Below are 144179 nucleotides of genomic sequence, written 5' to 3' on the forward strand. Positions count from 1 at the left end.
AGTGGCCAATCAGTCCCACCCGTGCCTGAAAATACACCTAGCATGTGGTCATCTATGCTAGAAGGCATCCTTCCTGTGAGGGGAACCTCCCCAAAACGTTTCATTTTACTTCAAGCGGCTCCAGCTGTCGGGCACTTCTCCTGATGTCACATTTCAATGAGTGTCTTTGCAGCGTCCTCCACATCCCCTCTGTGATTCTCAGCCTGGCCTCTAGGGCCAAAGGGAACAAACTGAATGCCCGGTCTATAGGATGGCCCTTCATATGCTTGAAGAAAGCCAGCTGTTTTTTTCTGTTCCAGGCTGCCCGTTCCCAATTCTTTCCAGAGGTCCTACACTCTTCTGGTGCCTTCCTCTGAATACTCTCCAATGTCATTCCAAACTAGGACACTGAGAACTGAACACAGTGCTTCAGATCCAGGCTTGACCAAGGCACCATGGGCCTGTCCCCTCCGGATCCCTGGAAGTCACATCAGCTTTTGGGGCTGCTACATCATACCTCTACCATACTATGACATCTAAGGCCCTTTCTAGTCTGCCCATAACCCTCCCTATAACAGGTTGGGCCGGCCCTCCCTATCTTTGCTGGCACGGTTGGGCTGCTATGCAATTCTATGAACAGATTTGAGGGTGTCCCACCCGAGGTTCCCCCCCTTGCAGCCCACCAACCCCTGCATTCCTGCCCATGGCCTCTCCCAGGAGTGGGCCCATGGCATTTCCTTACAGAGTGGCACCTTCTATCACCTTTTAAGTTTCCTTCCAATTAGAGTCCCAATCCTGGAACAAAAGAAGGAAGAAGAAAAAGCAGGCTTGCTTGACGCAGGCTTTTAAAGCTGTCTAATTCCACAGAACACAGAACTTTCTAAAAACTACAACTGTCTGACGTGATCTTAGGGACGATGGAAAGGACTGTGTTATGAGGTAGTGAGCTCCATCTCACTGGGGGTATCAAAACAGGGAATGGATAAACATCTCACAGGGGCACTATAAGAATAAATCCTAGGGGCAGCTAGATGGCGCAGTGGATACAGCACTGGCCCTGAAGTCAGGAGGACCTGAGTTCAAATCCGACCTCAGACCAAACACTTGACAGTTATTAGCTGTGTGACCCTGGGCAAGTCGCTTAACCCAATTGCCTAAAAATAAAAAAAAAATAACAAAAAAAAAGAGAATAAATCCTGCACTTGGGGAGATCCTGAACTGGAGGATATCTAAAGCTTACCTCCAAGTCTGAATGCACATCAAAGCATACTATTTGCTCTGCTCTCTCTCTCTTTTTTTTTCTGTTCTTTCTTGCAGTTTCTCCCATTGGTTCTAATTCTTCTTTACAACATAACTAATGTAAACATGTTTAATATGAACGTATATGTATAGCCTATATGAGATTGCTTGCCCTCATGGGAGTGGGGTGAGGAGAAGGGGGAGAAAATTTAGAACCTGAAATCTTACAAAAGTGAATGTTGAAAACTAAAAATTAGTTAATTAAAACAAATAAATTAAATAAATAAAGTTCTCCACCTAATGTGCCTCACACTTTCTCACTTCTCTCCTGAAATGCCCTTCCCATACCTATATACCTCTTCTGATGAAAAGCCTATATGTCATTCAAGGTACAACTGACATAGCTCATCTTTCATTAAAATCTTCCCTGATGGCCAGAGCCAAAAGGGATCTTTCTTTCCTCAAAATTCTTAGAATATCATTATAATAATCAGGTATCATGCCCTGACTTTTTTTTATTATTATAACTATTTACATACTTGTCCTATATCTCTTACTAAGATTGAAAATAATATTAACTGATATTTATATAGCATTTTCAAATTTGCAAAGCACTTTACATTAATTTTCTTTTGAGCTTCACAACAGCTCTGTGAGGTAAGTACAAGTGTCACTATGTAGATTTTAGAGATGAGGAAACTAAAGTTCAGAGAAGGGAAGTGACTTGCTCAGAGAAACACAGCTAGTAAGTATCATGGCCAGGATTTGAACTAAATCTTCCTGATGCAAGGTCCAATGCTTTTACAACCAAAGCAGGCTGCCTTGCCCCTTGAGGGAAGGAGGTACAACTTTTGTAGTCTTAGCAGCACCTAGCAAAGGGTCTTCAACACAGTAGATATTTAATATGTTGGATGAATTAATTAATGATGAATGAATGAAACCCAATCTTTTATCATTCTATTTCTGAATGATGAATAAAAGAATGAAATGCAAAGCACTTACTATATGCAAAGCACTGTGTTAAGTGCTGGGTCTGCAGATGAAAAGTAAAACAGACCCTACAAGACAGATGAAAAGATTCCATGGTCCTTAGGGTGCAGCAGCAAAGCTAATGTTACTGTAACATCTTTAATGTTGTTTCCATTGATAAAACTTTTATCAGTTTCTGAAGCTGGACCACTGACAGTGCCGAGGACATAGGCAGCAATGATTTCCTTTTCTGGGTCTTCAGTAGCTATGACCACTGCACCCACAGAAACAGTGGCCAGGCTGCATTTCCATGATGGGTCTGAGGGTGAAGTAGGCAGGGAATGGTTTCCCAGGATGATAGCTTTGAGGGTCAGAAGCAGGACCAGTGGTCTGGGGGTGCTGTCACTTCTGTGGATCTTGGGCTTACTTATGCATCAGTGGAAGCTGGTGAGCAATTGGCCTTGGTGGTGGCAAGGAAGGTGGTATCCTTTTCCACAATAACTTTTCTCCTTTTAGTGGCTTCAGAGCCCAGGCTGGACACAGGGCCAGTGCCAAGGCTCTAGGGTCAGGGTCCTAGGTTATTTCTATCCAGGTCTCTGGGGAAGTGGTATTCAGGGCAATGGCATGGTTAGTCTCACCTGCACAGGTCACTTCCTGTCTTTCCCCCAGAGAGCCCAGCTGCTTCAGCAAAATGCCTGCCAAGACTCAGAGCTCATTAGAAGCTGGGAACCTGGAAGTGCTGCTCCTTGTTTCCAAAACCTCTTGTCTGAATTTTGAAAGATCCTAAGCCCAACTCACACTTCAAAGAGTGGGACAAACCCACATGAAAACAAAATCATGTACTCTCCTAAAAAACAGAAACCACCAAGTTTCATTTAGCTCTATTATTATCTTTCCTGCAAACTGAACTCCCAGAACGCTACTCAACTCAGTTCTTAGCCAAGCTTTTTGCCCATAGAGAGCTGCACCCTGGTTTTAAATTACACCATCCTTATGCTTATTAAAGTATGTTTAATATCAAGTCTGCCCAAAAGACATCTCCGTGGCGTGTGACAATAGTACATACAGACTAATTACAGGATAAATTCCGAGGACTTTTTTTCCTTTAGCAGGCTGCATAGTAACTTACCTTGGGTAATCCCTAAGTCATTTGCAGAAGCCTATAATTACTTGGCATTTACAGTTGAGAGGTTTCTGTGAGTTTGCCAAATGAAACCTATGCAGATACTATAGACTATCCCTTTAGGCACAGAAAATTATTAGGGCAAGAACATATTGCTTTATTTTCCCTCTGTGGGGTCTGTGTTCCTGCTGTTTTGTTGTCCTGATTCTATATGTTATCTTGAGTAGACTTACCTGACTGTGGGTATGATCATGGCACACTAAACCTTAGGAAAACTTGCCAATGGTGGAGAAAACTGCATACAGCTTGCCTTTAATAAACAGAATGCTGAAAGATTTATGACGTTTGAGGGATGGTCCTCTTGTCTGACTCAAATGTTTAGTCATGGACTGATCATGCCTATCCATAGGTCAATTACTCAGGCAGCTAGCTAGCATCTATTAAATATCTACTACATACCAGGCACCATGCTAAGTTCTGCGGAAACAGAGAAAGGCAAAAATCAGCCCCTGGTCTCAAGGACCTCACAGTCTAATGGGGGAGACAACATTCTAACCAGTATGTACAAACGAGGTATTTACAAAATAAATTGGAGAAGGCACTGAGATTAAGGAGGATTAAGAATACATTGAGAGAAGTCAAATGATCACAGAATTCCAGAGCTAGAAGGGGCCTCAGAGGACATCAAGTCCCAGCCAATCCTGAAAATAAATTCTCTTTACAATTTGGTCACCAAGCCTTTGCTCGAATTAATCTATCAATCACTAATCAACAAGGACTTATTAAATGCTTCCTGTGTGCCACCCATGGTGCTAGGCATTGGAGATATAAATACAATAGATAAAACAATCTTCTCGAAAGGAGCTTACATGTTAATGAGGTAGATATGCTCATGTATGAATATATGCAGAATAGACATAAGGTAGTTAAGGAACAAAATGGTTAGAGAGATCCCTAATAACCAAGTGAATCAGAAAAGGCTTCATGTGGAAGGTGGTATTTGATCTGGGTCTTGAAGGAAGAGAAGGAGGAGGTGAGAAGGGAGCGGTGGGCCAGCCACAGGAGATGGCAAAGATGGGAGAGGGAGGGTTGTGTGCCAGGATTAGAGAGAAGGCCAGTTTGTCTGAACCACAGAGATAACTGAGTGATGTCCAGTGAGGTTGGAAAGATAGGTTGGGACAAGGCTGCAAAGGACATTAAAAGCTAAACAGAAGGGTTTACATTGGATCCTAGAGGCAAGAGGAGACAGTCAAATTTACTGAGTGGCATGATCAGATCTGAATTTAGCAAAATCACTGGTAGCTGAGTGAAGGAAGAATTAGAGTGGGGATACACCTGAGGGAGAGAGACCAGTCAGGAAGTCATATTACAGAACACTTCCAGAAGAGAAGCCATGAGGACCTGATCCAAGATGGCAGCTGTGTGAGTGGCGAGAAGGGGTCAGATATGAGAGATGTGAAGTTAGAAATGGGAGGATTTGGCAACTGATTGAATATGTGGAATGAGGGTGAGATACACCAAAATATTTATAGCACCACTGCTTTGTAGCAGCAAAAAAGTGGAAACAAAGTAGATGGCCACTGATTGAGGAACGGCTAAACAAATCATGGCACATTTGTATAAAGTAATATTGCTTTGCCATAAAAATGATAAACGTGAAAAATATAGTGAGTCAGAGGAAGACGTATGAATTTGTGTGAAGTAAAGCAAGCCAAACTAGGAGAACAATATACAAAAGGACTAGAGCAACATAAAAGGAAAGGACGTTGACAACAAGAATCAAAACTAAATGCTGTGTAATTATAATGACCAAACTTAGCACTAAGGAAGAGCTATGAGAATGCAGTTCCCTCAATCAACGATTAATGATCAAGACCTATTAAGCTCCTGCTCTATTGCTGGGCACTCTGCTAGGTGCTGAAGATACAAATGTAATAATGAATGAAACATTCCCTCCTCATAAGTAGCTTACATTCCTTGTAGAGGGAGAGGATTATAAAGGTGAAACATAGCATATACTGTCAGACTTGATTAATAATTTAATTAGTTTTGCCAAACTGCTTTTTTTCCTTTCTTTTTATTCTTTGTTATATGAGATGGCTCTCAGGGTGAGGAAGAGAAGAATATATTAGAAAACTGAAGAGGCTATAAAAACAAAAGATATTAATAATTTTTTAGTTCATAGAATCTCAGAGTTGGACAAGATCTCCAAGACTAATCCAATCCATGCCCAATCAAGACACCTTTCTAAAACATTCCCAAAAAAATGGACACCCACCAACCCTCTACTCAAAGACCTCCCGTGAGAGGGAACCCAGCTCCCCAGGCAATCCATTCCACTTTGAAACAACTTTGTCTGTTAGCAAGCTTTTTTTTTCCTTATGTGTAATCAAAACCTACCTTTGAGTCTTCCACCAATTGCTCCATATTGTATCAGTCTAAGCGACTGCAATATCATTTGATGCCACACCTCATTCCTGACAGGCTTTATAATGTTGTGAGAGGAACCTTATCCTCCCCCCCATGCAAGTCAGGCTGGTTTTTCCTTAAAAGTTATTGAAACAAGGGCAGCTAGGTGGCGCAGTGAGTGGATAGAGTTCTGGCCTTGGAGTCAGGAGGACCTGAGTTCTAATCTGACTTCAGACACTTGACACTTACTAGCTGTGTGACCATGGACAAGTCACTTAACCCCGACTGCCTCACCAGAAAGCAAAAAAAAAAAAAAAAAAGAAAAGGTATTGAAACCATCCCCAATGCTTGGTAGGCTCAAGCTGTTAGTAATCACTTCCTGGTCACCTGAGTGCAAAATAGCCCAAGAAGCTCCAGGCCCTCTATAATGTTGGGTTGGTGGAAAACAGCAGTCAATGCAGGCACCCCTGAATCTACCTGAGATGCCCTCCCTGTCTATTCTGGTTGAATATACTTCTACAGCTAGCTAAGGGTAGCCACACTGGATAGAGTACCAGACTGAGAATCAGGAAGACTCATCTTCCTGAGCTCAAATCCAGCCTCAGACACTTACTAGCTGTGAGACCCTGGGGCAAGTCACTTAACCTTTTATTTGCCTCAGTTTCCTCATCTGTAGAATGATCTGGAGGAGGAAACGGCAAACCACTCCAGTATCTTTGTCAAGAAAACCCCAAAAGGGGTCACACAGAGTCAGACACGACTGAAATAACCCAACAGCTAGCTGAGTAAATTTCTTCTCGTCAACCGCTCAGCCACAAGTGTCTTATTCTATCCCAGTGACAAACCTGATCTACCAGGCCTCAGGCAGACCTAGACCAGAATAAATGTAAAGCAACAGGTTTTAAAAACAGATTGAAAGAAAGAAGCGGTTATAGGCTTAAAGAGGCAAAAAGCTGGACAGATGCACAGAGGAGAGAAACTTCAGCAAGAAACAGGAAGGGTCAGGACTAAAAAGACCTGAATCTGAAAAGAACAAGCTGATGAACAATTAAACAGAAACCCACTAAAAATCATACTTTCTCATTTTTTTAAATAGGTAAAAGTGTCAACCTAATAAGTAATTAAGAGGATGTCCATGGAAGTTGATACATCACAGACAAAATGACCTTTCCCCTGCCTAGGATCAGGAATCTCGTGTAATGAGGTTTCCAAGGAACTAGGTAGCTGATTCAGACAACTTTGTAAGAAGCAAGGCTAGTGTGAAATGTAGTTGAAGTGAGGGGGGGAAGGAAATGATCAAAGGCACAGACAAGAATTTAAGGGTGGAGAAAGGTTTTCAAGCTGAGGACTAGGCAAGCCAACCCTCTGAAGATTTCTTTCAGCCATGAGTAAAATATTTATGGAGAGCTTTGAATCTTAAAAATTTACAATGGAGAGGTGAGCGAGCAGCCACAGCAGTCACCCAGCAAACATTTTTTGAAGTTGTACTTTCTTATAGTCCAGAAACTGGCTCAATATTAAAATTGTAAAACATTACTGCTGACCTTCTGGTTATTCCGTTAATGAAAGACTCTTTAAAATAATAATAAAAAAAAGTTTGTAGATGATCTGTAAAATCTAGATTGTAAAGCACCTTCCATCTCTTCACCTCTGGCATCTTTGTGTCTCTAGTGGAATTCTCTTGCTGCTCAGTCCTCTGGCTATTCTTGTCTTCTGTCCTTTTCTTACACGTTTTCAAAAATCTTGTATTTTCTATGGTGCCTCCTGGCTTCCTTATATGTGAACTGCCATCATGAAATGGTCGTGTCTCCTACCCAGAGGCCAAGATTCCAAACAAGGGTCACTGACAAACTATTTTCGAGTTGGTCATCTCCTCATCGCCTCCTCCTACAAGAAGGTGGCCTTTCTACTCAGCTGAAATTGATTGCCATTTTTAAAAAAAATAGTATGGACCTCATCACAAATGCAAAAAACAACATGTCAGTACTCTGGCTTTGAGGTAGAGCCAACATTTCAGCCCTTCAGAGACTGTTCTGTAGAATAAATGAAGAGCAAAGTTTCCCCCCAAAGGAATGGCTAATCAGCATCCAGTGTCGGCTTTTTTTGTGCCAGGAAAATTCACAGAGAAAAGTCAGCGATGGAGCCCCTCCACACCTGGGTGTGCCACAGTCCATGGCTGGGACTTCAGAGAAGTGAAGAAGTGGAGCTGGAGGAACCTCAGGGTCAGAGGCATCTAGTCCCATCTCCTTATTTTTACGGGCGAGGATGAAGGCCATAACATGTGCCCATGGTCATAGAGGCAATAAGTATCAGAGGCAGGATCTGAACCTGGATCTTTGCACTCCAAAACCAGCGTTCTTTCCACTGCATCATGCTGTCTCCCCCTCCCCCCAAAAAAATGTGGCTCATATTGGGGATACAAAGGGAACTTGACAGAATAATTAAACTAATCCTTCTACATAAAAAGTATTAAACCTTTCTTACAGGAACATTTAAATTTTATTTTTGTTTTGTTTGTTTTTAATATGGCATGTTCAAGAGCATAAACAAAGGGATGGCAAAGAAAGATAGGGCAAGGATATAACTAGATCACAATTGCCATGGAGACAAGAGTACAATCAGGTCTCTGGGATTGGTCAGAGGTAGAAAGGAATAGACAAATCAGTCTGAGCTTCCCTTAGACCTTTCACACCAGGGTTTTATGATTCTGTTGAGAACAGAACTGGCACAGTCCTACCCAAGAGCTAAAGGATGCTGGTATGTCATAGGCGGGAGGAGGTTAGGGGAAGGAGTAATGTCTCACTCTAGCCCTGCTGATTGGTTTTCTTATACAAATCAAAGGCAGGGAATTGGCGATTGTGAAGTTAGAATAGATGGAAATTCCTAGCATGGGAGAGGTTCCAGGTACAGAAGATTACAGAAAAGGGAAAAGGATGCTAGGTCCAGTGTGCTAAAAGAATGAGTAGGCCTGAAGAAAACAGAGGTCTTTTCAGATTATCATAAATTGCTGAGACACAATATTTAATTTAATAATAAGAATTAATTTAATAATAAATGTTCACCTTTATTATGCATCTCAAATGAGATAATCTATGTAAAGTGCTTTGGATGAAGGGCTGGACAGGGAGCCAGGAAGGGCTGGTACTGAATTGTCCCTCAGATACTTCTAGCTTTGGGAACCTAGAAAAGTTCCTTCAGCTCTTCAGGTCTCTGTTTCCTCAGCTGAGGAGGATGCTTGGATCTTATGACCTCCAAGATTCCTTCCAGCTTTGCATCTATGACCTCATGGAACTTCAAGCCCTCTATAAATGCTAGATATCATTATTATTATCATTAATGATATGCAGGACACTGTGCAAGTTGATCGAGACAGGGAAAGAGCCTGGACTTGGGATTTCACTGGTGTTGGGAACTCCCAGGGAAGGAAACTCTCTCTATTAATGTATGTCAGCATCTTCTCAGCATCCTATAGTCTCAGAGTTTTGCCTAGAGCCCCCGGGAGTTAAGTGACTTGTCCAAGTTTATATAGCCAGGATATTTAAGTAGAGGGGCAAATACCTTGACACAGGCCTAGTTAAGAATGATGTGTTCCCAAAAGGTGGAAAAAATAAATGAACATAGGAGAAGCATAATAACTGCCCAAAGGGTCATCACATTGAATGCTAGAGTTGGAAGGAACTTTAAATATTGTCTGATCCAATACTCCCTTTGGTAACAGAATGAGATAAAAATCAATATAAATGTAAGGTTCCTCAACACATAAAAACGAGAACTAGGAATGGTGATAGCTGAGATCTTTGAGGCGCTTTAAGGTTTGCAAACTGTTCTATTTACATCTCATCTCATTTAATCTACCTCTGGGGCCCAGCACAGCTGGCCTAATCTGTCTTTCTGAACAAAAATCCTTCAGTAGCGTGACAGCTCACAAGTCCCCTCCATCCTCTAAGTCTTCCTCCTTCAAGGTAAACATTCTCCATTCCTTAAGCTGATCTCCAAGCCCTTCTCTATCTTGAATTTTTTTTTGAATGGAGGTCAAGAGCAAAAAGTCTGGAGAGGGAAGAGGAGAATCATAAGAGGAGAAACAAAGCTAACTGCGCTTTTAAGGGATTCCAAGAAAAAGGATGAAGAGTCTGAGGGTAGCAAAAGGGCGCAAATGATAGAACAGGTCATTTTTGTCCATGTCTGTGAAACACACAGACTCAGCAGAATGAAGACATGCCCAGTGTCTCCATCACTTAGAGGAGCCTGTCTTATGTTGAGATGTGGCCTTGCGGGGAGCAGGGGTCCCAGCTGGAGGAAACATTACATTATTGTTAACGCAACATGCTACTAGGGTGTTTATACAAGATTGCCCTGCTTTTCCCACGTGTGAAATAGAGATTAACATGTTGTGAAAACTCTTTGAGGTAGTTCAAAGAATAATGAGCAAAAAATAATTGGAAGCATTTTTTTTAAAAATACTAAGTGCTAGATAAACAATAAATAATAATTACTTCTAAAAATGGAAATGTCAATTACTCTGGCAAGCTCCTTTGATTAGATTACAACCCAATTATTTATAAATAACAGTTAATGAGACCCCTCATTAAAATTTCTAATTTCCTGCTGGCTAAGTCTTTACCAAGTCAAAATTATTGGTAAATCTGGATAACTATTGCTGAGATTGCCCTAAATGTCATTCAGCTCAGGCTGAATCAGTTCCATTTCCTTTTAGGGACGGGGGACCTGAGTCACCGAAGGACACAATATTACAACAGTGAGAAGAGGCACAGCTAAGCAAGGAAGTGGTCAACATCCTCTTCTCAGGCCCCAGAAAAGTTTAAAGATATCCCAGGCCATAGGCCTCTTACCTGGCACTTCAAACTCTGACACAGATGTGCTTACTAACTGTAGACCTCGGGCAAGGTATCTCCCTGGAACTCAGTTTCCTCATCTGTAAAGTGAAGGGATTGTACTAGGTGGTCTCCAACGTCCCTTCCAGCTGTGGGATCTGTGATTGAGATAAAAGACAGATAACTGTCATCGTGTCATCGCTCTAAATCAGCTAAAGGAAAATACATACACAGAGTAGAACCTGATTCTCCTTCCTAGCTCACAAAGATACTCTTCCATCTGTGGTGGATGGGAAAATCCCAGGGGCCTCTGACTCTCTGAGTCTAAGAAAGGTCATTCTAGGCATGGAAAATGGGCCTGGGGGAGAAGCTCTGGCGGCTGGCTAGAGCCGCAACAGAGACCAGAGCCACCTGGCCACTCCAGCCTCGGCCCTTTCCTCTTCACCCCCTCCTTGATCATGCCAATGAAGTTAGCATGCTCACTGCGTTTGTTTTCTACAGGGGACCCTATTGCTTTTGCCCTGGAAAGCAGGTAAAGTTTGTTTTGAGGACTTCAGCACTCTTGGTAATCTCATCAGCTCCCATGGATTTAATTATCACCCTTGCACAGACGACTCCCAGATCTGAATGTCCAGCCTCAATCTCTCCCTTGTGCTTCGGTACACCCAGGCTATTTCTGCCTGGATATCCTAAAGGCTTCTCAAACTCAGCATGCCCAAAACAGAACTCAGCCTTCACCCCAAACACATTCCTCTTTCAAACTCTGCTATTTCTTTCGACAGTAAGAATATGTGCACTTATAAAAAGTATTTTAAGGTGTCACTCATGCGCCCCTGAATGTTGCACATAGGGAGCTGCAAACTTTCCATGCCTCTAGACCCAGCTTTAGATAAGTTACTAACTAAATAATATTATTGAAGGAGGAATATTACAGATTAATAAGTAGAGATAATGTTAATCACTAGCCTTTACATGATGCTTTAAGGCTTGCAAAGCACTTTACAAATTGTCTCATTTGATCCTTCCAATGACCCTGGGAGAGATTAAGTAACTTATCCAGGGTCACACAGCTAATAAGTATGTGAGGAAGGCTTAGACAGTAAAGTTGAGTCAGCATCACAAAGTAACTGAGACCCGTGAAGGAAGAAGGGAGTGAGAGGGAGGGAAGGCAGTGTAAGATGGAAAAAAAATTGTACCAACAAGACAGCAAAATGAGAGGTCTGATTGGTTCGTGACAGCAGGCAGAGCACGTGCCTGGATCCTACCGCTACTTATCCTCAATATCCTCTTTAGAGTATATGGTTATAAATCTCTTCCCAGCAGCCCCTAGCATCTCACCTTGGGCAGCAGAGCTGATCTCTACTCATCCAAGGCTAAAATTTAAGGGTCTGGTTTGGTATTGACAGTTTTAACAGCATAATACAAAGGGAGTAATTATACAACAAAGGGGTTTCAGAAGACAACACTTCTCTGAAGGGTTACAGCTATTTTCATGCTGGTTGACCCACTTGGCCTCTCAAAACACCTATTGCTCCTTATTAACACTTCTAGGGAGTAACTTTGGGCCTTTTCACTTTGGGTTATAAGGTCAAAGTCTGGTTGACAGTGGAATGTAAACTGATAAACCACGGAGGCTCACAGCCCCTGGCACACAGGGTCAACAACTTCAGAGTTGGAAAGAGCCTTAGAAACACCTCTTTGTTTGTTTAATTAGATAAAGAAACTGGGCCTCCCAGAGTGTAACTTACCCAAAGCCACACAGGTAATAAATAAGAGCTGGAATTTGGACTCCGATCCTCTAACCCTAGATACAATGCGCTTTTCATTACATCCAGGGCTGTGAGTGGATGCTAAATTTTCAGTAGGAGCATTTATTCACACTCTAGAAATAAGCAAGCACTACAAATAAGGACTTGATGCTATGAATCGGGCCTTAATTTACTGTTTTGTTAACCGTCTGGCCTTAACACAGAAAATATTAATAATTCAGGTTAAATTTAAAAGTGTATCAAGCGTGAGGATAAACTGAGATAACATTGGTAAAGTGCTACTTATTACTACTAATCCTTAAGCCTCGAACAGAAAGCCCGTGTCATTCACAAAGGACTACGATTTCTAAGTTGTCCGCCAGGTGGCGCTCCCCTTGAGCCTTTGGTCCCCTCGATTCCTCTCTGGCTCACACCTGAAGGGACCTAGCTCTCACCATGAGGAGAAGAAGGCCCCCTTGTCTGAGTTTTAAAAGGCACAATGAATGAGGTGTCTGATATTTCCACCTCCCCTGGTTCCACGATTCCACATTTCCACAATCCCCACTCACCTGATGTCCTCTGAGCTTCGACTCATAAATTTCCTTAAAGATCTCTGCTTTCTCTACAACTCACCAGGAGCCATCACGGGTTTAGTTAGAATAGGCCATGCCAAATTAACCTCATTTTTTAAAAATTAAGATCACTCAGGGACAACTAGGTGGTGCAGTGGATAGAGCACGGGCCCTGAAGTCAGAAGGACCTGAGTTCAAAGCCAGCCTCAGACCAAACATTTGGTACTAGCTGTATGACCCTGGGCAAGTCACAACCCCAATTGCCTAAAAATAATGAAAAAAAAATTAAAAATTAAGATCACTAAATCAAGACATACTATAGACCATAATGTATCTTGATTTTGACAAGATAAAAAGTGATTGTCTTGCATGATCACGTGGGGAACAAGAAAGAGAGATATGAGCGGGTTGGTAGTATGGCTAGAAGAATTAGAACCCAGTTGATCAACTTTACTTAAAGAGTATTAATTAATGCATCAATGTCATTCTGGAGCAAAATCTAAAGTGAAGTCCTAAAGGGTTGGATACTTGACCCCTCCCTGCATTTTTGACCAATGATTTAAAAGAAGGTATAGGACACGGGCATTCAGATCTTGTAGACAACACACAGAATTGAGAGATAGCTGCAGAGCCAAATGTCAAAACCAAAACACAAAGAGATTTTGACAGGTTAGATCCAGGATTATATTTAACACAATTAAATTTAAGGTCCTCCATTTAGTTTGAAATTTTAATTGCACAAGTGCAGAAATGAGGGAAACCTACCCTAACAGAAATATATATCACACAAACCTGGAGTTTTAGCTGACTGCAGCTTTGGCACGAGTCAGCTTTGTGAAGTAGCTGTTGAAAATCAAACCAACCAACCCTAATGCAATCTTTGGCTACCTTAATGAATATACGGCAAAGGAGGGTAGACAAGCCAGTCTTGCTGAAGCAGAAAAGCGCCATGAGGGAGAGGCAGGGGGCAGCATATGCCAGGCAAGGCTATCTTGACCACCATCTCCCCTCAGCCCCTGATGGAGGCAGCCCAGGACCCCGAAGCCAAGAGTCTTGGGATAGCAATGCTTCCATCTCAGTGCCCTCAGCCACCATCTTGTACCAAGACACAGCCTGGCCACTGCTCCTGCACAGCCACTGAAGACCCAGAAAAGAGAGTTCTTGTCACCAAAGTCCTTGGAACTGTCAGATGGTTCAACATCAGGAACTGAGATTATTTTTATCAGTGAGTTACGTGAAAGAAGAGCAATTAGCATCTACTTTGTTGCTGCACCCTAAAGACCATTCTTCTACCTTGCAGCTGAAATTTTCTTTAGCTATTTCCCACATTAGAATGTGAGCTCCCTGGGAACAGGAATTATCTTACTTTTCTGTTTTTATCTTCAGTACCTTGCATACAATTAGCACTTAATAAAGGCTTCATTCATTTTTTCACTCAAGTAAGTGTCCAGATTGAGTGAAGTTTAGTCCTACTGTACTGTGCACTAGCCAAAAGAGATCTGGAGTATGGCATTCAGTTCCACATGGCACATTTTTGAGGGATATTAAAAAACTAGTGTGTCCCAAAGAAGCCAGCATGGTTGTTTCTGGTAATGGAATTATAAAGAGAAGTTGAAAAATGTTTAGCCTAGAAAAAAACTCAAGAATAAGGTAGCACTCTTTAATTTTTTTTGGACTATTATATGAGAAAGAGCTGAGATTTATTCTGAGGGCCTCAGAAGACAGAACTCAGATCAATGAATGAAAGTTGCATGGATGGAGATTTCAGCTTGATAGAAGGAAAATAATATGAGCTTATATTGCAACAAGTTCCACAGCCCTGCAGCTAGGTGTTCAAGCAGACACTACATGACCATGAATCAGAGGGTTGTTCAAGGGTGTCTTGAACGAGATACCTCTAAGATGATTTTATTACAATCCTCCAAAAGAATGTAAACTCCATAAAGTCAGAGACTGCCTCATTTTGGCTTTGAATTCCTAGCCTAGCATCATGTCTGGCATATAGTAAGCACTTAATACTTACTGAATGGATGAGTGAATCCTTGTGCAATCCCAACTTTTCCAGGAACAATCCCTAAAATTTCTCTTTATCTTCAGTCCTTAGCCCCTTCCACATTTCTAGGACTAATATTACTTGTCTAGTCTCAACTAAGAGAGGTAGCTTGGCGCAGTGAATAAAGCACCAACTGCTGGCAGGAAGACCCCGGTTTAAGGCCTGCCCAAGCCACATACTATGTCACATTAGGCATTTAACCTTTCCATGTTCCAGGTAACTCTGAGATTCTAAGTGGAAGAATGATTGGTGAGATACATTAAATGGGAGTTCCCTACACTACAGAACTCACAGGTCCAGATTTTTTTTTTAAATCCTACTATAGCCTCTAAAACTGCCTCCATAATGATTGAACTTTTAGAAGGAAAATGATATGTCAACTTCATGTCATTAAAGGTCCCCAATTTCAAATAAATTTATTTTGGATTATCTACAACTTTAGCATCTTCGGATGCTTGAAACAAATTAGAAAATGTTTTAACCAATTAAAAAAAAACCATGAACTGCCACTTAAGCAAATTCTCTCAACAATGGTATAAATAATATTTAATTCTCCAAGAAAACACATTATGAAGTAGCTCCCAAGGGATTTAAATGGCCACACCATTATGTTTAATTTGATGTCATCTTTCCAGGAGCAAATTTAGGATTAAAGACCCCATTGTTAATGTCATGGAGAACATACGATAGCTGTGGAAGAATAAAGAAAATCTGAGGAGATCAAGACAGTTATCTTTAAATACTGACACAGCCAGTCTGTGGGAAAGGAGTGAGTCTTATGCTGGGGGCTCCAGAAGATAGAATTAAGGTCAATAGGTAGAAGTTTCATGGATGCAGATTTCAGCTCAAAGTAAGGAAAATTAAGATGGAAGATGAAATATAAAAAGGTATCTGTAGGTGTTTGAAATGTGGTACCAGAAAGTCCCCAAATCAGAAACATCAAGGACAGACTCCACATGTTTATCCACATATGTATATTATTTCTTTATCCAATTGGTCATCATTGGCACCATGCATCAGTGTCCACATACAAACAAAATACACATACTACATGCTAGAAATACAGAGGGTTGCATTCGTCCCACCAAAGCCAAAGGAGTTGGTCAATCCGATGCGTCTACTTCCTGTCTTCCACTCCTGGGCTGTCAGTGGGACATAATTGAGGTCAAACTCAGGCTCCAAGCAGTCCAAGTTGAGGGTGGGTGGCAGTGTTCTATGGTAACATGCCAGGGCAGTAAAAGCAGCTTCCGCTGCTCCGGCTGCTCCTAACAAATGGCCCGTTGCTCCCTTGGTGGAGGACACTGCAAGGGAACGAGCGTGCTCTTTAAAGAGTTGTTTGATGGCCTTGTTTTCAGCAGCATCTCCTAGAGGTGTGGAAGTCGCGTGTGCGTTGACATAGGACACTTCTTCCAGAGCGATGCCTGCATCTTTGATTGCAGCAGCCATACATCTGATGAAGTTAAGAAAGACATTTCATTTGGTAAATTATCAAGAATATACAAAATGTGCATCTATATCAGATGGTGATGAAAATGATACTCTCCTTTAGTAATCTCTTTAAAGAAGATAAATTTGGGTTAGAAACTTTAGGATACATGGCAAGATTCCCTCATACTGATTTACTAACATCTTCCTATACATATACCCAGACAATCAGATTTAACAATCCTTAACAAAATATAAGTGGCAAGTACCACAGGAGACAGAGAGCTGCCTTTGGGGCCAGACAGGCTTCAGGTCATGTGTCCAGCTCAGACAGCTACATGAATCTGGGCAAGTCACTTAATCTCCAGTCCGCCAGGCAGCTCTAAGACTGTGAGTTGAAATGTATTTCCTTATTTGCACTGGTGGAGGAAATTTATAGACCAAGAATTCCTTTTTCACCTATGAAATTAAAGTTCAAAATATATACATATCATATGTGTATATATAATACATATGACTTTAAGCAAATTACTTAACTTTTCCTAATCTATAAAATGAAGGGACTGTACTTAATAACCCCTGACGTCCTCTCCAGTTCCATGAAACTATGTTCTAACTAAATTGAATTTGTGTTCTTTCCTGGGAAAAAGTCCATGGTCTCAGGTCTACCAGAAAGGGAGAGTAGGGAGGGAATAAGTGTTCTGTAGTGTCTATGATGTGCCAGGCACTGCGCTCGGCGCTGCGCAGAGCATGCCATCTTTGCCCTTATCCAGGTCATTGACAAAATCATCAAAAGCAAGTCAAGCTTGAGCATAGATCTCTAGGGTACTCCACTGGGGACTTCCTGTCCCACTCACACTGAACTATTAACAATTACTCTGAAACCGGGGGGGGGGCACAATCTGCATGAATGGAGGGAATCCCCACAGCAAGATCACTGGAGGCTTCAAAGCCTTCATTTTTGGTCACTGAATAATCAGGACCACAGATTGCCAGGTTCTCATGTAACTTTTGGAAAACATCTTCCCTGAAGACAGTAAAGCAATCTTCAAAAGTAAAAAAAATAAATTTACTAAAGTAAAAATGAAGCTATGCTAAATTTTTTAAATGTCTCTGTTGCAAGGAATATAATCTGTAGCTTTCCCTAATAGCTTTCCCTTAATATTTCAAGTGTGTTTTCTAATTTTTTTTAACAACCAACTTCTGTGACCAAAAACTTTACCACCTGTTGAACACCTTCTGATTTTGGGGCTGCTTGGACCCTTGCGTCAGAAAGGCTGATGAGAACAGAAAGACTGGAGGCCCCTTTGTGGGGTGTGACTTGAAACATAATCCCTTCCATGCTCCAACACAGCTGGCTAAAAACATCTCACCCACCAGCCCACCACCACATATGAAATTCCTAGCTTTAAAATTTATTACTTCAAAGTCTCTGAGTGTATTTTTCTTGACTTACAGAATAACATTATGTGGGAGGGCTAATAAAATATCAAGGATTCATTTACCTATCTACTCTCATATAGAAAGGGAGCTCAGACCTGTAAGCATGGGGCAGAAAATAAATAAGTTTTGATAGAATGAAGTCATATCTGGGGTCTTTGGACACCACAAAGGGGGTGGATGCTGAAGAATAAAATGGTCTTAGTTGAGGAGCAAATGTGAAAAGCTCTACCTTAGGGCCCCTGCTCCTTCTGGATCGGGTGCTGTTATGTGGCTGGCATCCCCTGAAAGTCCATAGCCCAAGATTTCTGCATAGATCCTGGCTCCTCTCCGAACAGCATGTTCATACTCTTCCAGCACCAGCACAGCAGCTCCCTCTCCCATTACAAAGCCATCCCTCTTTGGATGGAATGGGCGGCACGCCAACTTGGGATCAGAGTTTGTGCTCAGAGCCCGAGCCCTGGAAAAGCCAGCCAGGGACAAGGAGCTGATGCAGGCATCTGTTCCTCCAGCCACCATCACATCGGCGTCTCCATGCACAATAAATCGAAAAGAATCTCCCAAAGCATGTGCTCCCGTGGTGCAGGCAGTTGATACAGCATGATTGGGTCCTTTGAGTTGGTAACGGATGCTGATCTGACCAGCTGCCATGTTAATCAGGATCTTAGGGACAAAGAAGGGGCTGACTTTGTTGTATCCTTTTGTCTGAAACATCATAGCTGCCTCAGAAATCACTTCCAAGGGAACCATTCCCATACCAATAGCTACACCAGCACTCCTTTGATCAGCTTCTGATTGGGGATGCCAACCAGAATCTTTGATGGCTAACTCTGCTGCTCCAATGGCCAAGGTGGTGGGAAAGGACATGGATTTAGCCTCTGATCTGGACACAAAGTTTTCTTCATTAAAATGACCTTCGCCAGCCCCTTTGGGCACATAGGCAGCAACTTTGCAAGGGATATTCTTATACTCTTCACCCTCCAGTGAAACAATGCCGCATTGTCCCTGGATGAGGCGATCCCACACCAACTGAGTTCCAACCCCAAGAGGAGTTACTAATCCAATACCAGTGATCACAACTCGCCTTCGCCATCTGGTTTGTGGCACAGTACCCAAAAACCTGGTTTACTTCTACCTAACCACGGCAGTAACCTGGAGTGCAGAATGCCAAAACGTGTCACTTTCATCACCTCTTGGAAACAGTATGGCAACATGGTAGAGACAGGAACATGAGAAGCTCACTCCTGAAACAGACCAGAACAAACCTATGAAGCAGCTGCTGTTTTGAGGCCATACTGCAATTACACCTGTAGTCAAAAGGTGGCGCTTCAGGTGAATTGCTAAAGGAACCTCATGAGGAAGCTTTCTACAAAAACTGGCGCAGCTAGTCTGGAGACCTGAGTTCAAATCTGGCCTCAGACCAAACAACTGACACTTACTAGCTGTGTGACCCTGGGCAAGTCACTTAACCCCAACTGCCAAAAAATTTTTACAAAATTTAAATTCATGCATCCTGGGCTGAGAAAGTTGCCTGGAGTACTCTTAGCCTGTGGTCACTTAGCTAGTACGCATCAGAAGCCGGATTTGAACGTAGATCTTCAATACATTACACCTGGCTGCCCTATGGTTACATATTACAGGATCACGGTGTTGTTTTAAGGAGGGGATAGCTTTGAATAGGAGTTCCTAATAGGGTCCATGAACTTGAGAAAAAATCTTCACAACTGTTTCAATTTAATTGGTTTGTTTTGTTATCCTGTTTTAATTTATACTTGACTCTGGAAGAGGGATGAGGCCAACGTAGAACAACCCAGCCTCACTTAAATCCAATTCATGTGCAAGTCAAAGGACATCACCCACACCTTTTTACCGTGACCCCAACACAGAGATGTCATTTTGGTCCTCTTCCAGAATAAAGGACAACCACCACCACAACACACTTAAACAGTCTTCTAAGAACAGGATGCATGGGCTTCACCAATATGTCAAGGGGGTCTGCGACACAAAGAAGGTTACAAACACCTGCCTTTCAGGAAGATGACTGCTTTTGGCATACATCACCTCAGTGGCCCCAAGCAAGCCGTTTAACCTTTGATGCCCTAAGCAGTTTTCTAAAATGACCTCTTGAGTCCTTTCTCGCTCCTGATCTATGATCCTATGGTTCCCTATGATTTGCCAACTTGCAAGAGTAGAGAGTTTCCAAACTAAAGTTGCTCATACCAAGAAAATCATAGATAGGAACTGAAAAAAAGTTTATTAATAAAGTTTACTAGCCTGTAAACCCTTTGAACTCTTATGCAGCCATTGTGTGTCTGTCTCCCAGCAACCAACATGTAACCATGCACTCTAAAGGCCCTAAAAATATCAATTAGGTCTCCCCATCTTATAATCCGTGGTTTCCTACCGGACTTTCTGGAGTCTACCTCGGTGTTCACTTACTCCAATTATTCTGCTTTTACTTGTCTATATTTTGTACTTATTTAATCAGGGAAGGGACCCGCTATTTTTATTGATATAGGGGATTGCCAAGTGAGGAAATTCCTCCTAAGTCAGGTGGGCCACTGTCCTGTTCTGCCACTAAAGGCAGCCCTGGGACCCCAAGAGAGGCTACCCAAGTCCCTCTGGCCCAGCAATGCCACGTGGAGCTTGCAGGTGCTTAACAATGCTTGTTAAATGTTAGCTGTACCGGCCTGCATTACTTCACGGATCCTCACAATCACCTCTGGGTTATCAGGTGCTGGGGAAGTTTTTTACCGTTCTACATAGGAGTAAACAGGCTCAGAGGCCGACCCTGCTCAGTCACACAACTGACCAGCTTTCTTTCCACTATGTGTTTAGCCAAATAATTTTGTTTTATAAACGGCCCTGGACACATTCAGGTGGGTGGCATCCATTTCATTTTCTAAAGAAAACTGGGGCCCAAAGGCACCATAAAAATCACAGATTTCTGGCTGAAACAGGGCACGGAGATCATCTAGCTCAACTCCCTCATTTTACAGGTGGGGAAACTGAGGCCCAAAGCTATTTCCCCAGCACTTGGGGATATTTTCGCTTTACAAAAAAAAGAAACTGAGGCCCCAGGAGGAGAGTAACTCTCCCTGGGGCTCTCAAGGAAGAATCAGGGCCAGACTTTAAAAATCTGCTCTACCTCACGGCTGCCCAAAAAACCACCGAGGCCGAACCCTCCCCTCAGACAAAGACGACCACGCCTGTCCGAAAAGGAACCCCGAGAGGTCACGGGGCGGGATCTACTCGATGACGTCACATCCCACCCACTCTGATCTAGCGCCTGCGCGAAGGAAACGAGGGCTCCCAGCGCCTGCGCGGAGGAGACAAAGGCTCTCAGCGTCTACGTAGCAGAGACGATGGCTGCCGGAAGCCTCTTCCAGTGGCTAGGCCGCCCGCGTCGGGCTCGCCTTTGGGCAGAGGCGGAAGGGTTTGGGGAGCGAGGATCTCAGGATCGCCTCTTTAAGAGAAAGGAGAGAGGGAAGAGGGCACAGCTCCGGGTACCTGCTTCCGGCCTCGCGCCGCAGCGCAGCCACAGTCGGCCTCCTTTGGATGACGCGATACGCAACACCCCTCCCCACTCCGCTCTTGCCTGATGGAGGTGGGGGCGGGGCCTTGCCCTCCATTTCTCCCTTCCCCCACCTCCCTTCTCAAGGCTCCATGCCTGCGCCATGGTGGGGGTGGGGGAAACGTCTCGTGAGCCCACGTCATACATGTCTCGCCAGCGGTTGCGCATGCGCGTCCAGCGGCCCAGTCAGGCGTGGCCCTGCAGGCTCGGGTGATGGGAGGGTCTTGTATTAGAGCGCCCGTCTTTTAAAAATATATTTTTTTAAATTTTTTTTCCATATGCTTTAAATTTAAAAAAAAGTTTAAAATTTTTCTTCCCCTTCCTCCCCAAGATGGCGCACAATCTCATATAGGCTATACATTAACATTCCTGTTAAACATATTTTCACATTAGTGAAGTTGTAAGTAAAAACTAAAACCAATAGGAGGAACCATCAGAAAGAGGAAACAAAACTCAACAGAAGAGAAAAAAAAAGATAGCGATTCAACTTCCATAGTTCTTTCTCTGGATGTGGATAGCATTTTCCATCGTGAGACCTTTGGAGATGTCTTAGATCTTTGTAGTGCTGAGAAGGGCTAAGTCTATCAAAGTTAGTCATCGCACAACATGGCTGTTACTGTGTACAAGGTTCTCCTGGTTCTGCTCACTTCACTCAGCATCAGACCATACAAGTCTTTCCAGGTTTTATTAAAGTCTGCCTGCTCATCATTTCTTACAGCACAATAGTATTCCATTACATTCATATACCACAACTTGCTCAGCCATTCCCCAATTGATGGGCATCCTCTCAATTTCCAATTCTTTGCCACCACAAAAAGAGCTGCTATGAACATTTTTGTACATATGGGTCCTTTTCCCATTTGTTTGATCTCTCTGGGATATAGCCCTAGAAGTGCTACTGCTGGATCAAACGAAGGGTATGCACATTTTTATTGCCCTTTGGGCATAGTTCCAAATTGTTCTCCAAAATGGTTGGACCATTTCACAACTCCACCAACAATGTATTAGCGTTCCAATTTTCCCACATCTCCAACATTTATCATTTTCCTGTTTTGTCATGTTGGCCAGTATGATAGGTGTGATATGGTACCTCAGAGTTGTTTTGATTTGCATTTCTCTAATCAATAACGATTTAGAGCATTTGTTCTATAGATGGCTTTAATTTCTTCATCTGAGAACTGTCTGTTCATATCCTTTGACCATTTATCAATTGGGGAATGGCTTGTAGTCTTATAAATTTGTCTTAATTCTCTATATGTTTTAGAAATAAGGCCCTTATCAGAGAGACTGGTTGTAAAAATTCTTTCCCAGTTTTCTACTTTCCTTCTAATCTTAGTTGCACTGGCTTTGTTTGTGCAAAATTTTTCAGTTTAATGTAATCAAAATTATCTATTTTGCTTTTCGTAATGTTCTCTATCTCCTGTTTGGTCATGAATTCTTCTGTTCTCCATAGATCTGTGTGCTACAGTTACCCAAAAATAACACTCGGAGATTTTCTAGGTATAAAGTGAAAGATTTATTACGTTCTCACGAGAAGCGGGAGTCTGCTTGGTCCAGCAGTCCTAGAAGCGAGGCGAGGCACAAAGGTCAGAACAAAGGTTATGTAGTCCTAACACAGAGACACCCACCCACCACTGGCTGTAAATTCCCATTGGACAGGAATTTCAGCCTTACAATCTAAAACGTGGAAAACAAGGAATCTCATTATAATACTACCAGTGCTGGCTATTTTATCCTTATTTAGCATTAGCCATTACCTAATACTAATGTAACAGTACAGATCATGTGTTTTCTAGGAACTTGAAACTTGGGCCTATTCAGGCTAGTGTAACCAACCTTGAGTTTGTAACAGTCTGCAAAACTGTTACACTCAGTCCATCTGAGAGATCTCACACTGTTTACATTGTCTCACTCAGATCTGATAGGTAAACTATTCCTTGTTCTCCCAGTTTGCTTTTAGTATCAGCCTTTATATCTAAATCATGAACCCATTTTGACTTTATTTTGGTATATGGTGTGAGATTTGGGTCTATGCCTAGTTTCTGCCATACTCTTTTCCAGTTTTCCCAGCAGTTTTTTTCAAAGAGTGGGTTCTTGTCCCAGAAGCTGGGGTCTTTGGGTTTCTCAAATAATAGATTACTATAGTCATTGACTACTGTGTCTTGCATATTTAACCTATTCCAGTGATCCACCACTCTATTTCTCAGCCAGTACCAAGCAGTTTTGATGATTGCGGCTTTGTAATACAATTTAAGATCTGGAATTGCTAGGCCACCTTCCCCTGCATTTCTTTTCATTAGTTCCTTTGATATTCTGGACCTTTTGTTCTTCCAAATGAATCTTGTTATTATTTTTTCTAACTCTATAAAATAATTTTTTGGTAGTTTGATTGGTATAGCACTGAATAAGTAAATTAGCTTAGGTAGGATTGTCATTTTTGTTATATTAGCTTGGCCTACCCATGAGCAAGTGATGTTTTTCCAATTATTAGATCTGATTTTATTTGTGTGAAAAGTGTTTTGTAATTGTGTTCATAGAGTTCCTGGGTTTGTTTCAGGAGGTAGACTCCTAAATATTTTATAATGTCCACAGTAAGTTTGAATGTTAAATATAAACACAAAAGCTGTTAACTATAATTTGACACAACTCTATTCATCAAGCATAGGAGCACAGATTTGGACAGACCTTAGAGGATATGCATTTTATTTTACAATTGAGGAAACAGGCCCATGGGCTTTAAGGAAATTGCCTAAGGTCCCAAAGCTATTAAGGAGCAGTCAGGATTTGAACCCAAGGCTACAGATTACAAATTTCACGGCAGCAAGTTTCTTCTATGCAAGGCGTTAAAAGACATGTTATATATTCAGCCTGCCATCCTCCCTAGGTACCCTTTGGAAAGGGTGCTAGAGCTACCTTAAGAAGGAAGTCATCTGCTCCAGCCTTTTTGCATTACCCAGGAGCAGACAGGCCCTGGTCCTTTAAGTGTGTTATTTTGGTAGACTTCAGAGCAGGGAGATCTAGTTAGAGATTTAGTGCTAGGAGAATATCCAATCCTCTCATTTTACAGGTGAGAAAACAGGCCCAGCCAGGTGAATTGACCTGCCCCCATTTGCATCTATAAGTGAGAGGCAGAACCTGAACTCCAGGCCTCCTTGTCCAAAACCAGTGCTCTTTCTATGTACCTTGCTGCACTCACCCTTTCACTTCTTCCTTTACCTCATTTTATCAAAGAGGTCAAGTAATTTCCATATATTCATAGAGATTAAGTAAAAGAAATATATTTGGAACCCGTTGCTCTCTTCCACAAAGACCAGACATCAACTTATAGAGCCAAGGTTTAAACCCCAGGCCCTCCAATTTGTTCATGCCTATACTGCCTTTTTAGAGATCTCTTCCAACTGTCATCCTTTGAAGTTAAGAATTACTGGGGATGACCACAAAAGCAGTTCCCTTAGGAAATAATAGCAAATTAGCAAAAGAGGGACAGATGACAAATTTAGGAATCCTTCAGGGACAGGTGAATTTGTCCCTGGAGGATTTTCCCTCTAGGGTGAACCTTGAATAATTTAGCATATGGACTCTGAGACTTGCTATACCCCCATATTCATTACCTGCAGTCAACCTAAAGAGCCTTGTCAAATTTAAGGGGACTGGTCCTCAGACAGTAGACACACTGGAATGTATAGAAAAGACTTTCCAGCTTCATGGGACCTACCAAAGTTCTACTACCTAATTATCCTAGCCTTTTTTTTTTGGTTCCATGTCTCCCTGAGAATAGTCCTTAAGATCATTTCTCTAGCACAGTTCTGTGGTAACATGTTGCAGTCTCTTCCCCCATTCCATGTGGATCTCTCTATTCCCCTTTGGGTTGCTTGCAACTTCAGAGACTGTGTGTATTTGATGACTTACATCATAAAACATCACTAAAACAGTATTGATATTTCAAAGGTAGGCCTTTGTTTCAGGGAGATCTGCAGGGTTATTAAAAGCACAATGCAGTCTCCCAAATGAAACCCAATCCTTTTTCCTCCTGTTCACTTCTTGGCCCAATTCACTGTGTATCTGCAGGATCTATCAAAGATACACATACAAAGAAATGAGCTCTGAGGGTATCCAACCAATTGTATAATATCATCTGGATAGTAGACATTCCTAAGCCAATCGATTTTTCTTCTGGATAGTTATGCCAAGCTTTTTTTTAACCTTTTTTTTTGTGATTGTGGATCTCTTTTAGGAAACTGCAATGTTTCTGGCTTAATGAAATGATATCCACAAACAGGAGCACCTTGAGGTCCTTGCTATAGGGAATCTCTTCTCTTTGGATTGTGTATTAGACCTCTCCATGATGGTGGGCCTATCATGGAGGTTATATGGCTATATTTTTATTATAAAAGTAAATTAATTTTAATGGATGGGAGGTGCCTAGCTGCTACTTGTACTCATTCTTGTACATCAGTGGTTCTCAAGTGTGGACTGGGATCCTTTCAGAGATTCATGAGGTCAAAACTATTTTCATAATAACATTAAGATGGTTTATGGATTTGGCTTAAGGAGAGAATAACATACACACTCAATTGGGTATGGAAATCTATCTAACCCTTCAGGAAAATAGCGGGGGAAAGAGATAAACGAGGGGAGGATGATAGAAGGGAAGGCAGATTGGGGGAGGGAGTAATCAGAAGCAAACACTTTTGAGAAGGAACAGGGTCAAAGGAGAAAACAGAATAAACTGGGGGTGGGATAGGATGAAAGGAAATATTAGTTAGTTTTTCACATCATGACTACTATGGAAGTGTTTTGCATGACTACACATGTATAACCTGTATCAAGCTGCTTGCCTTCTCAATGAGGGTGGGTGGGGAGGGAGGAAGGGAGAGAATTTGAAACTCAAAGTTTTAAAAACAAGTGTTAAAAAGTGTTTTACATGCAACTGGGAAATAAGATATACAGGCAATGGGGTATAGAAATATATCCTGCCCTACAGGAAAGTAGACGAGGAAGGGGATGAGAGTAGGGAGGTCGGTGATAGAAGGGAGGGCAAATTGGGGGAAGAGGTATTCAGAATGCACACTGTCTCGGGGTGGGGGGAGGGAAGAGATGGGGAGAAAATTTGGAACTCATAATCTTGTGGAAGTGAATGTTGAAAACTATAAATTAATTTAAAAAAATAAAAAGGGTGAAATCACCACTAATGAAGAGGAAATTAAAACAATAATTAGGAGCTATTTTGCCCAACTGTATGCCAATAAATCTGACAATCTTAGTGAAATGGATGAATATTTACAAAAATATAAATTGCCCAGATTAACAGAAGAGGAAATAAAATACTTAACCTCATTTCAGAAAAAGAAAATGAACAAGCCATAAATGAACTCCCTATGAAAAATATCTCCAGGACCAGATGGATTTACAAGCAAATTCTATCAAACATTTAAAGAACAATTAATTCCAATACTATATGGACTATTTGGGAAAATAGGCAAAGAAGGAGTCTTACCAAATTCTTTTTATGAAACAAATATGGCACTGATGCCTAAATTGCAAAGAGTCAAAACAGAAAGAAAATTATAGACTAATTACCCTAATGAATATAGATTTTAAAATTTTAAATAAAATATTAACAGTTACTTGCTTAAAAAAAAAGATGGTTTAAAATCTCTAATATAGCAAATGTTGACAGATAAACCCCACACAAACAAAAGCTCTTTGGGTGGGTCCTCAATAATTTTTAAGCATGTAAAGTGGTTTTGTGGCCAAAACGTTTGAGAACTATTTCCATAGAATGTTTTGCCACAGAAAAAACTATAATGTTGGTCTTTTTTCCTCAGGTTTCCCAAGTGCTTCATAAACTTATTTTAAAATACTAGAATACATATTTATATACATGTAATGTTCTTTTATCATTATACGAGATAATATTGGACAAGAAGTGAGAAATCAATTAAGAAAAAGAAGCAGAGAATAGACAAATAGCAACTTCATTTTATTCCAGATTCTGATTCCCTTGCTTATGGGAGGAGGGGAAATGTTGTGGCATTTTCAATAACTGTATGTTATTGAATTCTATGACCATCAGAGGCCCTGCTGCATCAGAGGTGTAAGTTGCTACATAACATGTTTGGGGTTTTTTTAGTTCATTTTGAACTTAAATACAAAAAGACCAACAAAAAAAAAAACTCACCTCGATTTCCATGTAGATAGCACAACATAAAAAGGGGGATTCAAATCATGAATTTCCATTTCACACTGTTTACTAAAAAAAACAAAACTAATATATACCATGCATTGTTTTCAAAGCTACCTTGTTTTTCTGTACTTCCTTCTAAGTTTTCTTTTATTTTCTGTGGTGCACTTTGAATTTTTTTTTCTCCTTCCCTCCTCATCCCATCCCACAGCAGTTACTATTAGATACAAATATGTGTATATATGTAAAACCATACTATACATACTTCTATTTATCAGTTCTTTCTCTGGATGTGAATAGCATCTTCCTTCATAGGTCCTTTTTAGTTGTTTTGAGTATTTAGGCATTCAGAGTCCTTAGAACAACATTGCTGTTGCTGTGTACAACATTCTCTTGGTTCTGCTCATTTCGCTCTTCATTATTTCATGCAAGTCTTTCCATGGTTTTCTAAAATCAACCAACTCATCATTCTTTATAGCACAGTAGTATTCCATCACAATCATTATATTTCACTGAAACTGTTAAATTTATTGACATATAATTGGGCAAAATAATTCCTTGCAATTGATTTAATTTCGTCTTCATTAGTGGTACATTCACCCCCTTTTTTTTTTAAGTGAGGTAATGGGTGTTAAGTGACTTGCCCAGCATCACACAGCTAGTAAGTGTCAAGTATCTGAGGTCACATTTGAACTCAGGTCCTCCTGACTCCAGCACTGGTGCTCTATCTACTGAGCCACCTAGCTGCCCCTACCCTTTTCATTTTTAATACTAGTAATTTGGTTTCATTTCTCTTTTATTTAAATCATATTAACCAATGGTTTGTCTGTTTTATTGGGTTTTTTTCCAAAGACCAACCCCTAGTTTTGGTTATTAATTCAATGGTTTCCTTATACTCAATTTTATTAATTTCACCTTTAATTTTTAGGATTTCCAATTCAGTGTTTAACTGGGGATTTTTAACTTGTTCATTTTCTAGTTTTTTAAATTACATACCCAATTCATTGGTCTGCTCTTTTTCTGTTTTATTGATAGAAGCATTTAGAGATATTAATGTTCCTCTGATTACTGCTTTTGCTTACATCCCATAGCTTTTGGCATGTTATCTTGTTATTGTCATTCTCTTAATGAAATTATTGATTGTTTCTATAATTTGTTCTTTAACCCACTCATTCTTTAAGATTAGGTTGTTTAGTCTCTAATTAGTTTTTACAGATTGAAAATTACTACACAAATATGTTTGTTATCACGGTTATTATGTTTTCCCCATAATTTTTCTGTTTTTCCTTTATAATTTTTGATTGTAAACTCTGAAGGGGAAAGGAGCATGTCTTATGTTTATTTGCATGACCCATAGCACATATCAGATTATCATGGACATAGTAGGTATTTGATAAATATTACATGATCTCTATGATCCTTTCTAGTTCTAAAAGCATACGATTCTATTATTTGTTGATTTTGTGATTGATTCCATATGAGTTCAGCATATCACTTAGCACTTAGTTCCTAAAGAACTTGTCACTTCCTGCTCTTTAGTGATCTGTGATGCAGGCTTTAATGTTTTTAAGTGGACAAAACAGAGCTTAATGAGACTTATGCTACAATATTAAACTTACTTAAATAGTATGGCAGTAGAAGTTCACTTAGTAGTCTTTATCAAAAATTGTTTAGCCATATGGGTCCAAGACAAAAGCTGGAGATTTCCCCACTAATTTAACAATAGTGCCACCATGTGACAACATTAAAAACATTTTCCACTATAAAATGTGAAATTTGAAGAAAATTCACAAAAGGAGAGCAAGAAAAATACAAAATACAACTTGGAAGTCAAAAATCAATACTGATCTACATGGTGATATTTCTTGGCAGCTCAAAAAATAATGCTTAAAGAAAGATTAGGAGGTAATTTAATCTTCATATTTATGAAAAATTACTCTTTGGAGGATAATAGCCAACTTAACATTCAGACCTTAAGGGGCAAACATGAAAAACAGGGAAAGAAAGAGGTGAGTTGAAAGTAAGAAAGAACAGCCTGATTGCCCAGGGTAAAGACTGCTGGGTTTGGAAGAGGAAGGTTTTGAGTCTTCATATCCTGGCTCTGCCATTTACTGCTTGTGTAGCCTCAGGCAAGTCACCTAATCTTGCAAGGCCCAGTTTTCTCATTTGTAAAAAATCAGGGGCTTATACTACCTAACTTTTAAGATCTCTTACAGCTCTATATCTGTGATCCTAATATTGAGACTTCTCACCAAAAATCTTAATGCATTTTCAGTTGTCTTGAATGACTTAAAGTACAAACTTTAGAATGAAGAGGAACAGATATTTACTGGACAATTCATAGATGAGTTGTTTCTATGTTTTCATGAATTACATGGGATTACCACAAGGCAGAGATTAGAAAAGAAAGGATCCAGAGTATTGGATCTAGCCCTAACCTCATCCATGGCCTCCAGATTTATATCTCCAGCTGTCTATTGGACATCTCAAGCTAAATGTCCCATCTCAAGCTTACCATGTCCAAAACTGAACTCATTCTTTTTCCCACCAAACCCTTCCCTCTTCCTAATTTTCCTATTGCTGTCATGGAGGGCACTACTATCCTCCCCATTGTCCAGGCTCACAACCTAGGTGTCATCCTCCACTCCTGATTCTTTCTTACCACCCATATCTAATCATTTGCCAAGTTTTGTCCATTTTACTTTCATAACATCTCTCATATAGGTCCCCTTCTCCCCTTACTCTAGTGTAGGTCCTTATCACCTCACACCTGGACTACTGCAATAGCCTGATAGTCTCACTGTCCTAACTCTTCCTATCCTCCCCTACCCTAAGCCATCATCCACTAAGCTATCAAACTGATCTTCCAAATGCACAGGTCTGACCAGGTCACCCCATTGTTCAATAAACTTCAGTGTTTTTCTATTATCTCCCGTGTCAAAAATAAAATCTTCTGTTTGACTTTTAAAGTTCTTCCCTGCCTGGCCCTTTCCTGCCTTTCCAGTCTTCTTATATGCTTCTCCCACTCATGTCACCCCTCCCAAGGTACTCTGTGATCCAGTAACAGTCTCCCATGCAGTTTCTCAAACAAGAAACTCCATTGCTCAGCTACATGCATTTTCAATGTGTCTCCCATGATAGGAATGCTCTCCTCCTCATCTCTACTTCCTAAAATCCTCCCTTCTTCAAGAATACTTTCTTAATCCCCCTTAATGCTAGCTCCTTCCCTCTGTGATTATCTCCAGTTATCTTGTATATAGTTTGTTTGTACATAGCTATTGAGCTTTTTGGGACTAGGGACTGTTTTTGTTTCTCTTTGCATCCCAGTGCTTAGCTCAGTGCCTGACACACAGTAAGTGCATAATAAATGCTAACTGACTTGCATAGATCCTCTGTAGATCTGCGCAAAGATATGAACAAAAAGCATACAGATGAGAGGAAGTAGATAGATTGAAATCTGTGCCCAGGGAAGAAGTGCCCACAAAGATGAGATCACAGACAGGTCCACTGAAGTTTATCCTTCCACTGATAGAGATTACAACCCCTCCTTGATAGCGTACATAGTTTTCAAAAATTGTTGCTATACCAGCCTCTCCCACTGGGAGCAAGATAACTTAGCTTAACTAAGAGGGAGTTCTGGATCTCACCTCAGGGCAGGCCTACACAACATATGGCCTACAGGGGGCTTGCTGCCTGTCAAAGGATTTAATGCAGCCTGGCAAAAAATGTAGGGCTGCCACTGGGCACTCTCCTGTTTGTCATGTGTTGTCACGTGACCTGTGGCAACCAACCAACATCACTCTGTCTCTAGTCTAACCTATCTGCCACCTGAAGAAGTTTAGCCTATTTGAATTTTGGCCCCTACTTACTGCCAAGTTGTGTAGATCTGCCTTAGGGAAACTTTCCTAGTCTCTACTAGAGCAAGCTGGGAATAGGGACATGAAGATTGCCAGCTTCTCTCCTGTGTTCCCTGAGTCTTTCCTTCAGCAACCTGAAATGAGGTTGACCAAAGTGCCTGAGATGTCTCTAAGCTAGAAGAGTCTGAAAGAGGACTGAAGAAGACTGAAGCCATTCCCACCAATTCCTCACCTGACCCCTCAGGTAGAGCAGAACACTCATCTCCATCAATAAGGAGAGAGTCCCACACCAATGGGATTTGGGACAGGAGTTACACCAAAGAATAAATATAGTACAACGTAACCATCCTCTCAATACTTAACTGGAATGGTCAATGGAAAAGAATCAGATGGTCTATAACCAGGCCCTTACATAAAGCCTGTTCTTCTTGGTCGGACTTGCCATAGTTTGAATTCTACTAGTCTAGGCTTCAAGATTCCAAGTTAGTATCTCTATGAGGAGGCATTTAAGTAGGATTTTAATAGAGGCAAACTTTAGTGTAAGTGAACATAGCTCACTTGGAAAATAACAACCAGAAAATTGGAGAGAATGCAACCCTTGAAAGTTCAATCAAAAAACTTACTAGCCATAATCATTAAAAAAAAAAGTTACCAGCAAACAGAGAGCATTTGAAACCACTAAAGTATAGTACATGGTTCATGACTTTGGTAAGAGAATTGAAACAAAATCCCTAATAGGAAGTAGCTTAAGAAATTTCAAAAGGAAATACTATGGCAACATTTAGAGAAGCAAATCAGACTAGTATTATATCTTGGAAGGTCAAGGTCAGAAAAAGAGTTCAAGACTAAGTGTAGTCAAAAGCCATGGAAACATATGGGGAAATTAGGAAAGAGCAATATCCTTAAATTTTGTTGCAACGCTCCCTCCCAAATGCAATATATGCCTCAGACAGGTCCCTTTGGGGAGACATAACTCCTATTTGGCTGAGAAACCTTTGAAACTTTGATGTTACATATATCAGTCATAAGGGGAAAATGATTTTGGATTGGGAGAAAGACTTGGGAAAGGCTGAATTTTAAAAGAGACCAGGGAATAGAAAAGGCACACACCTTGCAATGGTTAATGGGATCCCCCAGAGCCTCGGAGGTGAAGAAAGCTGACTTTCCAAAATGTCATTTGATTCCCTACCCTTGTCCCCTAGAGACTTCTAAGAGCAGACATTGAAGTCATTCCAAGTTGAAGAGCCCATTTATTTCTGTGTCTTCTGCTATCCACCCTAATCTGTATTACTTCCCTGATTTATTACTTCTTACTTGGATTAATATCTTTGTTCTGTATATATAATTATTCTTTGTCTTTTGTGTATCAATCATTAGCAGAAGGGAAAGTGGCTCTTATCCTGATCCCCTGAAAGTTCATTGTACCTCTGGACTATAGTAGATAACATAATTATAATCCACTACCTTTCTTGGAGATTGAAGAGAAGTGAGTGTCCAGCCAAGGCCTACCTCCTACCCCACCCAAAGGTGGAAATTACAGTGTCCCTTGGAGATGTAGAGTGGGACATTCTAGATCTTATCTATCCTTGCAACCAGGCCTCCCTTAGTCTCCGAGGCCATGGTTTGATCTCATTACATTGGCAAATGGAGGTCCTTGATAATCGTGGTTTCATCTCAGTGACATCATAGGACAGGAAGTTGGATTAAATGAGGTCAGACTGAATATTCCAGGAAAAATAAAGGGCATGGCATTTTTGCTGTGCCATGGTTGTGGCCTTCAAAAAAGGTGGTGAGGTCACCCATAAGGAGAGAGAACAGGGAAGTGAGAACTACAGTATTCCTTTGAGGGGATTGTAAAAATTGTGAGTCATTCTAAAAGTGTGGGTCATTTTATTTGTACATCAAATACAAGAGTTATACTTCTAAGAGGCAAAGTGCAATGGCAGCCAGTTTTTATCCAATAGCTAAAGAAAACTGTTTAGCATGGGTGCAATAGAAAAGCTGGGAGGTTCTTTGGGTGAACCAGAATTTAGTTTGGGAATATTTTGCCAAACAAGTGCAGGAGGAATCAAAGAAGTTCCACACTTCTGATTTTCCTATCCGAACACATTAAGAATAAAATCTAGAAGGGACTGGGAGCTGAGAAAAGGTAATAAAGTCTGGGTCAGATAATCCACGAGCACCCTTGAAGTTGGTGAGCTTGAATGGTGCTACAACCAGTTCTAATTACCAATTTAAAACTCATAATCCATTTATTCCATTCAGCCCTCATAGAGAAGACTGTATTTTCAGATCTTTGAATAAGAAGAGAAAATACTTGTCACATCTGAAGAAAGTTGATGTTCTAGATGTAGAGAGCAGCAGGATGGATAGAAATAGGAATGGGAAAGTTGGACAGGAATAAGAGATAAGTCCATCTGAACAGAGCTGACACAGTCTGGTGGAGAGACTGGCAATAAAATGAGAAGCTTGGTTTTTAGAGGAGGATGGAAGATTAGAGACAAAAGGTGACATCAGCAGTAGCATTCTGTACTTCCCTGAGAGAACTGGTGCCAATGGAAGGGATGCTGGGGGTGACAAATAGATTACAGTAATATAAAGGGTAGAGAAATTAGTCTAAGACTAGGGATTTGTTGTGGGAATAGAGTTGAAGTAAGATTCATGTAACTCTGTGAAGGAAAAAAAAATGACAGAATTTCATAATGAACTGGATGTAGGATGTAAAGATAAGTAAAATGCCAGGGACAGTGAAATTCAGTTTGCTGAGGTGTGGTTACCAGTCTGGGGCCTGAGTTTGAATCTTAACTCTGTTACTCACTACCTCTGTGATTGGCAAATGCCAACCTGCATGGGATGCCTTTTCCTTAATTATAAATGAGAGGGTGGACTAGATGATCTTCCAGGTTTAAATGCTGTAATTCATTCATCCAAGGAAAATTCAATTCAACAACAAATTTATTAATAGTGACCAGGCACTTATTATCAGGAGAAGACACTCAAAAATAAAGGTTTCTGTGCTAAAGAGTTGATACTATAAGAGGAAAGATATGTCTAGATGACCACAATACATATGCAAGAGAGCCATAAGTCCATCATCATAGATACTCCTCCACAGAGGGAGATCAAAACCCCTTCCAACCCTGAGAGAAGGCTAATATGAATTGCTGTGGACCGGTAGTTCATTGCTTGATGGCCAACCTTCTGGTGATGAACATCTCCAAATGTAGCTAGGCTGGTCCTCAGGTGATATAGTCTATTGTCTACTCATACTTAAAATCTTTCTGACTCAGTAGGATTTAGCAGAGCCCCAACTCTGCTGGCATAGTCTTTGTGAGCTTATATTCTTTTCCATTTCATAGAGAAGTAACAGAGTAAAAATTTAGAAGATTATAACAATGTCAATAGGGAAGTGAAGAGGTAGGAGAGTTGAGGGGGGGGCAACACCAAAACACGGAATAGTCATCATGTTAAGCCTCTTTTCTCAAGCTGAATGATACCACTGAAAGATTAGGAGGTAATGTTGAAAGGAGGAGAAACAATATGAGGTAGAAAGAAAGGTAGTTATTAATTTTTATTCATTACATACTTGTGGCATAGGGTCAGGTTTTGTGGGGTTTTATGTTTTGTTTGGGGTTTGGTTGGTGGGGGAGGATCCAGAACTGTAAGAATGGAAGAATTCCCATTAAGGAAACTCTTTCCACCTATGCAAATCAGCAACCATAACTTGTAGTTTGGAATTGCCTGGGGCACTAAGAGGTTAATTGATTTAGCCATTTTCACACAGCTAGTATGTGCCAGAGGCAAGATTTGAACCCAGATTCCAGATTCCAAAGTCAACCTATCTTTCTTGGACCATATGATCACCAAAAAAGAGGCATAGGGAAAGGAGGTAAAAGGTTCAGGGACAAAACCTAAGGAGAACACATTGAGGACAGAAGTTTCCTGAATGTAATCAGAAATGACAAACCAGTTAGTTATTAAAAGTCCTTTCAAGCTAAAGAAAAGATTACAAAGACATAAGAAGTAGACAATTATATAACAAACTAGGGATTTAGTGTGGGAATCATTTAATCAACAAGTGACTACTGCTCCAGGCATTCTCAAAGAGCTGAGGATAAAAAGATCAAAGGAAATAGTCCCTGCCCTCCAGAAGTTTACAATCTATCAGAGGAAATCAAATGTTTACAAAAGAAATATAAAATATGTACGTAGTCATTTGGGGAAGCACTTGCAGCTGAGAGGGGGTCAGAAAAGGCTTCATGGAGGAAACCCTCTCTAGCTCACCTTTGAAGGTAATCATGGATTCTAAGAAGTAGAAGTGAGGAAGGAATGTAGTTCAGTAGGGGAGGGGACATCTGTGCAGAGGTGTAGAAACTGAAAATGGAATGTGGGGTTTAGGGAACAGCAAGTAAACCAGTTGGGTAGGATTGTGGAAAGTGTGAAAATGAGAGTCATGTGCCTGGTAGGGTATCAACACAATGGAATCATAGATTTAGAGGTAGAAAGGATTTTGGAGGCTGTCTACTTTTAGAAGTCATCAATATTATTTTTCAGATGACGAACTGAAGCACAGAAAAGTTAAATGACATGCTCCAGTATCTGAAGGAGGATTCAAATTCAGGTCTTCATGGTTCCTAGTCCAGTGCCCCTTCCAAAATTCACCTTGATGTCAAGTGGTCTAGATGGAGAATGTGAAAGACTTTGAATTGCAGAGGTGCTAGTATTTTATCGTATCAGCAATAGGGAGGCACTGGAGCTTTTTTTTTTTTTTGCTGACAAGGTCAAGCATGTGCTTTAAGAATGTCAGTTTGGGGGCAGCTAGGTGGCACAGTGGATAGAGCACTGGCCCTGGATTCAAGAGGACCTGAGTTCAAATCAAACCTCAAACACATAACACTTAATAGCTGTGTGACGCTGGGCAAGTTACTTAACCCCATTGCCTAGCCAAAAAGTTAAAAAAAGAAAAAAGAAAAAAAGGAATATTGCTTTCTTAGGATTGAGAAGGAAGAACTATAGAGGAGAGATGCTAGATTAGAAGGCTATTACAATGATCAAGATAGGAGGTGAAAAGAGCTGAACTAGGGTAGTAGTTGGGTAAGTGGGGAGAAGAAGCCAAATGTTGGAGATGTTGTAAGACTTAGCCACTAGCTGAATATCAAGAATGGAGAAGAGTAAAGAGTTGAGCATGACCCAGAGTGTGAACCTGGGTGACTGGAAAGATGGTGGTGGTCTTGGCAGAAATAGAAGAATTAGGGAGAGGGGTCGGTTCCAGCAGAAAAACAGAGCTCTGTTTGGGTCATGTTTAGTCTGACATACCTACAGATCACCTAATGGAACTAGGTCAAGGGTCAATTGTTGATGGAGGACTGGAGCTCAGGAAAGAGATGAGGGCTGGCCAGTATAGATTCAGGAGTCACCTGCATTGAGAGGATAATTGAACCCATGCCAGCCAATGAGAGGTTAGAGGACATAGAGAAAAAAGAAAAGAGGACACAGAACAGAGTATCTACAATTAGAGAGCAGGGCCTGAATGATGACCCAGCAAAGGATGGTGGCACTAATTCCTGTACTGGGGTATGGTAGTGACAAGGAGACTAAGGATTTGATTGTAGAGACAGAGGGAAGGCCAACTGGTGAATTCTAGAATTGATTTTTGGAAGGTAGGAAAGTGAAGTCTAAGAGGTGAGAAATGGTGGGTACAATTGCAGTGGGAGAGCTGGTTTGGAGTCAGTAAGAATCCCAAGGCCAGAGTCCTTCCAAGCAGGCTTTAAAATCGTGGTAAAAGCGAACAGAACTGAGCAGCTCAGGATACTGGTTGGTTGGGTGGAAGGGGAGTGGCTATTTGTTTATAACAGAGCTGAAGGGGGAGTAATTTAGGGAAATTTGCTATGGCATAATCTTTGTGCTATGCAAGCAAAAAAAGACTTTGCACCTGCGCTGTCCTGGATCTTTCCCGCAGCTATCTTGAAATAGCTAACGAGTCCCTTCATTACCATATTCATAAGATGTAAATGATGACTTTGACATCAAACAAGTTACTATCGGGCACTGAGGAGTGCTATTGCTCTTGAGTGGTCTTGGAAAAGTCCCTTGACCACAAGGTCACTGGTGATAGGGTGGGCTACACAGTGGTGAGGTTGCCTATTTCAGCATATGGGGGAAAGGACGTAGAACATAGCGGAAAGGGCTGCCTAATGAACATACAGGGAAAGGATGGAGTCTCACTGCTCTGGGGGAAAAAGGACTTTGCTGTTCCTACTCCACAATGAAGATAAGAAATAGTTTTAGGAGGAGCAAAAGCATCATAGGATATGGTTGGAGAGAGGACTTTCTGAATTCCTTACCTTGGAAATGGATCAAATCAGGAAAATTATAAAGGGTGTGTAATTTATTGTATATGCATATATATATATATATATATATATACACACACACACACACACACACACACATATACATATATCTGTTCTATATGGCTTACATAGATTGTTCATAGATTTAGATCTGGGAAGGATCTCAGAAACTGCCTAGCCCAAATCCTTTATTTAACAGAGGGGACTGAGGGTCAGAAGATCTCATGGATGATCAATGACAAGGTCATTTACTCATACCAGAAGCAAAGCTTTTTCGCCATAGTCATCAGCCAGGTCACTTTTGTCATTTTCTGATCTGGGCTTTAAGACTGGGACCAGAGAAGAGCTTAACAGCATTCCAAATACTTGTCTTACCCAGTCAGGGGTTCAAGATGGAAGGGAGAAGAAAAAGACATAGCAAGCTACAGGTCTAACCATGAACCTAATTAGAGGCTTAAACTTAGTAGTGAAATTGTGCGCTCATCTGGGGAGATGGAGGCAAAAATGAAGTTCCTCCCTCCTCACTTCCTCTCAGGGAGACAACACACACATATGTTTGTGTCGTACAGAATAGAGACTTGGGAGGGGGGCACTAGCAGCTTGGAGGGGTCAGGAAGGCCTCCTGAAGGAGATGGTACTTGAGCTTAGCTGTGAATGTAATTGCGGATGTCAGAGGCAGAGATGAGGAGGGAGTACATACCATACCAGACAGAGGGGACAGCCTGTGTAGAGGTAGAAAGAGGTCAAGGAAAGTCATTTATGAGCAAAAGAAGCCCAGTGTGGCTGAACTACAGCTGTGAATGGGGAGGAATGTATATGATACTAGAAAGGTTTGGGTCTCAGCTGTGAAGAATTTTAAATGCCAAAGATTCGAATGTGTATTTGACCTTGAGATAACAAGCAGCCACTGGAGTTTGCTGACGGTGACAGGTCTCTCAGTGATCAAAACCCGGCTTTGATAACGTTAGGGGCCCACAAAAACAATATAAAAGATAGAAAATGATACTGAAGCAACATGCCGAGCTGGAATTCCTCCACGGAGAAGGGAGAGGGTCGCGAAGCACGTGAGGTAGTATAGGGATGCATTAAGGAAGAGAACGAGAAAGAGCCTCAAGCTGCAGCATCAGCTTTTCAGATACCCGAGAATAAGGACGTCTGCGATGTAGGAGACGCAAAGGCAAAAATGCAGAGTCACGGCCCCGGCGCCGGGGGACGCTCCCGAGCCCGGTGTCGCGTCCAAATGGGGCACAGGATGCCCAAGGGGTCCATGCAAGGACGCGGCCCCGGCCCGGAGCAGCCCCACCGACCGGCGGGCCAGGGGGTCCGGCCGCGTGCCCCGGGGCTGCGGCCCGGCCGGATCCCCCTCGGCCTTGGCTCAGAAAAGGCCGGCCCCGCGCGCGCCTCCCTCCGCCCCGGGGCCGGGTCTGCAAGCGAGTGCGTGGAGAGCGCGAGGCCGGACACGTGGAGCCGCTAAGGGGGCAGAAGCGCCTCCAGCCCCGGGCCTCGGGGACGCGCCCCCCCCCCCACGCAGGGTCCCTGCCGGGAGCCGAGCGCGCGTGGCCGCGGCTCGCTCCATCCCCGGCGGACCGGCGGGCGGGGCGGGCGCCTGCTCAGTGCAAGGGGCGGGGGCCGGAGGAGGAGGAGGAGGAAGAGGAAGAGGAGTCCGGGCCGAGCCGGAGCCGGAGCCGGAGCGGGATGGCTGCTGCGGCCGCGCTCGGCCCCTCGGCTCCCGCCCTCTCCAGGGCCGTGTCCGAGCTCTGCCAGAACCCCCGCGAAACCTTCCTGGAGGCCTCCCGGCTGCTGCTCACCTACGCCGACAACATCCTGCGGTAGGACCCCCGCCCCCGGCCCGGCCGCCGGTCCTGCCCACACGTGGCCGCCTGGCCGGGCTGCGGGGGAGGGGGCGGCCGAGCCAACTTTGCGGGGGACGAGCCGCGGGACTGGGGCGGAGGGCGGGGGGACTGCGGCAAACTTGCCCTGGCCTCCTGCCCTGCTGGGGGTCCTGGGGACGCCCACCCGGCAGCTCGGAGGGCATGCCGTGGGGGAGCGGATGGATCCGAACTGAGATCTCGGTGGGCAGCCCCACCCGGACCTGGCCTCGGGTGATTGAGCAAATCCCCCTCCTTGCTGCAAACTACGTACGGGTCCGAGGCTTCACCCTGGAGAAGTGAATCTGCCCCTTCTGCTTTAAAATCAGTTGTGTTCATTTCCGAAGTTAACGTACGACGTCGGCAGGGTGTGTTCTGGAGGTTCGGTTTGGGTTTCGAGGTTCGCTTTGGTGTGGGGCATTGCTTTCCTTTCTTCATTGATCGGTAAACGTTAATTCGGGTCGTGTGTGTTCGGTTATGCCGCACAGCCTGGACTACGTGCACTTTTAAACAAGTCACCTTGCATAAGTCAGATCTGGCTTTGCTTCTCCTGTGGCAGAGAAAACCAGCCCGGTTCTTTTCTGCTTGAAAGTACACTTATTTCTTTGAAGCTCCCTGCCCTCCAGCTTCTGATCTGATTTACTGGAAGTTCACTGGCATGACCTACCTTATCCTTCCCACCGTGCCCCCTTTGATTTCCTGACTAATGTGCGGTCATCAGTTGGATGAAAGGATCGCTGTCTGTTTCAAGATTGTTGATACATTGCACTGGACGTAATTTAGAGGTCATTATTGCAGATACCATACTTAAAGTGATTATTCCCTACCAGTGGTACGTTTACTTGGGCACCTCTGGCTGTTTAAACTGATAATGAGGGCCTAATATATGCAAAGTGCTATAGGAGATGGAAGGGACATAACATAATAAAATAGACATAATTCAGATCTAGGTAACCATGATATAGTACACTAGTCTCCGCCTCTTCTTTCTGTGACCCCGCCCCAGATGTGCCTATCTGCCCACTCATTCCCCGGGCCGGTAAATAGGCCGCGTGTAGCCAACGTGACTTGATCTTTGGGTCTTGGACGGTCACCTTCAAATCCCATTTACCCCCAGCTCGGAAGAACTACAGATAATCAGGAGGTGCCTCCCAGCTGTCTGGGCATCAAACTATTTTTAGTCCTAGGTGTCTGTAAAGGAGGGGACGGAGCTGGGCAGAAACATCCAGGACTCGTTTCTTCTTTCAACCTTAAAATGAAACCTAAATGCTTATAGTAAACACCCTTGATCTTTGAGAAATCCCTCTCATACGAACACTGGCTTTGTGGTTCATTCCAGTCTGTGTTTGTGTGTATGGATCAACATGTGTATTGAGGTTCTTATGAGGCCAGTGCACAGCCATTGTTAGTCATAAACTTCTCCACCCCCCCATATTGTATATACATATATAATCTAGAAAGAGGATCAGGATTCAGGGTGCGTGGGTAGGTGCAAGGAAAAGCCTGAGAGATGGCATTTTACCCCAGTCTTTCAGTTCCCAGACTAGCCCCAGACTCAAAGGTCCTCTTGTCCCCAAAGCTGTTGAGTGGCCCTTGGCCTCTGGCTCCCTTTTTTCAAGGAGTGACACAAGTAGAGTTATCCTGTTGCATTTACAGAGAAGTCTCCAAATCTGTTTCATTTTTTGTGCTCTGCCTTGACGCCTTGGTCAGTATGACAGCCTGGTGACCTCTCCACTTAGCTCTACCAACATTGAACTTTAAGCTTCCAGTACAAAGTGAGGAGATAGCTTCAGCTCCTCAATTAGGACAATAACTCACAGACTTTTGCTTTGTGAGCTGGTACTCCCTTCTGAAAGCCATTGAAAATAGTAGAGTCAGGGAGAATTAACAAGATTCCCTGGTGTCTACAACATCCAAAAACTGGTTCTGACACATTTGTTTTATCTCATGATGAATGACCAAAGCTTTACTAAAGATAAGATGGTATATAACTTGACCCCACTCTTCAGGTTTCCAGAAATAAGGTATCTGAGTAGATCAGGAAGTATTTCTGGACTATCCAGAGGAGTGCCTTGCACCCAGGTGCTTAGAAAAGAGCCATTGAGTTGGAAGTTAGAAGATCAACATTTAAAAACAATTTAAAACCTTTTAGGAAGCCCTCTCTTTCTCCTGCCTTGCCCTGTTGGACCCTGAAAAGAGCAGCCTTCATTTACTGCTTTTAGTTCTCACTCCTTTTTAATTCAGATGCAGTCTGGCATCTGAACCAACCAACCGCACCGATTGCAGTTTTCTCGGAGGTGGTCAGTGGAGGTGGTCAGTGATCTCTTAATTGCTCAATCCAGTGTCTTTTGTCAGCCTTCCTCTTCCTGCAGATTTTGATGCTCCAGCTGCTTCCTCCTCCCTTGCTTACAGGACAGGTTTTCCTCCTGGTTCTCTAGATGGGCCTTCTTAGGGTTCCTTGAGGGAGGAAAATGTTTCTGCCAATCTTGTTATGCCTTTTCTGTCTCCCATTCCTAAGCTTGAGTGTCCCCAAAGGCTCTTTTCTGAGACTGATTCTCTCCCTTAGTGATCTGGCACTCTTTATGTATGTGTTGTCTCCCTCCATTAGAATGCAGGTTTCTGGAGGGCATGGACTTAGCTAGTAGGCTTTTCTTGTATCCTAGCACTTAGCCCATTGCCTGGCACGTAGTAACACATACCCTAGCTAGTTAGCTAACTATTTCAGCTGCTGTCACAGTTCCTTAATCACCTCAGGTGACTCCCAAAGCTCTACAGAGATCACAGAGCGTAGAGCTGGAGATTTGGAAGGGACCACAGAAGCTACTTGTCCAACCCATACCTAAAGGAATCCTCATTGTAACATAGCCTCTGCCTGGGGAACTTCCAGGAGAGCCTACTGCCCCCCCAGGCAGTCTGTTGCCTTTTGGGTCAGCTGTAATTGTGAGGAAGGAGCCTAAATTGGACTCTTTATGGTTTCCACTGCTGCTGCCCCTCTGGAACCAGATCGAATAAATCTAGTATCTCCTGCATATGACAGCCCTCAGATACTTGGAGGCAGCTGTCATGTCCCAAGTCTTCTTTTCCTCAAACTCAGCAATCTCCAGTTTCTTCAGCCAGTCTCCATGAGATGTGGACTCGGGTCCCTTCACCATCCCCATCTCTCCTCCTCTGGCCACCCCTGTTCATCAGTATCCTCGAATCATGGTGCCAGAACTGTGCAGAGATGACGTCTGACCGGGAGGGAGCACAAAGAGGTTATCGTCTCTCTCAGGGTATCCCAAGATTATATTTTCTTTGTTTTTGCTACATAACTACTTGCTCTTATTGACCTTGCAGTCCAGTCCACCCCCCAGATCCTTTTGGATTCTGACTCTCATCCATTGTGTTAGCTTTCCGTCCCAGCCTTGTGTCATCTGCAGACTTGTTAAGCAGGCCATCTATTCCTTGTGCACGTCATTGATAAAGGTATAGGTGGCATTCTTACCAAATTAGCAAATGACTCAAAGCTAGTCAAACCTCCTCATTCCATGAGGCCCAGAGAGATGGTGACTTACTTTTATCCAAGGTCATACTATGTCTAGCCCTAATCTCTGCTGAGCCCCCTTCCCACTTCTCCAGCTGCCTGTTTTATAGCTTTATCTGGATGGCCTGCCACCCCCTTAAACTCAGCATGTTCTTTTCCTCCCTTTCTCACTCCTGCCTCCTCTCCCATCCAACCCACCTTGAAACTTTCACCTTTCAGTTAATGACACCAATATTCACCTAGTAATGAAGATTCAAAACCCTGGGTTCATCTTTGACCTTTCACTCTCCCCAATCCCCAGATTTCAGGCCACAGGTAGCCTTCTAGGTCCTCGGGTGCAGCCTTTTGACTGAGTCCAAATTTTACAGAATTAATCCTTTTATTAAGGGGATTTGTTCTGTGAAGTTTAGATTCCGTCGAAGGGCTGCACTTGAGAACCTAGAGGGCTACATGTGATTTCAAGGCCACGGGTTGCCCACCCCTGCCCTAGAGAGTCAGATCAGTTGGCCAAGTCTTATAAAGTATTCCCCTGTATGGTATTCCATCTGTCCTCTCCTCTCCATTCACAATGCTACTACCCTAGTTCAGGTCCTTATCACCACTTGACTAGTACAATAGCCTCCTAATTGGTTTTCATACTTCAAATCTCCTTCTTCGTTCTCTGTATAGCTACTAAAATAATTTTACAAAGGCACAGTTCTGATTGTATTTTTTCATGTCCAAGCACTTCCAGTAACCTGCTACTACCTCTAGTATAACATACACATTCTTTAGTCCAGCGTTTCAGGCCCTTTAAAGTCTGATTCCAATTTACCTGGGTTTCCAGTCCTGATCCTTCTGAGTCTGAGTTCCAGACCTACATCTCCATTTGGTTTTAGGACTTTTTTACCTGGATGTCCCACAAGCACTGAAAACTCAGCTTGGCCCAAACTCAACTTATTGACTTCTTAAATCTGTTCCTCCCTCTGACTTCAGTATTTGTGACCCTGGCACGATTCCAGCTGCCTGTGATTCAGAATCTCAAGGTGCCCTTTGACTTTTCCCTCTCCCTGATGTCTCATGTCCAGTTAGTTGCCAAGTTTTTTGATAACATCTCTCTGCGTTCTATCCACAACCTTTGCCTTGGTCGGGGCACTCGTGGCCGTGGGCTTCCTAACGATTCTCTCGGCCTCCACCCTTTGCCTTGGTCGAGGCACTCGTGGCCGTGGGCTTCCTAACGATTCTCTCGGCCTCCACCCTTTGCCTTGGTCAGGGCACTCATTGCCGTGGGCTTCCTAACGGTTCTCTCGGCCTCCACCCTTTGCCTTGGTCGAGGCACTCGTGGCCGTGGGCTTCCTAACGATTCTCTCGGCCTCCACCCTTTGCCTTGGTCGGGGCACTCGTGGCCGTGGGCTTCCTAACGATTCTCTCGGCCTCCACCCTTTGCCTTGGTCAGGGCACTCATTGCCGTGGGCTTCCTAACGGTTCTCTCGGCCTCCACCCTTTGCCTTGGTCGAGGCACTCGTGGCCGTGGGCTTCCTAACGATTCTCTCGGCCTCCACCCTTTGCCTTGGTCGAGGCACTCGTGGCCGTGGGCTTCCTAACGATTCTCTCGGCCTCCACCCTTTGCCTTGGTCGGGGCACTCGTGGCCGTGGGCTTCCTAACGATTCTCTCGGCCTCCACCCTTTGCCTTGGTCGGGGCACTCGTGGCCGTGGGCTTCCTAACGATTCTCTCGGCCTCCACCCTTTGCCTTGGTCGGGGCACTCGTGGCCGTGGGCTTCCTAACGATTCTCTCGGCCTCCACCCTTTGCCTTGGTCGGGGCACTCGTGGCCGTGGGCTTCCTAACGATTCTCTCGGCCTCCACCCTTTGCCTTGGTCGGGGCACTCGTGGCCGTGGGCTTCCTAACGATTCTCTCGGCCTCCACCCTTTGCCTTGGTCAGGGCACTCATTGCCATGGGCTTCCTAACGATTCTCTCGGCCTCCACCCTTTGCCTTGGTCGAGGCACTCGTGGCCGTGGGCTCCCTAACGATTCTCTCGGCCTCCACCCTTTGCCTTGGTCGGGGCACTCGTGGCCGTGGGCTCCCTAACGATTCTCTCGGCCTCCACCCTTTGCCTTGGTCGAGGCACTCGTGGCCGTGGGCTTCCTAACGATTCTCTCGGCCTCCACCCTTTGCCTTGGTCGAGGCACTCGTGGCCGTGGGCTTCCTAACGATTCTCTCGGCCTCCACCCTTTGCCTTGGTCGAGGCACTCGTGGCCGTGGGCTTCCTAACGATTCTCTCGGCCTCCACCCTTTGCCTTGGTCGGGGCACTCGTGGCCGTGGGCTTCCTAATCAAGCACATCCGTGTTTACCTTCTGAAGCTGGGGACAGCTCCCTTCTTGTCTTCATGTCCCCAGCGCCTCCTGCAGAGCTTGACACGCGGTGTTGAGTATACGCGCTTGTGAATTGACTTTGTCTTTTTATGATGTTGCTTTGTTGATATTGTCGTCTTCTGCTTCCTTCTCCCTGCGTCTGCTCACAGGGACCTCCCCATCTTTCTCTAGAGAACTTTTGTCATGTATTGCTGCACAGTAATAGTCCACGACACTCATATTACCATAGGTTTTTTTGGTCATTCATCATTTGGTAGGTCCCTGTTTTATTTTTCTGTTACTTCCTACCACAGAAGACATTTGCTGTGAATAATTTTCCTATCTGTTGGACCTTTGTTTCTGGCTTTGACTTACTTGGGATATGTGCTTAGGAGTGGCATCTTTTAATCAAAACGTCTGAACAGTTTAGGCATTTTTTCTTTCACAGTTGCAAATTGATATTTAAAATGACTGGACCACTTCCTAGCCGGAACAGTAGTCCAGAAATGTGTATGGCTTCACTCAAGCCCTCCAGCACTGATTGCTGCCATCTTTTGTCATTTTTGCACTGTGAGGCAACATCTCATGGCTATTTTAATGTATGGTTTTCTTACTGTGAGGGGTTTCAGGAATGTTTTCATGTAGCTACTTCGAATTTTCAGTTCTTACTTGAAAACTACGCCTATCCTTGAGCACTTATTTTTGAAGATTGGCTCTTGGTGTTCCTGACGTGGTGTGCTAATTTTCTCCAACCCCACCGTTCAGAATCTTCGTCTGTCTTCAAGACTCAGCTCAGATGCCATGTCCTCTGGGTGGCCTTTGCTGACTTGCTCAGCTGAAACTGTTTTCTGCCTTCTCAGATGTCCTTGGACCACATTGTCTGAATTTCTTTGCACCCATCACTCTTCACCTTGTATCATCTGTATACATGCTATGTCCTCCCTTGAAAGTATCTTGCACCCAGGCCCCATGTATTTGTTGAATTGAATAGGAATATATATTGGTCTTGGAAGAATCTTAGTTCAGCCAAGCAATTTAAAGTCATTAAATATGAGTAATTGGGGAGCACACTAGCACGGGGGGGATCGGGAAGGAAGAGAGGGAATGGGTAAGGCAGAGGAGAGAAGGGCGCACATTCCAGGTCAGGGGGACTAGAGATTGAGCATTGTGTGTGAGGAAGAAAGGCAGTCAGCTTGGGTGGATTGTAGAGGGATAGAAGGGGAGTCATGTATGGTGAGGCTAGGAATATCTGTGGGGATCAGGTGGTGAAGGGCTTTAAAAGCTAAACAGAATTTTCTATTTTGAGCTAGAGACAGTAGAGCACCTCTGGATCTGGTAGGGTAGGGGAATGACAAGGTAGGATCTGGGTTGGTTGGGAGGAGACTCGAGGGAGTCAGCAGCAGATGACCACAGCGGTCTAGGCCAGATGTGCTGAAAGCCAGAACTGAGATGATGAGAAGCTGAGTTGGCCGGATGAGACGGGAGGGATGCACGGAGGGAGAAATGCAAAGACTCGGCAACTGATTGTGTGTGTATGGTGAGGGAGAGAAGGGACAAACCTGGGAAATGAAAACAATAAGTGTGCCTTTGACAGAAACGGGGAAGTGTGAAAAAGGGCTGAGTTTTGGGGGGCGGGGAATAGATTTCCATTTGGGGCATTTTAAGTTTGAGATGTTTCTGGTACAGCCAGTTTGAAATGTCCTCGAGGCTGCTGATGGTGCGGGACCGAAGCACTGGGGAGAGACCACGAGTCTGAGTCCTCGCCTTGGTGACGATAGTGAATGATGAGGTCACTGAGAGGAGGAGTGTGGAGAGAGCAGAGGAGAGCCGTTGTCTTGTCCAGCTCCCTTTTCAGAGGAGGAAGCGGAGGCCCACAGAGCTTTACTGACCTGCCAACTAAGACTATACAGTACGTGGCAGTCGCAGTTCAAATCCAGCTCCTCTGACTCAAAACCCAGTGTTCTCATAAGAAGGCAGGACGGGAATGCTGGGTGTGGGAATGATCTGTGTTAACATGAGATTGCCAAGGGAGAGAGTTGAGAGAGAAGAGGAGGCCAAATTCAGAACTTCAGAGAACATCTCCACTAAGAGGTTGGGAAGAGGCGAAGAAGCTAGAGGAGAAACAGTGAAAAGGGATAGAAGGAAAACCAGAATGATGTGGTATGTCGGAAATAATTTTCAGAATAGCTTATCTGGAGGAGATGGTAGTCAACGTGCCAGATGCTACAGAGAAATTAGGGAAGGTCAGAAAATTAAAATGGCCGTTGGCCTTGGTGATTAAGAGATAGCCTTGGAGTGAATAGTGTCAGAGGAGGGGTAAGAAGACGTACTGCAAGGTGGTGAGGAATTAGTTTGAGATAATTTTTTCATGATGTTTGGCAGCAAAGGAGAAAAGAGATGAGTTGGTTAGAATTCAAGGAAACTTTTTTTTAAAGGATTACAGAAATTTGAGCATTTTTAGAGCCATGGGAAGAGTTATAGAGAGGAAGATAATGAAGATGCAGGAGAAGGGCAGGATGATTGCTGGAACCTGGTCCTAGAGGATGTGGAAGAAGATAGGATCTAGGATTCAGGTAGACTAGGAATTAGCCTTTTCAAAGAGCAGTGATATCTCTAACCTCCAACAAGAGGGAAGGAGGAGAGAGTGGGTGATAATGCTAAGAAATTTGGAGAATTGGAGAAGTAGGTTAGTGTGTAGAGAAGGATATGCAAAAAAAAATCATTAGGAAAACACTTTTAAAATCCAAGAAGCAAAAAAAACCAAAGTACAAAGACACGGAGGAGTTTTGTTACTGTTAGCCAGTAAACATTTATTAAGGACCCACTATGTGCCAGGCTGTGCTAAGTGCTGGGGATACAGAGAAAGGGAAGAAACAGCCCCTGCCCTCAAGGAGCTGACAGTTTAGTAAAAGAGACAACATGAAAATAGCTATGTGCAAACAAGATATATAAAGGATAGATTGGAAGGCAATAGTATTGAGAGGAATCAGGAAAGGCTTCATGTAGAACATGGGATCTTAGCTGGGACTTGAAGAAAGCCAGGAAAGCCAGGAAGCAGAGGTGAAGAAGAAGAGATGTTCAGTCACGGGACAGAGCCAGTAAAAATACTCAGTTTGGAGATGGAGTGTGCTGTGTGAGGAGCCCCCCTGGGGGGCAGGGTCACTGGATCACAGAGGATGTTGGAGGTTGGGTGGACTAGGGTATGAGATGGTTGGATGGTCTAGAGAGGAGTCAGATTGTGAAGGGCTTTGAAAGACAAGTGGAGGGTTTTATATTTGATCTTGAAGGTGATACAGAAATGTTGGAATTTGAAAGGGACAATGCCATGGTCAGATCTGTTCTTTAGAAAGATCACTTTGGCAGTTGAATGGGAGATGAATTGGAGTGGGCAGAGACTTGAGGCAGGTAGATGGACCCACCATCAGGCTATTGTAATAATCTAGATCTGAGGTGGCAGCATCAGAGGAAAGAAAGGCACATATGCAAGAGATGTTACAAAGGTAACATCCACGGGCCTTGGTAAGTGATTGAATATGAGGACTCAGAGTGAGTTGAGGATGGCTCCTAAGTTGGGAGCTTGAGGGGCTGGGAGGATGGTGCAAGATGATTCTAGAAACGCTTCTGAATTGCAAGGCAGTAAAATGTAACCCCCTGCAACATGGTTTTCAGACAGTAATGAGAGAAGAAAGTGAAAAATTAAAAACAAAACTACCTTGTTACATTTAATAAGTATATGCGATTTATTGTTGTTGAGAGTTGTTTTCAGTCACGTCCGACTCTCTGTGACCCCATTTGGGGTTTTCTTGGCAGAAATACTGAAGTGATTTGCCATTTCCTTCTCCAACTCATGTTGTAGATGAGGAAACTGAAGCAAACAGGGTTGTCTAGAGTCACACGGTTTGTAAGCATCTGAGGCCAGAGTTGAACTCAGGAAGCTGTCTTTCTGACTCCAGCACCCGTGCTCTATCCACTATACTACCTAGCTACCCTGAAGTATATACATACTTCTAAAAAACAAATTATGTGTAACAAGCTGTTTCTTATATAAGACTCTTTCCTCTTTGTGTATTGAAATGTTTATCTTTATTACATTATTTGTGATTAAATTTTTTATTAAATTTATTGTGATTAAATTCATAATAAAAAATAAGATTTATTTATAAGGTTTATTTTTGTTATTTATTTATAAGTTAAAGAATTACGTGGTTAGAGTGTTAGAATAGTGGTCAACATAGGAGCATAGATTAAGAACTGCCAGATGCCGTAGGGGTCTTCTAGTCCAAACCCTTCATCTTACAGATAAGGAAGTTGGAATCCAGAGAAAGAAGCATCTTGTCCAAGGTTCTATGGGAAGTTAGTGTCAGAGCCAGGATTCTAGACAAGCCTCTCTCTAATTCTCCTCTATGTCACACTGCCTCCTATTCCCTGCATCTTGACATTTATAAGAACAGAGGTGGGATGGAAGTAAAGAAGATCATGAGACAGAGATTAAAACTAATGAGAAAGTTGGGATCTAGGTCCTTACAGGTCAGATGATAATAATGAGGGAGAAAGAATGATATAAATGGATTAAATACACACTTTTTAAAAAAAGTGTTTTATTCTTTTTTTTCTACATTACTGTCACTTCCCAATGATTCACTCTCATCAATAAAACCCTTCTTTGTAATCAGCAAATACATTAAAATCTTTAAACAAATTGTCATATTAATCTATGTCTAAAAATGTAAGCCTCACTCCACAGGGTTAAGTCCATGGGTTTTGCAAACAAGTGCGAAGCATTCTTCACTGTCACTTCTTTTGAGCAGAGGTGTCAAACTCTCTGCCCAGCCTGCACCAAATTAAAAAGTAATTGAGAATGTTTAACAAAATAAATAAACAGTAAGACATAGTTAATGTTACTTTGTGGTTTTCCAAGTCAGTATGGGCCACAGAGATCCATATCTATTTGAGTCTGACAACACTGCTTTAAAGTGATGATTTGATCACTGCATTGATCACAATTTTGAAGTCTTTCCAGTGTCTTCCTTTATAATATTATATTCATCATCTAAATTATTTCTTGGTTCTGCCTTTTCTGTTGCTCTTCAATGAATACAACTCTTCCCAAGCTCTTCGTGTTTCATCGTTTTCTGTAGGGCGGCAGCATTTCATCCCATTAAGACACCAGAATTTGTTAAGCCATTTCCCAATTGATGGGGACCCATTTTTCTTCCACTTTGATGCTATAAATATTTAATATTTAATAAATATATAAATATTTCACATACATGGGATCTTTCTCTGTGTTTGACTTTCTTAAGAGGCTGAACATGAACGTGCTCTCCCTTAAGAGGATGGCTGTGTTGATGCTGCTTTCCCAGGGTTTTCTTACTGACCTCTCCAACCAATCTTTTCTGTCCTGGATCCTGTCCTTCAGCCGTTCTGCCAAGATTCAAGAAAAAGGAGGCATAACAGCTGGAGAATAGGACACAGAGAAATTGATTGCTGGAGTGGAAATGATGAGAACCTTGCTTGGGAGGGAGTGACTCCTGCATCTTAGAAGCTATGATGGAGAACAGGAGGAAAGCCAGGAAGCATTTGACAGCAGCCTACATTTTGGGAGCATTTTTCAAAGAGTTCAGAAAAAAGATAGGTAGGATCCCATGACCTAAAGTTACTTAGGAGAAGCCCTTAAGAATGCAATTCCAAAAGCAGAAATAATTCCAGTGAGGAAGAATAGTGGAAGCTCTCTGCATGGGAAACTTACTGAACAATTGGCATTTTAAAAGGCAGTAGAGAAGAAGGAAGCCAGGTCGGATGACCAAACATGAATACAAAGGCCTGGCAGAGTCATGGCTGAGAAGCGGGGTGCTGAAGCTCAGGACCCAAAATTGAAGGTGGTGAGGAAGGCCAAGGACGACCAGAAGGAAGTTATTGAGAAATTGAAGTCCCTATTGAAGAAAAGAGGATCACAGAAGGAGTAGAAGAACCCCTGCTCTAGCTGGATGTGGGACCATGTTAACCACTGACCCAAAGAAGGCAGAACTGCCTGGCTTACTGTTCCTGTTTTCTCTGCCAAGCAGGGTGATACTTGGGCCAGAAAGAATAGAGCAATAAGTTAATTCCCAAGATAGTAATGGAGATAGTAAGAAATTATCTAACTGGCCTTGACTATTGCAAGTCACCAGGCTGAGATTCGCAACATTTTCAAGTACTGAAAGGACTAATACACGTGATTGTTGAACCACTGTTGGTGATCACTGGAATGTGGAGGTTGGAAAACCAAGATCTTGCCTCAGAGGATCAGCTGAGGAAAAAAAGGGTGTTGGGCCTGGGGAAGAGAACATTTAGTGGCAATGTGATAAATGTTTTGGATATAAATGTGGAAAACGTGGAAGAGGAATTAAGAGTTTGTTCTGTTTAACCCTAGAGATAAATAGGCAGTTGTGGCAAATAGACACCTTTAGGCTTGATGGAAAGCCACAGTAGCTAACAGTTTGAGCTATCCATGAGGGGATTGGGGTGCCTCAGGAGGTCCTGAGGTTCTCCAAACTCCCTCTGTGTCTTCAAGGAAAGGCTGGGTGATCTGGGGTGGTTGGGGTTCTGGGGTGGCTTCTGAGGTCTAATTCTGAGATCATTCTGGCAAGTTAAAAGGCGATTGAGTTAGAGTGTGAGGTGGGGATCAAAATATATAACATGGGGCATTGTTACTGTACTGATGGAAGATAGTAGAAGAAAGACCACAAGATTTAGAATCAGAGAAATTGGATTTGAATTTCCAGGTTTTGGGCTGAGCACTTGTGTGATTCTGGATAAATTACAACGTCTCTGGGCCTCTGTTTTTCATTGTTTGTAAAATGAGTTTATAAGATCGCAGAGTTAGATCTGGAAGGGACCCTAGAGGTCGTCAGGGTGAAGCCCCTCATTTCACAGAGAGGGCGAGTGACCTGTCCGGAGAGTTTCATAGCTGTTAGGTGCCTGTGGTGGGACTGAAACCCACTTCTTCCTAACTCCAAGTTCTTTCGTCTGTCCTCTACACTAATGGTGTGAAACTCAAGTAGAAACAGGGGCTGAAGCTAACTGGAAGTGGCTTAGAAGCCACCTGTTAACATTATCTGTGTTCTATTGTATTTTTATTTATTTTGTTGAGTATCTCCCGATTACATTTGACTCCGGTTCAGGCAACATTGTGAGTGTCTGCCACCTGCATTCCCCATCCTTCTACCCTTGAAGCTGAACTAGATAACCTGGCTGGGGGTCTTCTTAGCTTTTGTCAGAAACCCTTCCTCTTGTCCTGGAACCCTTCACTTCTTAATGATTTCCCACTTTGTATTTGTATCCCAAACACAATGCCTTGTACATAGTAAGCATCTAATAAGGGCTTGTCAAATGGCTAGATAAATCTTTGTTCCTCTGTGAAGTGGGAAAAGCTTTGAATTTGCTCAAGAAGGTCATGATAATCAAAGGATAGTTACAGTTGAATGCTGAATAAAAATTGTATTGTTAGAGACCAGGGGAGTAAGTTGGTAAAGACATGTAATACAGTGCTCTAGACCACACATTTTTAAATGCCATTTATTTTTCCAGAATGAAACTGTGGGCATAGGTGGAATAGGTGAGGACTGTTCAGGTTGGGCTAGTGCCTCTGGTTAGAAATGGGAAAGAAATAAAACACCCCTGGAGCATCTTAACAGTCAGCAGAAGGAATTCTGTGTAGCCACAGCAGAGGATGGAGATTCAGCTAAGAATACAGGACTGATTGAGCTAAGTACAGCTTCTTTGCCTTTGTATTGCTTATGGTAGTCTACAAGCCAAGAGCCAAGTCCCAACTGCAGTGCTGTGGCTTTGTGTACATAGGTGATCTGGAAGCTGTCAACAGGCCCATGGCTTGGTGATTGGTGAACTTTAACCTTACCTTGGCTAGAGCCCAACCACCCCACCGGGGCCTAGCCGTTCCCAAACCATGCTGACTTGTGTACTCCTTTCTCCCCTAGCTTTCTATCTCCTCTCTATGTGTTATCTTCCCCTTTAGAATGTAAGCTCCGTGAGGGCAGGCTCTGTCATAACTTGGTTGTATTTGTTTCGCCGTCGGTTGGCACAATTCCTGGCCCACAGTAAGTGCTCAATAAATACATTTTTATCCATTCAGTTGCGTCCTGAAGCCAGTTTAATTGCCTTTTAAGAAAAAGAACTAGCCCATCCCTCATGGCAGGAGACTGTTGACATTCCTACCACCACAACAAAAGACATGGTGACTCAGTTAAAGTTCACAATCCTGGGGAAAGTAAAGGATCAGTCTGGGTTATAGAGTAGGGAGTTTAACTGCCAGACACCTTGAGGGGTGGGAAGTGAGGAAGAAATCATTTGCCAGGTGCCTTTGAATCAGGGACAGACATAGGTCATAGCTGGTTCAGCGGACAGCCAAGGATCTACTGTAGCTGTGCCTTAAGAATTGGTTTAACTCCAGGTGCTACCTCCTCCAGGAAATTTTCCCTGCTCCTTCTGCATGTTGGGGCTCCCTCTTTCTTCTCTCCTATATTTAATTGTGTAATGCTGTGCTCCTCGGGTAGAAGGTAAGCTCCTTGGGCCTCCAGAGATGGTTGACTGCTACCTGCTTTTAGTGATCTGTGTCAGAGACCCATGATACTTTCAGAAGGAACCAGAAAGTGCTGTTAGGGAGGATGAAATTCTGGTCAAGAAATGAAAGGCTTCAGGACGGTGGTTGTGTTTTCCTGCCTGCTGCTGATTGTAAGCCAGAGCTTCAGATTTGAGAAGTGAATAGCTGATTAAGAAGATGGTCTCTGAGAACAGGATTTGGGTTTCTGTTCTGGGGCTTAAACTGTGAGAAAGATGGGCTTTGGCTCAGAGGTAGAGTACACCCACAGAGGAGTGCTGACGTAAATGCTTGTCTCGTCTCTAAGTGTTACAAATCTGATCAAAAGGAAAAGACAGAAGGAAGTGGAAAACTGCCTACCCAGAACCACCAAGCCAGATGAGAGAGTAGCTACAGCATAGAAAGATCCAAAGGACGTAGAATCCAAGAAAGGACCAATAATAAAACCCATGGTCCCAGGTATTCATACACAAGTGTGTGTAAAGTGTAACAAGCAGGTATATAAGAGATCCAGATTCAGAGAGACAGATTTTACCTGAGTTTCATCCAGGACTTGATTGGGATGGAACTCATATCAGAAATATGCCACTGGGAAGGCATACTTTAATAGGAGCAGAAGAGATCCCAAGGGGCGGAGCAGGCTAGCATTGTTTGTTAAGAAATCCAGGAATGAAAAGGACTAGAGAGGTGAGGAATGACAATGAAGCCTTTGGACGAAAAACCAACAGAGGGAGAAATGAAGATCGTGTTAGAGAGTATATTATAGACCACCTAGACAAAAGTAGGAAATTAATTAAGAGCTTAGGAAACATGACAGGTCCGAAATAGAAGTGTGATGTAGTAGTGATGGAAGACTTCAGTCTTCTATACTTCCTGAAGTTTGGGGCGGGGCCCAAGGCAGAACAGCTAATAAATGTGTGGTTTCTTTTAATGATGATGACCATTTATGTTTCAGAAGCAATGAGTGGAACTGATGCTCTCTACTTTATTCTGACCAAAAGGAAGAAATTGGTTACCAAGATTGAAATGAAGCAAACATTTTTTGGTGACATATTTGTGATTAATGCATCTTACAGTTTGTGGTAGAGAAAGAGAAGAAAAGGAGAAATTAGTCCAATGTGCACCATGATCCATCAGTCAGTAAGCATTTATTAAACACCTACAATGTGCCCGGCGTTGTAGTAGGTACCGGGAACTCAAAGGCGAGATGAAAGTCTACACCCTCAAGAAGCTTACATTCCGTTGGGTGAGACAGCATGTACACCTAAGTATCTTCAAAGTAAATAAAAGGTCACTCAGGGGCTCTGGTGAAGCCAAAAAAGACCTCCTGTAAGAGGTTTTAAACTTGAGTTAGGCTTGGAAGGAAACTGGGGTTTTTAGAAGGTGAATGTGACGAGGAAGTGGATTCCAGGAAGGGCTGCCTCCTGTGCAAACGTGTGGCAGTGAGAGATGGAAAGTTATGTGTGAGGAGGACCAAGAAAGCCCGTTTGACTGGACTATAAAGTATGTTAAGGGGAGTAATGCATGATAAGCCTGGAAGTGTTGGTTGGAGGTAGATTGGAAGGCCTTCGAACGGCAAACAGTTGTTTATGTTTGGTCCTTGAGACATGGAAAGCAATGGACATTTCCTTCACTGAGGAGTGCCGTGGCCTGGTCTCTGCTTTAAGAACACCATTTTGGCATCTGTGTGCAGGATGGATTGGAGTGGGGAGACGCTCCAATCACGGAGACCAGTTAGGTTATTGCAGTCGTTCAGATGATAAGGGCCTGACCTGGGATAGTGGAAGGGTGATCAAAGGGAAGAGGATGGGTGAGAGATGTGGGAGATGTAGCATTGAGGAGACGTAATTACTGATTAGGTCGGTGGAGAGGGAGGACTCTGAGACTGCAAATCGAGTGACTGCAAGGATGGGCACCTTCAGCACAAACTGGGAAGTCAGGAGGAAGAGGGAGTTGAGGGTAGGGATGGAGGAATAACAACTTCTGTTTGGATGCCTGTGGCAAAGCGCAGTGTGTTCAGGCATCTTGGTCACAGGGTTCATTGTCTTGTGGCTGGAAGAAGGGGAGCCAGTCATGGGAAATGCAGGATTGTTTCACAGTTTAATATTCTTGGTCATCGGTGGTTGAAAAGAAGGGGGAACTTCACAGTCCATCTCATTACCGAAAGAGACTCATGGGAAAACCCTTACACAGGTTTTCATTCTGAGATTCACATCTGGTTCTGCTGTCCTCCGTGGAGCCAGCCTCCTCCTACTGGGTCTGACCTCACTGCCCTCAGCAGCACAGGGAATGTTCCTTAAGGCTTCACTGTTTTTTAACTTCTCCTAGTAGGAATCTGAGGTTAATATTTTATCCCGAAGGCCACAGGGAGTAAATGAGCTTCATCTGAGTGGGAGTGACTTAGTCAGTCCCATGCATTCGGAAGATAATTTTGTCAGGGATGATGGATTAGAGAGGGGGAGAAACCAGGGACAGAGAGGCCAGTTAGGAGGCAGATAGAGTAGTGCAGGCCCGAGGAGGGTAGCTCAGGCCCCAGAACACACTCCTCGTTTATCTTTGCCATTAAAGAGAGCTTTCTTGTTCTTCCAGTGGTTGATGTGAAAGGCCCAGACCTGAGCTTCCAAGAAGCTGTCATGGAAGCCTCCTAGCTGAAGGTGAATGTTCAGGGTCCTTTGCCCTTGCCATGCTCTGCTTTGCATTGCCTTTGTGCCCTGTCATTCCTTTGGCACATACTACATCCCCGAGTGAACTGTATACTCCCTGATGATGAGGCTGGCCTTCTTCATCTTTGTGCCTCAAATACTTTCTTGCCCTCAGGAGGTGATCGTTTGGATTGAAGATGGCATGATGGATGATACAGTCTGAGACCCTAGAAAGAAAAACTGGGAAAGTTACAGCAGAGGTCTGCTTGATAAAATGGTAGACTAGGGGCCAGAAATCCTTGGGTCTCTATCCTTCCTCTGGCACTCAAAAGCCGCTTTATGTCTGAACCTCAGTTTCTTTGTCTGTAAAATGGCACATTACCTGTTATTTCAAGACTTAAATGAGATAATGTGTGTGGAGAATTTTGCAAACCCTAAAGCATCTGCTAGATTTTTTTTCATTATGTAAAAATAAGCACTAAGTAGAAATGGATGAATTAGAGGTAGAGCCCTCTAAAAATGTTTATAAGAGCTTGTAGGGAATAGAATTAGGGTAAAATAAAGCTGTCCTGTCAAACGTCGTCAAACCCAAGTTTTCTCTGACCCCAGAGCACGAATCCAAAAAGAAGTATATTATCTTGATGCAGTTACTAAAGACTCTGGGCCCCAAGTCGAAAGGTTGTAGAGAAGAGGGGATGGGCAGGTAGGTGACAGCCCCAAGGGAGGTTACAGATCTTTGTTAAAAGGAAGGATGGGGTAGAGAAAAGAAAGAAAAACCACAATTTCTGGGACAACAGGAATACTAGTCAGGTGGATTGTCTAGTAAGGTTAAAGAAAAAGGAACACCACACTGTAGAGAAAAATGAAAATGTTAGTTGATTGTATTTTAAGGAAGCTTGTAACACGTTTATATGGTACTGTGAGGTGGCCGTGCAAGTGTTATTAACACCAACTTTACAAATGAAAAAAATTGAGGCAGTGAGAAGGAATTTGCTTCTCTTCCAATCCAGGTCTTTCCTTCCCCTATAACGCATCGCCTCCAATGTGGAATTCATTTGTAGCTGTGGATGTTTTACTGCCCGAGACAGATGACTCTCCATTGGTTTTGCTTCCCTGTTTTTTTTGGTTACAAGGCAGTGCTCCCTGGGGGGGTTGGGGGGGTGGGCAGGGAGGGACACCTGAAATAATTGTAAGGTAAAAATTACATCAACAACAGAACTTGGAAAAATAAGCCATCGATTGTGTGGTGTGAGACCCGAATCTGTCATTCTCACGCAGCAAACTATCACGTTAAGTCTTTTTTTCTTCTTTTTTTAGCTCCTTAAACGTTCCCTAAAGATTTATAGTTGTAACAGTTATGTCCACTGACAGTCATACTGAGTTCCCCCCTTTGACACATTTTGTCCACCATGGTCCTTTCTCTGATCTGGGTGGTAACATTTACTTCATTACCAGCCCATCGGGTGACTGACAGAATCCGTAATACTGGACCTCAGGTTATAGATCGTCTTTAGTGTAGACTTGGGTGATAATACCTGCTTTACTTAGCTCATGCTGAAATACACTTAGATCTTGGAGATGAAAAGATGTCAGAAAGCTAAGGTGCTATGTCAAATTAAGGGAATAGTTAGAAGTGAATTTTTTGTTTATTTCTTATCAGAAACCCTAATGATGAAAAATACAGATCTATCCGGATTGGAAATGCGGCCTTTTCTACTAGGCTCTTGCCTGTCAGAGGAGCAGTTGAATGCTTGTTTGAAATGGGCTTTGAAGAAGTAAGTATTTTTCAGGAGCTCGTCAGTTTTACCCGCTTGCCAGACATGTAGAGATGGGCGCTTCCCCACTGGAGTCATTCATGAATTGGTAAATTAATTCTTTAGCTCTTAGACTTAGAAAAACCTCAATATGTGTCAGCTCCAATTTTACTGGCCTGAATCTCTTAGGTTAAATAGAGTACTATAGATAACTATTTTGTTTTTGGCTTTGAGAATGATCTAGAAAATGTGTGTGAGCACCAGTGCCCTGACCCTCCCTGATGGCCTGCCATCTCCTGTTATCAGTTTCAATTTGATCATATCATTGTAGATTTAAAGAGGGAAAGGACCAAAGACCATAGAGAGGTCAGTACAAAGGAAGTAAGGGCAGAGGGAGGATTTGTACTCAAGGTTGTCGGACTCAAAGGCCACTGTTCTGTCTACTGTGTCCCCCAATGCCCTTTTGTATTGTTTGGGGAACACGAGGGCGTGGTGCATTGTTTTTTGTTTTTCCCAAAGTAGAGGGGAACATGTATGATGTCATAGCTTATCTAAAGGTTTTTTGGACTAAGGTTCACAAAAGAAAAGATCTTTTTAAAAAAGTCTTTGCCTGGATAAGGCAAAGTCCAAAAGTTTTATGTTAATAAACTGGTTGCATGTGTCTAGCACAAAATAGACATTGGTCCCTATGAGCTGATGCTTGTTAGTGGTATCACAGCACATAGTAGTTCATGGGTGCCATAGTACACAGAACACTGGCCTGAAGTCAGGAAGACAGGAGTTCAAATCCTTTACTTGCTGTATGATTCTAGGCAAGTCATTTCACCCCTGTCTGTCTCAGTTTCCTCACTGTAAAATGGGAATCATAATTGTTGTATCAAATGTAGTAATAATTGTAAAGCGCTTAGCACAGTGCCTGGCACACAGTAAATACTATATAAATGTTAATCGTTATTGTATAGTAGGTACTTTATACATATTTGTGGAATTAAAGCAGCACATTCTGCCATCTTGGTTTCTAACAAATAGTAAGCAGAAAGCAAAGGATGAATTTCTGTATTTTTGTCTATTTCAGGGAGAGACACATCTTGTGTTTCCCAAGAAAGCATCAGTCAAGCAGCTTCAAAAAATCCGTGACCTGATTGCCATAGAGAGAAGTAGCAGATTGAATGACTCAAATAAGACCCACACACCTCAAAGCCCCAGGAGTGATGCTCAGCCCGTGACATCCCAGCTTTCCAGTCCTGCCGAGTTAACACAGCGCCCGGCAAACAGTCAGCTGCAGTCAGCAGCTACCCGCTCTGCTCAGACGGTAATTCTGGGTCTGGATGTTAAAATTGTAAACCACGTTTAAATAGAATAACATGGACAAGCCTTTTGAGAGAGAGGTCATTTAAAAATCATTTCCTGAGTTATGCCAGTTGTTCTTGGGGCTTCTTATCCCCCCAAAGGAAACCCTTCATTGTTGCCTTTAAACTGGCCATGTGGCTGCCAGATTTGTCATGAGATTATGAAAAATGTTCTCTTTCTTTTCTTCTCACATGTGTCCTCATGTTGGTGTTTTACTATAATGAGGAGATGCTGAGTTACTTATGGCCGCCCCCTACATCCTGCTTCATTTTTTATTTAAAATAATAGGTCCTAAACTGTGAGCCTGATAAAGTGATTTGCCAGGGATCCAGCTTATTAAGTGACTTAAATATGATCAATAAGCAAGCACTTGCTGTAGACAGAATAAATATTTCGCACAGGTTACTGTTTTTTAAAATAATAGGTATTGTTTTGATAAATAAAAAGTAAGTTCATTTAAAAGTATTACTGAATCCATAATAACTTTTTGTCATATCATGTCTCAAAGAATACTAAGAATATTCTTAGGACTCTGTGAATTTTTTTTTTATAATCAGAAAGTTGTTCATCAGAGATTGGAGTTTGTTGCTTTACACTTAGCATAGATCAGCAGTACAAATTCCTGGGGTCCTGGTGACAATTCTACCTTTAAAAATGTTACAGGTTGGAATGGATTGCTTACCTGAACCATACTTTAGAGATAATTTAGTCCAGAAGCATGATATAACAATGATGGGGGACTTCAGTTAACTAGACATCTTCTGGAACTCTGCTTCTTGAGTTACCTTAGCTATAAATTCATTCTACAAAAGGTTCTGGGTCCCACCAGGGGAAATTTTATTCTGTATCTAGTTGTACTAACACAGTTTTGTGGGAGTGGAAATTATGGGAACCCTCGGGGAAGTGATCTGTTTCTTTTAGAATTTAATAAGAAAAACATCCAGGCATAGTCTGACATGCATCCTAGATTTGGGGAAAACATTTCACAAGGTTCAGAAGAAACATAGAATGTTTTCGTTCACAACCTGTTATGGATATGTTTTGCATGACTATACATGTATAACCCATATTGAACTGCTTGCCCTCTCGATGGGGGGGGGGAGGTGGAGGGAGCAAGGGAGAGAATTTGGAACTCAAAAGTTTTATAGATGAATGTTAAAAGATTGTTTTTACATGTAACTGGGGGTAAATTAATTAATTTTTTAAAAAGAAGAAGAAACATTAAAGTAGTACTTTAGATTAAAGTACTTCATTGAGGTGATCCGATCCCAATCTCTGGAGGAGGGGGGGAACCATGGACCAAGCCTCCTGAGCATGGAAAGGGCCTTTAATCCTGTTGCTCCAATCAGATTCTTGGAGAGAAATCTGAGATTTGAACCCCTGTGGGAAGGCTAGGCTTCAGCCAGTTTTGATTGTGATCCCAAGAATAGGGATCTGAGACTCTGCACTCACTTTCCTATAATCTGAGACTCAACCCGCAGGCCAAGAATGGGACCACAGAATGTTTAGTTTTAGCTCCCCAAGAATGAAGGAAAGGGGAAGAAAATAAGTATTTATATAGATACAGATGTATAGCGCCTACTGTGTGTCAGGCACCGTGCTATGCATTTTACAGTTATTTCCTGTGATCCTCAGAACAACCCTTTGAGGTAGGTGCTATTGTTATCCCTACTTACAGTTGAGGAAACTGAGGCAAACAGAAGTTAAGTGACACGGCTTTTAAGTGTCTGCATCTGGATTTGAACTCAGGTGTTCCTGGCTCCAGACCGAGTGCTCTATGCGCTGTGGAGTTCCCTAGCTGCCTTAAATAAGTGATCAAAAATGAACTGTTATGATGCTAGGCGTGCTCAAGATAAACCAACTCAGAAGAGGAGAATAACTCCAAAACGTGTACAAGCAAAACCTTCCTCACCTCCCGCCCCCAAAAAAGGCATAGCTTGCCTGCAAGATCTATTAGAATTCCTAGAGGAAATGATATGAGTTTGGAAAATGAGTTTAAAATGAGGTTATAAATGAAATACATGATAGAGGAAAGAATTGGAAAAGAAATGAAAGCTATAGAGGAGAGATTTGGGGAGGAATTAACAGCTTAGGATAAGAGGTACAAAAGCTTTTTTAAGTAACAGATTCCCTGAAAAGTTGAACGTTCCAAGCAAAAGTCATTGATTCCATGAGACCACAGGAAATACTCAAAGTCAGAGATTGAAGAAAATAGAAGAAAATGTCCCGTCAAAAACAACTGACCTGGAAGACAGATCAAGGAGAAATGATTTGAGAATTATTGAGAGACTTCCTGTCATGTTACCAATGATGGAGGACTAGAAATTTCTCCGACCCCCATGACCTCTCAAATGTCTCCAAATCAGGAATTATATTCCCGAGAAAAAGCAATGTCAGCTATCTCCACGATCAAGGACACCAAGAACCCTGAAAAGATAAACACTTGTTGAACTAACAGCAGAGAAGGCTAATAATCCCTAATCCCTAAGGTGATCTCACCACCCACTTCACCACCACCTACCACACACTCCCAGTGATATTGTATAAACTGTCCTGTTATGTACTTGCAACAAAACTTAAACCTATACTCTGATTCCCCCCTCCCTCGCCCTCCAGCATACTCAGGCTGTAGTAGCAGTGCGGCAGCATCTGTACCCACAAAGATCAGTCAGAGAACTGCGAAAATGAGGATGAGATGTGTGTAACTGTGCGTTCAGTTGGACTAGTTCTGTCCCTTCTGCTACCCCCCAAAGTCACTTATGGCAAAGACCAAGGCTAGTGAATCAGGAGTTGCCCATCATAGGAGGAAGCTGAGATGCTTTGAGATCCAGTCAAAAGAATCCATAGATTGTTTCCAGAAAGGAAAGGGGAAAAAAAGCAAACCGTATGCTCCAAACTCCAAGAGTCTTAGTGGTTAAATTTAATGATTCCACTGAAACAGCAAGTTTTCCAAGGAACCAGGAGAAAGACCTTCAAATATAAAGGAAATGAAGTTCTGACTGCATAAGCCTATTCTGTACCCACCAGAAACTAAAGGATGGAATGGAATAATGTATTCCAAAGACCAAAGGAGCTCAAGATGAAACCCAGGTGACATGCCTGAGCCTAACCATAAATAAAAAAAAGATGGGTGTTCAATAAAAAAGAGACGTTCAGAACATTCCTAGAAATAAAGCCATGCTTGAAGAAACTATTTACTTCTCAAACACACCGGGCAGCAGAAAGGCTGGGTAAAGAAATCAACCTAAGATGACAACAACATCACTATCAAAAGAACAACTGATAAGTCATTAAGAAATTTCTTTCTAAACATAAACAAGGGTGAAAGCAGAAATCAGATAGAATCAGTGGTGAAGAAACATGCCTGAAACATCATAGACTAAACCTCAGAACACCTAGCCTACAAGTGAGTCTTTTTTTTTTCTTGGTAGGACTAAATTATGAAATGGAAATTTACAAAATGGAAGGGTGTAAAGAAGGGGACAGGGGATGAAGAAAATAGAGGGAATATATGATGTATCCTAATCAAGTCAGAGGCTAAGAATGAAGGAGAAATAACTCCTGAGTCTCTTGGGAAGAAGAGAGCGTACAGGAAAATGATCAAGGAAGTAAAGGAAAGGATTGAAAAAGGAGAAAAGAATGAGGAAAAATCTTGTTTCAGTGGTGGGAGGGAGTATTCCTGATGAATACACTTACGGAAGAATAGAGATATTCTGTAAAGGGAGACAGGGACTTGGAGGAATTTGGTGCTTAGAGAAACCACTCATCCTGCCTCAGGAGGAGAGGAGTTCCTGGGGGTGGCTGACATCCAGAAGAGTGGAGGGCATGGGTCCAAGAAGAGATTTAGAGGCAAATTTGGTGGGGAGGGAAGGGCAAAGGTCAATAATCAGAGCTATAGGAAAATTCCTGCCATGGAAGAATATCTTCTCTCTTACCTTCAGGAATTGATATTTCTGAGAATGAGGCAGGAAGAAAAAGGAAGCTTCGTACAAGGCCTACAAAGGAATAACAAACTTTTTAGAAGACGGAACCTTAAACAAGTACCTTGAAGTCTTAATTCCATGAAGAATACAGAGAATAAAGAAATACTAAATAAGTAAAAGATCTGTGAATCAAAGAAGAGATAGGGAAGAAAAATAATGAAGAGAATGAAGGGGAAAAATCCTTTGTAGAAAAAGGCATGGAAATATTTTTTAGAAAAATTAACAGATAAAGTTGAAGGGGGAAGAGATGAAGGAGAATTCTACTTGATACTTAACTGAGAATGGAAAAAAAAGAGAAGAATTAAGTAACTAGAAAAAGCAAGAAATAAAAAAAAAACTAATAAGCAAAATTCCAAAACTAGGAAAGAGGTTAACAGATTGGGTAAGGACCCTAAGAGTAAGGGGCATAGAGCTGGTGTGAATATAGTTGTCTTAAATTAGATTAAGCTAAAATAACTGAAAACACAGTGCCACATTTACAGAGAAGGGGAGGAGGATCCTAATTTTTTTTTTGGGGGGAAGTATTAGAGACAAATGGAGGAAAATAAAAACCTAAATTTAGTAACTATAAATGTGAATGGATTAAGCAATTCAATAAAATGAAAAAGAACAACAGATTGAACAAGAAAACAAGACCCACAATCTGTTGCTTGCAAGAAACACATTAAAAATAAAATAAAATAGATGTTAAAAATTGAAGAGTAAAGGGTAAAATTTTTACAGAGTTAAAAATGAGGGATTGGAAAATTTCCTTGCATCAAGTGAATCCAAAGAATCAGGAGTTGAAGTCATGCTGACAGACAAAGGAGAAACAAACATTTGAAACCTAAAAGGATAAATAAGGAAACTACATTATGCTGAAAATGGCCATAGACCACAAACCAATGTCCATGGTAAACTTATATGCTCCAAGTGCCTTAGCATCTAAGTTAATAAAGGAGTTACAAGAAGATAATAGAAAGTAACACCGTAGTGACAAATTTTAATGCCCTTCTCTCAGTTTTGAATAAATCTAATAGACAGATAAAAGGGAAAAGATAAAACTGAACAGACTTATAGAATTGCTGTAGGAATTAGAGCTAAAAGATTTATGGCATCTCCTAAATGGAACTACTAAACAACATATGTATTTCTCAGAATCACTTGGAACTTGAATAAACATTGGCCGTGTTATTAAGCTAGCACAGAGATATTCCTATAAATATGTGAAAAGACAGAAATAGTAAATGCATCTTTTTGGACTAGGATGCAATAAAAATAGTAATCATTTCAGGGATCACAAACAAAAAACAGAGACCCAAATGGAGACTTTAACAATGAAAACCTAAATAACGAGTTGCTCAAAGAACAAATCATGGGAAAAAATTAGGAGAAAAAAATGGTAATAATGGAACAACACATCAGAATTTCTGGGATGCAGCTAAAGCAAATATCCCTATAAGCATACATTAACAAAAATGAACTGAATGTGCATTTTAAAAAATGAGGAAAACCAACAAAAAAGCAATCTAAAATAAAAGCAGAAGAGGAGATATTAAAAAAAAATTAGAGGAGAAATGGATAACTGGAAACAAAAAAAAATTGGCAAACCTTTCGCAAAGCTGATTAAAGAGGCAGAAAACAAGATCAACAAATAGCAAACGAGCAAGGTGAAATCGAGACAAAACCAGAAGAAACGAAGCATAACCAGAACCTGCTATGCACAGTTATATGCTAACAAAACTGAGAATGCAAGTGAGATAAATACTGCTAAAAATGTGAAACAGCCCAGCTAAAAGAAGGCCAGTGAGACATCTTAAAATCACCTAATGTCAAAAAAGAAGACGGAACTAGTTATAAAGGCACTGCCGAAGGAAAAAAACTCCAGGTCCTGATGGATTCACTGGAGAGTTTTATCAAATTTTTAAAGAATAAGTAGGTCCATCCTACAGAAATTATTCCTACCTTACCAGAATTTGTTTATTTATTTATTTGTTTGTTTGTTTGTTTGTTTGTTTGTTTTTGGCAGTTGGGGTTAAGTGACTTGCCCAGGGTCACACAGCTAATAAGTGTCAAGTGTTTGGTCTGAGGCCAGAGTTGAACTGAGGTCCTCCTGACTTCAGGGCGGGTGTTCTGTCCACTGCGCCACCTAGCTGCCCCTAGAATTTTTTTTTTATGAGGCAAATATAATCCCAATACCTTAATTAGGGAAGGATGAAACACAGAAGAACTGTAGATCAATATCATTAATGATATCAGTTCAGATGTTTTAAATAAAATTCTGTCAAACAGACTACATCAGTTTATCCAAGAAATCATTCATTATGACCAAGCCAGATTTCTACCAGCAGTGCGAGGGTGGTATAACATTACGAAAATAACTAACATGATATTAAAAACAAAAAGATCTAAAACCATATGATCATCTCAATAGATGAACAAAAATGGCTTTGACAAAGCACAATACTCGTTTATGCAAAAATCCCTACAAAGAGGGTTCTTTTTTAATATCATAATTTATCATAATATTTCACAACAATATGATATAAAAAGTATCTAAAATAAAAAACAAGCATCATATGCAATGGAGATACACTGAGAAGGGAGGGAACAAACATTTATTAAGCGCCTACTATGTTCCAGGCACTGTGCTAACTAAGCGTTTTACAAATATCTCATTTTGACCTCACAACCATCCTGAGAGGTAGGTCCTATTATCTCCATTTTGCAGTGGAGGAAATTGAGTCTGATAAGGGTTAAATGACTTGCCCAAGGTCACAGTCAGTCTGAGGTAAGATCTGAATTCAAGTCTTCCTGATTCCAGGCTCTGCATTCTATGGTACCTCCTAGCTGCCTTTTCTTGTAAATAAGAGAGTAAAGCAAGAATGCTCATTCTCCCCACTGTTATAGGACGTAGTTCTGGAGATGCTGGCAACAGCAGTAAGAAATCAGAGATGCAAAGATATGTAAAGAAGATATAAAACCACTGCTGTTTGTCAGTATATGATGATAAACTTGGAAAATTATAGAGAATCCATGTAGTTACTAATGGACAGTCAGTGTTCTCAGCAAAATTTCAGGCTACAGCAAAAACCCTCAAAAATCAGCAGCGTTTCTGCATAATAATTAAAAATGCAAGAGGCAGTATGAGAGAAATCTCCCTCCAAATGACTTCAAAGTACAGGGGATTGATTGACCTACCTACCAGTGGACGCAGAAGATTTGTGTAGAATCAAGTACAAAGTGCTTCTTAAAGACAGAAGAAACACATGAAATAGCTTCAGGAGCATTTGATGCTCATGGTTGGCTCATGCCAAAGTTAATTTACACTTTTAAATGCTATACCAATCAAAGAGATAATTTATAGGACTAAATAAAATAATAAAAAAAATTCATTTGGAAAAATAAAAGATCTAGAATACCAGGGAAATGATGAAGAGAGGTCGGGATGGAAGGAGAATAGTACTTCCCGAATTCAAATTATATTATAAAGCAGCAGTCATTACGACCATCTGGTGCTGGTTAAAAATAGCGAGGTCAGTCAGTGAAACACACCAGACCAGGGAGAATCAGAAACAGTAGAACTCGGTGTCCAAATCTGAAAACACACATTACTTAGGGAGGAATCTCTGTTTGACCAAAAACTGCTGGGAAACCTGGAAAGCAGTCTGGCAGAAATTAGGCTCAGACCAACAACTCACACCATAGTCATGATAGGTTCTAAGTAGAGACGCAATCTTAATATTAAAGACCATGCTATTAAGAAAAAATTAGAAAAGGAGGAAATCGTAGACTCCTTCCAGTTATGAATAACAGATGTCTTCTGAACCTACCCAGGAGCACAGGCAGAAATGTGCCTGAAATGACCATTCCTCTTCTGGCTTCCTTCCTTCAACTCTAAGCAAAGCTTGAGTTCCATCTTCCCGATCCTGCTGGCTGCAAATGCCTCCTCCCCGAAAACTCCCTATTTATTGTTACAAGCTCATAGATATTTATGTAGATCCGTAGTGTCTCCTCTGATAGAATATAAGCTTTTGCAGGTCAAAGACTATTTCTTTTTGTCTCTGTATCCGTCGTGCTTGGCACAGTCTGGTACCCAATTGCTTCGTCAGTGCTTGTGGATTGACTGATTTTTGTGTTTGTTCCAAAAAATACCCACCCTTCTAAACAAGGAGTAGTAGAAGGAACTGGGAGGAATGGTGTATTGCTTAGGTTGTGCCGTTGTTTAAAGCTTTGACTTGATGTATTTTATTACGTAGGTATTTTTGTTGTCTTCTACATAAAAAGCCTATGTAGTATGCACAGTGGGATAATTTTTGTATAAGAATCTTCCAGTTACATCCTTCATTTGTCTACCTGAACAGCAGTTATCTGCTACTTGGAATTCCTTAATTCAGAATTCAGGTCCTTTGTTCCCTGTTGACCTTTTTGCCCATACATTCCATAGTACCCATGCTCCTACCAGCCATGGCTTTCAGATCATTCTCGTTAGTGTCAGTGACTCAGAGCCTGAAAACACGAGGAGGATTCTATCCCCAGGCTTGTTACTACTTCTTCGGGGAGAAAGAGATGGTGTTAAAGCAAGATTGACTTAAGAAAGACACACACACACACACACACACACACACACACACACACACACACACACACAGAGGCAATTAGTGAACAGCTGGTCTAAATTTATACTTTCGCTAGCCAAGTGTTAGTTTCAGAACATGTGTGAATTTTTATGGGCTTTTCTTAGCAACTAGAGTGGTTTATGATTTACTGCCATGTGTGGAGGATTTTTTTCCCCCTTTAAAAGAAGTAATCACTATTTGAGAGCTCTTGGTGTTAGAAGAGTCATAAAAATAGTCCAGCCAAGTTTTAGTTTCAGCGATAAAAATCAGATTCCTTTTGTGTTAGATTCTGTGTTCACGTGTCTGTGTACAGGTAAGAAGAGAAATTGTTATATGTGAGGAGGTGCAATTTACATCTCTGCCTCCTTGTTCCCTCATTCCCAAAGGTAATTTAGAAGATATTGACAAAAAGTGGTGTTTAAACTTGTCCAAATAAGCAAAAACTCTTCTTTTTTGAAATAAGCAAGCAAAATGCAGGGATGAGAGCCACGTCGAGCAGTTTGGCCAAGGACTGCCAGAGCTCAGGCTAGAGAGAGAGTGAGGTCTTTATTTTCCTGGTGACAAAAGGCACTTGTGGGCACAGCTTCTGTTAGACGGAGGCTGATTTTATCCCACTGACTTGACAGCCTGTGCCAAATGTTTGCTTTTCTCCTGATGAGTCTTAAATATGTCTCCATCTTCCTCCTAGGAATGCAGAGTTGGCCTCCACTTAATGAAAAGCCACCTCCTAGATCTCCAACATTACGTTTCCCATTCTAACATTGTCTTTCTGCTGCAAGTGTCTCTGACTACTCCAGACAATTAACTCCTGCGTCTCGTAGCTGTTGCCTTAGTACACGGTTACCAAAGCGGCTGTAATAGCCATGTAATCAGCAGTTTATTTTTATGTCTGCACTTATCTGAGCTGTGCCAGTGCATGCATAAAGAAATAAACCTTGTTATTTAAATGCTATTAAAATCACAAGCAGTGAAGTGGTTTGCAAATTGAAAAAGACAAAATTGGAAATGAAAGCACTTTTGGAAAACTCTCCTCCCCCATTCCATAAATGAGAGTTTGAGTGGAAAATTACCGCAAAAGGAACCACTATAAAAACTCATTTTAATAAGAAAAAGCAGCCTGGAACCATGTACTTAAAGCCTTTGTTCTGTTCTCCTGTAAATATTGATAAACATTCGTATTTGGTGGCATAAATCCATAAAATCCATGATTAGTTTTAGTAGAGCTGTCACATATTTGTGTCACAGGTAAACTGCTGATTCATCAGGTCTCCAGAATCATCATAAATATATAAAACATGATTGTTAGCTTGTAACTGAGGTATAGGCCTATATCACGTAACACCAGTGGTAAGGTGGCATCATTGGGTTAAACATTACTCTTTGTAATGAGCCAATTCATCCTGTTTTAAATAGAACAAATTTTAATGTTGTAGATCTTAGGAAAGAACTTTTGAATTATTTAGATAAAAGCTAAGATCTAGAGGTTTAGTTGTTTGGTTTTTTCCACATCATAGGCTTCTGATTCAATCATTCTAAACATGCTTCGGGCCAAATTTGAGGATGTACTTATCTACGAAAACATTTCTCTTCAGAAGAAAGCTTTGACTTGTATTCCAGTCCAAGAATTGCAAAGAAGAGCTCAAGACAAGTTTGAAAGAGCTAAAAAATTGGATCAAGGTAGGACTTTGACTGTTCATTGTATTCATGGGTATGAAAGTAAAAATATTGCACTGCTTATAAAGAGTTAATATAGCACATTCTGTACACTGTCTAAACTTTCTCAAATTGTATATTTTGAAAGATCAATAGTAATAAACACAACTCTGTGCACATATGTATATATACAGACATAGCACCTATGTAAGTCATGTCAGTATTCAGAAATAATCATCCTTCCTGATTTGACATGTTACCAACTTAATGATCTGTTTAATATATGGCTACTGTTTACAGCTCTGTGAGAAGGTCAAAAATTATTTTGAGTCCTAAGTAAAATTATCATTGTTCCATTCTTTAATTCCAGAGGCTAATATGTGTGTGAGTGTGTGTGTGTGTGTGTGTGTGTATGCATAAATAAATAAAATACTAGGTTGAGAATAGAAGCATCAACACCATTGCTTAGCCCAGTGCCTGGCACACAGTTCTTTCCCAAGTCATGTATGTTTTAGGCTTTATTATATGTTGTAAGATTGCATTGAATGTATTGTGTTGGGTTATTGAGTTCAGTTAATTTTGATTCTAATTTATCTGACTGTTCCACTGGCCTTTTTTAAACCAGTACTGAGTAATTTGATGATTACTACTTTATCATATCACACTTTTTTTCCACTTTTTCTCTGGGTAGTCTAGATTTTTTTGTTCCTCCAAACTAAATTTTCATTACCTCTCTGTCTCTGTAAAGTACTCCCTTGATAGTTTTATTGGTGTAGCACTAAATCTGTAAATTAATTTAAGCAGTGTTGTCATTGGCCTAGTCATGACTATTGAATGTTCTTCCAGCTCCTTATCTTGTTCTTTATTTCCTTTTTTTTTGGCGAGGCAATTGGGGTTAAGTGACTTGCCCAGGGTCACACAGCTAGTAAGTATCAAGTGTTTGGTCTGAGGCTGGATTTGAACTTACGTTCTCCTGACTCCAAGGCTGGTGCTCTATCCCTACCCCACCTAGCTGCCCCTTCTGTATTTCTTTTTTTTCCTTTTTTCTCTTTTTTGAAGGCATTTGGGTTAAGTGACTTGCCCAGGGTTACACAGCAAGTAAGTGTCAAGTGTTTGGTCTGAGGCCGGATTTGAACTCAGGTCCTCCTGACTTCAGGGATGGTGCTCTATCCACTGCACCACCCAGCTGCCCCCCCTCTTTATTTCTTTAAAGAGCATTTTGTAACTGTATCTAGACGTCATCTGTTCAGTGTTCTTTGATAGACGGACTTCCATATATTTTATGTATTTTGTAGTAACTTTGAATGTAATTTTCCTTTATATTATTCTCCCATATTCAGTTATTCCTGTGTAGAAATGTTGCTGATTTTTGTGGGTTTATTTTGAATTCAGTACTTCAGTGAAGCTATTAATTGTTTTAATTGCTTTGCTAATTCTCTAGGATTTTCTAAGTTAAGCCATCGTGTCATCCACATATAGAGTTTTGCCTTCTCTTTGCTTATGCCTCTGATGTCTTTTTTTATCTTACTGCTGTTGCTTGCATTTCTAGGATTATATCAGATAACGGAGAAAGGGACATCCTTGCTTTATTCCTGTATTTATTGGGAAAATTTCTAATGTTTCCCAGTAGATTTTGATTTTAGATACTTTTCATCATATTTTTAAATGTCCCTCTAAGCTCATACTTTGAAAGATTTTTTTAGTATAAATGAGGATTATATTTTGTCAAAGGAGTTTTCTGTACCTATATAACCATGTGGTATTAGATGCTTTATTTTTATCATGACTTATTATGTTCATTGTTTTCCTAATATATTCTTGCATCCATGGATAAAGTATTGCAGTGTTTATGGCAGAATATGATTTAATTTTTTAATTGGCATTAATTAAACATATTGGTCTATTGCTTTTTTCTTTCCTGGTTTAGTTGTTAGTACTGTATTTGTCTAATAAAAGGAATTTGGTAGAGTGTTTTCATTCCCAATTTGTCAGAATAATTTGTAAAGTATAGATATTAATTATTCTTTTAAAATTTACATGATCCTCCTGTGACTCTATCAGGACTAGGAGTTTTATTTCTTTTGGTAGTTTCTCTACATCTATTTTGATTTCCTTAATCCTAGATTATTTGAATTCTTGGTTTTGCTAGCGTGTAACTGTGTAACAATTTCTGATAAGTTTTTTTATTTTCTGTTGTCTTCTTAACTCCTTGATTGTCCTCATTTTACCCACATTGACAAATTTTAAAATTTTTAAAGAATCAACTTTTTTTGGGGGTCAGATTTAGAATCTGACAATTGATTTGTCTGATTTTCAGGATTTCTTTATTTTGGGGTTTTTATTTGTTGGATTTCTCATTTTTAATTGCATAGGTAATTCATTAGCACTTTCTTTTTATTTTACTGAAGTATGTTCTCACGGATATAATCCTTCTGAGCTATGTTAACTGAATCCCAGAAATTTTAGCATTTTGTCTCATCATTGTCTTTCTCAGATTTATAAATTTTTTCTTTGGTTTATTTTTTCAGCCTGTTCTTTGGGCAGGATGTAATTATTAAGTCTGTATTTGAGTCTGCAACTTTTGAGTGTGCTCTGTGTGTTGATTGATTACTACTTTTATTGCATTATCTGTAAAGGAGGTTTAGTATTTGTTTTTTACATCTATAATTTCTGTATTCCTTAGTGTATGGTTTGTTTTCGTAAAGGTTGTGGTGCTGAGAAATGTGTATGTTTTTAATGTTCTCTTCAGAAAACATCATAGTCCTTTCAGTTCTAAATTCTCCAGTGGTTCGATTCTTTATTTTCCCTTTTGTTTATCTTTTTGTGAGATTCATCTAATTCTAAGAGAAGAACATTCAAGTCACCTGCTATTATCACATTACTATCTCAGCTAATTTTTCCTTCATTTGAACGTCTGGCATGTGCACGTTTAGTATTGATATTAGTTCATTATCTGTGAACAGTCCTTTGAGTTTTTGAAAGCCAAGTTTGTTTCATTCTTTGCATTTGAATTTGAATTGCCTAGCACAGCTCCTGGTGTATAGGAGGCACTTAATGCTTAATGACTGATTATTTAACTACTGATGTTACAGATTTTTATTTTTAATTTTTATTTTACTTTAATGAAAACTAGAATTAAAGTAAAAGTAAAAATAAAGAACATGATTGTAGCCCTGCTCTTTTTGGAGCCCCTGATGTCTGGTCAGTTTTGTTCCAATTACTCATTTTGATTCTGCGTGTGCCTTTGTTCTTAGGTGTGTTTTTTCACACAACTGATGGTGGGGTTTTGTTTGATAGAATGCAGATTGACCCGCACACTGTGACCATTGATGTTTAATTCTCCTTCCCCCCACAGTGGAACTGAGTTCCCTTCGTGATTTACAGTCCAGTAGGGAGGGCGTGGGCTCACTGTCTCTCTGGTTGGGCTCTAGGAGGGGAACAAAGGCCCAGGATGGAGAGTGGACTCCTGCCCCTCAACCTCAAGTCTGTCTCCATTCAGCTCCTAGTTTAGTTTACCTCTATGACCTGCACTCTAGGTGGTCGCAGACTCAGAAGAGACATCGGTTACTATTCTGTTCCATAAGAATGAGAAATGGCACTTTGGGCTTTGCTACTTTGACCGTGCCCATTACTTCAGTTGTTTGCTTGTTTCATTTCTGTCTGACTTCTTGGCAAAGGTACTAGAGTGGTTTGCCATTTCCTCATCCAGCTCATTTTACAGATGAGGAAACTGAGGCAAACAGGGTTAAGTGACTTCCCCAGGGTCATACAGATAGTAAGTGTGTGAGGCCAGATTTGAACTCTTGAAGATGAGTGTTTCTGACTCCAGGCCCGCAGCTAGACACTGTGATGCCCCCTCACTGTCCATTACACACATTAATGTATAAGCTCTGGGTATACACATACATATGCATGTATGTATCCATAGGCATACATGTATATGTATCTACATGTATATGTATACATGTACACACATGAGTACATATACATAGGCATGCATGTGTATCCATATATAGGGATTCTTCACCTAGAGGTTTGTGAACTTGGTTTTTAAGAAATATTTTGATAGCTATTTCAATATAGCTGGATTCTTTATAATCCTATGTGTTACATTTTATGCATTTAAAAACATTCCAGAAAAGGATCCATAGGCTTCACCATACTTCCAAAGGGGCCCATGATCCCCCCCAAAAAGTTAACAATGCCTAATAGACAGACAGACACTCACACATATAAACCGGTAACATGTCATATTTATACGCATCATGATAGTTGTTACACTTTCGCATGCAGATGTCTGTATACAAATAAGTCAGATAAACCATGCTGTTCAAGTGCTATTAAAACGCACAAGCATGAATTTATTTTCAGATTGAAAGAGACAACACTGAAAATAAAATCACTTTGGGATACTTATTTCTCTCCATTCCCACCTCCTTGGTTAAGGTGATTCTTAGAATAGAGAGTTCCCTCAGTAGAATATTATACAAAATATTGGTGCATTTTAAGTTAAAAGAGTGACTTTCTTAGCATGCAAAGTAATTGGAAGGCATAGGTAACGGTAGCTGTATTTACTACTCCTAACATTGGATTTTTTCCTGTTGGTTTTATTGATTACACAGTTAATTTAATGTTTGTATAAATAGGCAGCTTTTAGAAAAAATAGTCTAATGTAGTCAGGAGGTGGATTTGAATCCTGCCTCTGACATTTACTAGCTGTCTAACCATGGGGAAGTCCCTTCACTGCTCTGAATCCCTGTTTCTTTGTGTTTAAAATGGAAATTATAAAATCCGTAATATCCACCTTACAATAGGATCAAACGGGATGTCTGTAAATGTCGATATGAATTGCTTTGCTCAATTTAAAGTTCTATGAAATGTCAGATGCTGCTGCTCTTATTGCTCTGTGGGCCTCTGTTTTAGACCAGATTATGTACAACACTTGGCACTGTGTGTGACACGTAGTAGGCACTTAATACCTGCTGATCGATTGATTGTAACAATTTAGATGATGCAGACATCATCACTTTCGGTAGCCGTCCTAATGCATCAGTTTGGCTCTAACTTTTCAGATGCTAATATAAACGAAGAGGATTTTCTTCTGCTGGAGCTCTTGCAGTGGTTTAAAGGGGAGTTTTTTCAGTGGGTGAATCACCTTCCGTGCGCTAAGTGTGGCGGCGAGACGATAAATAGAGGGGAACTGCCTCCTGACAATGACGACCAGAGGTGGGGCGCGAGCAGAGTCGAAGAGCATTTCTGTGGCTCGTGCCGCATCAGTAATCGATTCCCCAGGTACGTCGCACCGGGCAACTCAAAGCACCTTGCTATCTCCAGCTTTAAACATTGTCTGTAAGTTAATTTTCCTTAGCTGGATTCCGTTTTCCCCATTGACTGTAATTACAAAATCAGAGATGTGTTCCATATGAAAATAATATCATCCCGAGAGATACTAGAATGATCTTTATTTCGGTAATCCTTTTAGAATTAAATGTGTAAAGGAAAAACAATAACTTTTTGATAACATGAACAATAATGCTCAAAACTTTTGCGCTTAAAATTATAAAATAAAAGTACTAAAGAATGATATTGTAGATAGTTTTAAGCTGGGAATGGGTTCTGGAGTTTCTCCTGCCTCATGTGTATTTTCTTCTTTAAAGACGTCAGTTTGCATTGTTAATTTAGCTACTTTCTCACCAAACTGATTTGTTACTGCTAAATTTACATCTAAGGACATTTATTTGGTCTGCCCTTTTTTCTTTGCTTTCTTCACACTAATTGCTTTTTTTTCCTAGACGTGTTTGCCTAGTAATACTTACAGAATTGTTATAGTGTTCTTGTAGGACAAGCTGCCTGCCCTCCCTAGTTAATGTTTGAAATTCCCAAGGTTTTCGCATTAGTCATTCAGTGTCGGCTGAGACCTGGAGTTGTGTGACAACCATCTCTTGTTCAGTAATCAGCACAGGTGAGTAGGTAGTGCCCCTGTGGGCTGCTCAATACCCAGCCCAGGGGCTTGTTAGTTTAGCAGACGCCTAAGGACTGGTTAGCGCATCAGCAGCAGGGACAAAATGTTTATCAGTGTCAGCCGGTGGCCAGAGGCTTGTCCTCCTCTGTGTTAGAGGATCCAGGCGTTTTACTTGACAGAAGCAATAAGGACAAGATAGTATCGTGGGACCCCCCCAAACCTGGAGTTCCTATAGTGAATTTTGACTTGACAGAATTCATCATTTAAGGAGTTCCTTTTTAAGGCATTTTTTCTTAAGGCCAAGAGGCGTATCCTGAGCTGTTCTAAGCTTTTGCGCTGACTGTGACTTTGACGTTGAGACCATGACCTTCACTACCAGCCAGCTTAGATCATTATCATTATTATTGTTAGAAACAGATAGGTTTTCAATATGGAAACTCTTTAAATGTTAAATAGGTTTTATTGATGAAGTTAGATTGCTCTTACAATGACACTCTCTTGTTCATCCCCTACCATGAGCAGAGAGAGCATTGTGCCAGGTGCTGTTAGACCCAATATAGCTCTTACCTGAAAGGGGCTTGGTCTCAGAAGGAGGAGATGGGATGCAGGGAAATACATCCTTCTGATATAGTCGACGCATCCATTACAAAAGAAGGCATCGTGTTGTGGAAAGGTCATCACCGATGGACAAGGGCATGGGTGGGTTGTGGAGGAGGTGGTATTTAAGTGGGAGGAGTGCATGGAAGGCGTGAGGATGCCAGATGTGTTCAAGGGAAACAACGTTCCCCCGTTTGGCTTGACTGTGGAGTACGTGGAAATATTAGGAAAATCTGGAAAGAGAGTGTGGAACCACGTTATGGAGGACTTTGACTGCGGGGCTGAGGAGTTTGAACTTTAACTGGAAAGTAATAGGAAATCCTGTAAGCAAAAGAATGAGTGCTATAGTCAGATTTATTACTTGGTGAAGTAAAAGGTGAATGAATGGGAACTGTTCCAGTTGGTAATAATAGTTGTTGATATTTTTTTAAGAATAATTGATCCTGGAGTGGCAGCATTTTAAATGAACACATTGCTTCTTTGTTGGGCTCATGAAAACTTAAAACTTGGGAAGAATACACACACACACACACACACACACACACACACGTATACATATGTATACGTGTGTGTATGCATGTATAAAAGCTATAGAATTAATTAATTAATAATAAGATAAAATTAATAATCAAAGTGATGCCTGCCAGTTCAGGAAGCTCATCTTGCAAGACAAAAGAACTTGATTACCAAAAATACTTCATTCAATAACTTGCGAGTAAGCAACCCCCTTTTCATCTGTGGAAGGGTTTAATTTCTCATTCATTAAAAAGAGCCACAGGCAGGCTGACCCCCCTCAGGGAAGAGCAGGGCTGACTCCAGGAGAAGCTGCTCAAGACCCATCTCCTGGGATTCCTCCTCTCTTCAAGTTTTCCTTATTATTATTATTATTATGAACTTGACAAGATATCAACAAATAATATACAACAAAAAGTATACAAAGCCTATATCTGAATCTCCACTGTGAACATCAGATTCGACATCGTTGTTCCAAAGCTGTCCTGCTTGTTTGCTATGATTCTTTTTTAATTACTTATTTATTTTTTTAATATTTCCCAATTACATGTAAAAACATTTCTAACAATCATTTTAAAAATGTCTGTCTTCCAAGTTCTCTCCCTCCCTTCTGCCCTTGTCCCCTCCTTTTGATGTCTATTGCAGACAATTTGATATCTATTACAGACAGTTCTCACTTTAATTAAGGGGACCCATAATATATGATTTACGTGAAGTGAATTTGCCTGTGGACAGAGTGAAGGGAGGGTGGAGGGAAGTTGGAAGGAGGGGATTGGCACGTGGTTCAAGGACATGTGGGAACTAGAGACAGAGAAGCAAGAGCAAGAGGGTGTGGGGCCAGACACAGACACAGACACATGGGGGGTTAGGGGAGAGATATTCAGTACCCGAGTAGGGGTGAACAGAAGACAGACACACAGGCCAGTGGGCAGAGTGGGGCACAGGTCTCTAGTCAAACCCCTAAACTAATGTCAGTCTCTCTTTCTCTCCTCTCCTCTTTTCTTGTGCTTTCCCTAGGAGGGGGTTGGGGTTTGTTTTTTTTTGGTTGGTTTTTTGTTTTTTGTTTTGGTGGGAGGGTAGAAGGTCGTGGAGCAGAGGGGCAAGAGTGGAGAGAACACAGCAATTTAAGTTAAACCTAACAGGTGCTTTTTTGGAATGCAGATTTCTTTCTAAACTCTTTATGTAAAGTTGAATTTGTGTAATGCAAATTGATGGAAAGCTAGAATTATATACTTGTGAAGTCATGCAAAACACATTTGTTTCCATATTAGCCAGATGGCAAAAGAAAACACAAACAAAAGAAAACAATAAAAATAAAGTTTAAAAATATGCTTCAATTTGCATTTAGAGTTTGTCAGTTCTCTAGAGGTGGTTAGCAATTTTTGTCATGAGTCCTTTGGAATCGTCTTAGATCATTGTCTTGATCAGAGTAGTTAGGTCTTTCGCAGTTGATCGTCCTTACAATATTGCTGTTACTATGTGCAATGTTCTCCTAGTTCTGTTCACTTCACTTTACATCAGTTCATAAAAGTCTTACCAGGTTTTTCTGAAACCATCCTGTTCATCATTTCTTATAGCACAATAGTATTCCATCACAATCATAAAGCACAGTTTGTTCAACCATTCTCCAGTTAATGGGCATCCCCTCAATTTCTGATTCTTTGCCACCACAAAAATCTGCTATAAATATCTTTGCATATATAGGTCTTTTTCCCTTTTCTTTGATCTCTTTGAGATGCAGACCTAGTAGTGATATTGCTGGGTCAATGTTTTGTAGTCCTTTGGGCATAATTCCAAATCATCCTCAAGAATGATTGGTCTAGTTCACATACAATGCATTACTCTCCCAAATTTTCCACATCCCCTCTAGCATTTGTCATTTTCCTTTTCTGTTATGTTAGCTAATCTGATAGGTGTGAGGCGATATCTCAGAGTTGTTTTAATTTGCATTTCTCTAATCAGTAGTGATTTAGAGCATTTTTTTTCAAGTGACTATTGATCATTTTGATTTCTTATTCTGAAAACTGCCTATTCATAACCTTTTGACCTGTTTATCAACTGGTAAATGGCTCTTATTTTTATAAATTTGTCTCTCTTTCCTATTGTGATATTTAAAAAGTTTGAGAGAGATAGTTTCTGAGTAATTTAATCATTTACTAATAATACCGGCACGTATAATATAAAAGGTTGGTCATTTGGCTGTCTCTGTTAGACCAAAGACCCCTCATGGTGGTAGACTCACAGTTTATATGCCCATGGAAGAGTATGTGTTCCTTAGGGTGGAAATCAGCTCTGATTGGTTAACAATTGGTGAGAAAATGGATATATGGTAAGAGGCTAAACTATAATTATGATGACAGTCTTTGGGTATGTGACTTAGGTCACCCAAATCTTGGTCAAAGAGACTTAACAATTGCCGCATCACTTGTCTAATAAAAGGGAGAATCAGCATTCAGCATTTTCCCAGATCTAAGCTAAGAATATATGCATTCGCTTAAACTTATAATTTCTTTTATTGTTTTTGATTAGATCTCAGTCATCCTAGCTGGATAAGTCTTTGAGAGATTTCCCACATTGGATTTCTGTTTGAGGAAGTAGAAAATGGGAAAAACTTTAGTCCTATACAATTAGTTATTAATACAAAAGAGAAATAATCATTTCTCGCACTTTATATTTGAAAAATGAGTCCTTTATCGGAGAAACTTGCTGTAAAAATTTTTTTCCAGTTTCCTATTTTCCTTCTTATTTTTGCTATATTAGTGTTGTTTCTACAAAATCTTTTTATTTTATGTAATCAAAATTATCTATTTTATTTCCCATAAACTTCTCTTATCTCATTTGGTCATAAGCTCTTTCCTTATTAGTCAATCTGTCAGGTACATTTTTAAATTTTTTTAAATTTATTTTTAATTTTCATCATTCACTTCCATAAGATTTTGAGTTCCAAATTTTCTCCCCATCTCTCCCCTCTCCCCACCCCAAGATGGCATGCAATCTGATTATAGGCTCTACATATACATTCATATTGAACCTATTTTCACATCAGTCATGTTGTGAAGAAGAATTAAAACCAGTGGGAGAAACCACAAGAAAGAAGAAACAAAAAAAAGAGATATCAAATAATGTGCTTCTATCTACATTCAGACTCCATAGTTCTTTTTCTAGATGTGGACAGCATTTTCCATCATGAGTCCTTTGGAGTTGACAGGTACATTTTCCCCTAATTTACTTGTGATATCACCCTTTTTGTTTTTTGTTTTTTTTGTAATTGTTAAAATTTTAAACTTAAATACAAAAGAAAAAAAAATTGCCATATGCACAGCAGAACATAAGAGAGGATTCAAAATATTAAGCAATAAATTTCCATTTCAAGGAAGCCTATATAATAAATGCTATGCATTGTGTTCAGAGCTGTCCATTGTTTCTTCCTTGTAGGTTTTATTTTGTTCTGTGCTGTAATTTTTTACTTTGTTTTTTTTCCCCCCTTTCTCCCCATCCCAGGAAGGCTGCAATTAAGTGTGGAGATACACACACACACACACACACACACACACGGCTCTATCTATCTATCTATCTATCTATCTGTCTGTCTGCCTGTCTAGATATATCTTATTATTTATCTAGGTATATCTAGATAGATAGATAGATAGATAGATAGATAGATAGATACATAGATACATAGATACATAGATACATAGATACATAGATAACACCCTTCTAGGGCTTAATTTTTAAGTTTTGTGAAGGGGAATGTTGAGAGAGCTCACCTGAGTGCTTTCTCTGCCATATTGGCTCTGTATCCTCTCTTCTGATTTTGAGCTTTTTATTTTTTTTGCCCTCTTCTGTGTATTCTGTTTCATTGATACCCCTTTCTTTCTTTCTTTCTTTTTTTAGCATTACTATCCTTCCTCCCCCCAAAAAACCTATTTTTTGAAGCCCTCTCTTGCACCAAACAAGTATAATCAAGCCAGTAAACATCCTGGCCATGTCTGAAAGTGCGTGTCTTTTTGTGCCTCTCGTCTGTCGACTGTCTGCCAAGTGATGGGAAGGTTGCTTCCTCGGCCTCCTGAAGTCATTTGGTCATCGCAGTGACTCTTCAGTCTTCCAGTGTTGCTTTCCATGGTAGTCATTGTGTACATTGTTCTCCTGGTTATGCTTAGGTCATTCTGTTGTTGCTGTTCAGTCATTTCAGTCATGTCTGATTCTTTGTGGTCCTTTTGAGGTTTTCTTGGCAAAGATACCGGAGTGGTTCGCCTTGTCCTTCTCTAGCTCATTTGACAAATGAGGAAGCTGAGGGTCACACTAGCTAGTAGGTGTCCGAGGCCATATTTGTGCTCTATCCATTGTGCCATCTAGCTGCCCTGGGTCATTCCACATTCGTTAATGTACATCATCGTGGCATTCTCTGAATCCCTTTTGTCATTTCTAATGGTGCAGTAATATTCCACTATGTATATACCACAATTTGATCAGCCCTCCCTAGTCTGTGGGCACCCACTTGGCTTCTAGTACTTTCTTCCAACAAAGAGTACTGCTATAAATATTTTTGTACATGAGTCTTCTCTCTTTCTTTGACCTCTTTAGGGTATAGGCATAATAGTGGTCTCGCTGGATCAAGTCCTAACAGCATGATTTTGCTGGGCATCCTTGGAGAGTTTAATATATTTCTACACCAGAGTGTTGGGGGAGGTTGGGGTGTGTTATGTGTGTGTGACAAAGTGTCTACTCAGTTCTATTCTTTTTGTCAAGAATGTTTGAAAGTCTTGTAGTAAAGAGCTATTTTTCCCATGTAGAAAGGTTTTTTTAAAGCTTTATGGATCTGTTTTGTTTTTTATATTATAGACATTTCCAAAGTACGCCTACTCCTAGATTTTCTAATAAAAGTTTTGTTTGTTTGGTTTTTCAGGTATAATGATCCTGAGAAACTCTTGGAAACCAGACGTGGGCGATGTGGTGAATGGGCAAACTGCTTCACACTGTGCTGCAGAGCCATGGGGTTCGAGGCACGCTACATCTGGGATTCAACTGGTAACCATCTCCTCTGGAGACTCTTCTATCTGATTTAACCTGCCTTCAGTGTTTTCTCATTAATGGTTTGAGGTCTGTGACACTGCGTGTAGATAATCAAACAAAATTTACTTGGTTTAGAATGCCTTATTCTCTTTCCACCAGTGAGAGGTTTGTGTATTTTTCTTGCTTTTTTGAATCAGATATACTCTTCACTCTCCTTGTTTAAAAAGTAAGATATGAGACAATCCCTGCCTCTAAAGAGAATGACAATAAAGAAGCCAGTTGGTGTCAGGAAGGATAGGATAGTAGAGGCAGGCTCACTTCCAGAATAACTTCAGCTTCTCCCAGGACATAACAGCTATAGCTGGGAAATTTCAGATGGGAAGAAATACTAATAACTTCATTGTGCTTTAACATTTAGCAAAAAGAGTATTTTCAAAATAAATGTATGCTGGCTAAAAATAGTTCATTTTGGGACTGTCTTGCTTACTTGTAAATGTATCCTCTGCACTTAGCAAAGTCTGTCTTATCTGTCCATCCATCTATCTACCTATCTGTGTTGCAGCATAGTGACGTTTTTATCCATCTTAAATTTGACCATGTGATTAATGAGTTGTAATTACAAAGAACATAGGCCTGTTTCAAAGATTCCAGTGACACAGGGGGAAACATTAAGGAACAAGTTTTCCTTAACACATTTCACACAAAATCCTGTCTTTCATAAGTGAATTATATGTGTGTGTATAATAGACATTTATTATATTATACGTAACATGTATATGCACACATGTGTATATACCGATGCATACAAATCTATAGATAATGTGTTTGTATAAGGATAGAGAGATAGATAGATATTTTTAAATGACTACTGATTTTTGTCTCCTCTATTGCTTGTACAGACCATGTTTGGACAGAAGTATATTCTCAATCTCAGCAGCGATGGCTGCACTGTGATGCTTGTGAAAATGTTTGTGATAAACCCCTCCTTTATGAAGGAGGATGGGGGAAGAAGCTCTCCTATATCCTAGCATTCTCAAAGGATGAGGTAGGGGAAATAATGTTTTTTCCTACTTAAGACATATAGTAATTAGGGTATTTTAATTACTTCACAAATTAAGCAATTTACGAAATCAGCTTTCCAAATAAAATAGAAAATTTTTTGTACTAAGTTCTGAAAATTTTTTCATTTCCCAGTCACTCTTAGAAATATGCTGGTTGTATTTTGAAAATTAATCTCTTTGCACTATTTTTCAATGTATGATGAGAATAATCTTGAAAAGCTTGCTAAATATTAGCTTGTTGTGTATTCTGCTTATTCAAAAACTAAGTATTGATTGTAATCAGCATGATAAATGTAAACATCCTTTCTTTTATTTGAGATTGTTGATGTCACTTGGAGGTATTCCTGTAAACATGAAGAAGTAGTCTCTAGGAGAACTCAAATTAAAGAAGAATTACTTAGAGAAACAATCAATGGCCTTAATAAGCAGGTATGTGATTGTCTACTATTTCTATGACGACAAATCTCTGTATAGAGATTTGAACTGAGAATAAAAAGTCATTTTCTTTTAATCATGGCTATAAAGTGGAAGGATTGCTTTGTAAGAAAATGTATGTTTTTCTGCTTGTACTTTTAACTTTTCCACATGGTGGAAAATGGAATCTATTTGAACATGACCCTTTGTTTTGGCCCTCGTAGTGAAAAAGAATAACATTCAAACTGCTTCACCGAAGTGTTACTCTCATACCTTGTTGGTGGGAGCGGTTCTCAGTGGGTGTGACTCTAAGCTGGACAGGCTTCCCCCCCAGCCAGGTGAGGGGCCATTGCTTGCGGGTCAGCCTGAGTGGTAGAAGGTTCATCATGGGGTTGGCCACAGGGCGAGGAACATTTCAGCCGCAGCCCCTCTTAAAGAACAGTGATCTGTGTCGAGAGAGGGAAGAGCCATGTTGACAAAGTCACAGGTGCTTTATTCTTTAAAGTCGGAAGCCTAATTTAGATGCCGTATATTGGGGTCTTGTATAACGTGAACCATCATAAAATGCAGCTCATCCAAGTATGCTGCAGTACCGTTTTCAGTATCGAGGGGCTCCTTACGATTGGTTGGCTGTGGTCCTTTGTTCTCGAAGAGGAGCAGAAGGACGTCACTGTGTTGGGGTCAAGGTACAGTGTGTCCAGCGGTGGCTGATCAGACGAGTATGAGCTCAGAAGGCTCTATCTACCAAACAGGTTGGGCACAAATAGTCTACGTGAACATTGGGAGTGGAAATGGCTCTAAATTTGCACATCTTGCATTTCTTTTGAGCTACTGCAATTCTGCTTTGCTCATAGAGCATAGCACCTTCTTTGATGCAGGCATGCCATGCTGGGTGGTTCCATGTTTCACAATGGCCTCCAAAGTTCTTCAGCGAGACCTTGAGAATGTCTTTATTTCTCTTCTTCTGACCTCCACATGAGCACTTGCCTTGTGTGAATTTTCCATTAAATAGTCTTTGAGGCAAACGTATGTTTAGCATTCAAACAACGTGGCCAGCCCATCGGGCTGCACTTTCTACAGTAGAGTTTGAATGCTTGGCATTTCAACTGGAGAAAGGACGTCAGTGTCTGGTACCTTATCTTGCCAGGTGAAGATCTTCAGAATCTTCCCAAGAATTCAAATGGAAGCGATTCAGTTTCCTGGCATTTCCTGGTAGACTGTCTAGGTTTTACAACAATGAGGTCAGCACAAGCAGCTCTGTAGACCTTCAGTCTGGTAGGCTCCTTAGAATTAACCTTTTAAACAAATGAAGAAGAAGGAGCAGAAATGGAGAGATTCTGAATATTGGTTATTAAACTTAATGATTTCCCTAACCCCTATCTGTGGCATTCTGATCTTTACCTTATGGGTGGCATGAGGGATTTGTAAGGTAGGAGGTGCTAGCAACAAAGCAGATCCAGAAGCATGGCATATATTGTGGGATAGTATTTTCTCGTTGGCATTTATTTGGCAGTGTTTATACCTGCTGACATTAATCAACAAACAGGCTGTCATTGACTTTTCACGACTCTCTGAAGTAGGTAGTACTTGACAAGGATTGTTATCCCCATTTTACAGCTGGGCAAACTGATGCTCAAGCTAAATGCCTTACTCAGAGCTACATGACTAAGAACTGCCAGTGATGACATTGACCTCCATGTCTGTAGACTCTGCAGGGCACCGTGCCGCCTCTCCCTGGCATCACACCAGAACTGTGCTGCACTTGCAGACACTGCAGAAGTATGTGTTGACTTACATTTCAGCTTCCTCCGTGAAAGTGAGGGAAGAAATAGGGATGTGATTGATCCCTGACCACCAGGGTCTCGGAAGGAGGCAGGGCTAACCCGTGAAACGATGAGATAACAATGTAAGACCACGTATTCTGAAGTGCTAACCTGTGTTGTAGAGCCTGGGGTGTGTAGAGAAGGAGGAGAGGAGTACAGAAATAGCAAGTCAATGTGGAATGGAAGTGTGTTAAGGGGCAGTCTCAGAGCATGAATACAGACTTTATTAGCCGTTTCTATATTCTGTCATTAAAAATGACTGACACCCTTTGCCTATTTTCAGAATGTTTATTTGGAGTCACATCAGTTTTGTGTGGTTTTGGATCTAAGACTTCTGAAAGATATTTCAAATTTGGTCTCCTGCACACTGTACGATGTGGCTGACGTATCTGGCACGCCCTCACTGAAGGCCTGCCCTGATGCCTTGTGGCACTGAGATGATGGCAGGGTGCCCATGGGACTGTAGGCTCAGGCAGGAAAGGAAGAATATAGGCCTGTTGCCAGAACCCCATGCCTGCCATCTGCTGCTGGCTGAGCACAGAGAAGCCCACCCCTAGTTTGGCTGCAAGGTTATGAAGTTTGGGGCCACAGCTCTTTTTTTTTTTTTCCAAAAAACGTTTTGTTTTGGTTTTTTGTTTTTTTTCTTAATTTTCTTAATTTATTTTGATTTATCAACAGTCACTTCCATATGCTTTTGAGTTGAAAATTTTTCTCCCCCTTCCTCCCCAAGACAGCGCACAATCTGATATAGGCTTTACATTTACATACCCATTAAACATATTTTCACATTAGTGAAGTTGTAAGTAAAAATTAAAACCAATACGAGGAACCATCAGAAAGATGAAACAAAACTCAACAGAAGGTAAAAATAAGTAAGAGTGATTTGACTTCCATAGTTCTTTCTTTGATGTGGACAGCATTTTCCATCCCGAGGCCTCTGGAAATGTCTTAGATCCTTGTAATGCTGAGAGGGGTTCAGTTTAACAATATTAGTCATTGCATAACGTGGCTGTTATGGAGTACAAAGTCCTCTTGCTTCTGCTCACTTCGCTCAGCATCAGACCATATAAGTCTTTCCAGGTTTTTCTGAAGTCAGCCTGTTCATCATTTCTTATAGCACAATAGTATTCCATTACATTCATATACCACAACTTGCTCAGCCGTTCCCCAAGTGATGGGCATCCTCTCCATTTCCAATTCTTTGGGGCCACAACTCTTGAAGACCTTTGATGCTTACTCAGCATCTGGCCATACTCAGTGAAGTCATGCATATTCTTCAGATACCAAAATGAATGGGTAGTGAGTACCTCTGAATTCTCTGTTCTCTGTGCGAATTTTCTGTCATTGCCTGTCTGAAGTTCATCTTATTTCAGGCATGGTTTCCATTTTGAACATCACCGAACAGCCTCATGGGATTTTATTCAGAGCATTAATTGAGCTGCTATTGGGGGGAAATAGCCCTTTTCAAATTGTTCTCCTGATTCCTCAGAAATCTTTGCAATCTTTCATACAACTTGAGAAAGGAAATTTAATGTAGCTCCCTTCTTTTCCAAAAGAAGACACTGTGGTAGGTAATGAGTGTGTGTGCGCGCATGTGCGTGTGTGTGTGTGTGATTTAGAGCCTTTACCCATATTATCTTCTGTATAAATCTCACTTTTTCACTTTATAAAATTTTTCTGCATTTTTATCACCAAATAGACCAGCCACATCTTGCTGTGTGGAGTCCTAGCTGCAGAAGCAAGAAGTTGATGTGTCTAAGAAGTGTGCATTTGGAAATTAGGCAAATGGTGTCAGTCATGTTTTATTTATAGAGTATAGAAATGACTTCAGTGTGTGTCCAAAAATAGATTTGCAAAAGAAAATCAGAAAGTAGGATTTCAGTAAAGTAGTGAATTAAAATGTAAGAGCAATATTTGGTTGAAGAAGTAAGTTCAAAATGCTTTGTTTGAGTAAATATAAGCAAGTGATCAAAGCAGTTAATTTAAGCGAACAGAGTAGAACGAAGAAGAATGTAGAATTATCTCAGGGTTAGACTTGTTATAATTTGAAATTGCTTAGCATTATTATAGTCCAGCTTCCTTACATTGCAGATGAGGAAAATGAGAGGTTAAGTGATTCCTAGGGTGTCAAGAATCATTTTAACTGAGTTACAGGGCATTTGATTTTGCTGTGTCTTTTTTAAAAAATAATAAATCTTGAAATTGAAGGAGATGTTTCTGCTGTCATTTTTTCCTATCTGCTCCAGCTTCTTGATCCTAAAGTTATTTCAGATTTTAGTAATTTGTTTTCTTGTCTCGGTGAGACAAAACTCTTAACACTCCAGGTTGCAGAGAAAGTACCAACCTGCATCGGTTGAGGGACCTTTCCTCTTCTGGGAAATTACAGGCTCTTTCCCTGTCCCTCATCTCACTCAGATTCTGGCTTCAAATAGGTCTCAATGGGAAGGAATGTCAGTTTTTTTGGTTTTGTCTTCTTTTCCTACAGAGGCAGCTCTCCTTATCAGAGAGCCGAAGAAGGGAGCTCCTGCACAGGATAATCGTGGAGCTTGTGGAATTCATCTCTCCCAAAACTCCTAAGCCTGGAGAGCTGGGTGGCCGCATCTCGGGGTCTGTGGCTTGGAGAGTAGCCAGAGGCGAAATGGGTTCAGAGGTATAGAATTCATTCATGGGGAGGATTTTCCCTTTCTCTTCCCCCCCAACATTAGCCAACCCTAGGGAGTACTTCTTGGTCTTAGGATAATGGCTTTGACATTTCCTCCTATCAATTCACATTAGAAAGTAATGGTTTAAAAGAACGTAAAAATTTAGAGGGAATCAGTAGCTAATTGCTTTGGAGGAGGAATAAAGAGAAATAATAGTTGGCAACAGTTATACTACAGAAATTCTGAGAATTCTTAAAAATAAGGGTTTGAAACTAGCATCCTTGGTTAAAAGATTTCTGATATTGTGATGATAATATGCTTATTTGTGTCTCCCCTTTCTTCATCTCCAGGCTGCTTAGGTTATTATTATAGAGAACTCATTAAGTTGTAGTTAGTTGGGAAGATAGAAAGAAATAGAATTCTGTTATCCTTCCCTTTCCCCTGAATTGTTCTTTAAACACTTGATTTTATAGTTCTTCATATACATTGAAAACTATGTATTCCAGTTGCTAAGGAAAGAAACTTATTTTATTGATAAGTATTACATTTAAACCCATCTTGTACTTCTTCAGATTCCACAAATATAAGCCCCATTATAGTGTGCTTGTGGGAGGAAGAGAACACTCAGATAACAAAGTGATGTGTTGATAACATACAAGATGTTTTGTAACAGGATTGTAATGTCCTTGACTTTTGCTTCTTCTTATAAACTATAAACTATATGAAAATTTTGTGAGATAAAATGGGAGAAGTTAATTTGTTTATGACAGTAAATCTTTCCTAATGATTTTAAGCCTATTGCTTTGATTAAAAATGTTTCTAATGGTGAAATTGTTGATGTATCATTGAAATTATCTTTGAGCTATTCTTTGGTTAATATTCCTGATGCTAGGTAATTTACTATGTAAATAATGTATTTGTCCAATTCAGGAAACTGTGGTTTAAATCAAATTAGCAAATATTTGAGTAGTTGGCTGTATTCAAGGTACCTTGCTAGATATGGCTAAAGATAGGAAAATATGTAAGATATGGCCTCTGACTTCAGAGAATTTGTGATCTAGTTTATGGAAAGCAGGGGTGGGGTGGGGAGAGGTAGGTCTACAAAAAATATGGAAATATACACTTTTTAAAACCATAATGTTATTTTCCCCATCAATGTCAATCTATTCCCCTGATTTTTCAAAATCTGTCATTACTGATTGTCTACAACATGACTGAAGTGGGTGGGTCATTTTAGTTACATTTTGCACAGTTTTTGCTGTAATAGAAATGACTCCATTTTCAGCTCAGTCTTAGAATTATAGGACAAAATTCAACCAGTGACTCAAATCATTAATTGCTATACAAGTTATAATCTGAACAAACTTAATTTAATGTGTGTCTTATGTTCTGTTAAAAGTATGGAAATTTTTAGTTGACCATATCTTTTTCTGCTAAAGTCATTATTCTTCTAATTATGGTATTAATCATAGTTGATTAAAGTAGGTTAAGTATCTACCATAATTAGTCTTTATTTGCACAGTGAAGTCAACAAAAGAAGGCAAACCTTGTGATCAACAGTGGAAAGAGGAAACCTTGGTCATATATAATAACAGAAGCTAATAAAATTTCTAGAAAGTCAATAGTTTAATTGCTTTAATGTGTAGAATAAAAACATAGTTGTCACTCCAGATTGCTCTGTTCATTGGGATAGGATGGGATGGGAATTGGACTTGTGATTTCATTAGTCTAGGGAACTCTTAGGTGAAGATACTCCCTCTTAATAAATGGATGCTTAATGTGAACTTCAGTAAAGCTATTTAAGCTTTAATAAACTACACTGAGACTTTTAGAACACCTTGAATTGCTCTATTAATAAGACAATATTTTTAAGAAGTCTGCTATTTAGAAGCCGTATTATGTGCATGCCCAGACCTCTCTATCCACTTCTGATATATTTGGGAAAAAATAATTCTGCTTTCTTTTGTTAAGAGAAAAGAAACTGTGTTCATACCGTCTGAAGATGAGAAAATGGCTAAACTTTTCCACCTCACTTATAATCCAGTGGAAGATTGTTATGTCCGGGTTTCAAGTAGTAATGAAAAAATTTCCGGATGGGAAAACGGTGTTTGGAAAATGGAATCTGTATTCAGAAAAGTTGAAGCAGACTGGAAAATGGTAATTGTATGCATAGCACAACTTGTCTTGGGGACTCTCATTGGTGTTCTTATAACTGGTTGCTTATGTGTCATTATTTTAGTGAATCTGTGATTGTGTTGATGAAGGGATGTCCCCACCCCTGTAGACATTTCAGAGGTTTCTTCTGCCCATGTGGAAGCTTGGGTCTTTTCACATTTCTTGGGTCCCAGGGTGGGCAGCACTCGGCTGTGCGTCTGTTACTCTTTGTTTGCCATGTGACTGGCCAGCCCTCCTTCCCAGCCTCACCTTTCCCAAGTGATCTCCCTGACCCACTGCAGGTGTCTATCATGGTAGGTCTCTGCTAATGCCTGCCCCACATCTCTCTGTTACTGGTGTTACTCCCAGTTTTGGTTGTTTTTATTCTGGATTAACTCTTTAAATAAAACTAAGACATCTCGGCCTCACTTTACATTTTATTAGGCTCCTCTATATAAAATGAAAATATACATACACACACACACACACACACACACACACACACACACACACACACACACACACATTTCCCCACCAATGTTATTTTAAAGGCACTTTTCCAGTAGAGTAGAAATATCTCTGCAACCACTTATCACTGCTAACTGCTTATAATCATTTCCAGAGCAATTCCAGCATCCACGGCCCCCCCCTTTCCCACATATGCCCGTCTAAACTACAGTGCCCCCCATTATTCCCTGGGCCCTTCTGACCTGTAAGTCTTCTCTCCACGCAGTGCTCCGTCTCTCAAGTCTGCTTTTTCAGTGGCAGCCCCCATACCTGGAATGCTCTTCCTCCTCACCTCCAGTGCCTAGATTTCCTTGGATTTCTTCACCCCTAGGCTCATCCCCTATTCGATAGGAGGCCTTTCCTACTCAGTCAGTCAACCCTGATTAAATGCTTCTGTGATTATCCACCATTTACACTGGATGTATCTTCTATGTAGTGTTTTGCGTGTGGTCTCCCTCATTAGACTTCAAGGGCAAAGCATCCTATTTTTCCTTTCTTTATTCTCAGCACTTCGCACAATGCCCGGCACACAGTAAGTGCTTAATAAATACTTGTTGACCTGACTGACTAAATGATGTTAGTTCATGTGATCTGTGTACTTCTAGATGTAAAAACGCATCCTAGTGCATGTTTGAATTCCTCCTGCGCAGGATATCGCTAGGTGCTGTGGGAGGTATGGAGAAGGCTAAAACAGTGTCCTACACCTGAGGAGCTTCTTACACAGGAGACTGCCGGGGTCATGGCAAGGCTTATTGGCTTCCTTTGGTGTCACTGACTTACTGCATGGTGACATTGGTGAAAATTTAAGTACCTTGGTTTTCTGTTAAGCAGAATTCATCAGCTGCAAAGGAATACCATGGAATTTCTTCACTAGCACTTTACCAGCTAAATTATCGAATGAATGGATGAAAAAAAATTATTAGGCCCTTACTTTGCTTATCAAGTAGAATTATCCCTGGAGTTCTGTAGGAGCTCACCATCAGTCTGCATTAGATGTTAGATGTGCAGCTGGTATCCCCCAGACTCAGTTCAGAAAGAATGTCTTTCTACCAGCAATCTGCTTTGAAATGCAACCTCTCTGTCCAGAGAATGTGTTCCTTCCTCACCTAGGCATTGCATTGTTAGCACCCAGCGAAAGGGGCCTTCCCTGACATCTCCTCCCATTAACACAGTTACTTTACCTTTACTTTATTCATATTTGTGTTGATGTACATACATTTTGTTTCTGCACCAATAGAAATTGAGCTCCTTGAGAGGAGAGACTTTCATTTCTGTTTTTATATTCCCCACTATCTAATGCAGTGCCTGGTGCATCATAGGTGCTTAATAAATGCTTGCTAATTGATTGGCTATAGGTTAGAGTACTATAGAGGAAGTTTAAATGGAGTGAATACTGATGGGTTAGGTAGAAAACTTCCTTTAAGAACTTACTGAAAAACAACAGTAACAATGTCAAAGCATAATTTGGCATAACTCAGCTGCTGGGAAACCCCAGCTGCAGACAGACCCATCTAGCCTGTGATAATCAGAAAAGTATGTCATCCTCCCCCTTGCTGGGTGCCCCCCACCAAACCACAGGTGTGTGAAGAGGCTGAGCTGTGCGCAGAGTAGAGCCATGTGTAGCAAGAAGTGATTTTAATGATAAACTTAGGAGCAGTCTGTTACGTGAATCCGATCTGACAACTGTCGCTGGCTTCTTACAGTGGTATGTAAATTGGCCTGAACCAAGTAAAATAATTAAATTAATTGATTCATACAATCAACCTGACAACTTTTTACATCTTAGTATTCAGTCCATCTTCCCTTTGCAGCAAGCACGCTTCATTTGATTTTGCATTGTTTACAAGATTTTGACACATTCAAGATTAGTCATCATGAAACCACACTTAGTGCATTCAATAGTAAGTGTACCTTTTATGAGTAGCCCATTTTTTCCCAGCCTAACCTTGATCATTGCTAAAGGGGGCTTTAAATCATGTGAGTGCTCAGGCACATGTTGATCTCCATCTCTTGGATAAATCTCATAACCTTCCATGATGTGACATGGTACAGGACCATGTTGCAGTATTATGTTTTCATTTAGGAATTTCTATAATTCTAGAATTTTGCTTCTAAATTATATCAATATATTTATCAGAGTTTATCATTCCTTCAGTGGGGACAAGACTTCCATGCCAACTGGAAGTAAAACAAATCCTCAAAAAAGTCTGATGGTCTCATAGGCTCACACTTAAATTTCTGGCAAGAGTTTGGGTATAGCCTTTCACATAGCATATGAAATAGTTTTTCTTTATAGCAGTGGTTATCAGCTGTATTTTTATTTTTAACTGGTCTTCTTTCTGTTTTTCCAACTTCAAGAACCCACAGCCCCTTGTTCAGTCATAACCCCTCCAGTTGCCAGGTGCCTCTGAAGGTCTTTTATTGTTCTTTGAAGATTAATTAGACGATTTTTCAGTTTGCCAGTCCTTGGTGTGTTTGTTTTTCATCACGTTTTCCTTGGTGCTTTGATGTGACTGATCATGTTTTCATTGTGTCTTAAATATCTTGAATTGCTTGACTTCTCTAAACCAGCAGTCCCTGTAATATCTCTAACAGTTGTTGATGTGTGCATTTTAAGAGCCTTTGCCTATTTCCTTAGTTAATATCCATTCTTGAAAAACACAGAAATTAGGGGCAGCTGGGTGGCATGGTGGATAGAGCTCTGGCGCTGAAGTCAGGAGAACCTGAGTTCAAATCTGGCCTCAGACCAAACACTTGACACTTACTAGCTGTGTGACCCTGGGCAAGACACTTAACTCCAATTGCCTTAAAAAAAAACACACAAGAAAAACAATTTAAAACACAACAAAATAGCAATGAAATGTGTGTATGCGAGGAAATCCAGCAGTCAACTAACAGAACCCTATTATGTGCCTAGCACAGGGGTTGAGGCCTCGGAGGCCACATGTGGCCTTCTAGGTCCTTGGGTGCGGTCATTTGACTGAGTCCAAGTCTTACAGAACAAATCCTTTTGTTCTTTGAAGTTTGGATTCAGAGGACCTGGGGAGGGCTACAGGTGGCCTTGAGGCCTAGCATAATAAATGTTTAATAAATGCTTAATAAATGTTTATTGATTAGGAAATAACTTAAGATGGGGAAAGCTGTTCAATCTCATAGCTAAGGCCTGATATTCTGAGTCCGCCTAGTGTCAGCAGAAGCACACACGTGACCATTGTCCCAAATAATTCATACACCACTATCGCTGTCTTCAGCTACTCCTGTATATATACTGATGGATTGGTAGTGTTGTCCTGCCAAAGGGCAGGGATATGATTAGACAAGCTTAGCATAGCTTGAGTGAGTGTGTTGGCTTCTCCGTTCTTCAGAATGGGTTAGGTCATTTAGTAGAGTCTGTTGGACTGAAATTTAGCTCTTCTTTAATGATTTTACCTGCTAAGTGAAAGGAGCAAGAGTCCTTGTTGGGTTGTGTCACAGAATGTTTGAACCTTGAGCCCCCAGAGCTTTTTAGAGGTTCAGTTTGAGGAAAAATCCAGTGAAATAGGGAATAGCTGTGTGTTGCTATTGCCCTAAATGAGAGCAGAGCACCTTTTTTGTCAGCTTCACAGGTTTCAATATGATGGTAAAATGTTGGAGAATTAGCAGCAGTTGTATCCTAAATACCTGCTTTGATATCTCCAGCTTAGTTCTCTGGGGAGAATACTTACCATAGTTACACAAAATCTAAATTAATATTAAAAATCTAGAAATTAAAATGAATTGAAGTACTCAGTATTGAAAGAGAATATTGACATGGCTCAAAATGTATAGTTAGCTATTTAATAGAATCTAAAAATTCAATTTACCCACAACTTTTTGGGACCCCATTTATTAGTATACTTGAATTCAGTCAACATTAAAAGTTCTTCTAGGGTGTTAAAGGTATGATGATATAGAAAACTTTTTTATTTAAATTAGGCTTTACCTTTGGATTTCTTTTTTCTCGATTCTCTCTCACTGACTTTATCTGCTCCCATGGGTTAATCATCATCTCCGTGCAGATAACTTAGAGATCTCTATATCCAACCCAAGGCAGAACCTTCACTTCGCAGTGCCAGCTGCCTGTTGGACATTTCAGACTGGACATCCTGAATACATCTCAAACTCAACCTGTCAAAAATGGAATTTGTTGTTTTTTCCCTGAAGCCCAACCCCCTCACAAAGGCGCCATCATTCTTCTAGGCTCCCAGGCTCACGATATCAGCATCCTCCCCAAGTTCTCATTCTTGCTTCTCATGTATCCAGTCAGGTGCCACATCTTACTGTTTCTTCCTCATTTATATTTCTCTCCTCCAGCCCTTTCTTTCTGCTGGCCCTAGTTCAGGCCCTCAACGTCTCACCTGGTCTTGTCGCTTCAGGTTTTTTGCTCTTCCACTTCATCTTCCACTCTGCTGTGTCTCTCCATCAACTCCAATGGCTCCCAGTTATGCCTAGGAGAAAATATAAGTTGTGTAGACTTTTCTAGGCTAATTAAACATTACAGCCCATCCTATGTGCTATAATCTATACAAATTACCCTTCTGGCTATTTATATAATACTTCTTCCTTCTCCATGCCTTTTTTTTTTGGATTGGCTTTTCCCTCTCCCTGGAATGCACTCTCTCCTCCCCCTTGTTTCATGAAAGCCATCTCCTCCTGAAATATGCATCTCAAACACTGCCTTCTATGTGAATCCTTTCCTGTGTCCTCCTTAACCACATTGTATTTACTTTGTATTTATTCAGTATGTATTTACTCTATATTTATATATGTATTTGTTTGGTGATTAAAAGTCCTACAGGGCCTGAGTTCAGACCAGAGGAACTCAGATCTGTTTCTGTTTCTGTTTCTCTTAATAAGGAAAAACAAGAGAAATTACCATAAAATGTAAATTCCTTGAGAGAAAGGATTGTCTCATTGTTTATATTTTGTAACTCCAGTGTCTGGAAAATAGTAGGCACCTAATAAATGCATGCTGAATGATTACACTAACAGACTTTTAAGTATGAAAAAACTAGGTTTCCCCAAACCATTTAGCTGTCTGATGATCACATTGCACCATGAATCTCTGTAGCTTTGTTCACTTCTCTCTCGATTCCTCATTTCACTTCATTTTGTGTTCCTACCTCCTAGGTTTACTTAGCTCGAAAAGAAGGATCAGCATCTGCCTATGTTTCTTGGAAGTTTGAGTGTGGGTCAGTTGGGCTTAAAGTTGATACCATTTCCATTAGAACAAGTAGTCAAACGTTTACAAATGGAAAGATACAATGGAAGCTCTCTTCTGATTCCACACAAGTAGAACTGCCGGGAGGTAAGCATTATACTTAGAGGCTTAATTGTGGAATGTGTTTTAATGAGAGTGTAATCATATTTAACTCAATGCTAAACATTATCAGGCCCGATGTAATTTTTAAAAAATTCTATTTCATCATACAAAAAAGGATGATATTTTGTTGTTTCCAAATTCAAGTACGAGCAGAAAAGTCCTTTAAGGTAACCGTGGTGTCATATGGAGTTGACTTTTTTGGCCATCTTAAAATAATTCATGTTTGTTTGGATAGGTTTTATTTTTTGGTGGATGGAGGGTTGTGGTTACTAAAATACCCATTCCAAAACTGTCTCTTCAAGCTGTAGACTTAAATTTAAATGGCTTAGGACAGAGCTTTAATTATTTTTTATTTCTTTCCACTCAACAGATAACAGCCTTCATTCCTATCGTGATTTTTCTGATGCCACAGAAGTTATTTTGGAAGCAAAACTAAGTGGAGGGGATGGTGATGTTGCCTGGCAACATACCCAGCTGTTTAGACAAAGCTTAAATGACCGTGGAGAAAATTGTTTGGAGATAATTATAAAATTCAGTGACCTTTAAGAACTTGAACATTACAGAAATGCTGGCAATCATCAAGGACTTATCATGGTCTAAAGTCTTCTGTTGATTCAGTGAATGTTGGCAATTTACTGCTCTTCTCCCTGCTAACAGCATTCTTTTTTTGCTGACCATTAATCATATCACTCTTGTCAAAATAATAAATCTTAATACCATGGACCATAGTGAAATCCTAGAATTTTTAAAGCTACCTCTCTTTAATATGCTAATTAATTAATGTGTGTTAATGGTCAGAAGAAGACCTTACTACATGGGAATAATATTTTACATTAAAATTGCATATATAGTATCAAAAGCCAAATATGATGCCCATCTTAATGCCCCCTTCATAGTTCTGGTAATACATGAAATTGTCATTCTTGGTAATTCGGTGTTTTCCAGCCTCTAACACTGCCTTGCATATTGCTGGTGCTTCATGTTTCTTGAATTGGTTAACCTTGAATTTCTTGGTAGGTAGACAGTGGAATTGAAATTCTTTATGATTTTTAAACTTTTTTTTAATCTTTAAAATTAACAATTGAGATGTTATGATGCATGATAAAATTTTTATTGTAAACATATAGGCATTTTAAAAATAAAATGAACTATTTTGCATTATGCCTTTTAGTGGTTGTTTTAAAAGAAGATTTCCTAAGGCATTTTGCTTGAAAAGAAATGTAATAACTGTGTTTTTGGAAGAATGTCTTTCAAAATTTCCTCTTTAACCAACTCACCTAAGGAAAAAAAGTCACTTTTGGTCTAAATTTTTGTCCTTCTCTCTGGATAAAAATGCCTATTCTGGATATTGGCATTCTATATCTATTTCATGTTGTATATAAAGCATTTTAATATTTTCCATAATGACTTATTTGTTATATGTCACATATGAAGCATTTTTTTTTCTTTTGGCTAAGCAGTGGGGTTAAGTGACTTGCCCAGGGTCACATAGCTAGTAAGAGTTATGTGTCTGAGACCGAATTTGAACCCAGGTCCTCCTGAATCCAGGGCCAGTGCTCTATCCACTGCACCACCTAGCTGCCCTTACATATTAAGCATTTTAAAATTTTATAATTTTATCATCTTTTGGAGACAACAGAGAACATTGTAAGGAAAGCTGAAGATGGAGTTGAGACCTATTAGTCAACTTCTCAGAGCCTTAGTTTGCTCATCTGTAAAATGGGGATAATATGTAGATTGCCTTGAAAGGTTGTTGTGAAGAAAACAGTTTATAAACCTAAAATGTTAGATAAATGTGCATGAGAATTATTATGTATCCTTTTAGAACCAAGGATGATTTAACTCTTAAAAGCATGTTTCATATCAAGAAAATTAGATTTTCTGAAGATTCTCTTTCTCTTCTTATCTAACTCAATGGGAAATTAGTCGATGTTACTTATTTCAACATTTGAAGATCTATAGATTTTATTGGTATGGGTTTTCCCTCCGTTGATGTAGACTACAGTCTTTCTTCAACAGTTGCCCTGGCATTTTATCAACCAAATCAGTGACCAAACTTCTGGTGATAAGCCTCTGTAAACACATCCGTGGTTTTTGTTTTATTTTTATGTTTTTTAGTTTTAGGCAGTTGGGGTTAAGTGACTTGCCCAGGGTCATACAGCTAGTAAGTATCTAGTGTTTGGTCTGAGGCTGGATTTGAGCTCGGGTCCTCCTGACTTCAGGGCTGGTGCTGTATCCACTGCGCCATCCAGCTGCCCCAACACCTCTGTGTTTTGACAGTGACATTGTCAGAAGCTGCATCTCCTCCCCCGGATTGCTTTTGCGAATCCAGGGTAGCTTCTGTGCAGCAGCAAGGCCCCTGAGAAAGACTGACCTTCAGAAGAGCTATGAGAGCTCCCAAAGAGGATTTCACTGGCTGGTATCCATTCTGAATCAAATAGAGGGATTCTGCTTTTGAAGTAACAAGAGTGTCATCACTGAGCACCACTTCTTGGAGTTTTAAACCCTGCGCTGTGCACAGCATCTTGTGGGGGTGAAGGGGACGTTAGAGCTGGCTAGAGGATTAGAATCATCACCTACCTTTTAAGCAACTGGTCCTGGTGCAGCTGCACACAGAGAGTTTTTATTAGCAGGAAGAGGAGTCCCTTGAACTGTTACAGAAAACCACATGGCAGCTGAAAACAGCTTCACAAGAGAGGATATTGAAAATGAAAATGCTAGTGGGGTGTTTTCCTGTGCGCATGCACACACATACACACACACACAGAATTTCCTCTTTAGTCTACTTCAGCCACATCATTTAGCATAAACATTTCCCTTCCCCCAGCCCAGTTGTTTTTCTCCTTGGAGCCAGGCAAGAAAATGATATTTGCTTTTCATATGTTCAAACAAGCGTGTATTTTGGACAGAGGCTCTGATTTCGTGCTAGGGAGCTGGTGGGGATGAAGCTCCTTCTACTGTTGCTTTTTACCCTGAGACACTGAGAGGTTAAGTAACTTGCCCAGGTCACTTGGACTTGAACCCAGGTGTCTTGACCCTGAAGCCAGCTCTTTATCCACAGTGCCCTTCATATACACGTCTAGGAAGAGTATACTCACATTGGTATACTTATATATATAAGAAAAGTGTATGTGCTGCGTACATATATATATATGTGAAAAGTATGGCTTTATTGCCTGACTCGAAGGAGAAAGATGATGGGAATGAGAGAAAAGGAATACTTTGTGCTAAAACTGTACGGCCAAGGTAGCATAGAGGGGAAATTCTCTGGGCACAGACGTGGTATTCTGTACGACCATCAGCACAAGGAGCCTCATGAATGTCAAATGATGACATCTTGATGTGCAGAAGCATCCAGAAATTGTTCTCAGGAAACTGAATGGAATAATTTAAATTGCCAATTTTTAAAAAAAATCAAATAAGAATGGAAAGGCATAGGGATAATATGTAAGCCAACAGGTGAGGCAGAAATAACGACGCTGTAGTCAATGCAGGCTTGGCCGAAGCGGCACCAAGCCAATGGACCACCTGTCTGAAAGCACTTGTCTCTTGCATGGTTGATGAGCTCGAGATTGTTTATTTATGGACACCATTTTTACAACCACATTGTATTATGGCTAGGGATCGAATTCTTCCTAAGGCTTAGCATATGTGTATTATTTGGGCAGTTAACAAATCTATGATTTGGGTTATTTTCCTTTTTATTCCTAAAGCTAACTACATGTCAGATATCAATGAAAGCGCTGTAGGACATTCAGTTGTTGGGTTTGGTTTGCTGCATGTGTGTTTGTGTAGATTTGTGTAATAAGTATGTGGCTATAAATTGCATCCCTCTGAAGGAGACACAGAAAGAAATCTGAATCCAATAGCGAAAAAAGGGAGGTTTCGAGCAGAAATCTTGAGGCTGCTTCAAGATCCTTTTTCAGGTGTGTCAGGGTATGTTCTTGGCATCCGTGGTTTGGGAATTTCCTTTGTCTGGTTGGTGTGTTTGCCATGGGGAATAGCAGGGGCATTTACTACTTAAATGGAGAACAAAGAACCCGCTCAGCTGCCGATTGGTTTTCTTGGGTAGGGACCGTGTTGCTGTGGCAATTTTAAAGCCATGTTGCCTTCACCTTTGACTTGGCAGTCACTTTGGTTGTACTCACCCTTTCATGTACTGGCACTCGTAGTAAAGATTTTTCATCTGGGCAGTCCTTTTATTTGGAGTTGCTTGGGTTTCACAAGTGTTTGTTTAAGTCCAAGGAGCCAAGGTCAGTGAATGTGCTTTCACAGTCTAATAATCAAGGCAGCCTGAGGCATAGATGATCTGATAGAATCATGGCGCGTGAATTTGCTGATTCGTCTTCCTTCTGGTCATCACCATCTTTAGCGCTAACATGCACACTGACCTAATGCTACACACTATGGTAGAAAGAGCCCTAACTTTGAGTTTGAGCTCCTGGGTTCAAATCCCTGCTGTTATTTACTGTCAACTAGATCAGGGGCTCTTCACCCTTCTTTGTGTCCTGGCCCCCTTGGGCAGCCTGGTGAATGAAGCCTAGGGACCCCGTCTCAGAATCACATTTTTAAATAATTGAAGGAAATACTCAATTTCAGTTAGAAATGAGTGAAAATAAAGGTGAATGTATTTTGTTTTTACCCTTCAAGCCTATGAACAACCCGAAATCCATCCACAGACCTCTTGGAAGGGCCCATTGACCCTAGCTTAACAATCACTGGACAAAATGATCATTAAAGTTCCTTCCAGTGGACAAAATCCCATACTATTGCTTCATTTCTAGATATGGAATTAGTGGAAGGGGTGGAGTCAGGACCTATGACTGGAGTAGGACGCTCCCTTTGTGAAAACTAATGCTGAGCTGAGTCATCTGCACTTTAGAGAGTTAAGTGCAGCACCGTAAGAGGTGTAAGACAGCTAGTTTGTGTCCGGGTTTCACGACTCAAATGCCAGTCCTCTAATCCCTTATTTCTTGGTTTTCAAAGTTGTTGCTTGGTACAAAGAGACCTTGGTATAGTAACGTGAAATGTATCCAGCAGCTGCAGCTCTGCAGCTCAGGGCCAGGAGCCTGGACCTTCTGAAAAAGTGCTGAATGTGAAGCCCATAGATCTGAGTTTGATTGCCACTTACTGAGTGACCTCAGGAAAATAACAGCTTCTCTGAGCGTTTTTCCTCTATCAAGTCAAGGTAATAGTACTTACGCTACTCACTTCACCGGGTGCTCGCACGAATGAAATAGTGCATGTAAATGATGTTTAAATGAACTCCTGGAAACTCTCACTCAGAACTTGTTTACTGTCTTGTTTCTCTTGAATCTAACATGTTTGGTTTCCTAGACTGTAACAAATTATAGGAAGATGCCACTTACAGCAGCAAAATGTGATCGCTCCCAACCACTCAGTTGGGGAACAGGAGAGAAATTAAGGAAAAGCAAATACGCCTTAAAGAAAACAAGGTAATCTGGGACCGTTTGTGGGCCTTAACTTTTGAGGGCATTACTGCAGAATCCAGTTGCTGGTTTTTGTAATGGGGATGATGTCCCACAAAACCTGGAGCCCATAGAGGTCAGACAAGGGACTTAACTCTTTAGTCTCCTGTAACATGAAGGAGCTTTGTTAGAGGATCTTCAAAAGACCTTTTCAGCTATGAAGTTCTGTGCGAATCAAGAACGGGTTAACTTATAAGGCCGGGGCAATATGTAATGCATTTTAGAATTTTATCAAACTGGGGGACATGATTGGTTTTGCTTGAGAGAAGTGTCACCTGTCCAAAAAATGCTAACTGTAACAATTCACTCCCTGCTGATGCCAGATAAATGAGACTACTCTATTCAGATGGAGAAAGACAGGACTTTTAAAAACACCACACTAATAATTTTTTTTGATGTTGAAAAAATACACATATATGTTTATACTTTGAAAATCACAAAATTTTAGGCTTCTGTTGAGTTTTACACAATCCAGATTGGGAAGAACTGTAAGGCCTATATGTACTAACTATAGGGCCAGTAGTTGGATAGAAGATTAGTCAGCGCTTAATACATGAACACGTACTGTATGCTAAGCTATGGAGAATTTACAGGAAAGGGAAAATAATAATTTTGCCCTAAAGGAGTTTACATTCTAATGAAGGCATGGTAGTTACAATTCAGCCTTTTCTGCTTCTCCTTGCTTAAGGAGAATGAAGGAATGCCAGTAGTCTGATAGAGGGGGACCAGATCCTGCCTCTGGCTAGATGCATTACTCTGAGTAAGCCATTCAACCTCTTGTCCTCAGGCTTCTCATCTGTAAACTGAGAATTGAACTGAATGGCCTCTACATCTTTTCCAGTTTTAACATCCTATGTGTCAGTGAGACTCTTAATGCTAAATAGTTCTATAATAATAGTGCCATGGATGTTTCATGAAGTTAAAATCTCTCAGCAAATTTATGTTTCAGGCTTTATTTTAGTTAACACCCTTATTGTTATGATCACAGTTTATTTTCTCAAATTTGTACCTTTCGCCTGGACCCACTATATTTTCTCTGTTACTAATGTGCTGAGCTGCTGTAATTTTCCCAGGATTTCCTGGGAATTAGCATTTCTCACAATATCATGAAAATACCACCGTTACTTGCTGTGAATGTGTCCTGAGAAGACAGGTAACAGTTTACTAATTAGTGTTTAACACCTTCCTCAGAACCGAAAAGTATACTCCAGCCTCTTCCCTGAGAATACCTGGGTATAGTCAGTGATGACTTCTGCCTGGGTTGATCCCCAAGTCACTACTAGAGACAGATATAAAAATCCTACCCTTTAACAGATTGGGTGGTACCTGGGATGAGGAATGTCTGTAATGGCCACACTATCCAGGACTTGGAGTTTGGTTTATTAATAGTGAGAGTTAAGTGCATAGTATTGTAATAATAATAATATAGTACATAGTATAATATTCAGGGCATGGTGGCCAAAAAGTGGCCTTGGAGTCCAAGTCACTTAACTTTGCAAGGCTCTAAGAAGCTCTCAGACTACAGATTGAAGAGAAGGTGCTACCTGCTTTGATAGAGGGAGTTTCCTCCTCTGGGAGTGGCCTCTACCAATGTAATCACTGGTTCAGTCCTTATCTCTGTGTAGTGCTCTAGTTAATTTATCACTTTCCCTCAATATATACTTTCCCACCATTAGCATTTGCTCCAGACCTTCTTAAAATATAGCCAAGTATAACAAAAGTAATGTTATTCCTTTGAAATGTTTTCATAGTATACACAAGTGATGAAGGCTTCTGTTTTGTGTTCAGTTTATCATTCTGAAATGGCTTTATTGGTTAAAGAAATGCCCAGTACATTTGTTATCAGAAGAAACAAATACAAAAGTGTTTTCCTTCTCAACCTTGAAAGGGGCGTCTGTATGTATGCTCCTATAACAGCCAAATCTTCTATGAATCCTTGGCTTCTCAGGAAATAATTACTTTTACGATTTCATTATCTGCATGTTTCCGTTGATGCCACTGAATTGTGATTTCCATGTCTTGGGAAGGTGAAATTCATCTCTAAATCCTTTTAAAGGACTTTATCGATCACCTCCCCCCACCTACCATACCAGACACACTTTTCAGAAAGTGAAAAGCCACACGTAGCACTTTTCCATCACAAAAGTTTTGAAAAGGACCTCAAGAGTGTTTTTGTTCTCTTGTAGGACATTCGATTGTGCATGAGACTTGGGAACATTTTCATGCTTTTGGTCTCAGAAACAAGCTAGGTTCATTCTCCTTGTGTGGAAAAAAAAAATCCATTGAGTGTCAAGGTGTTGGCATCAGCACACTTCAGATACCATTGGAGGCCTGGTTTCTCATTGCACCAATTTCTGCTACTGTTGAGGAATTTCAAGACAGCGAGGTGGTGGCGATCCCTTCCTATCTCCCAACTCAATTACCTCTCTTTTTCCATTTCTGTCTCTCTCAAGAACTATCAAGGTAGAATTTTTTTTTTAACTCAGAAATATTGATTTGTGTACCGCTACTGTAGCCAGTACTGCTAGCCTTCCCAGGAAGGAGTTATCTGGGGAAAAAAGGGACCAGGCAGTAACTGGGATGGTAGTGTGCAGTAGCATTAGGGGACTGCTTCTCTTTTATGGATAGGTGACTCTGTAAGACTTGATGAAGTGATTGAGCAGATTGTGGTCTAGAGGACATGGCCCCCCTCCTCATTCTGAAAGAAATTACAGGTCTCTTATACATTTGCAGATCTTTTTTATAAATATTCTCAGGGAAGAAGTGAGGGGGGAAAGAGAGAAATGATCAAAAGCCGAAGGATTCTTAGATCCTTGCATGGAAAGCAAGAACACTTTCTGGAATGTTGGACAATCACTTCGAATTGAGGAGACTCAAGAAAAGAACTCGGGGCCTTTGATCTTCTTTTAATAAATAGTGAACCATCGGCATTCTTCCACTTCTTGTAAACTTAATCCGAAACAGATTTAAGTGTGCCGGGCAGTGGAAGGGGGAAAGGAAGGAGAAAGAATGCTATGGGAAGTGGATCATGAAACCAATGAACTAGCCTTGAAAGGGAGGAACATAATTCTAACTGGATTCACATGCACATTGAAGGGTAAAGGGGTATTGGCACATGATAATCATGAAATGGGGGAACCACTTTCTTTACTACTAAGGGAAGAGACATAGCATTCTAATGCACTCAAGGTATTTTCATGATGGCCAATAATAATATTTGGCATTTCTGTAGTGTTTCGAGATTTGCTAAATGCTTTACATACATCATAGCATTTGTGGAGAAGGAACAAAAAGTATAGAGCAGATCTTAAGTAGGTAATTAGATAGATTAAAAGAGATCGTTTATTAAGGGCTGATTATATACCAGGTACTCTGAAAACACAAAGACATCCAAATAAGATGGTCACTACCCTCAAGGGTAGGACCATTCTTCTAATGGCAGAAAATAAGGGAAAGTCGGGGATGAGGGAGAAAGGGTATGAAAAGAAAGAGCTCATAGATAGGCCAGGCATGAATAAGGTGAAGCAAAGCCAGGGCCCAAGGAGGGAAACACCAATGAGGAGATGAAGGCCCCAGGAAGGAGATCCTGAGGGTTGTAATGCAACAGGTGAAGAGAAGGAGTCAGGAAAGAGTCCAGGCATGAGTGAGGTAGAAATCTGGGTTGGTTCTGCTCATCCAGATGACATGTATCTCAAGTGAGACAGGCCCAGAATGTCGATTGAGAGCTGCCCAAGGTGGTAAGAGGTGACCTGGCCTTCCAGCAGAGCTGGATAAGTTTTGATAATTCTAGGAATTCTGCCTGTCTGGACCTTCACTTATAAAGAGCAGCATGCCAGTCCCAAGGATTAACAGAACTCTGATCATTCTGAGATATTAAGTGGACAAACTCTTTAAATTTTGTAGAGGTGGGAGAATTGAGATGTTCTGTATTTGCATTCTGAGAATGTGCTGTCCACATTGCTCATTCACAGGTAAGTTATTTTTCTGAAAACTTTTCCATCTTGAGTCTAGTGTGTTGTTTCTTAGTTTGAATGTAATGTTGATGTGTAAGCCTCATTTTCTTAGAATGAGTTTTTAGATTACTGCATTTATTTTATTTTTAATTGATTTATTATAGAAGAGGACATGTAAGATAAAATGTAGAGTAAGTTGTACTATCATTTATTCAATGAATCTTACCTCAAAAAAAAGTATTTTGAAAAGTTTTGCAGTTAAACTCTCAACAAAGTTCTCCTCTCATGACTCATTATGGCATAGATGTGTGGCTCAAGGTTCTGGAGGACTGTACCAGGAAAGAAGAAGCTCTGGCAGGTTCAGCAAACTAGAATGAGTTCAAATATTGACCTGGTGATTGGGCTGCTTGTTTGTTGCTCAAGGACCAGTCTAGCTAAGGTCAGGGAGGTTCATCCTTTGGCTACAGGGTGATGGTTTTTTCATCCATAGCAGCTCTAGAAGACCTTCTGTAGAGTCACAGGGGAATGATAGTCTCCATCAGTGTACCCAGACTGATGAAATCCCATACCAGTGAAGTATCTCAGTGAAGGCAACAAAAGGAAAAGTGTATATGCAAATCAGTATCATTTTTAATAGAACTTTAAGAGAAGAAATGCCAAAGAAAATGCCATTTGTTTTTATAAATCTTGCATTTTCTATTTATGCTTCTGATGTCATGATGAAACTTTATAACGTATTATTGAATCTTAAAACTAGAAGATCTAATTCAGTGTCATTTTGTAAATGTAGAAACTGAGGCCTATAAAGGTAATCTTATCTATAAAATGGGGATAACAGTAGCACAATTGAGATAACATACGTGTTTTGCAAGTCTTAAAGCCTTATATAAACGCGAACTATAATTTTCTGTTCTGTTTTCTATCTGGAAATGATCAGCAGTTGGGAGGAAGAAGTTAGCATTCATTAAGTTCAGAATAAGAACAATTAATTTATAAAATTAATTTATAAAAAGTGCTTTGGTGATAAAACCTTTACAATTTATAGACATAGCTAAATCCCGAATGAACAGTGGTGATGTGGGATAGAAATGCATGAGTGCTTAAATGTGCCATGATTTCATCTTTGCAGCTACTCCTTTCACCAGGGCCAATTACAACCCTTCTGTGACTCCTCCTGTTTTCTGGAGTTGCTATGACCAGCTCAGTGATTAGCTTCTTTGAATTGAGCTTACACAACAAGCATTCAGCTCAACACTGGCTTGTACGGAAAGTCTTCCGTCTATGTAGGGTCTACCAGAGCTTGTAACAGGCAGAGGTAGCCTTTGAGAAGCCTGCCATGCCTGCCAACATGAGAACTTTATTGAAGGTGGGTCAGGAACATTGCATAAAATTGAAATCTACAGATAATTTTTTTAAAACTTTAATAACCAGTCATTTAAACTGGAACTACCAAGTACATTTCTCCAGACTGAGAAATGACCCAAAATATCCTTTTATTGTTTCTGCCTGTTTGCTTCCATGGAAGAAATGCTTTGGAGCAATAAAATTTGAGAAGAGCAAGGCAGACCAAGTGAGCCTTGAATAATCTTGGATAATTTTGAATAAAATTGGATAATTCTTTCTAAAGTAATTGTGCACATTTGTTGATACAATGATGAGATCCATTTTAGCCTTATGATTTCAATACTCCATATTTGCTAATTGCACACTGAATGTCAAATTGGCTGCATTACAAAAGCTTTGGGGAGAAATGTTTGGAATTACCAAAGTGATTTAAAGTGATTCAGAATGATTTAAAACACACATAGCTATTGTACACAAGTAGAATTTTTTTTTCTTTCTGATCAGCCAGATGGAGCTAAGCTTTTCCTTTACCTTGCCTAAACAAGGTTATCCTGAAAACAGGTTGTAGAATTTAAAACCTGGGAAGGATCATATATATATATGTAAAGAAGACTTCCCAAGGTGTGCTCCTATACTACATGTGTTAGCTTTGCTTTCAATTCTCATGCTAGTGTAAGAGGAAATAAATTATTCTCAAGGAGAAGGCAACACTCTTTACAGCATCTGTAAAGGTCTGGAAGCACTCACTCAGCAAACTTGTTTCTTACTGTGCTGGGCAGAAATTAGCACTAGTTAATCCTATGTATTATTTGGGAACTCTGATGGCTTTGTTTGTGTGTTTGTTGGTGGGAACCATTTTCAGTCATGCTTACATGGATAGGGACTCCTCACTTTGGTCAAGAACACAGGTGATTATCAGTAAATAACAATAACACATTCGGCACTCTTTAAGGCTTGCAAAACGCTTTCAAAGACGTTTCATCAACACCAAGGCAGTTGTTAGAAAATTTCATATGTGTAAGAAAGTTGCTCTGGGTTGATTTGATTTGGCTCAAATAAAAGATGAGCATTACTTAGAGTTAAGTACGGCTATGTGATCTCACTGATGCACGTGCTCCCTCCAGTGAAGTTGATCACAGCCCAACTGTTCCCTCTCATCCTGTGTTAACTCCTGTCCGAGGTTTCCCCCGAATCCCTCCTACATGCTGAGTGCCTTTCTTGTGATGTTCTGACGTTCCACGGATACCAGGGCCACACACAGCCTGTCCCCTGCTTATCCTTTGCCCCCTCCAGGTGACTAACCCCTTCTTTTCTGTGCCTCACCTCTGTTGACAAGCTCCTCTTGCACATTTTGTCATTGGCATCGTTGCAGATTATTGCATTGCATACCATTGGATCTTTTCTTGCAGATGCTTAGAAATAGACACTAGTAAGAGATTCCTGACTTAAGCTTTTTAGGTTACAAAAAAGGGAATCTGATCTTTGTTACTATCGACGCACTGTCCGATTTGCAATTGTACATAGTTAGGCATTTAGTAATATTTGGTGAATTGTTTATTTTTATTCTGTAAGCTAATTTACACATCAGCTATTTGCAGTTTGGAGTTTGATATTAATAGATCACCACCAGTTATGGCCTGAATTGTGGAGAGGCCTAACAACATCGCTATGAGTTTTATGGCAGAAAAACATGCCTTTCCCTGAGCACATAGAGAAGAGAAGGTGGAGACGGTGGAGACGGGAGCCCTTCCCCCCGCCGCTCTTTCAATGGTCACTGGTTGCCAGGCTGTTAGTGAGATGTGAAAATGTTGATTTGTGATACGGTTCTTGCTCTCAGGGATGCACACGTGACGCTCTTACTCATTGCCTGGGACGCCAGTAAATTGGCCCTTCATAAGCCCAAGAACATCTCTGTTTGATAAAGTTGTTTGCTGCTGTTTCGTGGCGTGTGCCTGTCCTGCGATATGATGGAAAGAGCATTAGGTCTGGAGTCAGGAGACTCCAAGAGCAGATCGTGGCTCTGTTCTGAATACCTTAGAGTTTGGGGTTGAGTCATTTCAGTCCTGTCCAACTCTTCGTGACCCCATTTAGGGTTTTCTTGGCAAAGATACTGGAGTGGTTTGCCGTTTCCTTTTCCAGGTCATTTACAGATGAGGAAACTGAGACAAACAGAGTGAAGTGACTTGCCCAGGGTCACACAGCTGACAAGTGTCTGAGGCCAGATTTGAACTCACAAAGATGAGTCTTCCTGACTCCAGGTACTAGTTATCTTGGAACAGGTCACTTAATCTTTCAGGCCCCCCTATAAAATGAAGGAAGTGGTATAGAAATAATTTACAGTTTCTCCTAGCATTCCCTATCATACTATTAAGAACCTACTATGTTCAAGGTGCTAAATTTTTTGGTGTCTCCTTCCTAAAAGATCTTTACAGATAGGAAAAAAAAAACCCAATCTGTCCTGAATTGCTTAAGATGTAGTTTTCCCCTGGATCAGAGGGCTAGGTCCTTTCTAACCCTGTGCTTTGGCTTTAAGAGATCAGGTGAAGTACTTTAAGCTAGCCACTTAACTGTGCCACCCCTCAGTTTCTTCCTCTTTAAAATGAGGGGATGGACCAGATGACCCCAGAGGTCTTTTCCAGATCTTTAGTGCCAGGAATTTTTTATATAGAATCTCTTATCTGAATGTTTTATGTCTCACAACTGCGCAGTGCCCGCAGACCACTTCCTCTCTGCCCGTGCTCATGGGCGTTGTCCTTCAGGTGTCTGGCTTCCTGAAAGTAGATGGGAATACTGAGCAAACTGGGTCTCAGAGGGGTGGCGGTCCCTTATTGGATTACAGCATAGTATACACAGCCAGAATAGGCCAGGTTTGAGATCTCCTGAGCCCCAACCCTGGAAGTTCTCAGGCCACAGTGGGTTCTTTCCCAAGGTTCGCTATCGTCTCATCTATGGGACACAAGGTGGGTTGGGGATTTTCCCAGAAAGCTACATTACTTGAGAGGTAGATTCATCAGCAGCAAATGTGCCATGTTTTTCCGGGGCTCCCCCATGTAGAACTACCAGGACTTACCCTGGCAAGTTAAGCACTTCTTAAAGGTGAAATACTTCAACTAACAACTTTTTTAAAAATTGTAAGCAAATTAAGGAACAAACTTGAGAGGCAGCATGTAATGAATAGGAGGCAGATCTTGGAGTCGAGGAAACCTGGGTTCACGACCTGCCCATTGTCACACTGCTAATGTCCAGCAGGACCCCCAGGCAACTCTAAGACTGGCTATCAAAGAGGTTTCAAACTGCATCAGTGGAGGGAGTTTCCACACCTAGAGATCCCAGTACCAACTAAATCATAACTCTGGATTCCTCACTCACCCCACCCATAGCCCCCCAAAATCGCAACAAGCTTATTTATAGTTCAAGGTCTGTGCCATAGTATTATATGCCAATCCTTTGAGCATAGCTGTGAGACATGGCTCTATATTTTATGAGTAAGGGTTGTGGCCTTGCCTTTCATTTTCTTTTTCTAGTTTGCCTGCCAACATTCTAAAGAGCAAAGCCTGTGGTTATTTTTTTAATTGATGTTCTAATGATTCAGGTCATGAATGAGTTCTGTTGCTTTCTGCAAAGCACAACACATGACTGAGAACAGATTCTAATTCGTAACAGTTTGTTGAACTGTCTTTTCTTCTCCGACCAAAGGAGATTCTGATGAACAAAATCCCTATGGTTCAAGCTAAAGTCATTTTTAAGACTGTGGGGCTGTCAGGCAGTTGGTCTTAATTTTCTGAATGTCTTTTGTTCTCCTAAAGAATCCCAAGGATTTGAACGGTAAAAGTTTTCCGTTCACGATCCTAAATGTTCTGAGGGATTGATATAGTTTGATTATTGACAGTCTGGCATATGACCAAGAGAATAAAGATGGATATGCGTTTTCCTAGAACTTGATGGAAGACCTATGCACCTCATATTTTGTAGGTGTTGCATTAAATTTGGCATGGAAGGAATTCAAGATGTAAAAAAATATCTCAAAGGCAGCCTGTAGTAGCTATCATTACTTGAAGAAATCTGACTAGAGATGGAGCTGAAAAAGTAACTATTGCCCCCAAGTATCTCCTCCTTCTGTCCTTTGCTGGTCTAGCACTCAGTTTATTGTTTAGTCATTTCAGTCACGTCCGACTCTTTGGGACCCCATTTGGGGTTTTCTTGGCAGAAATATTAGAATGGTTCACCACTTCCTTCTCCAGCTCATTTTACAGATGAGGTAACTGAGGCAAACACCTTAGGAGGAATTTCAATAATAACTATCATCTTAGAGAGCAGAGAGCCAGGGCTCTGAAGGAATGTAGACAAATGTTTGGTTTTTGTTTTAATCCATCAAGGATGGATTTTTTTTCCATCAAGGTGAAAAAGAAAGGTCTGATCTGTAGCATTAAGTACAACCTTGGGTGAGAGGGAGGTCAGTGGGGCATGGATAGGGGGCTGCCTTGGGAGATTGATTGTAGAAAGCTAAGTCAAATCACGATAGCACTGTGGGAGCCCACAAGGGTAGGGAGGCAAGAAGAGAGAGGCACTATGAGAAGGTCTCACAGTGACCATCAAGCTTGAACTTCCTCACCTCGAAACAATGAATGAAACTTAGCATGTTCAACTGATTTATAAACATTTATTTGGAAACAGAGTCCTTTCCAATTCAATACAGGAAAGGGTCTGGTGATGGATTTCATAGTTATGCTTAGGATCCTTCAGTGCACATTTAATGAGTATCATTATTGCAAGACAGACGTAAAAACTGCCATAGCTTCTGAACTTAGGGAGCTCACCATCAATTGGAATTGGAGGAGGGGAAGGGGGTAGGAAGGGGGGATAAGTGTGCATGTCAGTAACCAGAATCCAGATTAGAACAGAGTAAGTATGTGGGAGCATACTTCTAGCTAGAGAAGGGTCAGAGAAGGTTCAAGCTTCCATTGAGAAAGAGGACACCTGAGGACACTTGGAGGAATCCATTGCAGTCATGGAAGGAAATTAAATGCATAGGGCAAGATAGAAGCAGGAAGTGGTTAAATGTGCCTGGAGTTTGGTGTCCCGAAAGGGAAGTAGTAGGAAGTTAGGTGGAAAGGGGATTTGGGACCTTGAAACCCAAGGGGGGGGGGTTGCTTTTTTTTTTTTTATTAGGCAATGGAGAGCCCTCAAAGTCAGGAGAGTGACATTCCCAGATTGGTGACTTAGGAAGGTGATTTTGTGATTGGTATAAGGGAAGAGTTTAATAGGCAGTGAGACCAGTTATTACTTAGCTATGGAACTTAAAATTCTCTGAATATCAGACTATGAATTGGTTATATTGACTTGGTAACAACTATTTTCTCTTGCTGTAGCATTTTAGATTTTTTGCTCACATTGGCATGACAAATTTACACCATTGTGAGATAAGGATTGAGTAAAGCCATTTATATGGTAGGATTCCAATTACCTGGAGGGCATTTGGGAAGTTTCTTAATAGTCTCTTGCTGCAACCTGCTTCTTTTCCCGTTTTCTCAGGATATGATGAAGTAAGCTTGGCTCCACCTTTAGCCCATTCTTACCTCTACTCTAGTGATGTAGTTGTCACCAATTCCCAGAAACCCTGCCTCCACGATATGTACCTAGAGGTTTGCTAAGTTTGTCGCGTGAGGCCCATGAAGTTCCACAAGAAAGGACTAGTCATTTGAGGGACAGATACAGACTGCCATTGATTTTTTTTTGGATAATTTTTTTCAACTAAAGCTTTTTTTTTTTCTTCCTCTTACCTCCCTCCACATACTGCAGTGGAAGAAAAGAAGGGGAAATGGAGGGAGGGAAAGAGGGAGGAAGGGAGGTAGGAAGGAAAAGAAAGGAAAGAAAGATGGAGGAAGAGAGAAAGGGAGAAAGAAGGAACTTACCCCTATATCATATAAGCATAATAAAGCAAACAAATTCCTATGTTGTCCACACCCAGAAATGTGTTTTTATTCTGAGTATCAATCATTTCTCTGTCATGTGGTGGTCAGTGTTACTCTTTGTCATTTATCTGGAACCATGACCAAGCTATTTAGTAGATCAGAAGTTTCTAAGTCTTTCAGAATTATTTGTTTTTTCAATATTGATGCTACAGTATAATGTTTTTCTTCTGATGTTTCAACTCATTTCTCATCTGTTCATACAAGACTTTCCAGGTCTCTTTGAAATCATCTTTTTTCTTCATTTCTTACAGTATAATAGTTGTCCATTACATTCACATATCACAATTTGCTCAGCCATTCCCCAGTTCATGGTCACTCCCATAGTTTCCAGTTCTTTGCCACCACAAAAAGAGCTGCTATAAATATTTCTCACATATATAGCACCTTTTAATCTTTCTTTGATCTCTTTAGGGTAGAAACCTGGTAGTGATATTCCTAGATCAATGAGCATACACTGTTTAGTTACTTTTGGGGCAATTGTGTTTTTACTCTCAATTGTATCTGCGTAAGATTTTCCTTGGTGGACACCAACTGTATGCAATCTATCCAGGTCATATCCAATTTATGAATTAGTCCTCAAGAACATCCCATGGTATGTAGAGGTTAAGTATTTGTCTCACAGTTAGTAAATGTCAGGAGCAAGGTTTGAACCTAGGCTAACACACTACCCAGGATGCCTCCCAGGCAATGTCAATTAATCAGTAAGTATTTATCAAACTTCTACTATATGCCAAGCTATACTAGGCATTGTGAATACAAAGGCCAGGAATAAAAAAATTCCCACCCTCAAGAAGTTTACAATCTAGTGAGGGGGAAAATATACAATATATAGAAAAGTACATATATAAGTATATACAGAAACTATAAAGAGACCATGCATGGTAGTTAAGTACAAGATCTTCCAGGAGGAAGTATACTTAGCAGGTGGGGAGGAAATCAGGAAAGGCTTTATTTAGAATATGTCACTCAAAGAAGGAGGAGGAGCCTAGGCTTGAACCTTGGGGAATACCTACATTTAGGGGGTGTGATATGGATGATAAGCCAGCAAATGAGAAGGAGAAGAGGTAGTCAGACAGGTAGGAGGAAAATTAGGAAAGAATAATGTCACAGGAAACTGGGAGGAAAGAGCATGCAGGAGTACGGGGGTGGTCAACAGTGTCAAAAGCAATGGATTAAGAATGATGAGGATTGAGAGAATTACATATAGCAATTAAGAGATCACTGGTAACTTTAGGGAGAGGAGTTTCAGTAGAATAATGAGGGCAGAAACCAAACTGCAGAATTGAGGAATGAGTAAGAGGGAAAGAAGTAGAGGTGGTGAGTGAAAACAGCTTTCCAAGGAGTTTAGCTGAGAAAGGGAAGGGAAATGTAAAGGATGATTTGAGGGGTGGCAGGGTCTAGTAAGGGTTTTTTAAGTATGACACCAATGGTTGTGGACCTTGCTATGGAGAGTATGGCCAACTGATACTTGTCACTGCCCTTCCTCCCTAACCTTGCTTCTGAGTATTTAAATTCCATTACAACATTTGGCTCATTTTTTAAATCCAGAAACATATAATGATTTCTCAGGTACCTGTTTTTGATGCTTTACAGAATTTATATTAAATAAAAAAGTTTCAGTATACAGTCAAAATAGTTCAGAGGCCCCAGTTAGAAAAATTCCTAACATTTAGCCAGAAATTTGGCTCTCTGACCTAATTTGAGTTTATGTTTATGTATAACCAACTCCTGGCCTTTTTCTGGTTGAGGAAGAAATTTAGATTACCTGAAACATAGGGGTAGCAGAAAGAGGAGAATATGTTCCACTGTGTGTTAGTGGAGGGGAACTGGGAAGGAACATTGAAGGAAGAGCGTTTCTTTTCTTGAAATCTCCCTCAGTCCTTGAAGTAGGTAGAACCAGTAGCTTCAGCCCGAGTCTTGTGCTCTGAGATGCCTGTAGGAACCAATGGCCTTCCTTAATCTCTTCTTTCTTTGCCATAGCTCAGCCTACTTTCTTTTCTCCTTTTTGCCTCTTGCTCTCATGCTGTTCATTCCTTTCTGGATCATTTCTTGAGGTCCCCCTTCTTCTCAGTCTGTCTCCCAAAGACTATGGGTATTTCTTTAAGAACTCTAGAGCACAGCTCAACTTCACTTTCTGGCTCAAAAGATCACTATAGCTCCAAAGTGCTCTCAAAACTGATGGAAGAATGCTTGTCACTCTAAAATACTAATTCCAAGATGCCAGTCCATCCACCTCTTTAGTGTCACTAACAATTACGGATAAAGACCTAGAATAAGGAGAGTTATTTAGTCAAATAGTGTATAACTTTGCAGTTCTCCTTTCTACTTTGGAATGCTTAAAAAAATCAGTTGTTAAGCAGCCATTCCTTTGTCATGTATAGGCCATATCCCTACAGGAAAACCCACCCTCTCTTCCTCCAACACACTCTGGCCATGTGGGTAACATTTGCATTAAAACCTGATCCTGGATATATTACTGTTGGAAGAAGGGGCAACTTCAGTGACAGTTCAGTTGATCCCATAATGTTTTAGGTCATCGAAAGTAATGTTTAATTGGCTGGAGAAGTGCAAAGAGTCTTTAGAAAGTCAATGCAGAGCTCTTACTTGAGAGAAAGCTGTCAAGAGTCCCAACGCCCCTGGCTGAAAAGAAAGATGGAGCAGTTTGTCAGAGATGGCTAAAAGTGGTAGTCCAAGTCGCATGAAGTTGCTTGGCTTTGTCGACCTGGCTTTCTTGGAGTTATGTCAGCTCTCTGTGGGCTTAATTCTGAGGGGTTTGTAAGCATGTTTTCCCTTTCTTTTTTCTTTTAAACAAAGGCTGTCAGAAAATAAAGGTGTGCTTGCTAGGGTTAGCTATTCTTGAGTACTGCTCTAAGTTTGCAAATTAATATAAAGAAGAAAGTAAGATGCAGTGGAAAGAGTACTAAATTTGGAGTCAGAGGACTTGTGTTCCATTTTGGCTCTGCTACATAGCGATAATAGTAATTGCTAATAGTAATAATAATAATAGCTCTTGTTTATATTGCACTCTAAGGTTTGCAGTGGACAGTGAGGTGACACAGTGGGCAGAACTCTGGGTCTGGAGTCAGGAAGACCTGAGTTCAAATCCCACCTCAGACACTTACTAGTTGTATGACTGTGGGCAAGTCACTTAACCCTGTTTGCCTCAGTTTCCTCATCTGTAAAATAAGCTGGAGAAGGAAATGGAAGACCACTCTAATATTTTTTTCCTAGAAAACCCCAAATGGGGTCACAAAGAGTTGGACATGACTGAACAAAAACAAGGTTTGCAAAGCACTTTACAAATATCATCTCACTTTATATTCACATCAACCCTGGGGGTAGGCGCTATGATTAATCTAATTTTACATATAGGGAAACTGAGGCAGGAAGAAGTTACATTACTTACCCAACTAGTAAGTATCTGAAGCTAGATTTGAATTTAGGTCTTGCTGAGTTTAGGTCCAGCATTCTGTCTACTACAACCACTTAGTTGTTTGTGTGATACTGGGCAAATTACACCCTCTCCCCAGGTCCTCAGTCTCTTCATTTGTAAAATCAGGAGTTTTTCACCAGAAACAGGGTTCTTAACCTTTTCGTGTATCACGGATCCCTTTGGCAGTCTGGTGAAGCCTATAGACCCTATTTCAGAGTCATGTTTTAAAATGAATAAAATAAAATGTGCAAGATTACAGAAGAAGCCAATTCTATTCAAATAGTTCTGGAAATTTTTTTTTTTTGGCTAGGCAATGGGGTTAAGTGACTTGCCCAGGGTCACACAGCTAGTAAGTGTTATGTGTCTGAGGCCGAATTTGAACTCAGGTCCTCATGAATCCAGGGCTGGTGCTCTATCCACTGCGCCGCCTAGCTGCCCCTGGAAATTTTTTTTAAAGAAGTTTATGGACTCCCAAGTTAAGAAACCTAGACTTTGTGATCATTCACTTCTTTTTCAGCTCTAAATTCTATGATCCTGATGAGAATAACTCCCCTAATTCCTTGGGGTGTCTTCATTGGCATCTCAATCAAAGATAGAATCCTGAGCTAGATAGTTAGATGTGGTCTGACCTACTACTACATTTCATATATGTATATATGTGTGGTATGTGTGTATATATATATCTATATCTATATCTATATATGAGCATATATATATATAATATGTATATTATATATCTATATCTATATATGAGCATATATATATATATAATATGTATATTATATATCTATATCTATATATGAGCATATATATATATATATAATATGTATATTCTATCCAATTAATCTTTCACACTTCCACTATGATTTATAAGTCATGGTTCTGCAGGTGTAAGTATTTTCTGCTAGGAAGACGTGGCAAGCCAATCCAAATCCAAATAAGGCAAATTTTGAACAGTGAAATTTGAAAATCAACTAAGCTGCTGTTTTAGAAAATAGTGACAAGAGATAGAGAAAAAAGGGTTGTTTCTGCTCTATAAACAGTATTACAAAAAGTAAAATAAGCAAAACTTGATTTTTTAAACCCTTCCTTGGCCCCTTTTTATATTTGTTTCAACATTATCTTTTTTCCTAGGCTGTAACTCTTAGAAGTCAGGGATTTTAGGTTACTTTGGATAAAGTGTTGTGTAGTGCTATGTAGAAGCAATTAATTGGCCAAGATAAAAGAACTTTTTTCAGGGATCTGAAAATGTAAAAATTCCCACCAAGAATGCATATTAGTTTCTTTCTTCTAGTTGCCTACAGTAGAGTTCCATATTAATGGGTCTTTTATTAGGCTGACTCAGGTGGAACACAAGTTAAGTCATGTGCTCTGTAATAGAACTACATAGAGTAAAAGCCTGAAATAACATGATTAACCTATAATATGGTTGTTAGACCTGTCTCCCAACAGCAGCCTTATTAGAGAGATTCTACCATATTTGAAATTATCATCATCAGTCAGTGCTCCAGGGGTTTGGAGAAGGGAAAGGGAACTGCTTGGGCTGGAGCAATAACAGGGCATTGTGGAGGAAATGGTAGTGAAATGATGATCACCACTTCTTGGAGAAATTTAGCTACTATGAAACAGTCACCATACTGAGGAGGCCAAAAGACCCCAGAAACCACCTCTACTATCAGACTTCTGACCTCCTTGCCCAGAGGGGACGCCTAGCAATTAAGGGTAGCACAGGCTTAGAGTACAAGCTCATTTCCAGATAATTACCAAAGGAAGATGGCTAAAGATAGGAGCAGCATTGCCTCACATAACAGAGAAAAGCAGAGGAGGGCACAGTGAGCCTACAGAAAAGCCTGGTGTGAGACCCATGTATAAAGGCAGACCATCCCAAGAGAATTTATAGATAAATCTAGAAGGAAGGCAACACACACGTGTGAAATGGAATAGCTTTTCAATGTGTTTTGTTCATTTGTTTAGTTTTATTTTATTATTATTTTATTTATATTTTTATACTTACATATTTATATTTATTTATATTATTTATTTTATTTAAATAAATCTAAAAACAGATTTATTTTCATCTTCCATGACAGTACCACCACCATATTTGACCTCTTACACTTCAACAGCCAATTTGCTATGTGAGAAAATGGATCATAGATTTTTAGAAATCATCTGGTCCAACCCACTCATTTTATAGTTCAGGACACTGAGGCTCAGAGGCATCCCAGCCTCAGCCTGTCTAAACCAAAACTCATCATCTTTTCCCCAAAACCTTCCAAACTTTCAAACTTCCCTATCATTGTTGAGGGCACCACCATCCTCCAAGTGACCCAGACTTGTAACTTCAGTGTCATCCTGGACTCTCACACTCATCCTATATATCAAGTCTATTGTCAAATCTTGTTGTTTCAGCCTTCAACGCACACATCTGTGTAGACTGGGATGTATAGATGGGCAGCCACCACCATGGTGCATGCCCTCATTGCTTTGGACCTGACTATTTTGATAGCCTGCTAAGTGGTCTCCTTGTCTTGAGCTTCTCCAATCTATATTCAGCTTAGCTGACAAAGTGATTTTCCAGGAGCACCAGGTCATCCTCCTTATCAATAAAATCCAATGGCTTCTATTACCTCCCAGGAAGACTCATCTTCGTGAGTTCAAATCTGGTCTCAGACACTTACTAGCTGTGTGACCCTGGGCAAGTCATTTCACCCCATTTGCCTTAGTTTCCTCATCTGTAAAATGAGCTGGAGAAGGAAATGGCAAACCACTCCAGTATCTTTGCTAAAAAAAAAAATGGTGTTTATTACCTTGCTTAACTCCAAACCACCAGGTTTTAAACAACTTGCCACTGCTGTTCTAAAGAAACTAGGAAAGTTTACGGAGAGAGAGCCAGACTGCTTGATACCTCCTTTCTCAGACGAGAGCCCTGAAGAGGTAACCAGAGAATCATTTACTTTCCTCGAAGAAAGTGGACTCTCCCAGGCCAGTCTCCTGTTTCCTTTTCCTGTAACAGGTGAAGGTCTGTGGTACCTTTTGGAGCTGGCCCAAGCAACTGGATTTTTTTTTTAAACCAAACCTTAAAAACAATTAGAGGTTTGTTGTTGTTAATGTTGTTGTTTTTAAGCAAAACATAATTGACTTTTTAGGGAGCTGGGGAGCAGAAACACAATAGGAAATGGAATCTTCTCCAACTTGTCTAGTACTCTTATACCATATAAAAAAGCAATGTCAGAAACCCCAAATCCTAGCTGCATCTCTGGGGAAAAAAGTTCACACAAGTAATTCCAGGAGCTTAATATTGAAACAGGTATGAGAGTCCTTTCCTCTAAGTCATTTGAAGACTTGTTTACTAACCTGTACCAATAGCTTTACCTTGAGTTTCCAAATTCATGTTTATTCTTTACTTTTATTCATTGTTTATTTCAGGCAATAAGATATAATAATAGATATAATGCTGTATTTGGAGTCAACAAGACCTGGGCTCAAATCTCTCCTCAGACATTGCCTGGCTGTGTGACTCTGGAGAAGTCACCTAACCTCACTCTGCCTCAGTTGCTTCACCTGTAAAATGGAGATAGTACAGTAGCTGTGTCATAGAATTGTAGTGTGGGTCAGATGAGATAATGTTTGTAACAAGTGCTTTGTAGTCCTGAAAACTCTACAGGTGTCCGTTATTGTTTGATGACGATGATGATGATGATGATGACGATCATCCTAACTAGACCGTATGCTTTTATATTGTATCTCCTCAGCTGTCAGTGTCCGGTATTTCGATGGACACAGAGTAAGTAGATCCTTAATAAATATTTGCCACTTGATTTTGTTTCTGCCTACCTTTTAACCAGGAGTGTTCAAACTTTTTTTTCTCATGCTTTGCAGGATCATAGGATTTAGAACTGGAAGGAGAAAGGAGAGTTCTCCAGCTCCAGCCATTCTCCAGTCTGACCTCCTCATTTTACAGATGAAGAAGCGGAGGCCTGGGGCAGTGATGCAGGTAATAAATAACTGATTTCCAGGCTCTCTGACTCCAGATCTCGCGCTCTGTTCACTACACTGGGGTGCATTCCAATTCTCCATGACTCACTCAGATATGAGACCATGGGTACGTTAACGTGTCGCCCTTTGCTTGCATCCCGAGTGACTGCAGAGTTTCCTGTCAATGCCTCCGCTCTGGCTCATTTCCCAGCCATCACAATGTATTTTCTTTTCATTTGAACTCTAGCCCACCCAGCTCCCTCCAACAACAGATTCTTTCTCTGCTTCTGGGCTCCTCCTCCCTCTCTGCCAATGTCACTTTCTGGCTTTCGCTCCTGCAGTAACTCAGAGCGTGGGGATGTGCATCTTCTCATGGATGAGGTCCTGGAGTCATCGCCCTCTGGAGGGGCTTATCGTCTGGGTCAGAGGCCACCTCTATCCACTCTGTCGTGTTGCTTCCCATGCTACCTATGTGCTATGATTTTATCACGCTGAAATTACTTTGCTCAGAGATGCCTGAACTTCGACTCTTTACCTATAAGCTTTAATCCACATAAAAGTAAAAATCTCCCAAGAAATTTGGGACATGGGCATGGGCATGGGCATATTTTTAGGCAGTAGGAAATGAGCCAGTAGTTCCATTTTTCCCAATAGACCTTGGACTTTTTCCACTGTTCCATGAAAGAGTTCCAGATCATTTTTTTAAGTGTTTTTTTTTTTAATAAGGAGTGATCATTAAGACATTAGGGGTGCCAGTGGAAATCGAGAAGCCCAGAAGACAAACAGGCTACCTCACAAGTGTGCAATTTGTACCGAATCTGGCTTGATATTTGTGGGAGGTGGGGTTTAAGGGTGCGAATTCCAGAGCAAATTCAAATAATGTAGCAATAACAAGAGTTTGGTCAGAAATGTCTGATTTGTTACTAAACATTATAGTAGTAAGACTCAACTCATATCTTTTTTCTTTAAATTCCAGAGCTGGATTTGTTTCCTAAATTTACATGTGAAATAAACCATAAGGAATAATGGAGTATAATATCTAAGGCTAGGGAAACGAGACCTTAGGGGATGGCTTGCACTCCCTTGATGTATAAATACACAGATTTAGAGTTTGGGGAAGGACAGCTAAGAGGCATGAATTTGTAGCTTTTGGCTGGGTCACAAAGGGCTGCTTTGGGAGGCTTGGGTCAACTTGGAACAGCCTGGGAATTTGGCCAACTTCCAAGACAGGTAGTTCCTCTAAAATCACCTATGAGCTACTCGGGACTGGAATGGTGATAGTCTGAACCAACACGCTTTAGACAAAGTTACACAATCAGTTGGGTTTGTCTTCAGTGTTTTACACCTTCTCTTTCTGCAGTCTTTTCACCTGCCACTTACTCTTCTGGCACTTCTGTAGATATCTGGGTCCTGTCCTTCCCTCCCTTCTCTCGCACCCCTTCATATCCTCCCCACCCCCTTCATATCAGATGTCAGCCATTTATACTTGAATGTGAATTTATGGCTATAGAGTGACATGATTATTCTGTAAGGTATTGGCACTTATTTTGAAATGTCTTATTCTCTAATTGTAGAATCAAACAATCAACATTTGTTAAGAACCTACTATGTTCCAGGCACTGTGCTAAGCACTGAGGATACAAAAAAAAAAGGCGAAAGAGAGTCCTTGCCCTCAAGGAGCTCACAGTCTATTGCATAGGAAATGAGCTAGAAGACAGGGGGAGACTGAAAATAATTGAGAGAGTGGGGAAGACGGGGGGGGGCAGTCTGTTGGAGGAGATGGGAAAGAATGGAACAGCTTGGGTAAGTAGAGAGGTTGGGGCGAGGGAGATAGTAGCAGAAGGCATCTAAGTGATATGAGAGGAGGAGAAAAGAGGAAACTCATGGTGAATGACCTCTATTTTATTTTTTGTAAAATAAGAGACAAGGTTCTCAGCTGAGAGGGTGGAGGAGCCATGAGAGTTTTGAGGAAGGATGAAAGGGTTTGGAAGACCTGCTATGGAGACAGGGAGAGTGAACTGATGAGACAGGAATAGAGTGATTGTCTGGCAGCACAGTGGACCTAGCTGAGTTGTATAACATGAATCTGTAGTGGACCCAGTCAGAATGGTTCCATGATTTTCTCTACCTTCATTTGGCAGTGTGTGTCTACGAGTAAAATTGGTGAAGTAGGGGAGTGATTCAGGGCTGAGGCTTGGCAGGGCATAATCAGAACCAATAAGGGGGCTAGGGATTCAAGATAGGAGGACATCAAAGTCTGAGTTCTCAGTTAAAGACATTCCAAGGAAGTGGATGGAAGGAAGTATTTAAGCACAGTTTGCCTTTTTTTTTTTTTTAACAGCAGGTTCTGCCTTACCCTTCTTAAAATCTCCAAAATTCATTTATGAATAAAAACAGCTAGCATTTATATGGGGCTTTAAAGTTTGCAAACCATGTTACAAATATTATCTCATTTTATCCTCACAACAATCTTGGGAGGTAAGTGCTATTATTATCCCCACTTTACAGATAAGAAAACTAAGGCAGACAGAGGTGAAGTGATGTCACACAGTATATGTCTGATACTGGATTTGAACTTGGGTCTTCCTTACTCCAGGCCCATTTCTCTATTCACTGTGACACATAGCTGCCTGTTCAGTCAATAAGTACTTATTAAGCACTATACTAAGTCACCACGGATATAGATTATACATCAGACACAGACTCCATTTATCCTAGGCTTAGAGGCTAATTGAGGAATAGGACTCAAACACAGAATTTAAATAAAAATTGCACCTTGATAAGTTCTTAAGTGCTAACCAACCCCAAGTGTCTATTTCATTTCCCCCATGTGCACAGGGGCAATTTAAGAGGAAGAGATTATGTGCAATCTTGGTTAGGTTGTATGAAAAGCAACATTTTTATTGCTGATGTCCTTTAAACATCTTCTGATTTGGATTAGAAATGTTCTAAAATGTGAATTCAAAATTTCCGTTTGATAGTAACTTCATATTTATTTTGCTGCATTTACTAAGCTAATTAAATATTTATTCAGTGCTTTCTTTATACAGAGCACAGATGATGCACAGAAGTTAATAAAATCTGATGCTGTGTGTCAGGGTCTCCCAACTTCTGAAACTGGCCCACTCCAGGGAAGAAAGACTCATCCCAAGAATGTTATCAGAGAGAACACCCCAGGTGATTGGGTGATGCTGTAATCCCTGCCAAAGCTCTTTGGAGCTCTCTGTGCTCCAGACCTACAGTGTTTAGCAGCACGCCCTGGCATCCGACTCATCCAGGGAATACACACAACATGAGGGGCACCTTCACACAGTCACGGGGAAAGACACCTTCCCCCGCTCTATTACGACCAAGTTCTACCAGTATCCCCTCCCCTGTCCTCGGTTGGTCAGAAACACTGGCAGTAGCTGGGAACCGAAGGAAGTTCAGAGAAACCAAGAGGCCAAGGTCAGCATCCCATACCTGGGCTCAGCTCCCTGTGTGAAGTGAAACAAATCAGCCCTTGCCCTGCCCCTTGGATCTTGTCGGCAATGTGCAACCAGACCACTCCTTTCAGCCCAGAACACCCCCTCATGTCTTAGGGCCCGTTCACATTGTGTTTCTGACTCATTACTCTGGCTAACTGCTCTTTCTACTATTTATAATCTGCGTCTTGCTTCTGGCTACTCACAAACAGAGACTGTTACCATCATGGACCTTCCTTTCAAGCTTGGCAGGTCCTGCTGGCACCACACCTATGTGATCTCACCTAGCACAGTGGAGGTCTATGGGCCAACCTTGGTCCCACCATACACCCTTAGACCAGAGTGGATAATACTGGAGAATGATCTTTCTCTAGTAACTGTAAAGTTCTGTTTTAGGAATAGGATAAGGCTATCATCTAAAGCATGAGCCACGAAGGACTGACTTCCCTTAAGACTCAGCTCAGCCTTTTCTAGGAGGCTTTCGCAGGCCTCCAAGCCTTCTTTCCCCCATGCCCTCACTGCTAGTGCCTTCTCTCTGAGATCCATCTATTCCATACATATCTTTTGTGTACGTAGTTATTTGCATGTTGTTTCCTGAAGCATAATGTGAGCTCCTTAAAGGCAGAGACCATGTTTTTAACTTTTTTCGTATCCCCAGAATTTAGCACAGTTCCTAGCACTTAGTAGGCATTGATAAATGCTTATTAATCGACAGGGTGAAAGCCCCACCTCCTTCTTGCTTTCCTCCCTCTAGAATGTAATCTCCATGAGAACAGGCATTATTTTTGCCTTTGTGTGCCACGCATGTAGCATAGTACCTGGTACGTAGGTGCTTAATAAATCAACTGATCTGTTGTGTTGGCTCAATCAGTCCCAGCATGAGAAAGAGGCTGATGCATTCCTCAGAATTATTGACTACAGTTTCTGTGTTGGTTCCCGCATCATTTAACCATCCTGCTTTCCTTGCTTTTTTAATGGCTTGTAGTCCTTCACAACTGTGATCCTAAAATGTTTTTAGTTGTTGGTTTTTTTTTTTGAAGGAAGGAAGGAAAGTTGACAATCTTGTGGTAGGATGAGAACAAAGAGGTCCACTCTGGTTTTAGAAAAAGGTTAATATCAGGTTCTATAAGCAGGTACATATATAATTTTTAATTTAAATTTATTTTTCAATTAACAAGCATTTATTTTTTCTCCTCCCCATTTCCCCAATTTTTAAAAAATAGGAAAAACAAAACACTTGTAGCAAATATGAATGTCAAGCAAAACAAATTCCCACATTGGCCATGTCCAAAGATGTTTGTATCATTTTGCATGTTGGGTCCATCACCTATCTATCTGGAGATGGGCAGCATAGATTGTCAGACCTTTAGAGTAATGGTTGGTCACGATATTGATCAAAGATCTAAAACATTCCAAGGTTATTTTTGTAACACTGCTGTTATCACATAGATTGTTCTGATTCTGCTAGATGTGTCTTCTATCATTTCTTAAAGCAAAATAGTATTCTTTGTTTCAGTTTAAATAACAAAATTGAACAACTTTAGGTTTTGATGAAAAGGCAGTAGCTGATGCCCCAGTGCTGCTTGGAGGAATCCATTGCCAAAGAGACAGATGAAGGATGTAGAGCAGGGCTTAAACTTTTTCTACTTGTGATCCCTTCAGCGCTTCTTCAACTGTAGGTCACAACCCCATATGCCCACAGTTTAAGAAGTGCTGTGTAAAGAGACAGTGATCCAGCAGACGTGCATTAAGAAGTGAAGGGACGGGACCGGAAAGAAAAACTTACATTTCCACAAGACATTGAGCATTGAGCAAACTGAGGAGATATTTGACCAAACTCAATATTCTTGTTGATAACTTTGGCATCAAACCTCTGTAGTCTGACCTTGAACCTCATTTCTTGCCAATCAGACTGAGTTGAACCTGCTTTGACCCTGTTTTTGCTCCAGACTCCACTTCCTACCTCTAGCTCTCCAAGACTTGCATCATGGAACCGACTTTTGGTCCTCAGTGGTACAATACCTTCCTAGCTCTGGCATCCTTTTGCATTTGGTGTAAAAGGAAAATGCAATAAAAAGAAGAAAAAAAGATGTAATTCTGTCTCAGTCCTACTACGTTCCATCTGTGTGACCTTGGTAAGTTCCTTACCTTTCCTGAGTCCCACCTTCCTTACAAGAGTACTGTGAATATTAGTAGTCTTCATGTTTGCTGCAGGAATCGAACAAATTCATCACCTTCTGGTAATATCTTCAGACTTTAGCTGTCCTATCTTTAGATGACAGACACACAATCTTTTATACTCCATCTTCCCAGTTTATGGGAGAGCCTCCCAAATTTTATATTTTATAGCATAGACTCCAAGAATCCAGGGTCACCACTAAGTCATGATGGAGGATACCACAGCCAGAATGTTAGCAACATTTGCATGTAGCCTGTGACAAGGGTGAAACAAATACAGCTAAACCATGAAAGTGAAAAGGAGTGTTGAATTTGGCTAGGAGAGACGTGGTTCAGATCTCGGCTTCGGTGGCTACTGGCTCGTAGGCTAGTCACTTAGCTTCTTCCTTGTCAGATGGTATTCCTTCTTGGTATTTGACATTTGCAATGCCCACCTCACAGGATTATTGTGAGGAAAGTCTTCGCAAGCCATAAATACGTTTTTTACTTCTTTTGAATTTTTTTTATTTATTCTGAATTTAAATGAAACAAGCATTTCCATAACATACTAGAATAAAAAAAGAGATGATTGCACATGAAACTGCAAATCTACTATAAGCAAAGTTCATCATATTCACCTTTGAGGCACTGAGCTGGTGTATCGGATAGAGCACTGTTCCTACAGTCAAAGGAACCCTTGTCCAAATTCAGCCTTAGACATGAATTAGCGATGTAACTCTAGATGACCTGCTTTACTGCTGTCTGCCTCAGTTTCCTCATCTATAAAATGGGCAAAATCACACCTACCTCCCAGGATTCTTGTGAGAATAAAATAAGAAGATATATGTAAAGTACTTTGCAAGAAGATAAATGTAAAGTACACATGCTAACTTTATTTTTCCCACTAATGTGTACATTTTAGTAAGGTTCAGAGTGAATTCTTTATGTCAGTTTTTCTGCCTAAGATTCAGTAAAATTCTGAAAGTAAAAGTTGTTGATTTGAGTTTTTTTGTTGTTTTGCATTTTTATTGTACTTTTTAAGACCCCCTAACCATTCTCCTTCCATGGTCCTCCATCTTCTCCATCCTCCCTTCCAACTATATCTATCTTTATTCTTATTCACAAGGACTTTTCTCAGGATCTTGCTAAAGGGTTACCTGATAATGTATGAAATTGTTATTTTTGCTAGGGAGAACTATTTTATCAAGGAATTTAAAGACCAAAAAACCAGCAAGGTCCCAAGGAAGAGATTTCCCTCTCTTTCTAATGGTGGAAATTTAGCCACATGACAGGTGGTAAGGGAAATGTACTGAGCAGGAGGGCCCTGTCTCAGGCCCTCTAATTTTAGCACATAGGCAGCTCCCTACCCTGCCAACTCATAAGGCCAGCCTTGTTCCTTTAGGTTTCTGGTCACAGCACTCAAACCACAAACTTACATTCTTGTAAAAGTTCATCTCTTCAGAATTCTTTTGCAACTTTCAACATACTGAAATAATTTCTGATGAACCAAGATGGTAGTTGGCTCCTAGCTGCCTAGACAAGAATAGAGCTTCCAGCCAGGAATATCACGCATAATATTGCCTGGCCAATATAATTTTGAAATAACCTCACTACAATACATAATAGCCAAACCCCAAAGTAACACCAACCACAGTGTACTGTCACTTAGCCAATCACCCAAGATGCATAACAAATGCTCTAAATCTGGAACTAAATGTCTCTTGTAACATGGTTTTACCTCGGGTATTTTTACAGAGCCAATTAAGAATATCCTAAAAATCTGGAGCACTTGTTATCCTGTTGAATGATTTGCACACATTAGAAGGTGGCGTCATTTTTTTTTTAAAGCACTGGCATTTCAACATTACTTTAAATGTACTCAGCTTTTTGGTATATTCTTTTAAAATAATTAAATTTGAGTTCTTTTAAATGTAGCTTCTTCTGCACAAATATTTTCTCTCTAGGTAAAAAATTAGGTAAACTAACTGATGTTTTTATATAGAAACAGCAGAGTAATTTCTCTATATTTCTTTCTAACTCATTGGAAGTCTGGATCAGCTAATCCCATGCTACCAGTTATATAAGAGATGTTTTATCAATAGATATAAAAAGGGGTAGCATTGATCGTAAGATCTCTATGATATAGTCTATGAGAAAACACTTGTTCTTTACTGTTTTTTTTTGTTTTATTTAATTAAAAAACATTCTATTCTAAATTCTCTCTCTTCCCCTGTGAATCTCAGCTCTGCCACTTAATGAGACATTGGCCAAGTCACTTAACCTCTGGGCCTCAATTTCCTCATCTGTAAAACAATGAGGTTAGACTAAATGATCTCTATGATCCCTGTCAGATTTGAATCTGTAATCATATAATCAAAAAAGACATCAGCCATTTCATCAATGGTTACTGAAAAGACTACCCTATGTTATATAATTATTATCATTTTTAGGTGAGGGAGGAGGGTCCAATATTACTGGTGTAGGGAACTCCTCATTTGGGAACTCCCTCCATCAGTTCAGATCAGCCAACCTTCAATAACTTGCAATCTCTGAGAGCTTTCTAGGGGGTGCTGAGAGACTGAACATCTGTGATCACACGGCCAGTTTGTGTAACTCCAGCATTCTCCACCACACCGGGCTGCTTCTATCTGTGCTCTTATATTTACTGTTTCACATCAGGTAACCTTCCACAAAAGGTCTGTTGTGATGTTTCACTGTGATGTAGAGATGACTCTGAGTTCTTGGGATTCTTATCAGCAAAGTGTAAACTCCAGCAGGCTCTGCCATGCTGGAAGGGCTCCAGGTCTGTTCTCAGGAATGGGCAGTGTATCTGCTTTCTGAGGACTAGCCAAGAGGAGAACAGGGAAAGGTATCACTAGGCCTATTAGATGATGAAGTCTTTGGCCATAGCAATCCATGAGACAAAGAAAGGCACAAAATAGCTCCCAGTCCTATTCCCTTCTGTAGTAATGGTGGTAGACAGTGCTAATGATCACAGCATTAGAGAGTCTATAACCTTGAATTTAAATATTAGTGTGTTGCAACATCTTTGTCCAACAACCCATGAATCACCTTACTTCTGGAGGGATGAATCAATTCAATGATGATTCTCTAAAACCACAGCTTTCTACACTCAAGTAGTCCTCTGTTGGTGGTAGTATCATGTTAAGAGTGTTGAATGGCTGACTTAAGATATCTGAGATAAGGAGGGTGCTAAAGGATTAAAAAAAACCCCATCCCCCCCATCTTTCTGTCTCTCTCTCTGTCTACTTACATTTTTTGAGAGCTTCCTAGAGGGTGCTGAGAGACTGAGTGTTTGTGATCACACAGTCAATTACTATTATTACTCCAACATTCTCCACTACAATGGGTTCTTTCTCACTGTGATCCTATATTTATTGTTGCACATCAAATAACCTTCCACAAAAGCTCTGTTGTGATGTTTCATTGTGACATAGAGATGATTTTGGGTACGTGTGTGTAGATATACGTAGATATATATGTGTATATATGTATATGTATGTATGTGTTCATACATATATGTATGCATGTGTGTGATCAAGAGCATAGAAAATGCCCACACACACCCAAACATCTACTTTTCCACGTCTACGAAGTCTCTACAACAAAACTGACACCACCAATATGAACCTAGGACCAATTGCCCAAAATGAGAAAATGAGACCAAGAGCACCAGAAGGGACTTGTCCCCCAGCTACTTGTCCAACACCCAAAGCCATTATCCTGAGAAGCAAGCTCAGTGGAGATGTGACCTGACAGCTCCTGTGTGGGTACTGAAGCCCCAAACTTAGCAACTATAGCTATTGAAGATCTGGAAAACCAGCATCTCAGCACCAGAGTCCTTGGCACTATCAAATGGTTCAACATCAGAAATGGATATGATGTGGTCAGTGGAAATGACATCAAAGAAAGTACCTTGCTATCTGCTTTGCTTCCGCACACCAAAGACCACAGGGGCCTTTCCAACTGACTTGGAACTGGAACCTATTATACACACACACATACACACATATAATACATTTCCATCAATTGTGTATCTGTAAATATGTGGTCTACTATAGAATATTATTTTGCAAAAGCTTCATTTTTTCCTTCTCAAACTTTCCTCATTGATGGCCTCTGCACATGAATAAATGAATGAATTAAATTTATTAAGCACTTACTCTATGCAATGAGCATTCAAATCATTCAAATAGAAAAGCAGAGATAATTCTTGCCCTCAAGGAGCTCATAAGTGGAAGAGATGATATAACTATATATAACTATATATGTATATATATGCATATATATATATATATATATATATATATATATATATATATATATATATATATATATATATACACATACATACAGAGAGAGAGAGAGAGAGTCAGAGTCCATCCAGTGTATCAAAGTTTTGCCAAAATATTCTAAAGTAGACCACATATTTATGGATACACAATTGATAGGAAGGCAGAAACTATAATGTTCCACTGTGTTTATTGTTTGTGGCCTATAAAAATCATTTTACTTGGTAGAGCAAAATGGTGTCTTAACGACTACCAGAATCACAGACTTTTTAAAGCTGGAAAGCATCTCAATGACCATCTAGTTTATCTGCCACTTGAAGACCTCCACAGAAGGAGAACCCACCACCTCTGCTTTGGAGAAGTTCTAATTGTGTGGTCTGTATGCAAAGAGTGCATCTCCGATGGGCTGGCCATGTTGTTTGAATGCCAAATGTATGCTTGTCAAAAAGACTATTTCATGAAGAACTCACACAGGGCAAGCACTCACATGGTGATCAGATGCAGCGATACAAGGACACTCTCAAGGTCTCTCTTAAGAACTTTGGAATTGATTGTTTGAGATGGACCACTAGTATGGCATGCCCTCATCAAAGAAGGGGCTGTGTGCTCTATGAGCAAAGCAGAATTGAAGTATTTCAAAAGAAATGGGAGATGCACAAATTTAGAGAATCCACCTCAAATGTTTACAGGGACTATTTGTGCCATATATGGCAGAGCATTCTGAGCTCATATTGGACTGATCAGTCACAGTCAGACACACTGTGACTTGACTCTAACATTATGATATCAATTTCTTTTTTTGGTTAGGCAATTGGGGTTAAGTGACTTGCCCAGAGTCACATAGCTAGTAAGTGTTATGTATCTGAGGCTGGATTTGAACTCAGGTTCTCCTGACTCCAGGGCCAGTGCTGTATCCACTGTGCCACTTAGTTGCCCCTCATCGTGATATCATTTTGGTTCTCTTCGAGAAGAAACGACAACAACCAATTTTAAGAAAGTTTTTCCTGACATAAAATTTGATTTTTTTTTCTGAGGCAGTCAGGGCTAAGTGACTTGCTCAAGGTCACACGACTAGATTTGAACTCACTTTCTCCTGACTCCAGGACAATATGCTTTATCCACCACACTACCTAGCTGCCTCCTGAATTGATCTTTTTACAACTTCTACCCATTTCCCCTGGTTTGGCCCTCTAGGACCAAACAGGAGAAGCCTAAGCCCATGCTAAACATGCTAAACATGCTCATTTCTTTCCACTGATTCTCAAGGCCCTTCACCTGGGTCGCTCTTCTCTGGATACTTTCTAGCTTATTAATGTCCGTCTTAAACTAGGGTGCCCAGCACTGAACACTATCCCTGATGGAATCTGATGAGGTCAGGGGATAGTGAGACTCTCAGTTCCCCAGTTCTGGAATCTTTCCCATCTTAATACACGTGATCAAACTAGCTTTTTTAACTGCCACATCCCACTGCTGACTCCTCTTCAGTTTGCAGTCTCCTAACTACCACCCCCAGAACAAATGCTGTCTAACCAAGCTTCCCCATCTTATACTCATGAAGTTGAATTTTTATGCCCAAGTATAAGAATTTACATTTATTCTAATTTAATGTTATTACATTTCTCTCTAACAAAGTATCTCTCATACATACGATAAAATCACACAAGATTCCTTGAGGATACAATAATGGAAAAATGTCATTTAACCCTCTGATTATTACCTTCAAGTAAGGCATAAAACAGAGATGATGAATGCTTGGCAAAGGTATTTATCGGTGTGTTGTGGAGGACGTCTAGAACAGAGTCTCAATGAAAAAGGAGTTGTCTATAGAGTAGGAGATCCTCCAAAAGAGTTTGACCAACTATCCATTTGGAAAAAATCAAATGAATGAAGAATAACAATTGTCTAGATTATAATGTGCTGTTGGATGGACAATCTAGAGTCTAAGTCCATCAACAGGAGGAAATCAGATTGTATCATATTTGGAAGATGACAAAGTGCTCTGTAATGTCTCATCTTTCCTGAAATAGAGGCCTCCTTTAATATCAATTTTTTTTCTCGTGGGACAGCACAACCTCTGAACAATCAAAATTGCAGTTGTAAGTAGGCTATGTAAGCTTACCAAAGAAGAATGAAGCCCAAGAAATGGTATAAAATATATTATCAGATATATGACCAGAAAAGGAGATAGGCCACTCTTGTAGTGAGAGGTAGGGATAACTGATAATCAATTCGTGTGCTTTATATACAATACATACAAGGTTGTTTTAAGGATCAAATGAGCTAATGGACATAATAACTGTAAGATATCAATGCAATATTTTAAGCCTCACAGCAATATAATGACCCTTAGGATCTGGGTGGTTCCCTTATGTTGCTTTAGAGAGCTTATATGCAAATAAAAGTTAGGAACAGGATCAAAAACACTCCAATACCCCATTTAGGAAAATTCTTAACATTTAGGCAGAGGTTTGGCTCTCTGTCTTCATTTACATTTACATTTACCCCTTGCTAATCTCTGGCCTCTTTGTGTGGCAAAATTCAAGTTACTGGAATCATTTAGGTAAAGAAATACAGATCTATTACACTGTTTGTTGATAGGTGTGGAGAGGGGAAGTCAGGAAGAACAGACGTCAGTCTTTGAGAAGGTGGCATCAGCTGTCTCTCTTCTGATATGCTTGAAAAGCTAATGGCCCTTGTGATTTCTACCTTCTGTTTCTCCTTTCAGTGGTTTCTTCTGTCCAGGTTCGTTGTTGATGTGCTCACTATTTCCTCTCTACTACCAGACCCTGGGAATCTCTCCTTGCTCCTGAACTAGCTTCTTGTATGCAAGCTTGATGTAACCAAGTCCTTCCCCCAACTGGTGCACACTTGCTGTTGCACCAGATTTAAATGTCTTTGATTAGAGGAAGCATCTAGTGTGCAATCAAGATATGTTCTCACGTGATAAATGTATCAAGGTTAAGTGTTTTTCACAGAATAATAGGTCACGGCTCCATGCCTTAATACTTATTTAAATGGGATAGGGTCATTTACTTGATTTACTCAATGGACCTCTACCCTTACATGGCAAGGCAAGTCAGCAAGCATTTATTAAGTACCTACTATGTGTCAGGTGCTGTGCTAAATGCTAAAAATGATAACAAAGTGTTATATAAATGTTAGGTATCGCTATAGGGCCTGAGATTTTACTGACATAGGCAACACACAGATGAGGGAGCTCCCTCTACCAAGGCAGAATGCACCTTCTCTATAACTTATAGTCCTAAGAGAATTGCCTAAAACACTGAGAGGCTAAGTGATTTCCCCAGGGTTACTGCCAGTATATATAGCAGGATTTGAACCCATACCCAATGTGCTTCCTCTGGATCTCTTGGTATACATTCAGAGGGCTATCCATGGCCTTTGTTTCTTTTTTTTTAAAATTAATTTATTTTTAGTTTTCAACAATCACTTCCATAAGCTTTTGAGCTTCAAATTTTCTCCTCCTCCCTCCCCACCTCCCTCCCTAAGACAGCATGCAATCTGATATAGGCTCTACATATACATTCCTATTAAACATTATACAACATTAGTCATGTTGTAAAAAAGAATTAGAACGAATAGGAGGAACCACAAGAAAGAAGAAACAAAACAAAACAAGAAAAAAAAGAGTAAATGGTTTGCTTTGATCTGCTTTCAAACTCCATAGTTCTTTCTTTGGGTGTGGAGAGCATTTTCCATCCTGGGATTTTGGGAGATGTCTTAGATCCTTGCGTTTTTGAAGAACTAAATCTATCAAAGTTAGTCCTTGCACAACGTGGCTGTTACTGTGTACAATGTTCTTCTGGTTCTGCTTATTTCACTTAGCATCAGTCCATATAAGTCTTTCTAGGTTTTTTTTTTTTGCTCATCATTTCTTATGGCACAATAGTATTCCATTATATTCATATAGCACAACTTGTTCAGCCATTCCCCAGTCGATAGGTATCCCCCTCGATTTCCAGTTCTTTGCAGAGCTGCTATACATATTTTTGTACATTTGAGTCCTTTTCCCAGTTTTACAATCCCTTTGAGATACAGCCCTAGAAGTGCTATTGCTGGGTCAAAGGGTGTGTACATTTTTGCATCCCTTTGGGCATAGTTCCAAATTGCTCTGCAGAATGGCTGGATCAGCTCACAACTCTACCAATAATGCATTAGTGTTCCAATTTTCCCACATCTTTTCCAACATTTATCATTTTTCTGTTTTATCATGTTAGCCAATCTGATAGGTATCATGTGGTACCTCAGAGTTGTTCTGACTTGCATTTCTCTAATCAATAGTGATTTAGAGTATTTTTTCATCTGGCCATAAACAGCTTTAATTTCTTTGTCTGAAAACTGCCTGTTCATATCTTTTGACCATTTATCACTTCGGGAATGGGCCTTTGTTTCTTTTTGTACACTCTCTCCCTTAGAAGAAGTCTTATTCATTCTCATGGTTTTGATGGTGATATCCAAGCTCACGACTTTTAGTCTGGAATTCTAGAATACACCTGCCGCTCTCAATAAGACACACCACCATGAAGCTCCCACCACAGTGAGAGTTGGGTGACTGGTCTTTGCTTCAAGAGATGGTGATTTAAAAAGCAGACTTCTGCTGGCCTGCCATGTCTACATCTCACTACCCTGCATGCCAGCCCCTTGCATCCACCACCTTCGTCCCCTTTCTAGTATCCTGGCACAGGGTCTACTTTTTGGGTTTTTTTCCCTCCACACCCTGAGAACTACAAAGGTGATAACTGCCATACCTTCCTTTACCTCTGATCGGACTTAATTTTCTACTCTTACACTTTTGCTCAAGCTAATCTCAAGCTGGGTAGTGCAGTGAATAGAGCGTTGGGCCTGGAGTCAGGAAGACTTATCTTCCTGAGTTCAAATCTGATCTCAGCACTTACTAGCTGTGTGACCCTGGGCAAGCCACTTAACCCTGCTTGCCTCAGTTTCCTCATTTGTAAAATGAGCTGGAGAAGGAAATAGCAAACCACTCCAGGAGACACACCTGAAATGACTGAACAAGAAGAAGAAGAAGCTGATCTGTATCACCTGATGCCTCTTGGTTTATAAAGCCTTTTACCCTCCTGAACCTCATTTAGGATGCTGCATGCACACCTCTCACGTCCTTACCAAATGTTGTTTTGCATTATAGTCACTTGGGACATTTGTCACATCATCCTGGTGGACTCCGATCTCCTTCCTGGAGCACAAGGACCTGCCTCATCTAAACTTTGTATTGTCTCTAGCACTATGCCATATACACAGTAGGCACTTAATAAATGTCCCTGATGCCAGGTCTCAGGAATAATTACAATATTGGTTAGCACTTTCATAGTGCTTTAAGATTTGCAAAGTAGTTTACTTATATTATTTCATTTGCTCTCTCAATAGCCCTATGAGGTAGGTGCTATTATTATCTCCACTTTTACAGATGAGGAAGCTGAGGCAGACAGGGATTAAGTGACTTGTCCACCATGAACACCTAGTAAATGTCTGAGGCAGGATTTGAACTCAGGTCTTTGTAACTGAGAACCACCCCTCAATTAAAATGGAAGGAGAATCTAGGGAGTCAGGAGAGGAGGTGGCAGATTAGTGAATTTTCTTTCTCTGAGGTCTTCAGGTAAGGGCTAAATGCCCATTTCTTGAGTATTTGGTATGCTAGATTCATGGGGTTGGACCATATTCACAGATTCACAGACCAAATGACTCTGGGGACACTTTATAATTTAGGAAAGACTTTTCTCAGGACAGCCACATTCTTTTAAAAAGTTAATTTTAGGGGCAGGTAGGTGGTGCAGTGGATAAAGCACTGGCCCTGGAGTCAGGAGAACCTGAGTTCAAATCCAGCCTCAGACACAAACACTCACTAGCTGTGTGACTCTGGGCAAGTCACTTAACCCCAATTGCCTCACGTTAAAAAAAGATTATTTTAAAAATATTTATTTAGTTTTCAACATTCATTTTTATAAGATTTTGAGTTTTAAATTTTCTCCCCCTCCTTCCCTTCTCCTTCCCCAAGACAGCATGCAACCTGATATATAGGCTATACATGTACAATCATATTAAACATATTAAAATGTTATTTTTAAATTTTTCTTAATTTAAATTCTTAAGTTAAATCTCAAATTTTGACTGATAATTTAACATGTGCCAGATTCCCTCTCCCCAACAAACTGACTATCTTCTCATATACCAGCAGCATAATGGAAGTCACCCAGAAAATTTTGTAACATAAATAAGAACTGGGGGGTGGGGAATGCAGCATAAAGGTAATTCTTTTACAGGCTTGTAGAATTGGCCTGCTTTTTTTAGTCTGAGAATAAAACTTTAAAGTTCATCAACATATTGTGAAAATATAACAAAAAAATAAACCAAACATTCAGTTAAAGAAACTTTATGATACAATAGCCATTGCTGAAGTTATCTTGTAAATGAAGACCGTGCATTAAGATCTCAGAAGGCATAAATTCTTCGGGTAGCTAAGTGAATTCGCTACAAGACAGGAGAAAAAAAGCTTTATAATACAAGGTTCTCATGTTTTAAGCCGTATTTCATAGTATCTGTATATGAATATATTCCGTGTGCCTAATTTATGAGACACTATAGCCATGAGTGGAAAGAAGAGAAAACAAGCTGAGAAGGCGTGGGTAAGGTGATGTCAGTGTAGTAAGTACCCACATATGAGACCATGAATTCATCAAGGTATTGTATATATACTTTATTTTTAATGGGTAAATTCATTAGGCAAGTAGTTGAATTGTTAGTCATGTTTTATGAGGCAATGTGGGCAGCACTGGACATGGAATTGGGGAGGACCTGGATTCAAATCACACCTCTCTCATGCTTTCCCACTGTGACACAGCCAAGTTAGTTGATCTCTCTGAAGTTCATTTTCTTCATTAGTAAAATTGGGTTTATAAGTCCCATCCTAATAAAAGCTAATGTTTATATAGTGCTTTAAGGCTTGCAAAATACTATACAAATATTGTCTCATTTGATCCTTATAACAACACTGGGAGGTAGATCCTATCATATCCCCATTTTACAGCTGAGGAAACTGGAACAAACAGCTGTTAAGTGACTTGTCCAGGGTCAAGGTTCTGAGGCCCAATTTGAACTCAGGGTTTCCTGACTCCTTGTCCGAGCTCTATCCACAGCTCTTACTTTTCTCAATGGGTTGTAAAACCTAAAGGAGATAATACGGGGTTAAGTGCTTTGTGTAGCCATCAGGAATTACTGTTGTAAGAAAGAAACAACTAAAATTCACCAGATTCACTTTCTTCCTCCTTAGAGGCCTGAAGGACTGTGCTATGGAGTATCTTCTTAGCGAATAGTACATGTGTAAAACAAATTAAAAGGTGAACTTTGTTAATTCTATTTGTCATTTGAAAAATACTGTTTTCTCTAAGAATACAAAGTGTAAAGCTAAAACAGGACAGGGAAGAGGAAGTTAAAGAGGATAGCAATACTTAGTTTCTTTCTTGATTTTTGGCTACATTACTTAAAAAAAAACACCGGTGATGAGACTACTTCATATATTTAAACTATGTTTGAATGTTTAGGGGACTAAATTCTCAATAATAAGATTAAACAACAAGTTATGAGTTGTGGCCACTATCACCCCCATGACCTAGTAACTTCTGACCTCTGTAGAACTGATCAAAGTCACATTTAAAAGGTGGGGGCGGGGGAAGTAATTCTTTCCCCTTCCCCTTCTTAGGACTCAGAAATCATGAAAAATCGTGTTTTTAAAATCCGAAGAGAATTCGCAGATGAGACCTGAATTCAGAAAAGCATCTTATCTATGACGTAATCAAGGCCAGTTTTCACAACCTTTCCAGCTGCTCCTTTTCCTCCATCTCCTGGGGCTTAGGTCTCCACTGCTCATCCTTCCACTGGTCCTGCCCAGCCCCTCCAACCAGGTTGGAAGCCAAGTGATGGAAGGAGGGATGGGGATGAAGTGGGGGGAGGCGAGGCCTTTATTGGTCTGTACCACTCTCCCCACCCCACACCCTCGTCCCTTCCTAGAGCTCCATCCGAAAAGCGGCGTGGGGCCAAGTTCTCTGCCTTCTCCCAGCCGTGGAATGTTGCGGTTCCTCGTGGGTGATTTCCATTTCTTAGAAAGCTCTCCTGCGAATGGACTCCTACATTCGGGTGTATTTTTAAAGTTCCACTGGAAGCGGTGTTTCTCTGAACGTTCCTTGGCAGGGTCAGTAGAAGGGAAAGTGAATTTTCTCTGGCCAGTGATGTGCAGAGGTAAACCAAGGGCAAGGAGATTTGGGGGGGGGGAGAGATACTCTGTGCTGGAATCTGGGTTAGTGCCTTCTCCCTTTGGACACTGTCCATCCGTGTGGTCAGAGCCCCTGATGCTTCTCCACGTGACTGGGTTGCTTTTGTTTTCATTCCTTCCGTTTTCACGGTGCCCGGTACACAACAAGCGCTTAATTAATGCTTCCTCTCATCTTTCTTACGTGCAAGGATGCTAGGAGAGGGGCACTGTCATCCGTCCATCCATCCATCCCTACGCTTCCAGCCGCCTTTTAAAAAGATGTTTCCTTAGGGACCCCAAGCCCTCTGGCTCACTCGGGTTTTAAACACACACACACAATGTTCAGCTGCACAGGCGGTTTTTTGCAAATAACCACCCCGCTTGACTGAGGAAGGGCGAGCCCCCCCCCGCTCCCACCCCCACGGTTGGCCCCCCAAGGGTCCCCTGCCCTCCCACGACCCGTGACAGTCCTTCTCTCCTTCCTTCCAACTCAAAAACAAAAAAAAGCCTCCCTCACCAACCCTGCCCCTCGGTTGCTAGCCGCAATGACGTCACCAGCCAGGGTCCCGCCCCCCGGGGCGGCTCGGGGCTTTCCGATTGGCTGCAGGGCCGCGATGGCGAGCCACCGATTGGGCGGCGGGGCGTTGATGGACAGGAGGGCGGTGCGGGCTGCGCGAGCTGTCCTCCCTCTCTCTGTGGGAGAGTGTGTGAGTGAGTGTGTGAGTGTGTGTGTGTGTGTGTGAGTGAACGCGAGCGTGGCAGCACCGTGGAATGCCGGACGCGGCGGCGGCGGCTGTGCTCATTGTCTGCGCGGGCGAGGGGCACTGAGGGGGTCGTCCCTGCCGGCGCTCGCGCTCGCCGCTGCCTTTCTGCTCCGTCCCCTCGCCCCGCAGCCTCGGCCTCGTCGGCCGCCACAGCCGCGCTAGGCCCGGCCGGATTCGCCTCCGCAGCATCGGCCTCGGCGGCCTCCTGGGCCGCGCGAGCTGAAGGGAGGCCCGGCGCGCGTCCGCGAGCGCGCGCGCGCGTGCGGGGAGGGGGAGGGGAGGCGAGTGTGCGCGGGTGTGCCATGGGGCCCGGGCAGCGGCGCGGGTAGGCGGCGGGCGGGCGAGCAGCGGCAGCTCCGGCCCCAGCGGCGTCGGCGCTCCGGCCTCAGCAGCTCCCGCTCCAGCCCCTGCCTGGGCTCGGGCCTCGCGCGGACCCTCGGCGGCGGCGGCGGCGGCGGCGGCGGCGGCGGCGGCCCCGGGCCTGCGAGCGGCGCCCACCATGGCCAAGTCCGGCGGCGGCGGCGCGGCGGCGGCGGCGGCCGGAGGAGCCGGCGGAGCCGGGGGAGCCGGCGGGGGAGGAGCCGGCGGAGGCCTGACCTGGGTGGTGAGTCGCGCCTGGGCGGGCGGGAGCCTTTGTGGGGGGCCGGGCCGGGCCTCCGCATTGTTCTCAGCCTGGGCGGAGGGGGAGGGGAGAGCGGGGGCGGGGAGGAGGGAGCCCCCCTTCTTCACCCCGCCCCCTCCCCACTCTCCCCGCTCAGGCCTGGAGGCCGGGGGTTGGGGGGGACGGACTTGGAAACTTTCTCCCTCAGCTTAGGGTTGGCTGTGGAGATGCTGTGGCCGTGCCCCCCCCCGCCCGTTCTCCGGACCGGGGGCTTGGGGGTCGGGGGTCGGCGAAGCGTTGGTGCAGGAGATCTGTGTGTGCATAAATACGGCGCGTCCCCTAAGTCCTAGGCAGCGTCAATAATTCGTGTATTTTGGACAAGCATAGGGTGTCCCCAAAGTCTTAGTGCAGCTTTAAGCTCTGAACTTCGGGTATTGATCAGTCCAGGGTGTCCCCAAAGTCATAGTGCAGTCTTAAGCGCTGAATTTCGAGGATTGGATCGATACAGGCTGTTACCTAAATGTCAGTGCAGTCTTAACTTCGGTTATGGATCAATACATGGTGTCCCCAAAGTCTCAGTGTAATCTTAACTTCATGTATTGAGCAATACGGGGTGTGCCAGAAGGCTTAGTGCAGTTGTAAATCCTTAATTTCGGGTATTGATCAATACAGGATGTCCCAGAAGTCTTAGTGCAGTCGTAACCGGTTAATTGCGTGGATTGATAAATACAGTGTTCCCCAAAGTCTTAGTGAAGTCTTAAGCCCTTCGGGTATTGATCAAGACGGGGTGTCCCCAAAATCTAAGTGCAGTCTTAGGCTGTCAGAACTTCCGAAGGTCTCAATAAAGTTTTAAGCTGTGAAAGCTTAAAGAATTTGGAGATGCTCTGTATTTATTAAGCACCTCTTGGCTTCAGTCGGGTCTCCACTACAATCTTTCCTTCAGCCTGAAGCGTTTCCCAGGCCTCCTTTATCTTAATGCCTTCTCTCCGAGATCATCTCCCATTTATCCTGTCTGTGTCTTGTTTGTACACAGTTGTTTGCATGTGGTCAGCTCCCGCCAGTATATTGAGAGCAGGGATTGGTGTTTTTGTTTTTGCCTTTCTATCTCCAGAGCCCAGCACAAAATAGGTGCTTAATAATCACCTGTTGTCCGACTGTGCGCGCTAGGTGCTGCATCTGTTTGTGCAAACTCAGCCACTCCTCTTGGGATGCTACCCAGCGTACAGGAGCTGTTTAAGGAGGCTGGAATAAGGAAACAAAACCAAACGAAACCCCTTGGGGTTATGTGTGTGTGTTATCTTGGATAGCAAATCGTTCTTGGGGTCCTTATCCCTGAAAAAGGCGACTCCTTTCCCCTAATACTTAAAAGACCTTTTATGATGCTACCTGGTGTTTGAGATCACTTTAATTCAGCTGGGGATGGGGGGAGGCGGGGGAAGAACTCAGCGGGTTGTTTGTTTATCTTGAATACCAAATCTTTCTGTGTGCCCTTATGAAACAGGGCAAGTGGGAAGGCGACTTCTTGTGTGCTGGGGGCGCTGTAGTTAGGCACGCGCCCCCTTTCTGCTTTAGGATGTTGCCTGTTTTTGTAAACTCTTCTTGGAGTAAGAGGTTGGGAACCCCAGGGAGCTGTTTTGAATCTTAAATACTCTTTCATGGTGCCTTTACCCTTGAGAAAGGGGATGTGGGAAGACGACTTCCCCTCAAACCAACACTTAAAAGACCTGAAGAAAGATCTGAGTCTTGCGTACGTTTTGCAGCTCACAGGGGATAGCTATTTTTACAGAAATTAATCCACTGTGGTTCCTCCTTCATCCATCAGGGGAAGATGATTAAAAGCAGCTTTTAGAGATGTCAGCAGCTTACGTGAAATGGGCAGAGGGGCTGAGTGGGGTGTACTGGAAAGCAGACTAACCTGCTCCCCTAGTTCTGAAAGGGCTCAAACTCCGACTCGATTTGGACCATTTGGTGTGGAGCTTTGACCGGCAAGTCCATTGAAGAGGGAAGACCTGAAGGGACCTGGTTCCCACGGCAGATCAGTAATTCAAAGGCATTTCATTTGCTCAGCTTTGAGTTCAGACTAGGGTCATTTCCTTCATGTAGCTAACAGAAAAGAAGTCCACTGACTCTTTAGGGTGGGAAACAGTGTACTATATTCACTAGCGTTGCTTTTCTAGGGGCTTTTGACTCCTATTAATCATCTTAGGATACTTCTCTTCCCTCTTCTTCTCTCCCATCCCTCCGAATTGGCCTTTTGTTAGTTAATTTATTCTACTACAACTTCCTCTTCTTTAAGTCAGATTTGTAGCAATAGAAAATTGGTGTTTTGTGAATTATACTCCACTCATTTATTCATTTATCAGACATTTACCAGTCAGTTGTTTTTGTTATTTATGTCTTTTGCAAAACCTATAAGGAGAGTAGAGAAATATTTTAACTATATTTTATAGTTATAATCAAATACCTTAAAATTACTTTCTAAAATATTTTAGAAAAGTATTATTTAAAATATTCTAAAATATCAATGTCAGCATTTTAGGTATCTTAGTGATTTGACTGGAAGAAGATAATGTGACTAAATTAGAGACAAGGAGGTGATAAGCTCTGGATAGGATGAGGACGTGGCAAAGGATTACAAAGAAATAGTTTTTTTTCTTTTAAAGTTAGGTTACTTCTTTCCTTGTTACTAAATTTGACTACATATAAAGATTACATTAGATGTCCAAGTCAAGCTCATTCTATTGTGTTAATCATTTTACTCCAGAAATCATAAGGTGACTGGTTTGGATCCTTTACTGACTGGAAAAGCCATAGTTTACTCTTAGTGAACATTGTAGGGAATCAAATTACCTACTTTCAAATTGTGCAATTTTCATTTCATTAGCCTAACTTGTGAAATTCTGACAGCAGTTGATATTGACTTCTCAGTGTGATATTATCCATTTAAAGAATTAGATTCATTTTGCATTTTTGAAATTAAATTATTCATTGATATGTATTTAGACATTTGATTTTTATGCTTTTTCTGGGATGTGGCTATGATATTAAGTTATGATTCCAACTAGTTTTTATAGAGGGCGAATCAGTTTTAAAAATAGATTTTTGGTGTTAATGATTTCAAAGTGTATTGTTCTGTCAGGTGTCTTTAACAGAATTTCAGAACTTGTGTTGAAACATGACAAGTATTCTGCCATAATGTTTTCTTTTGCTACATTATAGAGTGACATATTAACTTGATTTACCAAATTTTAGTTGCTGTAGCTCCTAAAAGTTTGGTAAGTGTCTTGACTGAGGAACTGGAGAAACTTACTGATAGAGATGTAGACAGATCCATTAAAGAAAAGTAACTTGTTTTGAAGTCACTTACATGATCTTGTTAAAGAGAGCCTTTAGACGACATTTCAGATTTGTTAATAATTTAGCTACTGCAATTTTAGGTATTAAGACTAGAACTTGAAATGCATTTTTGTTTTGCATGGATGAGAGCACATCTTGAATGAGTGTTTAAAATTGTCACTCTGCAAAATAATTTTCTAGCTTAACTTTTCTAATTGTACTCTGAACTGTATTGTTCATAATAATAATAGTCCACATTCATATAGTGCTAGTCATTTTCTGTACAATATTCTAGTGAAGTAGTGGTATAGGCAGGTGCTGCCCACCCCCCTTTTAAGGATGAAGAAATAGGCTTAATAAGTGGTGAAAAGGAAAGAGTGCTAGATTTGGAGTCCGAGGACCTGAGTTCAAATCTTAGCTCACTTAACCTCCCTTTCTTCATCACAAAGAGTGGGACTTGATGACTGCCAAAGTCTCTTACAGGTCTAAGTCTGTGATCCTGTGATAAGGTTGTGGTCTTTGCCCGAGGTCACAAGAATAGTAGGTAATAGAAATGATAAGAGAGACCCAAAGGGGTTGTTTGACTTTAGTTGAGTATCTAGTACTCTTTTTTTTGTGCTTTTTTTTTTTTTAGTGAGGCAGTTGGGGTTAAGTGACTTTCCCAGGGTCACACAGCTAGTAAGTGTCAAGTGTCTGAGGCTGAATTTGAACTCAGGTCCTCCTGACTCCAGGGCCAGTGTTCTATATCCACTGCACCACCTAGCTGCCCCTGATCTAGTGCTCTTTTCTTGACTCCAGGGCACATGTTTTCCTGTAGCTGGTGATGAAATTTTTGATTGCCAGTATTAGAATGAAGGAGCATTTTTGTCAACAATTGAAAATTGGCAATCATATCTCTGCTAAAAGACAAACATAATAGAAGAAAAAAATAGAACAAATTTTCAGGGAAAAAAAACCTATTTAGAGTGAAGTTCTGGTTTAGCAGATTGTAAAGAAGTGACCTCA

General features: G+C 41.0%; 3 protein-coding genes across 5 annotated transcripts in view; 2 read left to right on the forward strand and 1 right to left on the reverse strand.

Annotated features, from left to right (window-relative positions):
• Positions 1-15881: 15881 nt before the first annotated feature.
• OXSM (3-oxoacyl-ACP synthase, mitochondrial) lies at positions 15882-21405 on the reverse strand. The gene is given in 4 exon segments (XM_078151346.1): positions 15882-16374; positions 18022-18913; positions 18916-19033; positions 21300-21405. Coding segments are annotated over 3 exon segments (1383 nt in total). The 5' UTR covers positions 19004-19033; positions 21300-21405; the 3' UTR covers positions 15882-15971.
• A 17945-nt stretch (positions 21406-39350) lies between these two features.
• Positions 39351-97247, forward strand: NGLY1 (N-glycanase 1). Of its 2 annotated transcripts, none has more exons than XM_020971073.2 (12): positions 39351-39586; positions 58382-58496; positions 59551-59787; positions 69921-70083; positions 75132-75351; positions 82038-82159; positions 83044-83189; positions 83524-83634; positions 87928-88092; positions 90056-90241; positions 95894-96071; positions 96457-97247. In XM_020971073.2, the coding sequence occupies exons 1-12, from the start codon at positions 39453-39455 to the stop codon at positions 96630-96632; spliced, it is 1953 nt and encodes a 650-aa protein (XP_020826732.1). In that variant the 5' UTR covers positions 39351-39452; the 3' UTR covers positions 96633-97247. The 2 variants fall into 2 exon arrangements, with proteins under 2 accessions (XP_020826732.1, XP_078007475.1); XM_078151349.1 differs by lacking the exon at positions 39351-39586 and adding an exon at positions 52869-55219.
• A 42451-nt stretch (positions 97248-139698) lies between these two features.
• The window catches only part of TOP2B (DNA topoisomerase II beta), an 88546-nt gene continuing 84065 nt past the window's right edge, over positions 139699-144179 (forward strand). For both annotated transcript variants that reach the window (XM_020971095.2, XM_020971097.2), the window contains exon 1: positions 139699-139841. In XM_020971095.2, the coding sequence (XP_020826754.1) occupies positions 139737-139841 (105 nt within the window). In that variant the 5' untranslated portion in view covers positions 139699-139736. The remainder of the gene's footprint in view (positions 139842-144179) is intronic.

The sequence above is a fragment of the Phascolarctos cinereus genome, unplaced genomic scaffold, assembly GCF_003287225.1.
Source record: "Phascolarctos cinereus isolate Bilbo 61053 unplaced genomic scaffold, phaCin_HiC Scaffold_1;HRSCAF=81, whole genome shotgun sequence".
In the NCBI taxonomy this organism is placed as follows: Eukaryota; Metazoa; Chordata; class Mammalia; order Diprotodontia; family Phascolarctidae; genus Phascolarctos; species Phascolarctos cinereus.

Excerpts from the sequence above, each read along its gene's own strand:
- NGLY1 (XM_020971073.2), top strand. The coding sequence starts at position 39,453 with ATGGCTGCTGCGGCCGCGCTCGGCCCCTCGGCTCCCGCCCTCTCCAGG. Across the intron at positions 58,497-59,550 it reads TTGAAATGGGCTTTGAAGAA|GGAGAGACACATCTTGTGTT; the intron begins GTAAGTATTTTT and ends TGTCTATTTCAG. Across the intron at positions 83,190-83,523 it reads TAGCATTCTCAAAGGATGAG|ATTGTTGATGTCACTTGGAG; the intron begins GTAGGGGAAATA and ends CTTTTATTTGAG.